The following is a 144179-nucleotide window of genomic DNA, read 5'->3' as shown; positions in this document are numbered from 1 at the left end:
GCCGCCCGAGTGCCTTGTGCCGTGGGCCCGGGGCCGGCGCTGCCCCCCGAGCCATGCGCCTGGGGCCGGCACTGGCACCGCTCGAGCACTGCGCGCCCAAGCGCTGCGCACCCACCGTCGGTGCGTGTCGCACACCTGGGGCCGGCGCCTCCCGTGCGCCGGGGGCGGGGCCGGCCCAGGTTGTCGGTGGGCGCACACAAATTCCCCGGCGGGCGCCATGGAGCCCGCGGGCAACGCATTGGAGACCACTGATTTACACATTGGAATCCTGGTAAGTGATCAGTGACAATTGTATATTTAAATTTTGCAGATAATACCTTGGCTCATTTGGTGGCACATCTTAATGCCTTTGCATCACATGTATCTTTCAAAATAGGGTGATTGGATGAAATCTCTGAGGAAAAAAAAATCTTAAAGCACGTCTTTTGCTGAAGATCTTCTGAGGCAACAGTAGCCAATTGAATTCTTCTTCCAAAGGGGCAAAAACTCTTCTTCCAAACGAGGAAAAAAAAGGAGCAGTAATTTCATCATTTCATCATTTCATAAATTCTCATAATTTCAGCTAACAAGAAGAATTTTGGATGATTCTGTAACTTCCAATAGTCCCCTTGCTCCAATGGATGGATTGTCACTACCATTCACATGTTGACAAAATACTTGGTATCTCTTCCAAATTTTTGAGGAGTAGTTTGTAGGTTTTCAGGTGACCAGTCAGTCCATCTTGTTTTGATGAGGTTTTGAAAACCACGGCCTTTGTACAGCACTTTCACATCGTGCCCAATGAAAAATCTCTACAGAGACTCTCATCTGGTGATTGTATGTGTGTGATAAGAAGTCATGTATGGGCAGGTACCAGTGGCTATGCCATACTGGTCCACTTTCAACCCTGGGGCGATTTGAAAAAATGTGTTCTCACTTGCAAGCAAGTACAATCAGAGCAGTTCACAACTGTGGAGGAGTGCAAAAGGTTCTGGCCCACCGTGCTTTGCTTTCCAACCATATCAAATGGTCAGCAATATGCAGAGTCATGCTCTGGGTCACTTTGACAAATAGTCGAAGTTTGATGTGGGTTCCTGCAGTACTAAGCTCCATTTCCAAAAGTACATAGGGAACCTAATTCCCATGGGAACATCACTTGGGCCAATGGGTGTTAGGTGCCTGGCAAATCTCACAATCAGGACCTTAGGCATGCTAGCAAATCTCACCCTTGAGGACTATGCGAACAGTGAAAGGAGCAGGAGTGCTCATTTTCCTCTACCCACCAACTGCAGCTATTAAAATCTATACAGGAGACAATAGATAATTAATTAATTGATTGATTAATTAATCCTATTGTTCCTTTTATATAGAAACATTGAACTTGGCTCAGTGACAGTGTGATCTTTAGCTTACAATAGAACAGAACTGAAAAAAATTAAAGTTTATAGGACTAATTCTTCAAATTATAATTGTCTTTTCATCCCAGAGATGTGTTGTTTTTGATAGTGTGACGCTATCAAATATTGCACAGCAGACCTTTATATAAAAGCAATTTTTTTAAACACAATTTAAAAACACAGCCACTTAATTTGTTGGCATCAGTCCTAGAAGGTTTGCTGGTTGGCACAATTGCTACTTATTCCTGGGAGAAAGAATGGAATCACTTTAATGAAATATGAAGTTTGGGGTTTTTTTCAATATCATATAAAGGTAAAACAAATCAGATTTGAAATCTAGAGTATTTTTTATAATAGAATGGTAGGTTTTCAATTTAAATAATCGGTGGAACAGAGAGAGTGTGAGACAGATTGCATAGCCAACTACAGAGGTTTTCAGACTTTAGGTCGTGGCTTGTAAGGGTAAGCTGCTGGCTGGCTAGGAGATGCTTTGTTTACCTGAGTGTGCACAGCTATGGCCACTGGCAATGTAGCCTGGGAAGGAGCTATGGTGGAGTTTAGGTGGCTAAGGCTCACCAATCTGATTTGAGAGTCTAAGTTTGTCCTTTCTGTCCCAGGTTAAAAGTGAGTAGAACCATAAGATTCTCCATCATGAAGGTCTGCAGACGATCAAAAGCAGTTGCACTTTAAATCAGGAAATGCAATGAAAATCAATTTTATTGCCACGGGAATAATGATTACAAATCCCACAAAAATATGCCAGCAAGAATACAGATTAACTGGAATTCTTCCCAGATGGCATTAACAAAATAAACTAAAACTTACCTAAGTATACAGACACTATTTATCTAACAGAATTTCATACCCACAGATTCTTTTTTTCCCCAAGGCTGGGCATAGAGGGACCAGCTTCTCTTTGCCTGAGAGGTCTTGGAGCAGGTATAGTACGAAACACTAAGGGTATGTCTACACTACCACCCTAGTTCGAAGTAGGGTGGTTAATGTAGACAACCGAAGTTGTAAATGAAGCCCGGGATTTGAATTTCCCGTGCTTCATTTGCATCTTGCCGGGCGCCGCTATTTTTAAATCCCCGCTAGTTCGGACTCCGTGCCCGCGGCTACATGCGGCACGGAGTAGGTAGTTCAGATTAGGCTTTCTTTTCCGAACTACCATTACTCCTCGTGGAACGAGGTGTACTGGTAGTTCGGAATAGGAAGCCTAATCCGAACTACTTAGTCCGTGCCGCGTGTAGCTGCGGGCACGGAGTCCGAACTAGCGGGGATTTAAAAATGGCGGCGCCTAGCAAGATGCAAATGAAGCCCGGGAAATTCAAATCCCGGGCTTCATTTGCAACTTCGGTTGCCTACATTAACCACCCTAGTTCAAACTAGGGTGGTAGTGTAGACATACCCTAAGATACTTAAAAGCAAGACTTAAAACACAAGAAACAAGATAGACATATAAAGTTAGAATAGAGATAAGTATTTGTTTTCTGACCTTAAAAGAAAACAAGTGATACTCCAGAGTGGGCTTTGTCAGCGACGGCTGCAGTAGCCTCAATTTCCCCAATTCCTGGGCCTATATTGCCCTTTTGGTGCCAAAGCATCTCAGATGTTCAACCTTTTGCCCAAAGTTGGACTTGGTACCCTAAGATTTCTGTGGATGACTATACCTGATTGGAAGAAATATGGGGGTAGCCCATAAATATGTATGAGAAATGAGTGACATTTTTTGGGGCCAAATCCCGGAACAGCCAGAAAGAGCGGGAACCTGCAGTTAGGTCCAGGAAATCTGGCACGTTAACTTTTGTAGAAGTAAGAAAAATCAGTTTGTGGAGGTTGGCAGCTTTTGCTTACTGGTTCTGATCAAAATTAAGTAATGGCCTTCCAAATCCTGTCAAGCTAACCGCAAAAGCTCTTACCTAATACATAGCTTTAAAAAAATAACAAGAAATAAATCTTAACTTCTTATCAAACTATCATATTCTTGCTAAAGCTGTCAGACAGAAAATTTAACTCTGTAGGCCCCTTGCATTATTAGCATGCTATCGAAATATATCAAGCAAAAACGGGATAGGATCGGACAAATAGTGCTTGGCAGGATACTGTACCTCCCAGTGGCTGTGGTCCACCATTCCTGGTCAATGGGAGCTGGAGGAAGTTGTATCCCAGCCTGCACCGTTTTCCGCAGCTCCTATTGGCTGGGAACTGTGTATACCCAGCCATTAGGAGCTGTGAGCAGCCATGACTGCAGACACTCAGATAAAAAAGCTGCAACCCATTGTTTGAAAATCCCTGGCCTAGTGGGAAGGGAAGCTACCAAGAAGGCGGGAGCCCGATCTTCCAATTACCCGTTTCTGTGAATATTTAATATATACGAAGTGAAACAGCTTTGGCAGTAGAACTTGCCCCAGAATATCCCAGAGCCCAGTCTTTCGGGCACTCTCTTGGAAGATGCAAATTCAGATCCCAGCTACCCATCAGGCACCAGGTGTTTATGAACTTGCTTCTCCCACAGCTCGGGAGAGATGTCCAGCTGTGGCCTACAGGTTATCCGGAGTGAGGGCAGCTTTCCCTCAGGTTTTTTTTCAACCAGAAATCTGCCATAGATGCCTAATTTGAGGCCACACTTCACACCTGTGAATTTCCAAGTGGAGGGAGACACCTTCCTCCAACCCAGAGTGAAGCGATGCACTTCCAAGGCACCTGTCTCACCCTGCTCCTGATCATTTCTGATTGGCTGTTTAAGGAAGCTCCCAATCCTGTTCTGATGTGCCTACATCTCTTCCTCAGCCTCCATTGTTTCAGGAGCCCTGGTGCCTGAATGTCAGGTTGACGAGTCTACGTGGGAGCAGAGTTCTACTTGGCAGCATATGCAATGCTGATCCTTGTAAAGCTCACGCTCGTATTCTCAGGGGGTTTCCAAAGCAAACATTTGGTTGCAGCCATCTTCCTTGACCCCTGTGCATCTTCTTCTTATCCCTTCAAACACAGCCCCAATCCTGAGCTCCTTTACTGTGCTAACACCCATTGTCCAAGGAAATGGTGGCCCCCCAGGTAGCTTTAAAAGGACTCTACAATCCCTCCTGGCAACAGTTCATCCATTGCATGACGAGCAGAACTCTTCAGCCATGTGAAGATTTGAGGCTTGATTCTGATCTTATATACACAGATACAAAGTCAGAAAAAAAGTTGAGGGAGATGTCTGTTAAACTAACTCATTTACTAAGAGTGAAAATTCTAGTTTTGTGTCTTAGTAGCATTTCATAATGTGGGGGAACAAAGGCTCCGTGTCAAATTATTGGGCCTAACCAAGTGAGTTATAAGATCAAGAATACATATTCCTGCGCCTCCAGAAATATAATTTATGCTATCATGTGCCGAAAGTGTCCATCTGCTATGTACATTGGACAAACATCTCAGACACTTCGCCAAAGAATCAATGCCCATTACAAAGATAGTTCCCCAATTATCACCTCTAATACTATTAACTCACAGACATTTCCCCTTCCCCACCTCTAATATCATTAACTCACTGGCATTCACCTTCCTTCCCCCCCCCCCCCCCACATCCCCCTTCTGTTCTGTAATGTGATTTGTCCTTTTCATGTGTGTTCATTTTTTTTAAATTGTATCCTTTGGTATATATGGTTGTGACTATTTTCTTCCATTATTTGATCTGAGGAAGTGGGTCTGGCCCACGAAAGCTCATCATCTAATAAACCATCTTGTTAGTCTTTAAAGTGCTACATAGTCCTGTATTTTGTTTCAGCTACACCAGACTAACACGGCTACGTTTCTAAAACTTTTGGAAGGAGATTTCGGGGGATTTTGCTGCACTGGTGAATTTCACTACCATCAATACAGGAGACCCCTGCAATTTGCAGAATTGCTATTTGCATTTTTGCATATTTAGGGGTCTCTCCTGTCACCCCCATTCTCTGATATAGGGGCCTGTAGACTAGAGGGGCCTGTTTCCAGATGGAAGGAGCAGTCATGCCCCCCCACACTCAGCACAGTGGCTGGGAGGTGCGGGGAGGTCACTATTGAAGGCAGGAACCAAAGGCAACTCACCAAAGCTGCCAGGAGCTGCAGGCGACTCATTGTGGCTGCCAGGAGCCACACAGAGCTCACCACGGTGATGGGAGGTGCAAGGAGCCCACCATGGCTCCCAGCCCCCACAGTGAGTTCCCCGTGGCTCCCAGCATCCGCAGTGAGTTCGGGAGCTGTGAGGAGCTCACTGCAGAGGTGTAATGAGGGTGTTATGCACCCGGCAGCAAAGGCAAAATTTGTGTGCACACCCCCACCTCTGCTGCCACTGTGCGGTGGGGCCCTGAACCTGGCACACAGCTGATCCCAACTCTGGAGGAGGGGGGGAACTTGTACCACATGTTCCCCTGCCCCTTGCAGTTTGGGGCTGGCCCCCTGCATGCACTAACCCACTGGCCGAGATGGAGGAGGGTCAGGCTGGGGTCGGAAAGGCGGGAAGGAGGCTCAAGCTGGCGGCGGCGGGCAGAGGCAGACGAGATGAGACAAGGGATGACAGAGGGAGCAAAGAAGGACTAAATTGGCACCCCCCTAGCGTGGCGCTGGGGGGGCAACTGCCCCCCCCTGCTATGCCACTGGCTCACTGCAGAGGCTGTGAGTTGCGGGAAGATCACAGTGGTGGCCAGGACCTGTCTCCTTCATTCTTCCTGAACTTTGCCATTCACAGTGGTGCCAGGAACACATCCACCATGAACGGTGAGGGTTTACCAAATACATCTGGTCGGGAAATTTATAACCAAAGTCTTTTACTGGAAAAATGTAGGATTGATTGATCCTTTTACAGGAATGTGTAGCAAAGTGCTTAGGGCATATGGCATGGTGAAGACATAGATTGCAGTCCCTGCTCTGCATGATCCAAAAGATCGTGGTTTCAGCACAACGTGGAGTGTGAAAAAAAAATTGAGGTCTCAGAAATGGGGCAGGAAAACAGCTTCCCATTCAGCTCTATTCTCAAACCCTTCCCAGGAGCAGTGCGAGGCTGGCTGCAGCAGCTGGCGCCCCAGGCGTAAGGCGCGATTGGTGCCCCCACCTGCACAGCCATCAATGGCCATGACATAATCATTGGGCGCTTGGGCACCCCGTGATGTCATCATCGGGTGCCCCAGCTGGTGGCGCCCTAGGCAGCTGCCGAGTCTGCCTATGCTCATGAGCCGCCCTGAGTCCCTTCCAAATCATTATTTTGTAGTGAGAACATTTTTCCCCACATTTCTTGTAAAGATCAGTCATTGCAACAACAAAACAAACTGGGACAACAATTCGATTCATCCTTTTGTTCAGAGAGATCACATCTAACCCCAGCAAACTGATGTAATAATAACTGAGGCAGGCCTGAACCATGGAGTTCAGAAGTGTTCCAGGACTTATATGTTTGTATAGTGCCCAGCACAGCAAGTGGTGCTGTAATAGAGAAATCAGAAAGCCCGTGGTTGGTGCTGCTTATGAATACTGTGTATTTTGTGTTCACGAGATTGCTTTTCCCTTCCATTTTCTTTTCATTCCAATGCCTTGTTTTGCACTGAATATAAGGTAGCCCATAAATATTCACAAGCTGTAATGATTGTGTATGGGTTACGAATTAGTATAATTATCTATACGTTATTGGAATCTGGCATGATTATGGTCTTCATTTGCATTGTCAGCTGCATTCAGCATTATTTTTCTTGTTGATTTAAATAAATCCAGTACCTCCTGTGCTAGATATGTCTTCTAAGAGCTGTAAAATAAGTTGGCCAAAATTTCCTCAGACTTTTCTTGATAGGGAGGTTGTGAATTTTGTTTATATGATAGAATTGCTATAGTTCGCATTCTCCCTGATTCATTTAATGACCCTCTTGTGACTTAGTGCACTGTGAAAATCAAACAATATAAAATGGCAAGCTGAAAGCTCCATGGAATAAGAGGGATGACTAAAATCATCCTGTGCTAAATTCATTTCCATGATCAAAGCTTTCAGTCTTGTAGGGTCTTTTATGGCTCCCAGTAAACCTGTTGTTGTCTTTGATGCACAGACTCAAAAAGGCAAGTCTGTTAGGAAAGGAATATGGAAGTGAAATCTAAAACAAAAGGGGGCTGTTACTAAACCAAGAAAGTGATGTTTTTATGAAGTTTGGAGAATCCAAACCTAGTTCAAGCAGAGTTACCTGAATAGCTGTATATGTTGTTCAAGTACAGGTCTGAAAAGGTGGGAGAAAAAAAAGATTTTGAAATTTTCAACAAACGCAAATGTCACAAAGTTTGGTTGTGTGTGGAATGAAATGTTATACTCAGAAAGATATTTGGTTTTCAAGTGAGGATTATAAAACATTTTAAAATCTTTTTTTAAAATAAAATTTAGGGAAATTTTTCTCAATTTTTTTTTCTGAAATGAAAAGTCAAAACACTTCGTTTTGGAAATGCCAAAATGAACTATTCTGACATTTCTACCCATTTCTTCCTTTTTTACCATAACAACTTGCTAAAACTGGCCTATATCTGCAGGCTTTTTAGTTGTCCTGAATCTGCAGTTTTTTAGGAAAAAAGTAGAGATTCCATGGGAAAAAAACGGTTTCACTCTAATTTCAAGTGCTGAAATTGCAGCTGACGGCATAGGTAGTGGAGAGAAGCATGACATTGCCAAGTAAGTATAATGGAGTGATCAGAAAGGGTACATTTGATTCAAGATTTGGGCAAAGCTTTGTGTCAATTCATATTTAATTCATATCTGTCCATTGAAAATGATTATGACGGGTCTAGAGTTATCACACACCACACTCAGCATATTAACGTTAGGCACTATGATGGACTGGACCCTATGAGATGCCAAAAGAGATGCTGAAAATACCACTGAAACCACCATTTTCTGCCAACCTGGATCCCCTTTCTCTGTTCTTGCTGAGCTAGGCACTAAAGCCTCCTTCAGCAGAGCAATAGGCAAGGCCACACCTAGATATGGAATAAGAACATAAAGAACATAAAAACAACCATACTGGGTCAAAGCAAATGTCCAGCTAGCCCAGTATCCTGTCTACTGACAGTGGCCAATGCCAGCTGCCCCAGAGGTAGGGATCACAACAGGTAATCCTCAGGTGATCCCTCTCTTGTCACCCACCTCCAGAGAAACAGAGGCTAGGGTCACCATTCCTACCCAACCTGGCTAATAGCCATTGATGGACCTAACCTCCATGAATCTACCTAGCTCTTTTTTGAACCCTGTTAAAGTTTGAACCATCACTGCATCCTCTGGCGAGGAGTTCCACAGGTTGACTGTGCACTGAGTGAAGAAAAACTTCCTTTTGTTTGTTTTAAACCTGCTGTGTATTAATTCCATTTGGTGATCCCTAGTTCTTATATTGTAGGAATAAGTAAATAACTTTTCCTTATTCATTTTTTTCCACACCAGTCATGATTTTAGAGACTTCTATCATATCCTACCCCCACCTTCCGTTAGTCTTCTCTTTTCTAAGCTGAAAAGTCCACGTCTGTTAATCTTCTTCATATGGGACCCATTCCAAACCCCTAATAATCTGTGTTGACCTTTTCTGAATCCACCATCCCTGTCCTTTGTCAGGAGTTTAATATTGTTTTGACCCTCTGTGATAGGGTGGGTTGCCAATTCCCTTGAGACTGTCATTTGATGGGCTGATCATACCCTGAGCCTGCCTACCTGCCAGGTGGGGTACCCCATTATCCTGACCTGATAAGCCAGAACCTCTGGTCTCCCCTAGCAAAGGCACAAAGTTAGGGTCACAACCTATAGCAGAGCAACACAGACACTGAGATCAGCTCATCTCCAGGAAAGCTCAGTCCCAAGGACTTGACACAGCACCTAGGTGCATAGCCTTAATAGGACTAGAGCCACAGATAAATTCATCTTACTCTGCAGAAAAGTTTTACTCAGAGCAATCTTATAATTTGTTCATTGCCTTTATCAATGAAAGAGAGAGATTCACAGCTGCTGCATCTCCTCAGGTAACAATCATTTACACTGGGGTTAATAATAAACAAAACTGATTTTATTAAATAAAAAGTCAGATTTAAATGGCTGGAAGTAGTCACAGACAGATAAAAGTAAAGTTACTAATGTAAATAAAGCAAAACACACCAGCTAAACTCAATACTTTAAGAGTTTTGTTACATATAATTTCTTACTCTAGCAGTTTTTCAATCATTTTTTCTCATAAGTTAGGCAGTTTGGGCACAATTCTTCCCCCTGTTAAGTTTTAGGTGTTTCTAGAAGTCATCTCGGTCATAAGCAGGTAGTGTCTTCAAATCTTGCAACTGCCAACTACCTTGATTGTTTGGTTCCTTGTCTATAAATAGAGTTGCCTAAGGCAGTAATCTTATGTTCAGTTTCAACTCTTTCCCCTCCCAGGGAAAAGTACCACTTGCAAAATGGTGACCTGGCCACATGTCTTGGCAGGATCAACCATAGTCCAGGCTTACAAAAAAAAAGGAAGAAGAAGAAGAAGAAAAAGCAAGATTATTCACAGATCATTGTCTTGAGTACCAGGCCATTAAGTTCCATGCGTACTGATAATGGCTTTCACTAGGACATCAAGATATGTTTATACCTCATATTTCTAGGTTCAGATATAGGAATGATACATGCACACCAATAGAATATATATACAGGGATTACAAGCTCTCTAGTGATAGGTTAACTGCCACATTTTGCATAAAGCATATTCAAGTTGAATAGGAATATATGTAAAAATATTTTTCCATTAAAAATATGGGGGCACAATGTCACATCCTCAACATGCCATGCCTGTCATTTATAGGTTTAAATAAGACCCCTGAAGAAATTCTTATGTGTGAAGTGCCAGAGAAAAGCATTAGAACAAAGCAATGTAATTCCCCACACTTCTTTTCTGATCAGCGCTGATCAGCCATCGTCCTTCATTATATAAAAGATGAAGCAATTATTGTGTGATCTTGACAGCTCCCGACAGCTCCCCGTGGATTTGAAAGGTTGAGATGAACATTGCATGACATAAGTATTGTATATGGCACTGAAAGAGCTGTGACTTGGCAGAATATAAAGGGGAAGTGATGGAACCTATTTAGAGCTGCAGTAACGAGCTAGACTTTAGAACATAGTACAGATTGGACCTCCCTGATCCGGCTCCCTTGGGACCTGACCAGTTTTCTGGACCAGGGAAGGTCGGGGCTGGAGGCAACCTATCCTCTGGGCTCCTTTCCCTAGCTACCTGCCATTGCTGCCCCAGCGCCCTGCCTGCAGCAGCCCTGATTGGCTCCACGGCCCCACAAGCTCCAGTGGCTCTGGTAGCCCTGTAGGACCCTGGAGCTCCAGTGGTAGCCTTGCGGGTGCTCGCAGCCCTGCCAGCTGTGAGCTCTGCAGCCCCCTCCCCTTCTTGGCCCTGCCAGCTGTGGCCTCTGGCAACCCTGCCAGCTTCCTGGCCCTGCTGGCTGTGGGCTCTCATGCCCAATAGCCCTGACGGCCAGCTCTGCTCCCAGCCACTGGCAACCTCTGTGCTCTCACTCTCTAGTCCTTCCAGACCATGGTTGTTGCTGGACCAGAGAGTCCCAGATCACAGAGTTTCAGCCTGTACTAAGGTTTGAAATAACATGCAGGTGCTCTACAAAAAGCCTCTGAGCTCCATGCGATACAGCAGTGCCCCAGCTATGCGATTTTTATGTCCGTTCCTCAATTGTTTGCTGAAAGTAGAACCTCAGAATTAGGAACCCCAGAGTTACAAACTGACCGGTCAACTGCACGCTTCATTTGGAAGACCACAATCAGGCAGCAAGCCAAAAAAAAAAAAAAAAAAAAAAGTGGGGGGTAACTGTATGTCAAATGTAACCTACTAAAAACAGAGGGAGCATTAAAAAAAGACCAAGGTAAGGAAACTCTTTCTGTGCTTGTTTTATTTAAATTAAGGTGGTTAAAAAGCAGCATTTTTCTTCTGCACCATAAAGTTTCAAAGGTGGATGCAGTTAAAGTTCAGGTGTAAATTTTCAAAAGAATCATAGAATGATAGAATCCTAGGGCTGGAAAAGACCTCAGGAACTATCGAGTCCAGCCTCCTGCCCAAAGCAGGACCAATCCCAACTAAATCATCCCAGCCAGGGCTTTGTCAAACCGGAACTTTAAAACCTCTAGGGATGGAGATTCCACCACCTCCCTAGGTAACCCATTCCAGTGCTTCACCACCCTCCTAGGGAAATAATTTTCCCTAATATCCAACCTAGATCTCCCCCACTGCAACTTGAGACCATTGATCCTTGTTCTGGCATTTGTTGCTACTGAACCACCATAACATTTTATTTCCTAAAGAGGTGCCACAGGATTCCTCAATGTTTTTGCAGACATAGACTAACCCCTTACATTTTGTTTACAGTTATAAACATTTCAGAATTACAAACAGCATCTATACCTGAGGTGTTCATATCACTGAGCTTCTACTGTATTTTGATTCCCATTTAGGCCCTCGACACAAGGAATCATATATCCACAATTTAATCTTAGAGTGCAAAAATAAATCCATAGGCCACGTAGCGTTTAAGGGTGGGTGTAAATCGAACAAAACATTTCTGCTGCCCATCCGCATGGGGTGAATTTTACCCAACAGATCTGAAGAATGACAGGATTCTGCTCTTAATACCAACTATTATTAGGATTTATGGGTAAACCTGATACTTCATGTTAGTGCACAATTGACATTTTTGTTCTTGATTGTGCTGCTAGAGGGTGGGTTAGTGTCATCCCCACTTACCAGTACTCGATAAACTTTTTCACATTACTGACGTGAACCTTTGGCAGCTATTTGGTTAGAATATACAGTATTGATTCCTTCATATTATGAATGCTGCACAGGTTGTAAGGTCCTTGCTATGGTGACACAGCATTGTATAAAGCAGAAGAGATTATTTTATTTACTTAGTGGCTGAATAGCAATATTGAGGGTGTTGCATGTGTGGAATGATCCCATTAATTGAACTATTCTGATAATACAGTGTTAATCTTTTGGTAAAGAGTTTAGTTAAGTAAATGGCTTGTTCTCTATTACCACAAGGCCAGCAGCTGCATAATATTTTTATAGCAGCTCATGATTTACTATGGATCATTTACACATAAGGGAGGGTATGTAGGGGGCATTCTAGATAAATATAAAAACGGAGTGTTACATGGTGGTTTTCTGTAAGAGAGAAATGCATCTGCTCTTATCAATAGGAGGATGTGTTTCCAGCTCCTTTTGTATTCATCTAACTTTAATGAGTAGTAGCAACATCACTTTTGCATCCAGTCTCGTATAATGGTATGATCAAAGGGTTGGGACAACTAACTTCTAATCCCAGTCTTTCATTTCTTGTTACTTATTTCTATTACAGCAGTGACCACAGTACCGGGCATCATACACACACATTGCAATAGACTGTCACTGCTTAAAAGGCCTTACAAACTAAATAGAGAAAACAAAGTGTGGGAGTATCCCCCTTTTACAGATGGGGCAGTGATGCAAAGATATATGAAATGACTTGCTGAAGACCACTCAGAATGCCAGGTGCAAAGCCAGTACAGGCAGTCCCCGGGTTACATGGATCCGACTTACATCGGATCGCTACTTACAAACGGGGTCAGGCAACCCCACACTAGCTGCTTCCCCCCAGCAGACCAGGGAGACGCGAAGCTAGCGCACCCTCCAGCAGACCAGGCAGACGCGGAGCGGCTTTTCTCAGCAGACACCTCAGCTTGAGAATAAAGGACTGAAGGAAGTAAGGTGTGGGAGAATAAAACTGAGCTCTGGAGAAATGTTTGGCTAGAGTTTCCCCTACAATATGTACCAGTTCCGACTTACATACAAATTCAACTTAAGAACAAACCTACAGTCCCTATCCTGTACGTAACCCGGGGACTGCCTGTATCTGATTTCCTGGACTCCATCTCAGCACTTTAACCACCAGACCACTCCTCCTCACCTGGAGTTGCTGGCCAGCCTGTTTCTCTTTTATATGGAATGCTCTTCCCAAACTCATCCATAAGGACCCTGCCTCTCTCTGCGTTGAAATCCCACCTGCTGCCTCATTTCTGCTGACCTCTCCATGGAGAACTCTTCTGCTGTAGACTGGTGACTCCCCCTTCAACTGTGTGTAATCTGCATTTGCAGTAATTGTCTGCAATTTGCAGTTGCACAGGGAGGAGGAGTTTTTAATTTTCTGGATTCCATGTCAGCACCTTGGCACAACTGTTGCGACCAGTTCTAAATCCGGCCAGATCTTTGGGGATCGCTGCATAGCATCATAGAAATGTAGGGCAGGAAGGAGTCTACTCCAATCTCCTGTACTGAATCCGGGCCAAGTAAACTTAGACTGTCCCTGATAGGCAGCAGGAGTTGTTATTTTACCTTCCCATACCTGTGAAAAGTTACCCAACCTGTGAGAAGGATTAACATAACTACGTTGCCATCATATAGGGTGTGTCTAGACTACATGCCTCCGTTGACGGAGGCATGTAGATTAGACAGATCGGCAGAGGGAAATGAAGCCGCGATTAAAATAATCGCGGCTTCATTTAAATTTAAATGGCTGCCCCACTCTGCCGATCAGCTGTTTGTCGGCAGATTGGGGCAGTCTGGATGCGCCGCGTCGACAAAGAAGTCTTTCTTGATCGGCACAGGTATGCCTTGTGAAACCAGGTTTACCTGTGCCGATCAAGAAAGGCTTCTTTGTCGACGCGGCGTGTCCAGACTGCCCCGATCTGCCGACAAACAGCTGATCTGCAGAGCGGGGCAGCCATTTAAATTTAAATGAAGCCGCGATTATTTTAATCGCGGCTTCATTTCCCTCTGCCAATCTGTCTAATCTACATGCCTCCGTCGACGGAGGCATGTAGTTTAGACGTACCCATATTGAATAAGCTTTGTCATCTAGTTTGCTAGCTTGTTTCTCTATGATGTTGTGGGTAATGCCGTCAGTTCAACGTGTGGCGCCTTATGCATGGAACACCCCGCCCGAACCGATCAGCAAAGCCATCACCTCCCCCCTCCAGACCCACTGCATCTGTGGCAGCTTTCAGAAACGATCCAGTCAGCCTTGGCTACTTGGCAGGGCAGCGGATGGGGCTAACTGCCACTTTCCTTTCTTTTGAAATGCAAGTGTGTATACTTGTTCACAACTCGCCCGCTGCACGTTAATGATGTGCAGCACTCCCTCCCCCCCACCCCGCCATCTACACATCCACTTCCAAAGTGCTTCACGTGGGCACAGCTGTCTGCTGATATGGAACATTTTGCCCATATGTTTGTGGCAAAGCTCTGGTCGTGTCCCATGGATCCTGTGCTTCTAGGTGGATATTGTATGCCTCAAAGTCTCACTGTGACCCCCCATACAGCCCCTTGCCCTTTACTGGAGGCAAGGGTCACAGTCTAGTGAGCCATTCTCATCATAGGCAAGTCCATTGGGATAAAGCTCTCCTGCTCCTGCACAGTGTACTGCCCCCCTTGCAGACTTCAGCACGCGGTGAGCATACCTCTTACTCTCAGCCCTTGGCTTTTCTCCTCTCCCCTGCCTTTCCTGAGGGGAGGCCTTTTAAACTAGCCTCAGCAGGCCTTAATGTGCTGCAGGTGCCCTGATTAGCTAGCTGCTTCAGGCAAGCTCTTAATTGGCCCCAGGTGCCTGCCTGCCTTGATTACACGGCCAGTTCACTCTGGGAACAGAAAACTATTTTCTCAGTTCCCTGTATATTTGCCCTCTACCGAACTCTTGTGCCTCCGGGTTTCCTGGCTCAGATCCAGCAGCCAATGCTGAGGTTCTTCTGGCCAGGACTGTATTGGGTTTCTGAAGGGGTTCTCCATCTCTTCCTGGAGGAGGGAGGGCAGGGCTTGACGGGTTTGACCACGTGAGTTCATGTCTTCCACCTCCAAGCCCTGCAGAGACTCCTATTTGATGAGGTAGTCCAGTGTGGAGCACGCTTGCCCATGTTTTCCTTCGCCGCTTCCACGGGCTCCGATATGACTGGCAGATCCTTTATTTGAGAGGTCTTCCATGTGACTTCTCCAGGCTGCCAACTTTCTACCAGGATCTCCTCCAGAACTGGAAGCTGCTTGTGGTGACCAGGTACTTGGGAGCCACCATGAGGGCAGACCTCCTCACAGAGCCCCTGCTACACAATCCCCATGTACGTGTGCAGGTGGCGGAGTCCCCCTTGGTGCACCAGAGGTCGGTGCTGGCAGAAGTCACCAGAATTGGAGACCTCCTGGACTATGACCGGAGAGACTGGGTGGATCCTCTGGCATTTGCTCAGCGCATAGGGCTCTCCACCCTATATACTCTCCAGCACATACTTCAGGAGGTGAACGACAATTTGCCGCCTACTGCTCAGCTGTACCTAAACAGGGTCCTGCGAGAGGGTGCACCCTGCGCACCAGTCACCCCCGGCCCCCCTGATCTCTTCATCAGCCCCCGGACCCACGTACCTTCCTGACCGCCTCCCCCTCGTCACCCGAGCCAGCTGCAAGTATTGCAGCTGGTTCCCTTTCAAACTGCGCCAAAGAGTCACCTATACATGCTCGTGCTTCACATGCTGCACTTCCCCACCATCGTGTCCCACCTAGACACCAAGTGGCAGGACCTCTTACCACCAATAGAGGGTGGGGAGCCCCGGTGGACCAGCCTCTATTCGACCTTGGTTCCATGGCCCACAGGGGACATCAGCTGGAGGATCCTGCATAGTGCTATGAGCACGGGTGTTTACTTGGTGCGGTTCACCCCCATTCCCGACACTTGCCCCTTCGGTGGCATGAGGGAGACCATGGCACATGTCTATCTTGAGTGCGCCAGGCTACAACCTCTCTTTCGGCTCCTCCAGAACCTCTTGTTGAGGTTCTGGCTGCACTTCTCCCCTCACCTACTAATATACGCACACCCCATCTGTGGACTCACAAAGTCGTGGGACTTCCTGGTCAACCTCCCCAGGGCAATGGCCAAACTGGCATTTTATAAAACTAGGGAGCAGAGGTTGACTGAGGGAGGGGCCTGCGACTTGGGGGCCTATTTCCGTTCCTGCATTTGCTCACGTATCCGGGCAGAGTTCCACTAGGCGGTGTCCGCTGGCTTCCTCAAGACCTTCGAGGAGCAGTGGGTGCAGTCCGGGGTTCTCTGCTTGGTGTCCCCATCCAGTTCCCTCATTTTAGCCCTTTGACCCTGACACCCGTCACTGTTTTCTCATTATTTGTCCCATGTAATCAGTTGGTTATCTGGGCTCTGTGGACCCTTCCTGTAGGCTGGGGGGATGTCCTTTAGAGGTGGGCAGGCTGGTGCCTGCCCACCTCCCAGACACCAAATAGGAACGAACTATTGTAGACAGCTGCCTTGGGTCTGTCACATATTGTAAACTGATGTCTCCCAATACATAAGACCCCAATCATGGTTGTGTGGTTCACTGTCCCATGTACTTGCACTAGGACCCCTTACCACGAGAGATAAGAACAAGGGAGCTCTGCAGCCTAAGCTGAGCAGTAGCTGATTTTATAGCTCAAGTGGTAGAGGCTTCAACTAAGCTCCAGATGTCCCAGGTTCAAATTTGCCTGGTGGCAGTTACAAGTGTGCCACATGAGTACTACTACAACAAAATTAATTTGTAATAATGAATTATTATTTTAATGTCAGTGTCCATTCTTCCAGTCTTCCTAAAATTTTCCCTTTCAACTTCCTACATGTAGTCTTTAATATAGCTGTAAATAAAGAGTACTACTGAAAGGCATTTATCGGTCAAAGTGGACCACAAGTTAAACATGAGTCAACAGTGAACATATTTAAACTACATCCCACTTGTGAAAGAGGGATGTAAATTAGGCACATCAAAATTGCAAATGAAGCCGGCATTTGAATTTCCCGTGCTTCATTTGCATAATGGAGGCTGCGTGTTCTTTCAAAAAAAGGGTATTTTGAAAGTGAAACCTCTGTCTAGATGAGGTTCTTTCCCCCCAAAAATCCCCTTTTTTGAAAGATCCTGTACACCTCATTTTTTTCAAAAGGTTTTTTTTTGCCAAAAGAACCGTGACTAGACAGCAGTTGCACTTACGCCATTATGCAAATGAAGAGTGGGAAATTCAAATCCCGGCTTCATTTGCAATTTCCATCTGCCTAATTTACATCCCTCTGTTGAAAGAGGGATGTCGTTTAGACATAGCCAGTGTGACAGTGTTGCAAAAAAAGCAAACATGATTCTGGGGAGCACTAAGAGGAGTGTTGTGAGCAAGACATGGGAAATCATTCTTCCACTCTACTCTGCACTGATTAGGCCTCAATAGGAGTATTGTGTCCAGTTCTGGGCACCACATTTCAAGAAAGATATGGAGAAATTGGAGAAGGTCTAGTGAAGAGCAACAAAAATGATTAAAGGTCTAGAAAAAGTGACCTATTTAGGAAGATTGAAATAATTGGGCTTGTTTAGTTTAGAAAAGAGAAGACTGAAAGGGGACATGATAGCGGTTTTCAAGTATCTAATAGAGTGTTATAAGGAATAGGGAGAAAAATTGTTCTCCTTGGCCTCTGATGATAAGATAAGAAGCAATGGGCTTAAATTACAGCAAGGAAGTTTTAGGTTGGATATTAGGAAAAAACTTCCTAACTGTCAGGGTTGTTAAACACTGGAGCAAATTGTCTAGGGAGGTTGTGTAATCTATATCACTGGAGATATTTAAGAGCATGTTGGATAGACATCTATCAGGAATGATCTAGACAGTGCTTGGTCCTGCCGTGACAGTTGATAAATAGTTTGGGGGCAGATTTTTGTTGTTGTTGTTTGTATAGTGCTTAGCATTATACAAACAGAACAAAATTTTCTCAACCTTTATTGTGAAGCCAAGGCATTGTGGTCATACAAATAATATTTTTTTTATGTGAGATATAATGTAATCTTCCTATGCAGTTTCCTATTATAGTTTTCTATTATAACTGGCAAACAATCAAGAATGGAAATTACTTCCCCTCACTTCCTGAGGCTCAACGGTGACAGTAACTATTTTATGAGCAACTCACCTTTACTTTTGATGCATTAAATCCAAGATATTTTACATGTGCTGTGCTCTGCTGGTGTGTCCTTACTCACCAGCTGCATGCCATTAGCTCTGCTTTCACAATGTGATGTGACAAACCAGAAAAAAACATCACGAGTTCTCTGATGGAAACAATGCAATTTTCCATTCACGCAATGACTTTTCAAACTAAAATAACATGATAAACTGATGTTATAGTGAAAAAACCTATGTTGGCCACATTTGGCAGGACAGCTGTGACACCCTTTACAGTTTAAGTTTTCAGCACAGCCAAGCAAAGCATATCTACACAACAAAAGGCCAAGATGCTAATAAGATGGTAGGATTACATAATCAGCTGATGACTAGAACTACAATAGACTTCCGATAATACGAAACCTATGGAACCTAGGTGGTGCCGGATTATCAAATATGCCAGACTACCAGGAGGTACTATAAACTGGTTATATATATACTGTATACATTATATACTGTATATAAAGTGCTCTTAACCCTTTTTATTGTACATACTGTATACAGTATACTGTAATGTTTTAGGGTTTTTTAGGCCTTTTTTACCCTTTTTGCTTAGTTCAGCTGCTGCCACTGTTACCTTGTGACTCATTTTTTGCCGAAGCTCACTCACTAGGCTCTTGCCATTTTGATGCCGGACTATCAGGAGTGCCGGACTATTGGATGCCGGACTATTGGAGTTTTACTGTAATAAGTTTGTATATTGTTGTATATAGCTAGATGAAATATATGGGCTCACCAATTCACTGTTCAGTATTAAACAGAGCTAAATACAGTTCAAGGCTTGGAGTACAGAGACCGCAGCCTGATTAATACCATGGCAAACACACCATAAAAATCCTTTGAACCTTTTATTAAAGACATAGAAAGGAAGAAAAAAAAGCATTTAATAAGGCTTTCATGTTAAAAACATCCCTGCTCACTTTATCTTTAGTTGGAGAGAGTTAGAGAAGGGGGAAACCCCTTTTTTGACAGTCTCCTAGAACAGTGGTCACCATCCAGTAAATTGGGATCTACTAGTAGATGTTGGAGCCTCTGATAGGTGATCGTGACTGGTTTGGCCAAGAAGCTATCAAGGGCTGGCACTTCAGTTGCCCCTCCCCACATTGCTGTGCTTCTCCTGCCCTTTGCCTTGAAGCCGTCCCTTCAGGAGCCTCCTGTTTTTTCGGCAGCATAGGGGAAGGACAGAGGTGCTCATGTCAAGGTGCTGCCCTCCGACTCTGTATCCTATCTCCACAGACCAGAGTGGGGCCTCAGAGAAGGGGTACAAAGGATGCCCAGCAAGGGTATTCAGGTATATCTTGGATTACACGTCAATTCAAAGAGTGATCTCATACTTAAAAAGGTTGGAGACCCCTGTATTAGAAGACATTAAAGATGGTGATAACTGTCCTTTTGAGGAAAAATGAGGCGTTAGTTGAGATGAGATGGAGCTATGGTGACTGCTCTTGTTAAAGTCCAATTCTGTTTCATCAAAAGTAGTGCTGGGTTCCATCTGGAGCTGGTACTGTTGGCACCTGGATCCCCTTTTCTGGCCTGGTCAGTCAGGACGTCTCTCAGTACTTGGATGAAGAACATATGAGGTCTAAGGAGATGGTGAGGGTGGCAGCTGTGATAGTGAAGCTTGCTCCTGTAGCCTTTGTTCTGCTTTAATTTCACCCCAACTTGTCTTTCTTTAAGGACCCACCAAGGAAGCAGTGGGTGGTTTAGCCCAGCCCCGTGTTATTGTGTCCACCAATTAGGTCTCAGATCCGATACTATCAATTTTGATTAATTAGCTTTCAACTCCTCAACGTCTGTCTTTAACAACCATAATTTCAAAGTCCTGGACCTTTTTTGAATTAGACTAATCTGGTTTCTCCATCTGGTTCTCTTGCACCTGTTTACAAAACCCTTTATTGAAAACACTTTGACCGATGGTCCAAATTTGTAAGCAGACAAAATCAATACACCAATTGTCACACTGATATCAAGCTACCCTGTCAATTGAAGTGTACAGTCAGGAGATTAGAATGCTCAACCCCACTCCAAATCCGTCTGTCCAGGGCTCAGCAATTTCTTAGAAAATTGTGGTAATGGAGGTGAAGAGAAACCTCCTGGCTATCACAGCCAGTTCCTTAAGTGCTGCATGATGAACTGGGTAACCATCTAAGGAGGGCATTCTATCAAAGCCCTTCAGCAGCTACATTAGCACTCCCCGGATCTATCTAAGGGTATGTCTACACCACAAAGTTAATTCGAACTAACATCCGTTAGTTCGAATTAACTTTGATAGGCGCTACAGTAGCGCTCCGCTAGTTCGAACTTAATTCGAACTAGCGGAGCGCTTAGTTCAAACTAGGTAAACCTCATTCTATGAGGACTAAGCCTAGTTCGAACTTACTAGTTCAAATTAAGGGGTGTGTAGCCCCTTAATTCGAACTAGTGGGAGGCTAGCCCTCCCCAGCTTTCCCTGGTGGCCACTCTGGCCAACACCAGGGAAACTCTATTGCCCCCCTTGCAGCCCCGGCCCCCTTAAAGGGGCACGGGCCGCCTACGGTGCCCGTGCCAGGGGCAAGCCTGCCAGCACCCAGCTAGCAGACCCTGCACCTGGCACAGCTCGAGTCAGCCACCCGATGCCCCCCAGCCCTCCGCTTCTTCCTGAGACCAGGCTGGCGGCTCCCAGGAGCTTGCCCGGGACCGCAAGAGGCGGGCACCCGCCTGGTCTAGTGCGGACATCGTGGACCTCATCCACGACCTCCGCACTAGGCACAGGAAAGTGGCTGTCTAGGGCAGGAGAGCTGCCAGCCTGGCCATGCAGGAGCAGGTGTGCATGAAAATCAAGGGGGTCCACTGAGACCCCCAAGCCTGAGCCCTGAGCTTACAATGGCCATCCTGGGTCAGACCAAAGGTCCATCTAGCCCAGTAGCCTGTCTGCCGACAGCGGGACCCTGGAAGGGATGGACCGAAGACAGTGACCAAGCCATTTGTCTCGTGCCATCCCTCTCCAGCCTTCCACAAAGTTCGGGCAGGGACACCATTCCTACCCAATGGCTAATACCACTCCATGGACCCAACCTCCATCACTTTATCTCACTTCTCTTTAAACTCTGTTCTAGTTCTAGCCTTCACAGCCTCCTGCAGCAAGGAGTTCCACAGGTTGACTCTTTGCTTTGTGAAGAACAACTTTCTGTTACTAGTTTGAAGCCTGCTACCCATTCCTTTCCTTTGGTGTCCTCTAGTCCTTCTATTATGGGAACTAATGAAGAACTTTTCTTGATGCACCCTCTCCACCCCACTCATGCTTTTATAGACCTCTATCCTATCCCCCCTCAGTCTCCTCTTTTCTAAACTGAAAAGTCCCAGTCTCTTTAGCCTTTCTTCATATGGGACCTCTTCCAAACCTCTGATCATTGTAGTTGCCCTCCCCTCTCCCACCCTCTCTCTTCCCCTCTCCCACCTCCTTTTCCCAGTCTCCCCCAGTTTTGTTCAATAAAGAGAGATTCTATTTTTGACCACACGTTTTCTTTATTTTGTACATCAGGAAGGGGGGCTAGGGAGGGGTAAGTGGAAGGAGGTGAGGGAGGAATGGGGTATGAGCCCCCGATGGGGAGGACTGGGCTGGCTCTGCGGGCTTCTGGGGGTGGAAGCTCTCCTGCAGCCCCCCAATTGCCCCCTCTCCCCAGATGGCAGCCTGCGGCAAGTGCAGCCAGTCTGATGGCCGAGTGCTGTGATGTGCCTAGTGTGGGCACTCAGGGTACTCCAAGCCAGGACTGCTTTGCAAGCGGGACACCCCTGAGAACTGTCTGTCCGGGGTGGGGGTCGGGTCCCTTTAAGCACAGCCCTCGGCTAGCCTGAGGCAGCAGCTCCACACTCTAAGTCCTCATCTGATGCCCTGCCAGCACTGCTTCCGGCCATCCTTAACCCAGGTTCAGGGTCCACTTAATGTGGACATGCTAGTTCGAATTAGCAAAACGCTAATTCGAACTAGTTTTTTAGTCTGGATCCGTTAGTTGGAATTAGCTTAGTTAGAATTAACTAATTCGAACTAAGTTAGTTCGAATTAGCGCTGCAGTGTAGACATACCCTAAGGGTATGTCTACACTACCCTCCTAGTTCGAACTAGGAGGGTAATGTAGGCATACCGCACTTGCAAATGAAGCCCGGGATTTGAATTTCCCGGGCTTCATTTGCATAAGCCGGGTGCCACCATTTTTAAATCCCAGCTGCTTTGAACCCCGTGCTGTGCAGCTTCATGCGGCACGAACTAGGTAGTTCGAACTAGGCTTCCTAGTTCGAAGTACCGTTACTCCTCATTCCACGATAGCTTCCCCAATTATCACCTCTAATACCATTAACTCACAGACCTCCCACTCTCCCTACCTCTAATATCATCAATTCACAGACACTTACCTTCCTTCCTTCCCCCCGCCCCTGCATCCCCCTCCTGTTCTGAAATGTGATTTGTCCTTTTCATATGTGTTCATTTTTTTAAATTGTATCCTTTGGTATATATGGTTGTGACTATTTTCTTCCACTATTTGATCTGAGGAAGTGGGTCTGGCCCACGAAAGCTCATCATCTAATAAACCATCTTGTTAGTCTTTAAAGTGCTACATTGTCCTGCATTTTGCTTCAGCTACTCCAGACTAACACGGCTACATTTCTATCATTGAGATATAGGTGAGAGGATTATTCTAGGAGGGGGTGGGTGAGATTCTGTGGCCTGCATTGTGCAGGGACTCAGACTAGATGATCAGAATGGTCCCTTCTGACCTTAAAGTCTATGAGTTTAGCAGAGTAAATGGCCAGAAAGGTGTGGGGTGTGGATGGAAACCATTGTTCCACTCCAAAACCCTTTGAAAATTGAGCCGCAAAGAAAACTGGCTGGATGCTCAGGGGAATTTTGTTCAATCCTTTCAGGACGTAGCAGGTCCCATTCCACCAGCAATAACTAGTGTCTCTGTAGCGCGGAAGGTGATTGAGATCTCAGGAATCAAGAGAAAGAAAGAGGTGTAATTAAAAATTTGAAATATAACATCTTCGTTTGATAGTTAGATTAAAACAATTTATTTGGTCACTTTTTCTCTGGTATATTTAACAACTGATCCCTTAAAAGCTCTTAAATTATTGCTCTGGTAAGATTTTTGGTATCTAATCCTAGGATATTGCTGAAGTGAGTTAGTTAAACATTCTGTGGTCTTGATTTATTCTCTGATGCAGCAATTAAGGATTGGGGTAGTCTCTTGGTATTATCTTTTTTTTGATGAGAGAGGTAATGGACTTGATTGCATATGATGGATGGCTTTGTTGTGGAATTAACCAGTAAAAGCACTTCTGGGAATTCAATTAATGATTTTCCTTTTTTCTTTTTGAAAGAATTATCAAAAAGGAATAAAATAATAAAATGTGGTTTAAATTGCTGTCTCAAAAGAGGGGAAAAAGAATAGTTGGACAAACATTTGAAAAGAAAGTCTGACCTTGCCAGAATTTATACTTTTGGGTTGCCAGGCTTAATTAGGAACATTCTGGATTTACCAGCTTAGATATTCACATTAATGCATCATTTTGAAATCAAGAATACAATTAGACCTACAACTGGATTTTGTGCTCACCTCATGCATCTTAAAGGCTGCCCAGAACTCCACAATCCATGTAGAATTCAGCACTATTGTGAAATATCCTGAGACTTTACTGCAAGATGCCACAGTAAATATGTTTCTCTGGCAAATATTATTAGCTGCTGCATGTAGCCTAATAGTGGACCCTGCCTTGGACTACATTCAATTCTTCTCTGTAGTGAGGACATGGAACTTTGTAAAATCGGATGCCCAGAAGTCAAATTTAGTAAATTCAAAATAATCTCCTTGGCTGTGTCTACACTGGGCCACTTATTCCGGAAAAGCAGCCGCTTTTCTGGAATAACTTGAAAGCTGTCTACACTGTCCGCTTGCTTTTCCGGAAAAGCAATGACGATCTACTGTAAAATTGTCAGTGCTTTGCCGGAAAAACTATGCTGCTCCCGTTCGGGCAAAAGTCCTTTTCCGGAAAAATTGTTCCGGAAAAGGGTCAGTGTAGACAGAACAGTAGTCTTTTCCAGAAAAAAGCCCCGATCGTGAAAATGACGATCGGGGCTTTTTTCTGGAAAAGCGCGTCTACATTGGCCACAGACGCTTTTCCGGAAAAAGTGCTTTTCCGGAAAAGCATCCTGCCAATGTAGACGCGCTTTTTCCGGAAATACTTACAATGGAAAACTGTCCGTTTTAAGCATTTTGTTTAGCAGACTGAAAAGTAACCATCGTCACCAATAAGAGTAAAAAATGTTTCATTTGACCCAAAATAAAACACTTGTTTCATTTTCAATTTTGTTACCCTTTTCAAAAAAAAAAAAATGAAGCAAACTTCAAAAGACTTTGGTTTCAAACAAAAACTAAAAAATGGTTTTTTGAAAATGTCAGAACAATTTTTTTTTTGGAGGGAGGGTTAATCTGAAACAATTTGCTATGAAATTGCAAATGTTTCACTTAACCTGTGTTTATTTTTGTTTTGATAGGAAAAATAAATTCCTGTCCAAAAGAATTCATCAAGCTCTGAACGAAATCCCTTTACTTACAAGAGCAGTTCCATTAAAATATCTCAAGAGTAAGTAACATTGAATCATATTGGCAAATGTGGCAAAATCTGCCTTTTTTTATCTTGGGTCATTACTGTGGCTACTTGTATTGTTTGCAAGTGATTACTTTATTTTCCAAATAAATTACATATAGATGCCTTTTCCTCTTTAACACAAGAAAGAAAACAATCAATATTGTACAATTTGTCACAAGAATGAATGTGTTGGGTTTTTTTCAGTAGTAATAATGGGAATAGGCAGAAATATCGTTTATATAGGTCATTGCATGCAAGATCTAAATGTCATTCTTAACACATTAGAAGTAGAACAGAAACTTTTATTGATTGAAGGAATGTTTATTAAAGTGATGTTCAGTCTTTTTTTAGATTTTTTACTTATGTTGTACGTTACATCTTACAGTTTTTTTTTGTCTGATTATTGTTGTGACTGGATGATCGAGGCCCTGAGACTCTCCCCTCCCCCGGGTGGAGGGTCTTCCAAGATGCCTAGAATGTGGACACCGCCAGTAAGAAAGTGGGCTGCAGGGGAACAGCCAATTAGAAGCCAGCAGACTAATGTTAAAATGGCTGGTTGATCGACCTTCAGGATCTAGGACAAAGTAGTCTCTACCTAGAGCTACAGGTGTGAAAATGGTTCTCTGTCCTGGTTGGCTGATAGGACTCAGCCTGCACAAGGCCGAGGTAAGGTGAAGAATGTGCTGCAGCCATGAGGAAGTTGCCCAGAGAGTCAGCAGCAATGCAGTTTAAAGAGATGTGGTGGATGGGTCTGAGTCCCTCCCTATTAGACACTGGGGAAGTTGCTTGAACTTTACTGCAGTCCAAATGCATCACTGAACAGCAGCAGTCCAAGAGCATCTGTACCAGGGGCTGCCGCAGACCTTGGAGCAGTGGTCCCAAGGGGGCCTCAGAGCAGTGTGTGGCTGGGGGGCAGTCAGTCCCCAGAGGAGGGCCCCCAGAGAAGCAATGTCTTGGGGCTACCCAGAGCAGCTAAGATTTAGTCATGGGTATTTTTAGTAAAAGTCATGGATAAGTCATAGGCCATACATAACAGTTCACAGCTGGTGACCTATCTATGACTTTTAATAACTAAAAATACCCTGTGATGGTCCCCCCCCCCCCCCAATGCTTTATGAAAAGTGGCTTGTGAATATAAATATTCCTTACTTGAAAATACTTGAAACAAAGTACTTCATGTAACCTATTGATTTTAATGTTACCATCTGCTGAGTCTATATAGCCTACTCTGGATGGCTGTGTCTAGACTGGCAAGTTTTTCCAGAAAATCAGCAAATTTTCCGGAAAAACTTGCCAGCTGTGTACACTGGCCGCTTGAATTTCTGGAAAAGCACTGACGATCTCATGTAAAATCATCAGTGCTTTTCCGGAAATACTATGCTGCTCCCATTCGGGCAAAAGTCTTTTTCTGAAAGACTTTTGCACAAAAGGGCCAGTGTAGACAGCACAGTACTGTTTTCCGCAAAAAAGCCCTGATCACGAAAATGGCGATTGGGGCTTTTTTGCGGAAAAGCGCGTCTAGATTGGCCACGGACGCTTTTCCGCAAAAAGTGCTTTTGCGGAAAAGCATCCTGCCAATCTAGACGCGCTTTTCCGAAAATGCTTTTAACGGAAAAGTTTTCCGTTAAAAGCATTATCGGAAAATCATGCCAGTGTAGATGTAGCTGATATGTATCATTCTTGTATGTGAAGTTAGAATTCTAAAGTGTGAGTCTGTTTATAATGTTAAATGTGCTAATGAGAGCCATTACCTGGAAGCCTAATACAAAGCCAAAGGCTTGGTGGTTAACTCAACGGCTTGTAAAGAGCTTTGTTTGTCCTGCAAGTTCAGAAGGTGATTGTTCTGGAAAGACTTGTTATCATGGCGCCTGGTACTGGAATCCATCTTATACCTGATGGTTTTCTGTGAGAAGAAGGGATGCCAAACAATAGATTCCCACTCTGGGAAAGATCTGTTTAAGGAATGGGAAGCTATCAACTCTTTGTATTCGGCTGGCCTTTAAAACTGCCTGACACACTTGAAGAGGTTAATTAGAATCATTCTTGGAGTATTCTGAAAAGCTGGAGACCCAAGTCAGAGTAAAAGAATTTGTCTCTGATTTGAAGCTTGCACCATAAAAGTAACTGTTTATGGTAAGAGTTTGCATGTAACAAATTTCTTAGTGGATTAGAACCAGCTATGTGTTTTCTATTCATTTTAATTAGTAACTTTCTTTGATCTGTGTTTTCACTTGCATCCACTTAAATAATGCTTTTTGTACTTAATAAAAACACTTTTGTTTACTATCATGCCCAGTGTAAATAATCATTACCTGGGAGAGCAGCCACTGTGCATATCTCTCTTTCTTTGATAAAGGGAGTTAAGCTATGAGTTTCCCCTGTGTAAAACTTTTTTACAATGAATTTATTTGGGGGGGAGGTTGGGCCCTTTTAGGTTTCTTGGGTTCTGAGCCCTAGAACTGTGTTCTCTCAGAGCTGAAATGGTTCAGTTTCTGCATCAGTTTGCAGTGGGGGTGGTAATCCCAACTTTGTGCCTTGTCTGGGGGAGACTAGAGGATCTGGCCCAGGAGGACAGGCTATTGGGGAGCCCCACAGAGCAAAAATGCAGATGTCAGTGATATGATCAGCACACTGGGGAACAATCCAAAGGGGATCTCTGTGACTAAACCCTATCATACACCCATCACTAAATCTTAGTTTTTGACATAACTGCAATATTCCATTTCTAATTGAATTAGATCAGTAAATTGGGCAAAGAATTGTAATGCAGTATGCGTCTTTGGGCTCCATATCCAGATGCATCCTTTAAGCTGTTGAACTTTTTCCAAGGTATATTGTGCCTCATCTCCCATTGAAATGGATGGGAGCTGCAGATATTCTGCACTTCTGAAAATTGCTCTATTTATTTCAATGCCTTAATATGGATTTAGGTGTTTAGCTTTAGGCACTCATATTTGAAAATTTTGGTCATAATCCATACCAATGTATATTTTCCAAGAGGATGAAACCTGGTCCCAGTGAGATCAATGGGAGCTTTGCAACAGATATAAGGGAGAGGAGAAGAGACTCAATTTTGGAAATGAGAAAATATTAATGGTGAAAGTTGAATGTGCAATATCCTTTGTTTGATCCTGACAGATACTGAGTGCATTCAACTGGGCCATATAGATGCTCAGTTTGACATAGCACATAAGATGACTGCTGATCATAAACTACGTAGGGCTGGCCAAAGATCTCACATGAAATACTTTTTAAATAAAAAAAAGCTATTTTTGAACAAAATAAGTTTCATTTAGTTCAACTTTTTGAGGCAAAAAAAAATTGAAAGGGAACATTTTTCTTTCATTTTTCTTTCAGAGAGGAAAATGGGAGATGTATAGAGGAAAGAAAATTTAAAACTTGCAAAATGAAAAATGGAAAACTTTTTTTCAGTTTTCAAGAAACAAAATGAAATGAAAATGTTAGTTCTTTAATTTCAAACTGAAATTTTTCATTTAATATACTTTTGAAACTTTCCACAGAATTTTTGTTGATTTGAATATTTTTATTGAATTTAAGTTATATATTTTTTGACCAGAACCAATGTACATTGGATTTATTTTATGTTATATATTGCTGAATTGTTGAGATACTATCATGAAAGGCACAAAATGAGATTCCTATCATGCCTGGGAATTGCACTGAATTAGCCAGGGGTTACTTTGATTTGAGTTTATTTAGTGATAATTCTACAAAAGTAAGATGCAAGCAGTGGCCTATACACTGGCTGAAATATTATTAATTGATAGACTGAAGAAATCTTCTGCCAACAAATCAAAATTGCCAGTTGAAACTGCAAGAAGTATTATGCCCATTTTACAGCTGGGAATACTGAGAAACAGAGATTAAGAGGTTACACAGATTAAGGTGACATAGGGTATGTCTACACTACCCCACTAGTTCGAACTAGCGGGGTAATGTATGCATACCGAACTTGCTAATGAAGCACGGGATTTGAATTTCCCGGGCTTCATTAGCATAAAGCCGGCGCCGCCATTTTTAAAAGCCGGCTAGTGCGAACCCCGTGCCGTGCGGCTACACGCGGCACGGGCTAGATAGTTCGAACTACGTAGCCATTCCGAACTATCTGTACTCTTCGTTCCAAATCCCGGGCTTCATTAGCAAGTTCGGTATGCATACATTAGCAAGTTCGGTATGCATACATTACCCCACTAGTTCGAACTAACGGGGTAGTGTAGACATACCCATAGAGAGTAGAGAACAGAAATTGCAATTGCATACAGATGTCCTGTTCTAAATAGACCCCTCTATCTCTAATTCATTAATTGTTGGAAGGGACTCCCAGAAATTTACATCACAGGAGGATTACACCCTGGGTAAAAAGGAAATCTTCTCTCCAGGGGAAGAATGCTGTGAAAACCTGGATCTAAAGACCCTACAAGGAAACCAGCCCCAATGGACAATATAATCATCAGAGGTGGCAAAACATCATAGTGCTTTTTGAAAGCTAAGATAAGGGTAATCAAATTTCATGCTTCCTGGCATAAGCTGATCACTGAAAGCAGTAGAAGGGAGATTTGTTTTACTCCAGTGTATAGCATTACACAAATGGCTAGCTATATTATAGAGGTTTTCAATTTATTTTTTTTATCTGGTTCCTGCCAGTATGTATTAGACTTGATGACTCTGTGATCTAATCTGATAGGAAAAAAATCGGATGGGCCAATCTCAGTAGGGGAAAATCAGGATAGGACCATTAAATCCAATGTAGATACTCCCATTTACACCAGCTGTGGATCTGGCCCTATAGCTGTATTAGTAAGAGTTGTTGTCTTGCAGCAGCATCCCTGATTGGAGGAAAATGCTGTAAGGTTTCTTCACTGTATTTTTTCCCTGTTATATGACGGTGGGATTTGACCACCGGAACACAAATAGAGGCTTCAGACTTCTAGAAACTGTAAACCTTTGTGGGATCCACTAGATGTGTTCCGTGGCACACCAATGTGCCACGAGGCAGTCAGAGGTGTGCTACGGAGAACAACAGAATTAAAAAAGGCTGACCTTAAAGGGACAGGTGATCTTTTCTTTTTTCTTCTTCTTCTCAATAACTTCCCTCCTGACCTTTTTATTTCTCAACCAAAAATCCATAGTGTACCCCATAAAAAATTATTGTTTGGTGTTCCTCGGTCTTAAAAAGTTTAAGAAACATTGCATACGTCTTATGGTCATGCAGGCAGAGGTTGTCTGCCATGGCCGCAGAACTTGGGCCTCTTACCCCTGTGCTCTGGGCTCTTTCAACAGTCCCAGCACATAACCCCAACATCAGTCTCCTGTTGCTTTCCCTGGAAGCACATCACTGAATTAGAACATGTTAACAAGAGAGAAGGGGACCCAAGGCACACAGGTGACAACTTCCGACATTCTGGTACAGTCCCTGTGTCTGCAGGGATGGGATATTGAGGGGATTAGGAATGCATATCTGCCTCTTCCTCCCCAGCTCAACTTACCGGCCTATGCCTTTCCCAGATGTGAACAGTGGGGTGGTAGAGGACAAAAAGACAGTTCCACAGAGACACCTGACTCCCCAGTCAGTGCTCTACTCCACGGTTATCAGTTCCTCACGAGGGTCCTGAGAGAACAATCCACAATGTGAATACTAAATTTCAGAATTTGGTGATAACTTTCTCCCTCATCACTCTGATTTTGTGGCTTTTACTTTTCCTCCAATTTTGCTCCCAGTTAGGGGAATCGTTGCTGGATGAGCAGAGTCCTTTCTTGGGATCTTGTTTGTTTCAGCACTTGACCTACTTTGTGGCATATAATTAATTTGTCTGAACTTTCAGAAGGGAAGACATAAAAGAGGTGTCCTACCGTTCAGCCTCTTATGCTCCATTGGGAACAGGGAAGAAATGGCTTGTGCTAAGTAATGTGAAAAAACTTCAGAGCACACTTCAGAAGTGTTTTAGACGAACATAGAAATCAAAACATTTTTAAAAGGGAGATTAGCTAAGGAAGTGAAGCTAAAAAGGTACAAAGTCACTTCACCAAACACATGGTAGCTCCCCGTATTAAAGTCTAAATTTTCAGCCAGCCTAAATGGTATAACACCATTGAAATGCATAGAGCCAATTAACACTAGCTAATTTACACTAGCTGAGGGTCTGATTCTAAATGCTGACACTCAAATTGCCATTTCTGATTATTTTAATGTGCTTCGCGGCGTCTGTGTTTGTCTAGTCTAAAACCTGAACTCTGAGTGATACAGTCCATATGTCTTGCTTTATGCTTGGAGATGTGTTGAAAGACAGTTTTCAGCATTTCAGTTCTATGGCCAGGTTGTTCTTTGATGGGTAAAGATTTATGGTATGGTAGATTTATATGGCTACTGCAAACTGTCATAACCCAATAATCTTTAGGCTCTTCTGCACAAGGAAGTTAATAGGGATGCTAGGATGTGAATTTAAAGAGGACTGGCTACCCCTCATTAATTTCAGCATTGGACACAGTGAGAGATCCTGAGAGAATGCCTTAAAGACAGGTAGAAGTCTGAGGTGCAGAGGCCGATCAGTAGCAATCAAGGTGTCCAAAACAACATGGAAAAAGCCAAGGCAATTCTGACACAGACACCTCCTGTTCCTACTTTGGGTCTCATTTCTCCTAATTTATATCTATAAATGCAGCTGCTAACCCATGAGTATGTGAGTAACAGGGTGAGATGGTGACAGAGATGCAGCCGTGTTAGTCTGGTCTAGCCGAAATAAAAGACAGAACTATGTAGCACTTTAAAGACTAACAAGATGGTTTATTAGGTGATGAGCAGTGTGGTGTAATTTATGGCGCTGGAAACAGAACATTGTGGCAATCCTTATTTTGCCTTGTGTCTGCACTTGGGTACTTGCGTAAAACCCTATGCATTATTTAACATCTATGGATTTCTTTTTCTGTATGAAATGCATTGATGGCTCTTTATAAATGAATTTAAAGGGTTGTTAAATGATTAAACCCTTTGTTCTACAATAAATAGAAATAAACCTTTAATTGGAACAATGGGAGAACAAAAATTGAAAGTGACACATTGCAGTGGAAGGCGGAACACGAAATCAGGTGAGAGATTCTGTCATGTGGAAGGGCGTGCCTTTCTACTGCCTCTTCTTGGGCCTACCAGGGCTGGCCTTACCATGAGGCGTACTGAAGCAGCCACCTCAGGTGCCAGACTGTGGAGGACCCAGAGTGTAGAAAATTGTGTCTGCTGCTGGTGCAAATGTATTCGCTCTGCTTGAAATGCACAGAGACGGCGGAGTGCTGTGCTGGAGGAAGGAGGGCACAAGAGGCATTGAGAAAAGGAGGCATGGGGGCATCATTTGAGCTCCCCGCTTCAGGTGCCAAAATGTGGGCTGGCTCTGGGGCCTACTGTGGTTGAACAGTGTGGGTTGAGTTTCTTACGTGTGTTGAGTGGCTCTCAGGTGTAAGCTCACTACATAAGCTTGGGTCTGTGAAATGACCTCTGAGAGCAGTGCTCTGGGGTACAGTGGGGAGAAGCTGCTGGTATTTCTAGTGCCCTCTTTTATCCAGTACTGTGACCTGGTTTACGGGATTTCATTGCCTGCTGCTCTAATAGCATCATTTTTTGGCTCTGTGTGGCCCCCAGGAGTTTTCTCTGTATCTCCTTTTTCAACGTTCTTGATGCAACAGTACTGTTCCTAACCTCTCTGACACTGTCTTTGGCCATGCCAGTGATCTCTCTGGAGAGCTGCATTCCTCCTCCTTCGGTTAGATATTAGAAAAATGAGATGATTAGTTAAGCACTGGAGTAAGCATCGAAGGGCGGTTAAGGAATCCCCATCATTGAAGGTTTTAAAGAACAGATTGGACAAACACCTGATCCGGGATGGTCTTGGTTTGTTTGTTTCTGCTTCACTGCATGAGTGTCTAGATGATCTTCTGAGGTCCCTTCGCCCTAGCCTACACTAGGAAGTTATTTCAAAATAATAAGCAGAGCATTCAGACTACCAAACCTGTTATTTTGACATAAGGGGCTGGTTATTTCGAAATAATAACTCTTGCTTTCCTTGGGGAATAAGCTTATTTTGAAATAGTTTATTTCAGGAGTTATTATTTTGAAATAAGTTATTTTAAAATTATTTCCTAATGTAGACAAGCCCGTTCCAGTCCTGCATTTCTATTTCCTTTTAGCTGTGAGAGTAATAAATCCTGCAAAATAACAATTATGAATTGATGGCAAGAGTAGCAAAAGAAAAAGCTGATTAAAATATGAGTAAAATTCCAATGATACATTTTCAGTACTGAAATACAGGTAAAAAACTGGGTTCAAAAAGTCTTACTTACACAAGTAATCCTTATACACACCTTGGCTACGTCTACACTGGCCCCTTCTTCGGAATAGCCATGCTAATTTAGAACTTTGGAATAGGGAAATGCGCGGGGGATTTAAATATCCCCCGCGGGATTTAAATAAACATGGCCGCCGCTTTTTTTCCGGTTTGGGGAAAAGCCGGAAAAGAGGGTCCAGACTGGCGCGATCCTCCGGAATAAAGCCCTATTCCGGAGGATCTCTTATTCCTACTTTTCAATAGGGCTTTATTCCGGAGGATCGCGCCAGTCTGGACCTTCTTTTCCGGCTTTTCCCCAAGCCGGAAAAAAAGCGGCGGCCATGTTTATTTAAATCCCGCGGGGGATATTTAAATCCCCCGCGCATTTCCCTATTCCAAAGTTCTAAATTAGCATGGCTATTCTGAAGAAGGGGCCAGTGTAGACGTAGCCCATGGGTGCCTCTACACATTAGGGCTTAACTCAAAATAAGCCACGGACACTGAGGTATGTCAATTGCAGAGCTTATTTCAAAATTAGGAGCATCTACAGAGCACTTATCTCGAAATACAGCACTCTTCCTCTGACTTCCCTTACTCTTCGTACAATGAGGGTTACAGGAGTCAGAATAAGAAGTCCTCCTGCTTGACAGTATTCCGACATTATTTCATAATAACACTAGTTATTTTGAAATAATGTTGCTGTGTAGATGCACCCCATTAGAACATGTACAAGTTGATACACTACTTATGTGAATACCATTATTTTAGTAAAACTTTTAGAACTGGGCTTTCTATAACCATCATTTTTACTACTTTTTGCCAAGATGTGGTTATGAATTACATTCATGTTTAGTTACCATGTTTAGTTTTCCAAAGGGCTCAGCACTCAAAAATCATTTACACTTGTGCAAAAGTCAGCAGGAAGCAGGTGTACAAATGTACTATTCTGAATCTGAATTTATGTATAATATATCAAGTTTGAACAGGTGTAAATGCCTATGCATTATTATTAGGAAAAAGAAATTGGAACCCATTGATATTATGCATTTAGTAGTTTAACTTGAGGCACCTGTTATGGAAATTCATGTGCTCTCGATTTTATTACACTTTCTTCTAATGTATTAGTTGCTGCGGATCATTGATATACTTAGTTGTCACAGAATTTACTTTTGGATTATATTAATATTGAATATGTCTGCAGTGGGGGGAAAGGAGCAACTGCCCCAGACCCCGGCAATTCAAAAGCAGGACCCTGGCACTGCTGTCACAGTAGTGGCTACAACAGCCTGGCTGCATGTGATAGGCTAGCTCTGGCCCTGCCCTTCTACACCAAGCCCCACCCTTTCGGGATATGGAGCCACCCCCCGTATGTTACTCAGTGGCCCAGCAAGTCTGTCAGCTCCATAGTACATCTGAGTACCAACTTCCTGAAGAAAAGTAGCCTGGACTGACTTTCTGTACCAGGATGTATGTCAGGTTTGAAAACAGGATTTTAAACGCAGTCTAAACATCCCATGCTTAGGAATGTATTAGGTTTCCAAGAAACAAAAGCATAAGCAACCAGTGAAATCAACGGGTATAGTTTACTACAATACAATAATTTTGGAAGAAGAGAACTGCTAAGAAGAGTTATAATACACCTCAGCCTCCATAACACAGTGTTATGGGAACAGCCACGGTTTGGACCCTGGCAGAGAGAGGAGGAAAAAGCTCTGTGTGTTGCCACTTTCCTCACACTCCAGTGGGGATAACAGCACAGGATAGTTCAGTTCTGGACTGGAGACTTTTCCATCACTGCTTTTCCCCATAGAAGGAGGGGCCAGTGCCTTGGAACAGCAGGGGGAATGGAGTATTGTGCACCCCTGAAAGGGGGGAGCCAGGTAAGCAGCCCATCCCATCTCCTTCTCACACCCTTTCTCCCTCCCAGACCCATCCCTGTGCCCTGCATAGTCCAAAAATGTTCTTAATCCTTTATAAGATGTGGAGAAATTGGGGAAGGTCCAGAGAAGAGCAACATAAATTATTAAAGGTCTAGAGAACATGATCTATGAAGGAAGACTAAAAGAATTGGGCTTGTTTAGTTTGGAAAAGAGAAGACTGAGAGGAGACATGATAGTGGTTTTCAAGTATCTAAAAGGGTGTTACAAGGAGGTGAGAGAAAAATTGTTCTCCTTGGCTTCTGATGATAGGACAAGAAGCAATGGGCTTAAATTGCAGCAAGGGAGGTTTAGGTTGGACATTAGGAAAAACTTCCTAATTGTCAAAATGATTAAACACTGGGGCTACGTCTACATTGGCCCTTCTTCGGAAGAGGCATGTTAATTTCCAACTTCAGAATAGGGAAATCCGCGGGGGATTTAAATATCCCCCGCGGGATTTAAATAAACATGGCCGCCGCTTTTTTTCCGGCTTGGGGAAAAGCTGGAAAAAAGCGTCTAGACTGGCACGATCCTCCGGAATAAAGCCCTTTTCTGGAGGATCTCTTATTCCAACTTGCAAAAGGGCTTTATTCCGGAGGATCGCGCCAGTCTAGACGCTTTTTTCTGGCTTTTCCCCAAGCTGGAAAAAAAGCGGTGGCCATGTTTTATTTAAATCCCGCGGGATTTCCCTATTCTGAAGTTGGAAATTAACATGCCTCTTCCGGAGAAGGGGCCAATGTAGACGTAGCCTGGGACTATGTCTACACTGCAGGCTTCTTGCACAATAACTGTTTTGCGCACGAGTTTCTCCACAAAAATTATTGTGCAAGAGTGCATCCACACTGCCATGTGCTTTTCTGCAAGAGCGTTCATGGCAGTGTGGATGCTCTCTTGTGCAAGAAAGCTATGATGGCCATTTTAGCGACAGGGTTTTCTTGGGCAAGAAACCCCTGTTCCTTTCCACACTAGCCTTTTTGCACAAAAGTCTTCAGAAGGCAGATTCAAGAAAATGAACTTTTTTTATAGAGAATTGAAGTTAACTATTGTCCAAAACACAGCTATAAAAAAGGAAGAGTAAATTATTTAAAATATAGATAGGGATAATAAAATCTTTGCTTTTATTGCAGTAAAATCTAAGTGTCAAATTAAGATTAGAAGCCAATGTATTACGGAATTTTTAAAAAGGGAGAAGAAAAAAACCAGAGCCTTGGCAAGGACAAATACAGTGTTTTAAAGGTGAAGAACTGGAATAGTGGATGGCAGATTATATGTTTAAAAATGGAGACATAATTACAAGTCAAAATGACAAATGAGTGTCAAATAACACTGTATCTCATTTGAGCAGTAATTTTTGTGATTAAGTGCAAACAGTATATAAATCTTTAGGGTGAAAATTCCATCATTTTCCAAAATAGTCATTTGGAATTAGATACAAATTAGTAGAAGTAGAAAAGAGATTAAACAATCATTGGACTCTCTGTTTCTCCGCACCTAGTGGAGTCCAGCTGCAAAGTGGGTGTGAAGTGTTACCATTCTGATCTGGCAATGTTTTTACACCCCATTTGCACAGGTGTAAATGACTGCACAGAAGTACAGATCAGTGAAGACTCAGGACTGGTAACTTTAAAACTGAATTAGATATCATGGCCCAGAGATCCTTTCTACATGCCCTCAATGGAAACCAATGCAGGGGATCACAAATTTGAAGTTCTAGTTGCATATCTTCATCTGGATTATTTTATCCAGGGTAGATAGTTGCCTGCACTGGAGTATAAGGAGATGCTGATCCTACCACCAGCAGCATCACTGTGATGACACAGTCAATTTCTGCCTTCCTGGAACTTCTTATTCATAGGTACATAGCGTAAAGACAAGAAAGGAGAAATGTAATCATCTAGTGCAGGGGTTTTCAAATTCTGGGTTGTGGCGTGTAAGGACAAGCTGCTAGCTGGCCACAGGATGCTTTATTTACCTGAGGCTCCATAAGTACAGGTGACTGCAGCTCCTATTGGCCTTCAATCACTGTTTCAAGCCAATGGGAGCTGAGGGAAGTGATGCAAACCAGGACACTGCTTCTTACAGCTCCCATTGGCCAGGAACTGCGATCTATGGCCAACAGGAGCTGCTATCACCTGTACTGGTGGAGGCACAGGTAAACAAAGACTCTCACAGAATCTCCCCTGATCTAGTCTGACCTGTATAACACAGGCTAGAGAACTTCCCCAAAATAATTCCAAGAGCAGATCTTTTAGGGGAAAAAAATCCAAACTTGATTTAAAAATTGTCAGTGATGGAAAACCCCTCATGGCCCATCGTAATTTTTTCCACTGGCTAAATGTGCATCATATTTCCTTTCTGAATTTGTATACCTGCAACTTCTAGCCATTGGATCATGTTATAACTTGTGCTGCTAAACTGAAGAATCCATTGCTAAATATTTGTTCAGATATTTATACAACCTTCTCCTTCTCTTTGTTCAGATAGATTGCATTCCTTGAATTTATTTATCACTGTAAGGCAGGTTTTCCAATCCTTTAATCATTCTTGTGACTCTTCTCTGAGCCTTCTCCAATTTATCAATGCCTTTCTTGAATTATGTACACCAGAACTGGACGTAGTTTTCCCACAGTAGTTATACCAGTTCCAAATACAGAGAGAAAATAATTGCTCTACTCCTAGTTGCAATGTCTCTTACTTGGATAAAGTCCAGAGAAGAACATAAAAAATGATTTAAGGTCTAGAAAATGTGGCCTATGAGACAAGATTGAAAAATGGGTTTGTTTAGACTGGAAAAGAGAAGGCAGAGAGGACATGATATCCACTTTCAAACTCATAAAAGGCTGGTAACAGGAAGAGGGAGAAAAGTTGCTCTTAACATCAGAGGCTAGGACAAGCAGCAATCGATTTAAATTGTAGCAAGGGAAGTTTAGGTTGGACATTGGGAAAAACTTCTCAATTGTCCAGGTGGTTAAGCACTGGAATAAATTGTCTACGGAGGTTGTGGAATCTCCATCATTGTAGATTTTTAAGTTCAGTTTAGACACTCATCTTTTAGGAATGGTCTGGATACCATTTAGTCTTGCCATGAGTGCAGGAGACTGGACCATATGACCTCTTGAGGTCCCTTCTAATCTCATGACTCTATGACACCCCTGTTTATTCAGACGAGGGTCACATTAGCCCTTCTGACTACTGCATTATCCTGGAAACTCACGTTTAGCTGATTTTCCACCACACTCCCTAAAACTTCTTGTCAGAGTCACTGCTTTCCAGGACAGACTTCTTCCCCACCCCCTCTGTCCTGTAAATATTGCCTACATTCTTTGTGGCTATATTCATGTTCCTTGTTGGTCTGTGCCATGTTTACCAAATGATTGAGATCTTTCTGTCTTAGTGACCTGTCCTCCTCCTCATTTACCACTCCCCAAATGTTTATGTAATTGAAAATTTTATCAGTGATGATTTTATGTTTTCTTCTAGGCGATTTACAAAAATGTTAAATTGCACATGCTCAAAACCAGCTCCCTGTGGGACCCCCACCATAAAACACTTTCTCGCTAATGATTCCCTCTTTACAATTGCGAGGTGAGACCTATCACTTGGCATGCTTTTAATCAAAGTACTCTCTTATTGCAGGGTCACAGATCAAAACGATGGCTTCTAAAAGCAGCCGACAATCAGAGAACAGCACAGAATTTGAAGGAGCTGCCAAAGATCAGGGCTGCCCATGTGGTCTCTATCTCATATGTATGTATGTGTCCAGAGGTGACCGGTGAAAGGGAACAGGATGGGCCTTGTGACCCCCAGCCTGGGAAAGGGCCAGGACAACCCCCTTCTTCAGTAGGCCCTGCCCCTCTCTGCCACTGCTCCACCCTCTCATCACCTCTTCCCTGCCCTTGCTCCGCCTCCCACCCTGCCTTTTCCCCTTCCCTCGAGTGATGCAGCTCAAGGAACGACTGGGGCTGGGGGTCTGGTGCCAGCAACGATGATCCACACCCCTCTGCAGTCACCTCAGCTTGCTCTAGTCCCCGGCCTTGTCGCTTCATTTCCCGCCCATCCCCCGAGCGACACGGCCGGAGGCACGTAGCAAGCTGGGGCCAGTGCTCTGTTTGCCCCGCCACTATGGACATTAGACTCATCTGCTAGTTTCCCTGTTGGGTCCTGGCCAGACCTTTCCTCCTCTTGGTGGCATGTGCCTATGTGCTCCCTACATGTTGGCCCCCTGACCTCACATGAGCCTCATGTGTTGCCTGAGTGTGTGTCTATCTACCTCCCTCTCTGCCAGACCTCACGCAGTGTTTATAAAGTGTCTATCTTTGTACTGCCCAGGAGGCAGTCATTCCGTTTTCCATTCCAAGCTAGATATTATCTGGGGCCCTGAGTCTGGTGCTCCGTTTTGTTCTTAGGGCTTGTCTTCGCTTCACAGTGGATCGACGCTGCGGCAATTGACCCACCAGCAGTCAAATGATCCTGTCTGCTTAGATGCAATAAATCGACTTCTGAGCCCTCTCCCCTCGACTCCAGTACTCCACTAGGATGAGAGAAGTGTAGCAAGAGTCAACAGGAGAACAGCCCCTGCCATTGAAACGGATCAGCTTCAGCTACTTGCATAGCTGTAGTTGACAGAGTTAGATTGACATGGGGGTGTAGTATAGACTAGGCCTTACATAAACATAGACTGGCATGATTTTCCGCAAATGCTTTTGACGGAAAAGTTTTCCGTCAAAAGCATTTGTGGAAAAGAGTGTCTAGATTGGCACGGACACTTTTCCGCAAAAGCATTTTTTGCGGAAAAGCGTCCTTGCCAATCTAGACGCGCTTTTCCGCAAAAAAGCCCTCATCGCCATTTTCGCCATCGGGGCTTTTTTGTGCAAAACATATCTGAGCTGTCTACACTGGCCCTTTTGCGCAAAAGCTTTGCGCAAAAGGACTTTTGCCCGAATGGGAGCAGCATGGTATTTCCGCAAGAAGCACTGATTTCAGACAGCAGGAAGTCAGTGTTCTTGCAGAAATTCAAGCAGCCAGTGTAGACAGCTGGCAAGTTTTTCCGCAAAAGCATTTGCTTTTGCGGAAAAACTTGCCAGTCTAGACATAGCCAGGGGCTATAAGCTTTAGGTCTCCAGAATTTTAAATGGGGGTATTCAAAGTCTAATCTCTATTTTGTCCAAATGAATTCAATGGGGCAACTGAGGGTCAGAGTCTGCCATCTATGCTTGCGCTAGGCTAGACTATGACACTTACATCCCTTAGCTCAGCTTCACAAGGGAATAAAGGGCCCCATATGATTCTCCTTCAACTGAGACTCTGGTCACAAAGTATGGAGAAGGAGAGCAGGGCTCTTTGGTTGGTCCTCCGTAAGTAAATAGGTGGAGAAGGGGGAAGAAATGAACCTTAGCTCTTCCTCTCCTTAGTCACCATCTAAAAATGTCTGGCCAGGCTCTCAGTGGGAGAATAAAATGTTTCATAAAAAGAAGGGGTAAAATAATGGATGGCTGTGCTCTTCCCCTTCCTCACATCACAAAAGGGTGATATCTGCAATCCTCCTGGGCTTTTATTAAATATCATTATTTGTGATCTTTTATCATTCTGTGACTTTTAACTAGTTTTATATGAATTTTAGGTGCTTTTCATTTTTCCTCCTTGAATGTAAGTCCTTTGAATGTGCTAGTCAATTTACTTTGTTCTGTGACGCATATTATTGTGGGTTATTATTTATTAGTTTTTTCCCTGAGGAGAATTGCATTTTTTTTCTTAGTGTTCTCTGATCAAATGTCATCCTTCCTGTAGCAAAATTCACTCTTAATCACCACGTGTGGGAGCCATTTGATGATGTATTCTGGGCAAGGATCCAGAAAATAATAGAATATTTCAATTCGCTTTGCTAGTGCTACTTTTATGATGTAGAAGCAATGGTCAACATAGTAAAAGAAGTGTTTTATTTTGTCACGGTCTTAAAACTTTTTTGAAACCTTGGGAGAGATTTCCTTTTTATGATCCTGCTATAATTAATTCATTTATTCAGTGCATTGAATAGTTCATTATAATAGGGATAGAATAAAAACCCTTTATTTGTGACTCAGTATCAAATAGCTAACTGCAAAGAAGCCCGTGGAATCAAGTTTCTAATATGTGTCCAAAAGGGCTTGTTGGCTAATAAACTCTGCAATACAGGGTGCATTTCCAGTCTCTTGTTTTAGCAACTCCTTTCAACACTAATGAGGGGCTTATGTAAAGCAAGTCTCTGATTCACAAGGGCTGGGATATGCTTACACAAGGCAGCATTGGAGGCCCTGAGCAGCTGGAGTCTCAGGTGTACCATGGCATCTTGAGTACAAGGGTTGATTGAACCAGGGAACTCCTTGCGTTACAGCATGAACCTTTTTAGTGTAAGCTAAAAGGCTCACTGCTAAAGCTGGCTGCTGGAAAAACTGGTGTATATCTTCTGTGGATCCAGCACATTGAGAGAGCATCAGTAGCCAAATGAACAGTGGGTGACATAAACCCTTTGCCAGAGGCTGACTAGTCCATTTATATGAAGCACTGTGCAAGAACAGGTGCACTGAGTTGGGCCAATGAAGAGGGTGAGGCATCACCTACTGCTATAAAGAGTCAATCTTACACCAGAGCAAAGCAAATTGAAGTCCCCATCTTGTGTGAAGTTACTAGAGTCCTTGGTGAGGGGAGGTTGTGGGATACTGGTAGAGGAAAAGGAGTCTTCTAGGAGAAAGCCCAAAGAGATTATGTGCAGCTGAAAAAGCAAAGTAGCCTTTTACATTCATCCCTGAAGCAAGAGGGTTGAAGAGCTAAAAGGGGAAATGCCCTGGATGCTGTATTTCAGAGAGAGTTTATGCCAAAAGACTGAAGAACGCTTCCTATCATTAGAAACTAAAATTTCCCCCTGAAAGAGATCTGGGCTGTGGCATTTTCCTAGAGTCAAGCACCCCCCCTTAATGGCCCTCTGAAGGCTACCCAGAAATTGTAGTGGGGGAGGTAGACTACCAAGCTCAGCTCTGCCTTTGGGCAGGTGATGAGCCTTCCCTGGGGAAGCTATGGAATATCCAGGACTGGAGATATTTAAGAGCAGATTAAATAGACATCTATCAGGCATGATCTAAAGGGTATTTGGTCCTGCCATGAGGTCTTGATGACTTCAAGGTCCCTTCCACTTCTAGTATTCTACGATCTGTAGCTCTTAAATCTGCTCTTTGATGTGTATAAGGCCATTCTGAGCTAGAAGGATGGCCTTATGGCTGAACACGAGAGTAAGATTTGGATAATCTGGGAAATTTCTTAGATAAGTGACTAAGGGTATGTCTACACTACATGGCTCCGTCGATGGAGCCATGTAGATGAGGGTTGTAGACATAGCAAAATGAAGCGGCGATTTAAATAATTGCCTCTTCATTTACATCAAAATGGCTGCCACGCTGTGCCGATCAACTGTTTGTCAGCACAGTGCAGTAGTCTAGACGCTCGGCGGTCGACATCAAAAGCCTTTGTCGACTGCCCCATTATGCCTCGTGGGATGAGGTTTACCAGGGCAGTCGACAAAGGCTTTTGCTATGTTTACAACCCTCATCTACATGACTCCGTTGACGGAGCCTTGTAATGTAGACATACTCTAAGATCCACAAAGAGGCACAATTATATTCCCCACAACTCCGCAGATGCTTACTCACCCTTTGGCACAAATTCACTCAGCCTGGATGTTTTCAGGGTAAAAATTCACTAGTTACCATCTTAGACTGTGCGGTGCTACCTTGCTCTAGGTGTTCAGATTCCTATCTCATGCTTAAGCCACAAACCGGGGGAAGAAAGGCAGCAGAGTGTCTCTCTTTCCTACAGAGTCTGAGCTAGTAGGTGTCTTGAGTCCCATTCAAAATCTGTCTAGAGAAGGTGGTTTTATAACTTAAATTCCCGTGGTTAGAGCACTCACCTGGGGGGAGGTAGACTTAGGTTCAGTTCCTTCTCCCCACCATGGAGAAGTAACTATTTGAACAGGAGAATATTCCAAATGCTGGACCAGTCTCTCCTATGCTCTAGATTCACAATATGTACCACCAACCTACGGAACTCCTTGCCAGAGGATGTTGTGAAGGCCAAGACTATAACAGGGTTAAAAGAAAAAAACTGAGTAAAGTCACAGCGGACAGGCGCATCAAGATTATTAGCCAAGATGGAATCCCTAGGCTCTATTTGCCAGAAGCTGGGAATGGGTGATAGGGAAGAGATCACTTGATGATTACCAGTTTGGTTCAATCCTTCTGGGACACCTGGCATTGGCCACTGTCATAAGACAGGACACTGGGCTAGATGAGCCTTTGGTTTGACCCAGTCTGGCTGTTCTTATGTTCTTATTGGAGTTGTTGTGGATAGATAATCAGTCAGTTGATTGGGAGGACTGAACTCACGTTTGAGCTCTATCCCAGTATTATTAGCCATTCTGTCTCTCTCACCGACTCCCTCTTGATCCATTGTGGAACAGCTCAAACAGGGGAGGCTGAGGGAACCCCACACAAGTCTATTAGCTCAGTAGATAGCACTTGCTCCCTCTTTTCAAACCCTCCATTTTCCTTAGGCAGAGGCAGGAACTTGAACCTGATGTTCCACACCCCAGATAAGTGGTCCAATACCACCTCAGGGCATGGATATTACCTGCACCTTTGCACGAGGATGTGGTGTGAGAGAGTTGCCTAAGCCATCTGGAGCTCCCTGCCTTGTGTGATGGCTTTTATGGTTTACAGTCTAGGATGCCTAGCTCTCCTCATGCATTGTGTGGGCAGCCTAGAGGCTGTGTGGATAGCAGTTTTGTCCCTGTTATTTTCTAGGTGCCTAAATATTAATAATGGCAAGGCTGAGCTAAGTCCCCTTATGGTTCTAGGACTGATTATCTGTGTGCTTTGGTTCCCCATCTGCAAAATGACTCTAAGGGTGTTGTGAGGATACAATCAGATGTATGGGAGGTTCTGACCATATATGGCAGTATTTCTCAAAGTGGTCCATGAAACTATTCTGAGAAACCTGCTAACGGGTCACTCTAGTGTGTTTATTTACCAGCTCTGCAGCCTTGTGGTTTTGCAGACCACTTTGAGAAATACTCATCTACGGGAGTAGGGAGCATGTAAGTACCTAGAGAGAGAAAGATAATTAAGGGCTGATTCCTTAACAGCAGAGCCATTCCCATTAAAGTGGGAGTACACAAGTAAAGTAGGTGTAATTTAGTACAATAAAGAGAAAAGCAACCTCTCTGAGGAGTCACTGTAATTAAGCAGCATGTTAATCACTGCAGCACAGTTAACAACAGTGCTTAAAATGGAAGGAGGCGGCGGTTAGCTATATTCACTCCAAAGCCTTCAAATACCCCAAAAGATATAAGCATACTATTCTAGAATGGCAAAACTATTTGGAACATAACTTGGTATGTTTTAAAGCAACAGTGTGAAAAGTTATGGCTGCATTAGGAAGCCTTCAGAAATTAAGCTCCACTGCATTCAGTGTTCCACAGCCATTTCACAATGAGTCCATAAAACATGGCAGGAAGTGTATTCCAGGGTGATAATTGCAAGCCACTATATTGCGTTAATGGATTTTATAGAATGACAGAAAATTAAAATGGGAAGAGACCTCGGGAGGTCATCTAGTCCAAACGCCTGCTCAAAACAGGACAAACTTGAACTAAATTAGATCAGCCAGAGCTTTGTCAAGCATGGCTTTAAGGATGGAAATTCCACTATCTCCCTAGCCAACCCATGCCAGTTCTCCATTTCCTTCCTAGTGAAGTAGGTTTTTTCCTGGACCTCCCCCATTGCTTCTCGTTCTGTCATCGGTCACCACTCAAACAGCCTACCTCAATCTTCTTTGGAAAGCCCCTTCAGAGAGTTGAAGGCTGCTTTCAACCCCCCTAATTTTCCTCTGTAGATTAAATAAGCCTAGTTCCCTCGGCATCTCCTCATAAGTCATGTGCCCCAGACACCTAATCATTTTCATTGCCCTCTGCTGGACTCTTTCCTATTTGTCCACATCCTTTCTGTAGTGGGTGGAGGGGGGGGCTAAACTGTGCACAGTACTCCAGATGTGGCCTCACCGGTGCCAAATAAAGGGGAATAATCACTTCATTCACTCTCCTCTCACTGATCCTATTAATGCAGCACAGTATGCCATTAACCTTCTTAGCAACAAGGACACACTGTTGATTCATATCCAACTTCTCATCCACTGTAATCCCCGGGCCTTTTTCTGCAGAACTGCTATTTAGTCTGTCAGTCCCCAGACTATAACAGTGCATAGCATTCTTCCATCCCAAGTGCAGGACTCTGCATTTGTCCTTGTTGAACCTCATCAGATTTGTTCTGGCCCAATACTCCAATTTGTCTAGGTCATTCTGAACCCTACCTCTACCCTCCACCATATCTACCTCTCTTCTTATCTTAGTGTCACCTGTGAACTTCCTGAGGTGAAAACCATCCCATCATCCAGATTAATGAAGATGTTGAACAAAGCCAGACCCAGGTCCAACCATCGTGTCATTCCACTTGATATCAGCTGCCAACTAGAAACTAAGCCATTGATTACTATCTATTGAGCCCGATGGTCTAGGCAGTTTTCTATCTAACTAATTGTCCATTCAGACAAGCCATATTTCTTTAACTTGCTGGCAAGAATACTCTGGAAGACTGTGTCAAAAGCTTTGCTAAAACCAAGGTATATCACATTCACCACTTGCCCCATATCCACAGAGCCAGTTATCTCCTCACAGAAGGAAATTAGTTTGGTCAGGCATGACCTAGCCTTGATGAATCCATGTTGACTGTCCCTAATTACCTTCTTCTCTTCCAAATGTTTCAAAATGGATTCCTTGTAGACCTGATCCATGATTTTCCAGGGATTGACTGATCTCCATTTCCCCCAATTCTCTTCCTTCCTTCTTTTTTTTTGCAAACTCAGTATAATATATAACTGTTTGCAAAACCTGTTATGGCCTATTGCTTAATTTAATTATCTAATATTTGTGTCACTCAGAGTAAACACCTGCTCTTTACATGTTTACATTAAGTTTATCAGTATTAATAAATATTAGTAAATATGCTCTTTAGTCTTGCTCTTAGTCTTGCTCTTTACATGTTTAAATTAAGTTTATCAGTATTAATAAACATTAGTAAATATGATTGCAAAAGTAGGAAAAGTCAGGAAATTCAGAGTGTGTGAAGAGACCAGTACAGCATGAGAAAAATAAGTTTTGACTACTGGTGCTTTAATGTAAATCACTTACTAATTGCCTTCTCCAAAGCCCATTGATGAAAAGATTCCCATTGATGTCAGTAAACTTTGGACCAGACCCTGAATGTTCAAATTGTCTTTAGATAAGTTAAGGATATACTGAATGCTAGTTAGGAAGTGATCACCCCAAAGATGTGATCGTGCATGTTCAAAAAACAACCTATGGAGAGGAGAAGGGTCTGAAGTGGTCAGAACCCCTATTTCACCCCTGCATACAGTCCCTCCTCTTGCTGTAAGGGTTTGTCCTTCTACTGAGTTACAATGTATGACATATTTAAATAAACTTTTGAATTTCTTGTTCTTTTAATCCATTTCCATCTCATTACAATCTAGTAGATTTTCTTCATAACTCTCCCAAGCACCAAATACCTAATGATTTCCCTTAGTTAAGGTGCATTTCATCTTCAAACATTTATTAGGTGAACCTCCAAAGGTGCTCCTTTAAGACCAAAGGAGGGATTTCCATAGGCACACTTATGCATTAGAGTCCCATAACCTCCTTGGAAAGGCAATCTGTTTGTACCTTTGAAAATCTTTCTGGTGTATAACATAACATATTTCTGAACTGCAACATCTGTATCTGATTTTGAGTCTTTTCCTCTGTCTACCTAAGGACTTTCTATGACCACTGTTACCATAGTATGAACGTTGACTATCTTTTGTTAAAAACAGATTGGCACTAGCTAAGTTCCTAGTGGAGTTCATGATGTCTCTGGCTTTTCTCCCATTTGGGGTTATAGAAAACTATGTTTGGGATAAATTTAAAAATATTAAAAGGAAGGAGAGTATTTGCAGTGTTTCTTGAAAGTGACTAGAACCTGAATTAATCTGACTTCCTCTGAGATCCTCTCAATTGAGAATGTTTTGTTGATAGCTCTCACATGCTTCCTGCTAGGTTCTCCAATCTCCTCTGTCCCAGGGGAGTTTTACTGGTTTGGCAGAGCAGAGTCAGACCAATGCTCTCCAGTGCAGCTGGAACCTGATCCATGTATGGTTTTGCAGATGAGGAAGATGGCCATAACAATTAAAGCATAGTCTTTATGTGCACACAGTGACCTTCACCCTGAATCTTGGGTCAAGGTCATGATTATTCAATACTTATGTTAGGTGGTTCAATGAAGGCCAGATTTCACTTCCACTAACATCAATGCAGGGCAGGTTATGACATTCTGTGGCCCTAAGTCATGTCAAATGTAAGAGGATCCATATACAGTGCAAGCTGTGTTAACCAGCATTTTAATATCTGGAAAACTCAGTTAACTGGCATCTGCCATAGGCAGCAATACAATTCCTCCTTAAGGGTGTGTCTAGACTACCTAGTTTTGTCGACAAAAGTGGACTTTTGTCAACAAAACTATACCAGTGTCTACACTACCGCTGAGTTCTGTCAACATAACGTCGACAGAACTCAGCAGTTTTGTCGACGCTGGTATACCTCATTTTACGAGGCATAACACCTTCTGTCGACAGAACTCTGTCGACAGAAGGTGTTATTGCCTGTAACGTTGCGTCCAGACTACGGAGTTCTGTCGACAAAGCAGCTTGCTTTGTCGACAGAACTCAATGTGTCTGGACGCTCTTTGTCGACGGAAGTTTTGTCAACAGTATCTGTCGACAAAACTTCCGTCGACAAAACGTGGTAGTCTAGACGTACCCTAAGTTAACCAAAAGAATTCCCATAGCTGCTCTACATCATTTTCAACATTTTCCAGTGCTTACGGAAGTCAAGTTTGTAAACTTGTGGCAGTCAAGTTTGTTCGTAATGTGCTTCTGTGTATAATATTCTTATGAGATATGCATCTACCTCAGGGTTTCCCAAACTGTTCTCCATGCAGCCTTGGAGCTCTGTGCAATGGGCCCAGGGGTTCCACAAGAAAATTTTAACGACAGGTGTAATACCCTATTATTTTGTTACTAATTTTCTGATAGTTGTTGGGGGGGGGGGTGGAGAGGGGAGAATTTATAAGAAATACACAAGAAATACAAATTGAATTCTAAAACTTTTTCTATTTATGTACGTACTTATTGAATTACAAATCACAATATTTTAAGGGCATCATAGTGGGTTCCACTGCTAAAAAAGTTTGGGAAACCCTAGTCTATCCCATTTTGTAACTATCGTTAGGACACGGTGAAAAAATCATGAACTATTGGTGTAAAGCTCAAGTAACCGGCACATACGATTACCAGCAACCCCCATTTTTCCAGAATGCTGGATAACAAAGTGTGTACTGTAATAAACAAGTAATTTACTATTTTCAAAGATATATAAATATAAAAGCTAGAATAATCATCTTTAAATAAAACACCATTGGATTAAAAAAACCTGCAAAATTGTTTCTACATTAGAGAATGCCAACTCAAGCTTTTCTTGGATGAGGACTTGTTAAAGGTCTGGTGGTTTAAATCTCTTTTATCTGTGTAATTGTGTGGGGGTTGTATTTTTCCACTACATTAATTGTTTTTATAGAAGGTTATGCTGAATTACCAAATATAGGTTCTAAAATTAGTAGCAGAAAGTTTTCTATTGAAATCAGCAAAGCAATATTATATGACAAACATATATGCCAAAAAAACTATTTTATTTTACTAGGATATTTCAGTGACAGTTAGTACTATTTTGACTCTGTTCTGACAAGAAAACAAAATATAGGAAAATTATATCATCTTCATATGAATACATGAAAAAAGTTGTTTAATGTTGCTCAGGAAACACAAAGTTTACCCAAACTATATATAATAAATATATTTACAAATGTTCATTCCATTTTAATTTTCACTTCAAAACAATGAATTGCTGGGATTTTTCTTTTGCTATACGGTGAAGGTTTCTTCTGAAAGATGGAGGAAAGCCAATAGAAATTTGTCCTCCTCAAGATACAGAATTTTACGTATGCACAGATCAAAAGAAGAAAGAGCACACTACCACTTAAGTAAAACAGGCACTGTACAACAGAGTATATTGGACCATAAAAAAATGATAGTGACCTTCCAGCTATTACCAGCCAAGGCAGACACTATACATGACATCATTTCTAGGATGCATCCTATATAAATATGAGCTTGGCAGGATTTCTGATGACACTCCCATCCAACCTCATATTTGTTCCCAATTTTATTAGCAGTAAACTTATTTATTTAAGTTGTGAAGGCACAATCAGAGGTTTACCCACTGGCCAACATAACACTGCTTTAGGAGACTGATAGCAGACTTACTCATAGCAAATAGTAATTTTGCAAGTTCAATTATCATTTTTTCTTCTCAGCCCTAGGCTTCCACCTGCCAATAATGAAAAATGAGTGAAGGGAAAGAGTATTTGTATAGCCCAATGTGTGTATTTTTGTCATATTTGAATAAAATATCTATATTTAGATATAATCTTATTTTTCCCATATATCCTTTATTTATCAACTGGTTTTGATAAAAATTTGAACTGGAATCAGCTGTTTTTTCAAGCAATCCCTCCTACTAGAAGGCTTTAAGGTATAGCTTGGTTAGCTTATGCCTTCATCCAACACTGCCTCAATGCCGAGACTCCCATTAACTTCAGACCTTCCATACTTTAATGAGTAATATTAATACTCCTTAAAGGGAATAAATAGGAAATATAAAAAAAAAACCTTCTGTATGGTTACAACTCCTTGTGTCAGTTAAGAAGTTGATTTCAGACTGAATGTGGCAGGCTTTTCTATACTGTAATTAAAAGCCAGATTGCTTACAGCACTGTATTTAAAATAACTCACAAACTTAGCTGTAATGTCATTAATTCAAAATGAAACGTAAGCAAAGCAATATGTTGATATCCTATTAACCTATCCAAATTCTAGTAGCATTCAAGCCTTTTACTGGCATTTTGGAAACCATTTGAATATCAATAAAATGCTAGCTAATCTGTGCTAATTGACATTTTATAAGTGGGTTGATCAGTAACTCGTAGTTACTTTGAAATATCTCAATTAAAGTCTAACCATCTCTTTCAAGTAGACTCTGTTTAAGATATTACAAAGAACATAATTAGAAATTAATTGCTTATGTTCTGTAATTAGAGCCAGCAGATACAGGTCTTGTAAATCTCCTTGCAATTCAATAGGTGTTCGTCTAGCAATCAGTTTATGTTAAAGCAATGTTGCAATCACTGTCTTTTCTTGTTTTGAAATTCTGTGGGTGGATTTAGTATTCTTGAAAATAAGTGAGTGCGAGCAAGATCACAGCATCTGGGGCTGTTCATACACCACAAGTCTTACTAGTAGTACCGTTGTACTCTAATCAGACCTAGGAATTAGTTTCCTGGACTAGACTTATGGCCTCCGGTCTCCAGCAACGGCTAGTGCCACATACTTAAGAGGATGGCACAGGATGAAACTCTCCAGCCCAGTCCCCTTGGGACCTGACCAGTGCCAAACCAGAGAACTTGCCAAACCATAGGAGGTCAATATTATCTAGCAGCATTACCATCACTTCCACTGCTGACGGGACACTTAGAAGACAGTCGCGGTAAATTAGAGCTAAATAAGTGCACAGAACACTGAGAGCCAGGACTGGTGGCTGTAAAACTTTATGGGACCACGGGGAAACTTACCTACACCCATGATAAGTGGATATCCAGCTAACTACAATCATGCCAGACAATGGATGTTGCCGGACCAGAGAGTGCCAGACTAGGGAGGTTCAATGTGTACAGGTTACACCTCCCAAAACCAGCGCACTCTGGTCTGGCAACATCTGTGGTCCAGGAGGACCATGGGTGTTCCTCAACTAGAGAGCCTGGGGAGAGTAGTGGCAGCAGGGCCAGTACTTTGGGGCTGGAGCCTCTGGCAGCCTGGGGCATGGCAGGGCTGAAGCTGGAGCCCCCAGAAGCCCAGAGCCATGTGGGGTTGAGGCCCTGAGCAGCCTGGGGCAGCGGCCAGACCAGAGCCAGGAGCTGACAGCAACATAGCAGCAGCCCAACCAGGGCTGGCGTTAGGAGGGGCCGGAGCAATGTGAGGCTAGCAAGGGTTGTAGTGTAGCTGGTAGTACAAAGGGACAGTATCTGGGAACCGGTGACAGGAGACCTACCTAGTCTGGCAAGTTCCCTCATTCTGGCCCAAAGATGCCAGACCAAGGAGGTCCTAACTGTACAAGATGTGAGGTATTCTGTCCCCTTGCCCCTAGGTCTAATCATAATCCCTAGACATTGGTTTAAACTCTGATGCCTGCATTTTTTCGCCCTTCTAAAAGTGTGATAGCGGACACTGTTATAAATTTGAATACCCTTGCTCTCCATATAAACACCGGATCCTTCTGTGAATGTTACTGATCCCAGTCATTTCATGATTGGAGATTGCTACTTGTAGCAAATTGTGCTGTGAAGAGCTTGGTGGTGAACAAGGGTTTACAAAGTATCAGAAGAAAATAATCTTTGAAAACACAAAATTAGGGTTTTATTGTGGCTTTGCCATGAGCCCTGATGTATGTGAGGTCAGAGGAGCGCACTGTGACTTATTTCCCTTGCTGGGCCAGGGAAGGAACATGTTGTTTTCGTGCTATATCCAATTGAACATACACTCCCCAAGCAGGAGGAAGAGTTAGTTTTCTGGGTACATGTGGGGGAGGGAGAGCAGAGGGAAGGCTCTCCCTGTTCCTCACTTACTTCCTGTGCCCTTTTTAGTCACCATCCCCAGGCACAGATGCAGTGGCTTTATGAGTCTGTAATGTATGCAGCTGGCACCGTGGCATAAGCAAATATGTAATCTAACGTACAGGAGGCAAGGTGAACAAAATGTTGCCTCTTACATATTGTGTTCCCAGGCCTGTGGCTTGAAAACTCCATTCCTATCCCCTCACAGTGCAAATCCCAGCTCTGTTACCCTTTATTTGTTATCCACTAATTCTTCTACTCCCTTGCTTTTCACTAGCTACAATATTCTGAATTAGATTCTCTTTGCTGCCAGAGCTTGTGTGGAGAGGACCACCAGTGTGACTCTTCTAGCTCCCTGATCTTCTAGGAATCTCTAGCCTCAATTCCCTTTATAGCACGGCTGTGTCTAGACTGGCCAGTTTTTCCGGAAAATCAGCCGCTTTTCCGGAAAAACTTGCCAGCTGTCTACACTAGCCGCTTGAATTTCCGCAAAAGCACTGACTTCCTATTGTAAGAAATCAGTGCTGTTTGCGGAAATACTATGCTGCTCCCGTTCGGGCAAAAGTCCCTTTTGTGCAAAACTTTTGCGCAAAAGGGCAAGTGTAGACAGCTCAGATTTGTTTTCTGCAAAAAAGCCCCGATCGTGAAAATGGTGATTGGGGCTTTTTTGCACAAAAGTGCGTCTAGATTGGCCACGGACGCTTTTCCGCAAAAAGTGCTTTTGTGGAAAAGCGTCCGTGCCAATCTAGACGTGCTTTTCCGAAAATGCTTTTAACGGAAATCTTTTCCATTAAAAGCATTTCCGGAAAATCATGCCAATCTAGACTCAGCCCACTGGTTCTAAGTGTAGCACACCCCTCCTGTAGGAGCATCAGGGCTGTTCCCCACTCTGGCATTTTGAGGGTGTGTCTACACAGCAAAGGAATTGTGAAATAACTATGTGAGCATCTACACAGTAATTCCGTTATTTCAAAATCACTTTAAAATAATGGATGGCTTATTCTGACTTCTGTAAACCTCATTCTATGAAGAATAATGCCAATTCTGAAATACAGGCAGTCCCCGGGTTACGTACAAGATAGGGATTGTAGGTTTGTTCTTAAGTTGAATCTGTATGTAAGTCGGAACTGGCGTCCAGATTCAGCCGCTGGTGAAACTGACCGCCAGTTCTGACTTACATACAGATTCAACTTAAGAACCCCAAGCTTCCCCAAGTCAGCTGCTGCTGAAACTGATCAGCGGCTGATTCCAGGAAGCCTGGGGCAGAGCAACTCTGCCTCGGGCTTCCTGTAGTCAGCGCTGGTCAGTTTCAGCAGCGGCTGACTTGGGGACGCCTGGGGCAGAGCAGCTGGGGTGCTGCTGGGTTGCTCCAGTAGCACCGCTCCTTGGCGCTACTGGACCAACCCAGCAGCACCCCAGCTGCTCTGCCCCAGGCGTCCTGATTCAGCCACTGCTGAAACTGACCAGCAGCGGCTGAATCAGGACCTGGGGCAGAGCAGCTGGGGTGCTGCCGGGTTGGTCCAGTAGTGCCCAGAGCGGCGCTGCAGGACCAATTAGCAGCGCCCCAGCTGCTCTGCCCCAGGGTCCAAAACAAAAGCCTGGTCTGCTGGGGGGGGGGGGGGCACACTAGCTGCGCCCCTCCCCCAGCAGACCAGGAACACAGGGAGCAGAGCCGCAGTGGACCACAGGCACCGGAACTGAAGCCGCAGCGGCGGCGGGGTCCCGCGCCTCTGAAGCTTTGCTCTGGCAAAGCCTCAGAAGCGCGGGAACCCACCCGGTGCCCCTGGTCTGCTGGAGACGGTCTCCAGCAGACCAGGGGCACCGGAGCAGCTTACGAACGGGGCTTTCTCGTCCTGGAGCTCGCAGGTAGCAATCCGCCACCTCGACCTCCGGGGTGAGAAAGCCCCGTTCGTAAGTGCAGATCCGACGTAAGTTGGATCCGCGTAAGTCGGGGACTGCCTGTAGCTATTTCAAATAAGGTGTGTGTAGACACTCCACTACTACTATTTTGAAATAGTCCCTCACCAGGGCCATTCTAAGTTATTCCTCCTGGGGTTCCAAATCGAGATAGCACATCTACATTAGGGAAGCCTGCCTTGGAAAAATTTTGAGGCTTCCTTGCAGTATAGACGTGCTATTTTGAAATAAGTTATTTTGGAATAACTATTCCGGAATAACTTATTCCGAAATAACTGTACAGTGTTGGGCTCTGTCTAGACTACAAGCCTCTTTCTAAAGAGGCTTTTTCGAAAGAATCTTTCTAAAAAGCCTTTTTTGAAAGAGAGCATCTAGACTACAAGCAGATTTTTCAAAAAAGTGAGCCACTTTTTCGAAAGAGAATCTAGATGCTCTCTTTTGAAAAAGCACAGTTTGCATTACATAGCGCCTTTTTTTGAAAGAGTACTTTTGAAAAAAGCATTATTCCTTGGAAAATGAGGTTTATCGTAATTGAAAAAACTGCCACGTTCTTTCGATTTACTTTCAAAAGAACGCAGTTGCAGTCTAGACGCAGGGGAAGTTTTTTTAAAAAAAGGCCACTTAAAAAACAAAACAAAACTGTAGTCTAGACATACCCTTGATGTACCCTGAGTACAGAAGCTGAGGGCCTGGAAGAGAGCTTAAAAACCTTGCCTCTACAGGTGTTGGTTACAAAAAACCTCTCACTAGAATCACAATAAACAGATTTTTGGGGTTGTCTGCCACCCTCAAGTGATTTTTATTTCTAAAAACCAGGGGTAAACTCTTGAAACCACCCCGAGGGTTACCTCAAGCTCTTTTGCCACAAAATAACTTGAAAAAAGAAAAGAGATAAACAAGCTGCAGACTCTAGTAGCTGATCCCTCAGTCTGAGGTATGCAGATACACAGACTGACAGACCTTCCAGGACACAAGAATCAAATCATCACCTTAAAAAAGTGATTTTCATTACAAAACAAAAGATAAACTTGAGAAAGCATACTTGGCTGCAAGATGTTACAGAGCAACTAAGGAAAACTAATTCTAACGCAGAGAAAAGTTTCTGGGCACAATGCTAGATGGTAATTGGGGAGGAGAAGCATAGAATCACACAGAGAAGTTCAAACTTAGTTGATTTAGTTGGAATTGGTCCTGCCTAGAGCAGGGGGCTGGACTTGATGACCTTATCATAGAATCATAGGACTGGAAGGGACCTCGAGAGGTCATCGAGTCCAGCCCCCCGCCCTCAAGGCAGGATCAAGCTCCGTCCACACCATCCCTGACAGATGTCTATCTAACCTGTTCTTAAATATCTCCAGAGAGGGAGATTCCACCACCTCCCTTGGCAATTTATTCCAATATTTGACCACCCTGACAGTTAGGAATTTTTTCCTAATGTCCAATCTAAACCTCCCCTGCTGCACTTTAAGCCCATTACTCCTTGTCCTGTCCTCAGAAACCAAGAGGAACAAATTTTCGCCTTCCTCCTTGTGACACCCTTTTAGATATTTGAAAACCGCTATCATGTCCCCCCTTAATCTTCTTTTTTCCAAACTAAACAAGCCCAGTTCATGAAGCCTGGCTTCATAGGTCATGTTCTCTAGACCTTTAATCATTCTTGTCGCTCTTCTCTGTACCCTTTCCAATTTCTCCACATCTTTCTTGAAATGTGGCGCCCAGAACTGGACACAGTACTCCAGCTGAGGCCTAACTAGTGCAGAGTAGAGCGGCAGAATGACTTCACGAGTTTTGCTTACAACACACCTGTTGATACAACCTAGAGGTCTCTAGGTTGATACAACCTTCTGAGGTCTCTTCCAGTTCTATGATTTCTATGATTCTAAACCAAACCACAAAATAAAGAAAAATTACTCTGAACGCAACTAGATTCATTTTCCTTTTACTTATTTCCAATTTTCTCTTTCTTCAGTCCACTCACATGTCCCAAATACCAAATGCTCCATCATTGGTCCCTAAGAACTCTTTGACATGGAAGAATTGAGGGACAGATGCTTTTTCCTATTACACCTCCACCCTGAGAAACTCCCCACATCAGAAGAGGAAGCTGAGCACAAGCACAGAGCTGTGTCACAAGGGACCAGATAAGCTAATGGACTGTGAATAAACTGTTACTGTAATGTGGATTATGGAAGGGAGGCAATAGAAGAGAGTCTATTTTTCATGCTACTGGGCTGGGAACATAACATACAAGGTGCACCTTTTTGTTCAGCATAACACCCAGGGGAATAGCCTAATAGCCTAGTCTCATGTGGCCAAAATGTTCACACCTGGTGCCTAAGTTTAGGCACTTAAATATATATTCAGGCACTTATTTTTTTCAAAGGTGCTGAGCACCCACAACCGTTGTTTGAAGTCAGTAGGACTGGTGGCTAGCCAACTGCTCTCAATTCAATTAAGTTCCATTAAGGTGTCTAAAATGGCCTAAATTATGATCTTGACAGTCAGTCCAGAGAATAAGATGGAGTAAGAACCCACACACACCACGGTATTTTGAAAAAGGTGTCATCAAAAAGGTGGCATGCATCTGATGAAGCGGGTCTTTGCCCACAAAAGCTTATGCTCCAATACATCTGTTAGTTTATAAAGTGCCGCAGGACTCCTTGTCGCTTTTGCAGATCCAGACTAACACGGCTACCCCTCTGATACTTGACACGGTATTTTGTGAGTTTCACCCATCATGTCTATTGGTTTAACTACCAAGCAGGACAGATGAACAAACCCATTAGAGAGAGTTCCAATTGCGTACGTTTGGGACACTAGGAATCAAAGACAGTTCTTCATCCATTTGGTTAGTGTAGTAAGCAAGGGTTGTTTTCTGTTCCAAAACAAGGCAAACTGGGAGACACTTTAAGGATCCAGCTTGCCCGTGAAAGCATATAGTTGTGGCAAGGAAGAATATTATAAAAGAGACTGTATCACACAGTAATTCATGGCTCTCCCTCACTTAATGTTGCCATGAATCTACTGACTGTACACAAAGCAGCACACAATTCAGTTTTACATATGTAAATTAAACATATAAAACTGTACACTTATCCTTTTTAGGTTGTGAAATGTTATGACTCAACTGTGACAAATAAGTTATTCAGAAGTAATGGCGGCCATCCATTTTACCCACATCCCAGAAGTCCATAAATACCTTTATTTATCCTTATATATTTCATGACTCTGCTGTGGATGCAAATAAGGAGATTTTAAAATATTTTAAAATCTTTGTCAGTAAGATGGCTGTGGAGGCCGGTTGTGCTTCATTAGAGACTAGAGTCAATGACAAAACTCACAGGAAGGAATGTGACCGGGTAGACTGCCCATAAGGGCAGCACTGTCTAATGGTCAGTTCTCCCCAATATATTGTATAGGCTCTTGAAGAGCTGAAAAATCCAATGGTGGGTATTTGGTGTGAGGAAGTAGTCTTGGGAATAAGATTTGTTCACGAAGTTATTTCATTTCCATTTCTTTCAGGGCTGTGGACAGGACCTTACACATAGGGCAGAACAAGCTCTCCTCTCCTGTAGCCAACTAGGGATGAGCTGGGAGAGGGGACCATCATAAATATTGCTACTCCCACAGAGCAGGGAAAACCTGAGAAAGCTGCCAGACCCTCTAAGCCTGCATACAAAATGGGGACAGCAGAGGGACAGCTGGCTAAGATCCAGAAGAGTGAGCTTAATTTCAAACCAGCTCCTACGGGGTGGGACAGCTGGCTAAGATCCAGAAGAGTGAGCTTAATTTCAAACCAGCTCCTACGGGCCAAGCTAGGGACTCCTGATAAAGAGATGGATGATAATTACTTGAGTTACCCAGCTCCAGGAAACTGGCACTCCTGCCATAAGGAAAAACATAAATGTCGACCAGATAAACCCTGAGGGACTGGGAACAGAGGAACTCGGAGATCCAGAAACACCTTTTTTTTATCCGGGACTTTTTGTTATGGACCCTTTGGTATGAGGCTTTGTGTCTCAATGAATTAGGTGTTGAGAGGGTCTGAAATGGAGTTATTAGTTTCCTGAGGAGGGAAACTGAGGTAAAGAGTACCTGCAGTCCCACAGCGGGAGGTATTAGAGTTTATTACACTTTATTACAAAGAATAACTTGGGCTGCTGGATTGTTTTTTTTCAGGGGAAATTTAATTTTGGGCAGACCCATCTACTGCTGTAGCGAATTACAAAAATAACAGGCTGACTGCAATGTTGATGGAATGTGGTCATCTGAGCGGGCAATCACTTCTGGTGGGATCCACAATCCGCCTCCCTTCACTGACTCAGAACTGAGTTCATTCATTCCGAACAAACATGGCCAAGTGGTTAGAGTGCAAGCCTGGGATTTGGGAGACCTGCTTCCAATGTCCTGCTCTGCCACAGACTTCCTGCATGTCCTTCAGAAGGTTACTTAGGGCTTGTCTACATGACCAGGAAGCTCATGGCGAGCTGGGCTAGAAATCCACCATATGCTAGTCTGTTGCTTGCTCACAGTTCCATAGAGTGTTCTGCTTTATCCTAAGGCAGGATAGATTGCCATCCCAGCTTGCTATGCGCTCATTGTTCATGTAGACAAGCCCTTAGGTGCCTCACTTTTAGGATCTGTACAATGGAAAGAACACCTCACTGGGGTGTTGTGAGGACAAAGACATTAACGATTGTGAGGTGCGAGGGAATTATGTTCATGGGGCCAGATAAAGGTCTTGGATAGAAATGATCCACGGTTTTCCATTTTAATATTGGGACAGATAGTGCCAGGCGAATGCAGAGCTGCAAAAGATGGAGAAAGGGTGCAAAGACCTTTATCTCTGTAGCTAGTAAAGTGACTGTCCACATCAGGAAGCCTCCCCTTGGTGCAAGGATATCTTCTGGCTTGTGGATTCATCGTGGGTGGAGAGACAATGGGGGGAGGGAGGAAATCATGGGTGTGTCCCCGCCTTATGCAAAATACAGCAGAGCTGGGTAACCAGAGACAGAAGCACAAATAGCCTCCCTCCCCTGAAGAGTTACAGGAGTGAGCCAGGTACATGTGTGTGAGATCTGTATCTCCCTACCTCTAGAGCTGCTCAGCAAGCAGAACTTTCATTCCCTGTGAAATTCTCACATTAAAAGATAATTTTCAATACTTATTAGCCAGGAAGGGTAGGAATGGTGTCCCTAGCCTCTGTTTGCCAGGGGCTGGAAATGGATGACAGAAGAGGGATCACTTGATGATTCCCTGTTCTGTTCACTCCCTCTTGGGCATCTGGCATTGGCCACTTCGGCAGACAGAATACTGGGCTAGATGGAACTTTGGTCTGACCCAGTGTGGCTGTTCTTACGTTCTTAGAATGAGAACCTGAAATTTCAAAATCCCCCACAAAACGAAAATTCCAAAAGAAATCAATTTTGAATCATCAGAATGAGGGGTCACCAAATGAAATTAATAGGTAGCAGGTTTAAAACAAACAAAAGGAAGTATTTCTTTATGCAGTCAACCAGTGGAACTCCTTGCCACAGGATGTTGTAAAGTCCAGGACTTTAACATGGTTCAAAAAAGAACTAGGTAAACTCATGGAGGATAGGTCAACCAATGGCTATTACAACAAGAAGTCCTGTGGCACCTTATAGACTAACAGATGTATTGGAGCATAAGCTTTCATGGGCACACTTCGTCAAATGCAAGATGAAGTGGGTGTTTGCCCACAAAAGCTTATACTCCAATACCTCTGTTAGTCTATAAGGTGCCACAGGACTTCTCGTCGTTTATGCAGATTCAGACTAACATGGCTACCCCTCTGATACTTGTCAATGAGTATTAGCCAGCATGGGTAGGAATAGTGTCTTTAGCCTCTATTTGTCAGAAGCTGGGAATGGATGATAGGGGAAGGATCACCTGATATTTGTGTGTTCTCTTCATTTCCTCTGGAGCACCTGGCATTGGTCACTGTTGGAAGACAGATACTGGACTAGACGGACATTTGACAAAGGATGACCATTCTTATGTGCAGAATATTTTGGTTCCTTTGTACCAAAACATGTTAACTTCAATAGCATCATTTCAACTCTTATGAGGGAACATGAAAGTTGAATTTGCACTGTCAAAATGTTTTGCTTTGTTATTGTTGAGATGAATGTTTTGACATTCATCAGAATAAAAATATTTTGATTTTTGATAAAAACCATTTTTTCAGCCGAAAACTGTTCAGCTGAAATAAAATTCTGGCATCTTTACTTAAAATGTCCTGAGGCAATAGAGTCCCTAAATGTCCATAATGGCACCTCAACCAGCACCCAGTTGCTATGTGGATGGCAAAAGGAGGATGCCAGACCACTGTGAGGTCTGATGTTGGCTCACCTGATTCCTCATGGTAGTGAGCAAGGCCAAGGGGTTAGGCAGCCAAGTCGGACTTTCAATTTGGGGTTAGAGGCACGTGGTCAGATTCAGATGCCTGTGTGTTTACATGGACAGGGAACTTGATAAGTGACAAAAAGGGAGGAGCAGAATTCAGATTCTATGTGAAAAAGAAGCTGATTTTGGCAGCAATCTCCTTCCATTCTGGCAGTGTGAAATAGGTAAACTTTTTGCAAGGCCTGCCTTTTTAAACAGCCAATGGTGCTCAAAAGAGTGCCTGACCTTCCTGCTCCTCGCTGCCAAATTATAGCGATGTTTCTCATTTCAGAATACTCAGTACAGTCTCATGCAAGAGTCCCCTCACAGCATTCCTGGAGGCAGTTTGCCTGCACATAGTAACACCACGTAAGTACAGATCTAGAATTTTCCACTGGTCCAATCACACGACCCTTCCCCCCAAAAAGCATTGAAATAAACGTAGTACATTACCATTACACTCAGTTTGAGGGAAAAAATTAGTGCCACAAGAGCACTGAAGAATCCAACATTTCAGGGGGAAAAGTTTGCATGAAAAAATTCATGACAAGCTTCTTACATATACATAGCAGCTTTGCATCATCTTCATGGCAGAAAAAAGAAATGGACGTGAATTGGAACAGATGGGGACTTTTAAAAGTGTAAAGTATTGGTCTAACTCTGCAACCATTGAAATACATGAGAAAATTTTGTTAATTTCAAAGGGAGAATTAGTTTGGTGAAAAATCCCGCTTAGAAAGATTATTTAAGTGATTTACTCAATAGAGGAAGTCTGAGGCGTTGCCAAAAATTGCAACCAGATCTCTTCAGATTCCTAGTCCAGTTCCTTAACAAAAGACCGTGTTTCCTCTGGAAACTTGTGGTAAGATTCCTGAGAGAGAAAGGATTTCTTTAAAACATGATGGCTATGTCTACACTGCAGGCTTTTTGCAGAAGAACGGCTGTTCTTGCGCAAAAACTTGCAGAGCGTCTCCACTGCACGCGTGTTCTTGTGCAAGTAAATTTACTGTACAGCGTCGGAAAACAAGGCTTCTTCCGGAAGAGTTATTCCTCTCCCCACAAGGAGTAAGCCCTCTTGCGCAAGAGCTCTTCCAGAAGAAGGCAGTGTAGACAGGCAACATGAATTGGGCAAGAGAGCGTCCACACTGCCATGGATGCTCTTGTGCAAAAGCACATCTCTTGCACAAAAGCACATGTCAGTGTGGACACACTCTTGTGGAAGACCTTTTGCACAAGAACTCTTCCACAAAACAGTTCTTGTGCAAGAAGCCTGCAGTGTAGATGTAGTCATTGGTAAGTATACAGGGCACCCAATGCTGGGTGTTTACCTTAGAGACATCATTGGGCCAACACAGCTTTGTGAAGTTATCCTCAATACAAACTATCTACTGTAAATATTGAAAAATATAAAAATAATTATGCCAGTATAAACTGTGTTTCTCTCATCTTCCAAGGAAGATGCAGGATTTCAAAGGTAAACATTTATCTTAAATGAAAGGGCTTCGTACACATTACGGCATATACAATATAACCTTCAAAAGAAATAAATTATTCCAAAGGTCAAATATGTCATAAAAACATCCAAAGAATGAAGAAATAGAAATGAGAGCAGCTAATGGTACAGAAAAAATAGACAGGAAGAAGAGAAATAGTTCAGAACTGAGAGATGAATGTCAATTAAATTGTTCCATCACTGACCTGAACACATACTTTATTTTAAAGAGAAAATGCATGAAGGCCTCAGTGATCAGTGTTTTTATGATTTCAGAATGGACCATTTGGGGTTTTATGTAATTCTTTTGAATATGAATATACTATAAAGCATGGATATCTTTCCCCACAAGAGAAGAAACTCATTGTTAGAGAAAGTTGAGAATTTTTCCTCAAATGAATCTTTCATGGAAAATGCAGTTTCCACAACCTAAATTTTCTACTTTTTTTTATTCACATTTTTTTCTAAATACTTTGTTTTTGGACAAGTGGACTCAAATTGAACCATTTGCTTTGTTGAACTCTCTACATTTATAATCAGTTCAATGTTGACTGGCATCTGTCTGAAATGCCACAGGGCCTCATGGGAGTTGAATTCAGGTATTCCAGGCTTCTATTATCAACTATTTACCAGGTTCCTTGGCTGCACTACATCTCCTATAATGCACCAGGATCTCTTCTCTGGCCAAGCTTCATGCTGCATCATGGGAGATGTAGTTTTGGGAAGACTGAGGGCATGAGGCAAACAAACTACACTCCTGTGAGGTACTATGGAATCTTCAGGCAGATGTGGCTTAATGTCAGAATGTTTAAAACAAACAAACAAACAAACATTTTTGACACTTACCATTTTTCCAAAATATTTTGTTCCTCAAAATGTTTATATATTTTAACTTTTCTTCCCTAGTCAAGACAAAAAAGAAGCATTGTAATTTTAGAATCCCCCGTAAAACAGGTATCCCAATTTTCACTCAGTTCTACTTACTTTAACTACATTAAAAAAATTTTTTTTTGATGCACTGAAGTCAACAGGAATGTTGTCATGGAAACTGCAGGCCGTTATATAAAATATGCTTTTATAAAATAGCTAGCAAAGAGAATTTTGAGGTTTTATCCTCCCCCCATTTATTGATTGATTTTTCTATCTTACTTTTTAAAATATGTCCAACGATTGTGTTCAGCACATGTACAGTTTAACACAGACCACATATTCGATCACTGCAGTTATTTCACATCTATATAGGTGCAACTGAGAGGAGATGAGTCCCAACAGCCCAGCCTCACATGCAGTATGTACACTGGGGATCAATAGGTTGTGAGATTCTAAAATTAGTAGAAAACACAGTTAATAATACATGAATAAAAGGAATATAGCCTGAAATGTTACTGAAATTCTGTATTTCATGGGATAAGTCATTCAGCTTCTGTGGCCATATCCTCATCTTGTATAAATGAGTAGAGACTAACTTCAATGTGTGAGTTTCAGAGACTTCAGTGGAATTAAGCCCATCAGTCTGCACCTCTATAAAAATATTGAAGATCTGCCCCTCTTTTTCTCAGCTGCATTCAATACAACATCATGGTGATTTAAAAATGCCACCACTGCGAGGAGGAAACGTAGGGTAGTGGTGGTTGGAGACTCTCTTCTGAGGGGAACGGAGGCACCCATCTGTCGCCCTGACAGCTCATCTCGAGAGGTATGCTGTCTGCCAGGGGCCCGTATCCGAGATGTTACGGAGGCATTGTCGAGGATTATCCGGCCCTCTGACTACTACCCCATGCTACTCATCCACGTGGGCACAAATGATACTGCCAGGTGTGACACTGAGCGGATCAAGTGTGACTACAGGGCTTTGGGAGTACGGGTGAAGGAGTTTGGAGCGCAGGTGGTATTCTCTTCTATCCTTCCTGTCAAAGGTAGGGGCCCGGGCAGAGAGAGGTGCATTCTGGAGGTGAATGCCTGGCTGCGACGATGGTGTCACCAGGAGGGATTCGGCTTCCTTGATCACGGGGTGCTCTTCCAGGAAGGACTGGTTGGCGGAGATGGAGTTCACCTTTCCAGGAGCGGGAAGGCCTTGTTTGGACACAGACTGGCTAACCTTGTGAGGAGGGCTTTAAACTAGGTTTGTCGGGGGCAGGTGAGCAAAGCCCACAGGTAAGTGCTGAATGTGCGGGACTGGGAGATGGATTGGAAATAGGGGGGACTACGGCCTATAATGGCAAGGAGAAAGGAGGGTCAGGGCACAACAGGGAGGCAAGATCAAATCAGTATCTTAGATGCCTATATACAAATGCGAGAAGTATGGGTAATAAGCAGGAAGAACTGGAATTGCTAACCAATAAATACAACTATGATATCATTGGTATTACAGAAACCTGGTGGGATGGGACGCATGATTGGAATGTTGGTATGGAAGGGTACGGCTTGCTCAGGAAGGACAGACAGGGAAAAAAGGGAGGAGGGGTTGCCTTGTATATTAAAAATGTACACACTTGGACTGAAGTGGAGATGAATGTAGGAGATAGCTGTGTAGAGAGTCTCTGGGTTAAGCTAAAAGGGGTAAAAAACGAGGGTGATATCATGCTAGGAGTCTACTACAGGCCACCTAGCCAGGTGGAAGAGGTGGATGAGGCCTTTTTTAAACAATTAACAAAACTATCCAAAGCCCAAGATTTGGTGGTGATGGGGGACTTCAACTATCCAGACATATGTTGGGAAACTAACACAGCGAGGCACAGGCTATCCAATAAGTTTCTGGACTGCATTGGAGACAACTTTCTGTTTCAGAAGGTTGAAAAAGCTACCAGAGGAGAAGCTGTTCTGGATTTGGTTTTAACAAATAGGGAGGAACTAGTTGAGAACTTGAAAGTGGAAGACAGTATAGGGGACAGTGATCACGAAATAATAGAGTTCATGATCTTAAGGAAAGGTAGAAGGGAGACCAGCACAATTGAGGTAATGGATTTCAGGAAGGCAGATTTTGATAAGCTCAGAGAACTTGTAGGTAAGGTCCCATGGGAAGCAAGACTGAAGGGAAAAACAACTGAGGAGAGTTGGAAGTATTTCAAAGGGACGTTGTTAAGGGCCCAAAAGCAAACAATTCCGCTGTGTAGGAAAGATAGAAAATATGGCAAAAGACCAGCTTGGCTTAACAAGGAGATCTTGCATGATCTCAAAATAAAAAAGGAGTCTCATAAAAAATGGAAATTAGGACAAATAACAAAGGATGAATATAGGCAAGCAACACGGGAATGCAGGGGCAAGATTAGAAAGGCAAAGGCACAAAATGAGATCAAACTAGCTACAGGCATAAAGGGAAACAAGAAGACCTTTTATAAATACATTAAAAGCAAGAGGAAGACCAAGGACAGGGTAGGCCCACTGCTTAGTGAGGAGGGAGAAGCAGTAACAGGAAACTTGGAAATGGCGGAGATGCTCAATGACTTCTTTGTTTCGGTCTTCACCGAGAAGTCTGGAGGTGTGCCTAACGTAGTGAATACAAGCAGAGAGAGGGTAAGTTTAGAAGATAGGATACACAAAGAACAAGTTAAAAATCACTTAGGAAAGTTAGATGTCAGCAAGTCACCAGGTCCTGATGAAATGCATCCCAGGATACTCAAGGAGCTGATAGAGGAGGTATCTGAGCCTTTAGCTATGATCTTTGAAAAATCATGGCAGACAGGGGAGATTCCAGAAGACTGGAAAAGGGCAAATATTGTGCCCATCTATAAAAAGGGGAATAAGAACAACCCAGGAAACTATAGACCGGTCAGTTTAACGTCTGTCCCAGGGAAGATAATGGAGCAGGTAATTAAGGAAATCATATGCAAACACTTGGAAGGTAATAAAGTGATAGGGAATAGCCAGCATGGGTTTGTGAAGAACAAGTCATGCCAAACTAATCTGATAGCTTTCTTTGATAAGATAACGAGCCTTGTGGATAAGGGAGAAGCGGTGGATGTCATATACCTAGACTTTAGTAAGGCATTTGATACGGTCTCGCATGATATTCTTATTGATAAACTAGGCAAATATAACTTAGATAGGGCCACGATAAGGTGGGTGCATAATTGGCTGGATAACCGTAGTCAGAGAGTGGTTGTTAACGGTTCTAAATCCTGCTGGAAAGGGATAACAAGTGGAGTTCCTCAAGGGTCTGTTTTGGGACCCATACTGTTCAATATCTTCATCAATGATGTAGATATTGGGATAGAGAGTACGCTTATTAAGTTTGCAGATGATACCAAACTGGGTGGGGTTGCGACTTCTTTGGAGGATAGGGACATAATTCAGAATGACCTTAGCAAGTTAGAGAAATGGTCGGAGGTAAACAGGATGAGGTTTAATAGAGAGAAATGCAAAGTGCTCCACTTAGGAAGGAACAATCAGTTCCATACATACAAGATGGGAAGCGACTGTCTAGGAAGGAGCATGGCAGAAAGGGATCTAGGGGTCATAGTGGACCACAAGTTGAATATGAGTCAACAGTGTGATGCTGTTGCAAAAAAAGCAAATATGATTCTAGGTTGTATTAACAGGTGTGTTGTAAGCAAAACTCGTGAAGTCATTCTGCCGCTCTACTCTGCACTAGTTAGGCCTCAGCTGGAGTACTGTGTCCAGTTCTGGGCGCCACATTTCAAGAAAGATGTGGAGAAATTGGAAAGGGTACAGAGAAGAGCGACAAGAATGATTAAAGGTTTAGAGAACATGACCTATGAAGCCAGGCTTCATGAACTGGGCTTGTTTAGTTTGGAAAAAAGAAGATTAAGGGGGGACATGATAGCGGCTTTCAAATATCTAAAAGGGTGTCACAAGGAGGAAGGAGAAAATTTATTCCTCTTGGTTTCTGAGGACAGGACAAGGAGTAATGGGCTTAAAGTGCAGCAGGGGAGGTTTAGATTGGACATTAGGAAAAAATTCCTAACTGTCAGGGTGGTCAAATATTGGAATAAATTGCCAAGGGAGGTGGTGGAATCTCCCTCTCTGGAGATATTTAAGAACAGGTTAGATAGACATCTGTCAGGGATGGTGTAGACGGAGCTTGATCCTGCCTTGAGGGCAGGGGGCTGGACTCGATGACCTCTCGAGGTCCCTTCCAGTCCTATGATTCTATGATTCTATGAAAAATGGGTTAGAATCAGATTACCCAACGTGAAATGATTATCAATGGGAGCAGGGAAACATTCAGGCTGGGTATTTAGAAATGTTGGTGGTGGCAGTGTAGGAACAATTAATTCATCAACCACAAGACAACTTAGTTAAATTCAGAGCCACACAGGATGAGCTCTTTGGTTATATAAACAATTCAGAGGATGTGTAGTTTATGAGACACTAATTAATTAAGGCCAACATATGAAATGGGAAAGGACAAAGTGATAGGGAACATGGTAATTTAAATTCAGGGTTTTTTTCATCCTTTCTGTCATAGAGGTTTGCTTTTTACTAACAAGTGTGTTGTTGTAGAAACAAGTGAAAGGAGCTGACAATAAATAAAAGGTTATAAATTGCCTTTGTGAACATACAATGGGGAAAAAAAACCACTGAGATTTACAGCTCAGAGTAGTTAAATTTACTTCTTTATTTCAGTATTTCCCATTCCAATGCTGGAGGATGTACAATACATTTACATGCTGCCATAAGGAGTATACCATGTACAGTTTGAACCTCTCTAGTCTGGCACCCTTGGGACCTGACCGAATCAGAGAATTTGCGAAACTAGGGGTGTTCAATATTGTCTGTCAACATTACAAACACTTCCTCTTCTTACTGAGCTCTTAGAAGACAGTTAGGGGTAAATTAGAGCTAAATAAAAGCACAGAACACTGAGCACCAGGACTGGTGGCTGTAAACAAATGTAATGGGACTGGAAGAAATTTGGCCACCCTCACAATAAGTGGACATTTGGCTAACTAAAATCATGCCAGACCATGGATGTTGCTGGATCAGAGAGTATTGGCCTAGAGAGGTTCAACATGTACAATACATGTCCCCTGTAGATGAGCAACTACTTGCACAAATAGTTTTAAGGAAATCATGAATGGGAAGGAGGTTCACAGTAGGGGACCCAGAGATGCGTGTGCATTACCACACTAAGGCATCCCTAGTTCAACCACTGGAATGGCATCCATACAAACTGAAATAATGTGGAGTATTTGTATTTCTGTGCTCCTGGATAGGTCACCAGGATTAGTGGCTGAACCAAGAGCGCCATTTTGGGAGGGTGTGGGGGGAGAAGCATCTGTGTGCTCTAGGATGAGGCTTGTTTTCATTCTCTTCCTCAGATGTGAAGGGAGTGAGGGGAAAGTGCTTGCATTCCGTGCATTCCTCTCACATCTGGCTAGTGAGCTCCCTTCACCAGCCGGCGTGAGAGGCATGCACAGAATGCAAGCACTTTCCCCTCACTCCCTTAGCATCTGGGGAACAGGATGAAAAGCAAGCCTCGCCCTTGGACTGAACCTTCGCCATCTAGATCTAGATGTGAAAACTTTTACTATCTGAGGTGGAAAAGACTCAGCCAGGCTTATCCACTTCTGTAGGTGGCCCAGCAAGCCTCTGGAGTGGGTCAGCGTGCTACACTGATTGTGTTACATATCCTTGCTAGCTGTTTTGTTTTGGATGTAGTCAGCTAGCCACAGATTCTAATAAGCATTGGCAGTCCTGTGCATTGCTTTAAGCAGGAGCATGATGACTGTGGAATGGTATGGAACATAATATCTATGTATATTTTGTTTCCATCTTTGGTTCCTTCCATAGCTGCTTCAAATGGTCCTGCCCTGGCACAAGAAGTAGGACGTGGTTTAGGAAGATGGACAGCCACATTCTGGATATACTGGTCTGGTTTTACTCACCAGTAAAGTGTGTTGCCTTTAGATAACCTGAATGTGATACAAGAAGACATGGTTGCCTCTGAAAGAAAAGTGTACCACATTTTAGTGAGCTGAAGTTGAAAATGTAGTTTTGGACAGTTCACGGGATTGCTATTATTTAAAATTGTAAAGCAGGCTAATCAGCTGTTTGGATGAGACTGAATGTGTACATCCATACTGTAGATTAGAAATAAAAATCGTCTAAAGGTGGAGGAAGCACTGAAAAGCAAACACTAGCCTTTTGTCAACAAAGAAAGTATGCATGTGTGTAATTTTAAACTTTAAAAGTCAAGCATATGCACAAGTACTTTGCAAGATCAGGACTCTTGAGAAGATGTTAAAAGAGTGTGGTGCATGTGGTGCTATCTTAGGCTAGCTGTTTGAAGTGCCCATGTAAGGGGTGAAGACTCTGTGCTGGAGAAATAAGTGAATTATGAGACCACGTTATCAACTTGTAACAAGAAATAGAAGATATATGAAGGCATCTCGCTGGACTTTGATCATCCTGTACATCAGCATTAATACCAGTGAGTCTTGAAGAGAATGTTTACTAAAGGTCAGTGTACCTTAGAACATCAAGGCAAAGGATAAATGTCAGTTAAAGAAATGACAAATTAAACACCAGTTATCAGGAAACACTTATTCACTCTGCGAGCAATAAATGTTTGGAACAGCCTAGTTGATGCATTGTTTTTAGACAAATACATCAGTTTAACCCATAAAATTAGAAACATATATGCTATGAAAAGGCTACATATTACCCAGGATGGCTGCTGAGCTCTGAATGGTCTTTATTCATTCTCTGATTTTATGGTTTTCTTATCTAGGTTTCTAGAGCACATTTTTAGCAATCTAAAAGCCCTCTCCATTTAGAGAGTAGGGCTCTTTGACTTTTATTTTGCAGCAGCTAGGGACTTGGCATACAAAACAAATGTCTAATCATTTAAAACGTTTTGGTGAGTCGCCTCAGCAAAAGGCATTTTGTACAAGGCAATACTGTTAAAAGATTCATTGATCTCCCTCAAAACACCCATTCACCCACTCACCTGGCTATGTTTTCAAAACTTCAAGGATGCATCCACTTGTCAAATTGGAGAAATGAAAATGCACAGTCAGAAATGTGCATGGAAGTTAACATGGCATTTATTTGTACAGGTATTGCATGACTGATATATACAATATGAAGAAAAATAAAACATAGTGTTAGGAGTTGCATCTAGTTAGATAGGCAATTGTAATTTTCAAGGCAAATTGTACGTGAAGCTTCCATTATGACCAGTCAAATTTGGATGAATGAAGCTATTAACTTTTTAACAATTGAAATGATAAACTTATGAAATCTGAGGTACACACATCTCAGTTCTCTTGGAGACAGTCTTGTGTAATCTGCTCACTATCGACTCTTGTTGGTGCCTGTAGAAGGTTGTGATATTGTGTCCATTGCTAAGGGGTGGGGAAAGGAAGTATTTCTTCACACAACATGCAGTCAAACTGTGCAACTTTGCCAGAAGGGTTGTGAAGGCCAAGGCCATAACTGGGTTCCATAACCCTCCCAAAACACCCTCGCCCCCCTGAACCCCCCCCCCCAAAAAAAAACCCCAAACCCTTGGAGAAAGATCCAACAATATCTATTAATGGCCGGGGATGCAAAACCAAGGTTGAGCTGAAATTTGAAATTAAAACAAAGATTGAACCTTTTTGTTGTGTATGGAACTGGTGCGGCACCTTCCCTGGTCAGGACCCAACTGCTCTTTGTTCTGCTGAGCAGCTCCTTATAACATTGCCACTCCAGTAAGCTGCCCTCTGGTTGGCTCCCTGCAAACCTTTACCTGATTGTTGAGGGATCTGTGCAAGCTGGCTCCAGCCTGCTTTAACACTGTCTGGTCAGAGTGGGGCACCTGCCCCATTACAATCACATTTTTGATTGAAATGAAAAGACAAAAAGGACCTGAAAAGGAGCTCAGTGCTATCTTGGAAGCTTGTTTCTCTCACCAACAGAGATGGTCTGGTAAACAAAAATTTAAGTGAACCTACCTTGACTCTAAGATGATTTTACAGGTAGATTTTACAGACTCCAAGAAGATCTCACCAAACTGAGTGATTGGGCAACAAAATGGCAAATGAAATTTAATGTGGAAAAGTGTAAAGTAATGCACATCGGGAAAAATAACCTCAACTATACATACAGTATGATGGGGGCTAATTTGGCTACAACAAATCAGGAAAGAGATCTTGGAGTTATCGTGGACAGTTCTCTGAAAACTTCCACACAGTGTGCAGCGGCGGTCAAAAAGGCAAATAGGATGCTAGGAATTATTAGGAAAGGGATAGAAAAAAAGACCCAGAACATCTTACTGCCCCTGTATAAAACTATGGTATGCCCACATCTTGAATACGGTGTACAGATGTGGTCTCCTCACCTCAAAAAAGATATTTTGGCCTTGGAAAGGGTTCAGAAAAGGGCAACTAAAATGATTAGGGGTTTGGAACGGGTCCCATATGAGGAGAAGCTAAAGAGACTGGGACTTTTCAGTTTAGAAAAGAGGAGACTGAGGGGGGATATGATAGAGGTCTATAAAATCATGAGTGGTGTGGAGAGGGCTGATAAAGAAAAGTTATTTATTAGTTCCCATAATAGAAGAACTAGAGGACACCAAATGAAATTAATGGGTAGCAGGTTTAAAACTAATAAAAGGAAGTTCTTCTTCACACAGCGTGTTGTCAACCTGTGGAACTCCTTGCCAGAGGAGGCGGTGAAGGCTAGGACTATAATAGAGTTTAAAGAGAAGCTGGATAAATTCATGGAGGTTAGGTCCATAAAAGGCTATTAGCCAGGGGATATAATGGTGTCCTTGGCCTCTGTTTGTCAGAGGCTGGAGAGGGATGGCAGGAGACAAATCGCTTGATCATTGTCTTCGGTCAACCCTCTCTGGGGTACCTGGTGCTGGCCACTGTCGGTAGACAGGATACTGGGCTAGATGGACCTTTGGTCTGACCCAGTACGGCCGTTCTTATGTTCTTATGTAAGTAAAACTTTTTTTTAATCTGTAAATTCAGCAGATTGGGGGTAAAATTTTCATATGTACTAAAATGACTTTAAAATGAGATTTAAGCTCCAAAGCATTACATGTAGTTAGGAGTTAAGTTTTTGAAAATGTTACCCTTGATTTAAGGTCACCGAAAGGGAATAAATATGGAATACCACAATGACAGCCCAGTGCAACTTGATAGTTTATCTCTTTCACCAACACAAATTGGTCACAGAAAAGATCTTATCTCACCTATCTTGTATCTACAATGACATATTGCCTCTCTAGCTTTCCAGAGCTTGACTGCATTTTAACTAAGAAGAGATGATCAATGGCTCTTTATTGAATAGCCATTTGGGGGCAGACTTGTATGAATCTGTTAATATATTTCTAGAAAAAAGGAGGAGGCCCAAAATCCCAAAGACTAGAGAAATGATAGATTTCGAAGTCGCAGTGTTCCACAATGTATGGATCCTTAGATTTTCATGCCTGGACTTCCGTAGAGTGAACCAAAACATGGAACAGGATCCTGTGATTGAATCTTTGCAGATGTATCACTTTCTCCAATGCAATTCTGCATGGATGCAGGTGTGTAACACAGGATAAGCAGCAGGAGTCTATTTCTTCCCTCTAATGCAGTGGTCCCCAACGCGGTGCCCGTGGGTGCCATGGCGCCCGCCAGGGCATTTATGTGAGCTTGCCTAGTGACCAGGGCTGACCCGAGCCATTCTTGCACCCTAGGCCCTGGGCGTGTGGCACATGAGTGGTGCCAGCCCCAGATGTGCGGCGCATGCGTGGCTCCTCCCCCGGGCGCCCAGCAGTCCCAAAAGGTCGTGGACCACTGCCTAATGTCTACTGAGTAGCTCACCATATAGCCATGAGAGTCTGCTAGTGCCTCTTAACTGCGGAGCCTGTTATTTAGATACAGATGTCTGAGGTTTATTCCTTAGAAAAACTCAACCACAGGTGTCTTTATTGAGGAGTTCACTCATGTAAATCTAATCTCAAGATCAGGGTCTTAGCGGGCAAAGAAAAAATAAACCATTAAAAAGTATCTCACATAAGAACTCTCAGGGTATGTCTACACTACCCCCCTAGTTCGAACTAGGGGGGTAATGTATGCATACCGAACTTGCTAATGAAGCCCGGGATTTGAATTTCCCAGGCTTCATTAGCATAAAGCCGGCGCCGCCATTTTTAAAAGCCGGCTAGTGCGAACCCCATGCCGCGCGGCTACACGCGGCACGGACTAGATAGTTCGGATTAGGCTTCCTAATCCGAACTATCTGTACGCCGCGTTCCACACTAGCCGGCTTTTAAAAATGGCGGCGCCGGCTTTATGCTAATGAAGCCCGGGAAATTCAAATCCCGGGCTTCATTAGCAAGTTCGGTATGCATACATTACCCCCCTAGTTCGAACTAGGGGGGTAGTGTAGACATACCCTTAGTGTCTTTGCTATATTCTAGCACATACTATTTCAATATATGATGTAATTTATAACATGATCTAACCTGCCATACTGTTGATGTTGTTTTTATTCTCATAAAATATTGTATCAAGGACTCCTAACTGAATTAAATTAAATGCTGCCTTCCACTTGGAAGAAAAAAAAGATATGGTTTAAGTAGGGTGAATGATAAGAGTTTGTATGTAAACAGTACATGCCAGGGTTCACAAAATATTCACATTATTTCTCAGTCTCCAGACCATCTTTAATTCATAACACAAAGCCACAATTTCTGTGCTTTTAAAGGAAATGTCATCATTTTTATCATTGGTCTATCAACTCTTAAAGTAATCATTACCTCCCTCCCAAAAATATCCTCCCACCAGAGCTTTCCACTGATCAGCTCCAACCAGTTATTAATTGCATTAGTAGAGATAGTGTTTGTGTGCAGAAACTTAGAATGTCATTATAGCAAGCCGCTAGAACGTTTACACTTGAAAGTGAGTTATCTATTATAGCAAAAGCAGCATAAATTGGAATTGATTTCATTAGAGAAATTTAACACCAACAAATAATTATGCAATTTTTTCTTGCTGTAGGGACATTATTGCATTACAATGTTGCTTCAGTAAATTAAAAATGTCATCATGGTGGCAGTAAATTCTGGACTGTGGAAACCATAAAGGCAATTTAGAAGCCAAGAACTCATATATATCCACAGAAATATATTAGACAGAAAGTGTAAAAATCTGTTTTCATTCCAGAAAAACTTTGAGCGCAAATCATCTTTTTTCCCCATGTTTTAAAAGTTCTGCATGTAGCTTTTTCTGATCCAGCAGAATGCTGCATTAGTATTTAGATTTTACTATTCCCGGAGCTGTCCACTGATTGGAATATCAAGAAGCTCAAGAGTGTTCAGGGATTGAACGACACACATTCAGAATTCTTCCACATAAGATGTGTTTCATATGGATGTTCGGAACCTTTTTCTCCTCCCATAACAGGCAACTCCCCATGGATGGCAAGGACTTAGTCAAATCATACTAGACTGGTCATATATGTGGGAGGAAACTATTCATGGGTGAAATTTAGCCATTGGAAAGAAAAAAATCCAGTAAAGGCATGACTCAGATATTATACTTATATTAAATAGTACCAGTGCCCATTGATCACTCTGTGGTGAATGCATCTCTGCATGTGACACAGGGACTTCCACAAACAGACAGACAGATGGCCATGTACTAGCATGCTGACAAAGCACCACTCCCGTCACCTCTATCCCCATTCTGTGAGAGGACAGCAAAGAGGGTTACTGCCCCATGCCCAACGATTCAAAAGGTGCCTCCAACCAGTCCAGTCATCTGAAGAAGTGGGTTGTGCCCACAAAAGCCTGTGATACCATCAACATGTTTTGTTAGTCTATAAAGTGCTACCAGACTATTTGTTGTTTTTTAAGTTTATCATCAGCCGAATGTAGATTTTTGTGCTGACTAGTAACTAACTAGGGAAGAAACTCTGGAATTATAAACATTTCCCCCAACTTCTATGCATATGCAGCAAGTTTTATGGCTTTAGAGAAGTCAAACAGGTACAATGAGGAGAACGGTTATTAGAAATGCTGACTAATGATGATGCCGAGCTTATAGCTAAAAGGATGAGAACAGATATGAATAGCTGTGGAGGATTGTTACCACTGTCTGTTAAGAAACCACAATTTCTCTGAACTTAGCAGCAGGATATCACCCTGAAAGTATGTAGGGAAACCAAAATAGCACATTTATAATGCCTTAGTCTTAAAAATACAGTGGTTTCCCACTGAGCATTGAAGGTCTGAAGATCATTATAAATTGGCGCTTCTCAACATCATGTCAGCATTCCTTCTCCTAAGCTATGGAAATTTAGCCCACAATGATGATAAGGAAAACTACATTTTGAGGGTGTGCTTTAATCATTTGACTAAGACTACCGAATGTATATTATAACATGAAAAAACTGTACCTTAAGGTTGAAAAGGCAAACATGAGGAAGTTAGGATATGTCAAACTTAAGCTGGCACTGGCAACTTTAATTTCGATACTTTGTGCGCCAGCATTAACAAAGTTTTTAATTATGGTAGCACATACTATTTTTTTCCTGGGAATGCTACTCACCTTTAAGGTGGCCTGATTCTTGCTTTCGGTTATCTATAACTTTGCTGTATTAATGTTAATAGACCCGCTCATGGGGACACAATGGAGGCAGTTGCTCCGGGGCCTGGTAATTCAAAGGGGCCCACGGCTCCTGTAACAGTGGTGGCAGCTGGACCCTGAGCCCTTCAAATCACTGCTGATGTGCTACACCATGTGCTTCATAGAATTCATGCAGCTCTGGGGAGGGCCCTGTGTTCCAGGTGGCACAGAAGTCTGGCTGCCCCTGCCCTGTTCCTTCTGCTCAAGGCTCCGCCCCTTCTGAGAGCAGGCAGATGCTCCCCCATCTTGCTCCAGGGGCCCGTGTAGTCCATCAGCTCCCCTGGGTTTTAAACTACAGAACATGGTGGGTGACATAATGTTTTTGAATTAGATCAACTTCTCTTGGTTAAAGAGACCTTTAGAGGCACAAGAAGTTCTTCCCCACATCTGGGAAAGATACTCTGAGCATCACAGCAAAATGAAATTTTGGAATTTAATGTAAGTAGTTGGGACGCACTGAACAGAACCATTTAGAACCATTAAAACTTCTGCAGGACAAAGGCGGTGTGTGGAGCGGGAGGGGTAATAGAGTGCATATTGTCTGTTGTAATAAACATAATTACAAAATATGATCGTAGGAGTTTCAATTCATAACTCTGCAAAACTCTAAAAAGACAGCACTGAACAGAGACACTAGACGTAAGGTTTATTACAGCCATCATAGGTGCTGATTTGCTTTCTACCCAGAGGGTATTTGACAGCCCTCCACCCCAAGCCTTTCTCCACTCCACCCCTTCCTCCAAGCCCCCAGCCTTCCCCACCTCTTCCCATCCTGTTCCACTCTTTCACCTGAGTGTGCTCTTCCCACTCCATCCCTACATCTCCTCCGGCAATGCCACAGAACAGAGAGGGGGAGGATTTGATGAGTGGAGCTAGGAGCAAGCAAGAGGCCTGGGAGGAGCGGGAGAGCTTTTCTGCAATGGGTGTTGAGCACCCACATTTTTTTTCCCATGGGTGTTCCAGGCACTGGGTGGGTGCCTGTGACACCCACTAACCCCACCCTCTGTTTTATCTTGTGACTGCTGAAGTGTTAACAGGCCACTTTACCTTGAGTGGGTATTACAATATGCACTAGCTTTTTATGCTAAACAATGTGCACATCTTACCTTTAGCTGTGATGTTCACTGTATCTTTCCCAGACCTGAAGAAGCACCTTGAGAGCTTGAAAGCTTCAGTCTGTCACCACCAGAAGTTGATTCAACTTCACCCATGTTGTGTCCCTAGTATCCTAGGACTAATATAGCCACAGCAACGCTGAATTTGCCACACGATCATTGTCGGGGCGGACATTTTCTATGCTGACCATTTGCCTCAGGCTCAGAATGAATTAAAGGGAAAATGCACTGTTTTGCCAATGTTAAAAATATTATTACAGCTGCTTGTAAGCAGGAGCTGAACTGCTGCTTGCTATCAGCCTGCTAAAAGGAGGGGTGGGTGTGCCCACTACAATTGTTTAGCTCTGCAAGCAACTGTTAACTGTTGATATGTAAATACAGCTCAGGAGAGAATCCGAGGTGTGGCTATGTAAATCCCATTCAGCCAGGGCTGATGGAGGGTCAGTGTTGGAATAGAATGTGAAGAATTGTATATAATTTGGGACTGTTGTGGGGGTCACTAATCATGCTACCCCTAAATGTGGGAACTGTAACACATGCCACCGGTGCTTGCAGGAGAGAAACCACCATCATGATAAGAGGTCTCGGAGGAACAAGCCTCCCCCCTTCCAGAGTTGAGTGAACAGAGCTGGGGGGAAGGGTTAAAAGGCTTGTGTCAGCCTGCTTCACACCTGCCAGGTGTGAGCTATAAGACTGGCCCAGCATGCACTTTTCCCCCTTTGTTTTAAGGACAGACCTAAAGCAGACTCCCTGAGGAGTCTTTTCTTTTGCTAGTCCAGTGAAAGCTGGATTCATTTGCCAGTCCAGCTGGTGGCTAAAGAATTGAAATCACTGAGAGCCAGACCTATTGCAGCCAGTGAAGTGGTGGCGACCAGCGGCATGGTGTGGAGCAGCGATCAGCAGTGTGGTGTGGCGTGGTGGCAGCAGCAGACGAGGAGTGGCAGCAGGCGCCAAGCGGAATGTCCAGTGGCGTGGGACGAAACAGCTGGTGGAGCATGGCAGAGTTTTGTATAAGGTGCCCCTTATCTATCCCCCCACCCCCATTTCTACCCAGGTTAGGAGGTGAAACCCTGCGGGTGAACTTTGGGACTTTGGGTGGCATGGACCAGGGACAGAGACTTTTGGGGTGTCGGACTCTTTGGACTTTACATGATTCTTGGCTGGGGGGGAGGGGCTTGGCTCATGTTTGGGTTGTGAACTGTTTGTGGTGTTTTCCCAAAGTTAATGCCGTATGACTTCTCTCTCTGTTTCATTAAATGTTTCTTTCCTACTCCCAGATTACTGGGTGGGGGCTCGAGCCGGTTCTATGTGAGATAGACTCCAAGATATTGAACCCAGCCTGGTTACTGCCAGGCCTACCCAGCAGAAGGGTAACACGCTTCATTGAGAAAATCTACAAAACCTCTTTCTTTAGAGCAGAGACGTGTCGCTTGGTAAGTGAGTTGCTTCCGTGTCAGGTATGTGCCTTTGGCCACTTCCATGAACATTTGCCCAAATTTGAACAAATTATGAATTTTCAGAAATCTCATGTGCCCATGCTCACTGAAGCTTGTTAGAACTTGGCTGCTAAATCTGCTGCAGCCTCATCTTCAATGAGCAGGCTCCAGCCCCTATATACAGCCAGACTGCACATGCATAAACCCCACAGAGGAAGTGAGCATGCTCCATGAGGCATGGAGAGGGCCTTTCTCTGCAGTTGATCCTCTCCTCTGTTTGTGGATGCTCTGGTGCACCCCCCCCCCCCCCCCAAAGCCAAGGGGTTTCACTTGCCTGTACTTTCAATAAGTTCCCTTCTTGTGCCCAAGCATCATGGATCAGGAAGCTACCTGACTTGAATGCATAGGGCTAAGGAAAGTGTAAAGGGGAGAAGAGGAAGAAGTGAGGAAAGAAGGGCAGCAGGAGTTAGACAGTGAGGAAAGCAGAGCAGGAAAGAGCTATGGGGATGCATGGAAAGAGAAGAGGGAGGCAGGACCTGGGGGAAGGGACGGGTGGAGTTCTGTGGAGAAAAAAAAGGATGTGAGCATGTAACTAAAGACATAGGCATATGACCCAAGAAACCCAATTAAGGACACACTGGCAACCTTAATTCTAGCATTTTCTATCATTTGAGCACTTGACTTTGCAACCTTAACCCTTTAACGTGTTTTCTGTGTGCGTGATACATAGCGATACGACCTTCCTATGAGTGGAAGAAAAAGCTGAGTTCAGCGATTACCCATAGGAGTAAGACTCCACCGTTGGAAAGGATTGTAGAATCCCAACAAAACATTTGACAAGAGCGAAAGACCCAATACTGCATGTGCGGGTGCGTTCAAAGCAGTGATCATCTGCTTGACTTTAAGCATATAGAGTAGCCCCCTGGAGTCATTAATTTGACTGGCTGGGAGGAGTCACTTTACAGGACTGCACCCCAAATGAATGCATGTATTGTGGGAGAAGGGTGCTGAAAGCTGGTGTCACTCTCACTGGTTGGGGGAGGGGAACAAAATAAAGCCCTAAACTATCATTCAGTACAAGTCTCTTTTCTTAGGGCAGGCTTGATTGGCACAAAGAAGATTCAAGAACAAAAGCATAGCAACTCAGAGCACCTGATAACCACCAATGGGAGAGGAGAAAGGAGTCAACAGGTAGTCATTACAGCAGCCCCTTTGTTTCGATTGTCTTCTCCCAGGTCATCTTACATGATGGGCTTCCAGGAGCAACTTTGTGACCTGTCACAGGTACTATTTTGGAGCCTTCTTCTGGATCCCTGAACTAAACATGGACTTGCTGTAGTCAGTGACAGAGCTGAATAAACACTAGGCTTTTTCTCATTAATATATGTTCAAATGTTTTGTATTTAAAAAGAAACGGGTTAGCGTAAAGAGCAGCTGCAATAACCATTTATTTCAAGAGAACAAGATAAATAAAATAATGAAAGAGTAGAACTGGGATTTTAATCACAAAGGTATAGGATTTATATTCAAGGGCCTACAGGAAGCACTCAGAAACTATGAAGCTGCTGCTGATTTATGTGGTACCATTCTCTAACCACTACAAATGCAATTTGTATAGACGCGTTAGAATTATAGCACATAACCGTGGCTTTAATTGGCTATGTGCTAAATGCATTACTTTAATGAACAATCAGTAGAAGACAGAAAAGTGGAGTGGAAAGATGCTAAATATATAAAGAGAAAGGAAGGAAGAAAAGCTTCATACTTCCATGGATCTGTGATTGGAAAGATTAGTGGAAAATAAGAATTAAAGGGCCATTTCCTTACCTCACTTATTCCAGATTTATGTGTCACTCAGTTGATTAAAATGGAGTCAATTCAGATTCACATCAGTTTAACTGAGATTAGGATTGAATCCAAAGTGATTCTTTAAAGCCTTGTCTACACTGATTGATAAGCTTGTATTTATTAAAGTCGATTTTTAGCACCCGATTTTTTAAAGCAGAAGGTGCATTGTGCACAAGAGTTCAACATGATCTGTCCCAGTGGGGTGGCTATTGTCCACTTTGACAGTGATGCACTGTGGGTAGTTATCCCACAGTTCCTGTCGCTGCTTTGCACTCTGGGCTATGTTCCCAGTGCCCGTTGGGACCAAAACAGTGCAGCAGATGGTTTGGGGTACATGTCATCAGCATCCTATAATGCACTCATTTCCTCCCTCCTCCCTTTGCTTGAAAGCAATGGCAAGGAATTTTTTCTACACTTTTTTCCTTGGTTATCTGTTCAGATGCCATAGCAAGGTAGGTATGGAACCTAGCACAGAATCCATTTAGCAGCAAAGTACTACTGCAATCATAGCAACCATGCTATGTCCAGGCTTCATTGAGCCTCATCTTGTAATTGGGGGGGAGGACCCTAAACCTGCCTGTATTGGCATACAGTGTTGATGAAATAACTGATGTATTGAAGCCATCTCATTTTTTCCTCTCAGTTATCCATATGTTTTTGCCTAAGGCACCTGATTGTCCCATCAGGTATGAATCATGATATATGTTATAGATGGTGAAAGGAGCTCTTGGTTTTTTGGTGGGAGCCTCCATTAAAGCTGCCACCCGGACATCTCAGAGACTGCGTTGTAAGTTTTACACTCCAGGAATGCAAATTAATTTTGGTTTTAGGCATAGCACATTTGAAATTTCAAATGTCCTGTATTAGAATAAAGCAGTGCTTGAGTGTGTTAGGAATTTGAGAACTGTAGACAACGGTTTTCTTCTCAGTTTAATAATACAGGTTGACATTCTCTAGTCTGCTACAATCTGTTCTGGACACATCCATGGTCTGGTAAGATTTTAGTTAACCGGATGTCCACTTATCATGGGTGAGGCCAAGTTTCCCATGGTCCCATAAAGTTTGTTTACAGCCACCAGTCCTGGCTCTGTTTTCTATGTTGTTGTTTAGCTCTAATTTACCCTCAAATGTCTTCTAGGAGCCCAGTAAGCCATGGAAATGTTAGTAATGTTGCTAGACAATATTGACTTCCCATGGTTCGGCAAATTCTCTGGTTCACCGGTCAGGTCGCAAAGGTACTGAACTAGAGAGTTTCAACCTATAAATGCAAATTAGAAAGAGCTGTGACAGACAGAATGGTTTTCAGATCTAGGGTTGCCAGATAGTTTCACAAGAAATACCGAACATGGTGGGAAAAAAATTGGTTGACCAAAAAAAAAAAAACCGAACAAAAACAAAGAGTCACGGCATCTTTAAATCCCCATGCTCCCCCCACCTCCACCAGACACGGCAGGGGAAAAATGTCCCAAGCATCCTTCTATCCGAGAAACAGAAAATACCAGAAATTTTACATGTCTGGTATTTTCTGGGGTTTTTTACTGGACAGACGCCACAAATACCGGACTATCCGAGTCAATACCAGAAACCTGGCAACCCTATTCAGATCCTTATTCTCCACTCTCCTCCACATCCCCATCATGTTGCTTGGTAAAGAAAACACTATAAACAGACTTCCACCTTCTTTTCAACCTCAGTCTTTCAGAACTTTTCCTCTGATATATATCCTGCAGCACCTAACGTAATATCCAATCCATCCAAACGCTCTTGACAAGGTGATAAAACATCTTCTATTGACCTGACACATAACAGGTACTGGAACCCTGCATGGAAGAATTGATTCCTGCTGACTCAATGAAGGAAGGGCAGCTCTCTAACTCTGCCCTGCATACAAAGGAGGAGGGTGTTAACAGGGGTGAATGTGGATACTAACTCAGTGTGTGTATGTGTGGGTGGATGGGTGTTCTGTGTGTGGGTGTGTGTTCTATACTCAGCACATTCACTAGCCAGCGTTCCATTTACTTCATTACATTTCCTTCCAGCATCAGATCTGAAAAGAATGCAGCAAAACAGCCTTATCAACCGAGAAAGAAATAACCGTGCTAGAAAATCCAATTTCACCTTTCAGAAATGACAGGCAACTGGTGATGAGGAGGATTTAATTGGAAATAGCCATTCCTTAGATAAAAGAGTTCTGTCCTTTAACTGAAGGATCAAAGAAGCCATGGCTTACTCAGACCTCTCTAATCCTGCCATTAGAGAGAGCCACACAGCTATGATGTTCATCTGTTGATCAAAACAAGGTACTTCTGTGAACACAACGGAACAATGAGTAAGAGTAGCTATTACATAGATAAGTTTATAGTTTCCTGTTGTAAGTTTGATTTTCAACAAGTTGCCCCCCTCCCCAAGAAATCAATCCCTGTCTAAATTAAACATGCCACATTTGATCCTAGAGTAATAGCTATCCAGAAAACATCAGAAATTAAGGCTTACATGTATGTGGTCAGAACTTGGGATATGGTGAAGCCTCTTGGGAATTTTCCACAGAAAGCAGATGTTTGCATGAAAAAAAGTCAAAAACTCATATTTTCATTAAAAAAATTAACCAGCCTCAAGTCTATGATAAGTTGCCCTTAGTGACATCCTACAAATGATTGCATGTTCTAATATTAATGAAGGTAATAAATGATGCTTTCAGTCAAATAGTAAGAACAAAGGTATTTGAATTAGAGTTTTCTGAGTTAAGTCTCTGTGGAGGATCTGAATTAAGTCTCTGCTCCGTGAGTGACCTGATTGTCCAGACATAATGATGGCCATAGATACAGTATACTTGATTACACACAGAGATGTACAGTAACTACTAACCACATCTATGGGGAACTGAAATCATATCTATAGGGAATCTGCCACCACCCTCCCTCTGTAAGGGAGGGTGATGGCAGATTCCTTGGAGTATAATTGATCTAATCAAAATAAATTTTTGTCTATTTAATTCTAGGGGCATTGTCCTGTGAGTATTTATTGGCTTGTGTTCTTTTGTGATACATTGTTTTCCTTTGAAATAATATGGTTCATTTTAATTTTGTTAAAAATTACAACCCTTCAGGGGGATTTGTTAGGAGTGTTATGTCACAAACCTATAGAGAATTGGAGAGAACATCAGCCAGTGGATTAATCACACACAGCTCTCCAATAGTTTTTTTTTCTGTTGCCAACATTTCATGCACATACGTAACCCTTCTGAGACAGACAGAAATCTGCCCATTGATTTCAATGGCTGTTTGAATAGGTCCTTATGCTTGATGGTGCTTATGACTTCTGAGACCATCACAACAATTTACTTATCCACATAACCACTCGTTTCAATTTTATCCTTGTCCCCCTCCATCCAAAAATGTCTGTTTATTCACCTCATTCTCTAAATCCTAGACTGAGAGCTCTCTGGGGCAGCAATTTTGTGTTGTGTGTATACAACCTTACAGCAAACGAATAATACTAACTACAATTACTGTGTGTCTCAGTGTTACTTACGTGTACAATGGGTATATTATAATTGCAGCTGATACAGGAATAGAGTCTGGCTTAATTAGCTATTTCATATGAATCGTGTGCTCTAAAGTCCCCTTGATCCAAATGGTTATATCAGCCACTGATATTTTGCTTTCGACTTAAACTTGGCATATGCTGCTTCATCCAGGAGCTAATTTCTTTTGGTAATTTGTCCTTTCATATTCAAACAAAGCTTCCTTTTCAAACACAATTCCACATTCCCCCTCCTGCCTTTCTCCCTTGTTAAAAACCCATTTATTTTTTGAAGGGGGGAAAACAGCTTTAAAATGTATTTTGTACATTGTCTAAATTAAAGAGAGGGCTCCATTTCACTCCTGATTAATGTATGTTTAAGAGGAAACGGCTCTCTTTGTCTTTATCACACTTAATCCCCTTTGATATTGTTTCTTTCCATCTCTGATTGAAATACAAGGAGGGAATGAAACAGAATTTAAATAGCGTGTATAAATGTTTTAATCCCTCTGTGTATTTCAATATAAATAAGAAAATTCAATATGTTAACCTCTCATGAAAAAGATAAAATGCACATGCCACTGCAAGACTGAGCAGACTATTATGGGTGGTGGTGGTGGTGGTGGTAGTAGTAGATGGAGAAGGAGACAATAATAATAATAAATAAATTGGTCTTATACAACACTTTTCCTCAGCAGATCTCAAAGCACTTTACAAAGCAGGTAAGCATTATTATTCACACAGAGCAGTGAAGGGAGTTGCTTAGGGTCACCAACAAGTCAGTGACAAATTGTGAATAACAACCAGATCTCCTGGAACCTAGTCCAGTATCCTACATATTAGGACACACTACAGAGGAAGCACATGGCACAAGAAGAAGTTTCCTAGTTGTGTAACAAATGTAGACATGTCAAAATCACAGTTCTGCACAAGATGGCCAGATGGAACACACCAGTTCTTCTTCTCCAGAGAGGTTCTGCCATTTGAGCTACAGGAGAATCTCCTCATTTCACACCGACTTTCACTTCATGAAACTGCATTGAGAGCTGCAAAGGTAATAGAGCTTTAAATTAACACGGATGGGAGGATAATCTGGATTTGAGTTTTCTAGTGGAAAAACCTAGGAACCTGAGTTTTATGCATAAAATGTAGTGTAGAGTGTGTATTTAGGAGTATTGCCTACCCTGACACATACCCTGTCATTTCTGAACCCTTCCTTAGCAGCTTCATTTTATCTTCCCCCTAGTTTTCCTTTTCAATTGCCTTAACCCGCTTCCATTTATCTTTTTGCTCATGCCACTTTTTTTCCTGGTTGTAAACACCTCTGCCTTTGTGTCCTATAAGTTATTTTCATATACTAATTCAGATCTCTGGTTCTCACAGTCTTGTCCCTGACTGACTGATGATCAGTTAAATGCTTCCATTTTGTCCTTGGTGCTTCGTCCATTGCAGGGGTGACAGCTCTGTCAGTCTGCACAGTTAATCATCCTGATACTATGATTCATTATGTGTAATACAGTTGGGCTTGTTTCATATGACATCATGGCTCCATCGCACTACGCACTGTTCAGATACATGATCTGAGACAGTCAATACCCCAAAAAACATACCAGGGAAAGAGAAAAGACAGAGAAAAGCAAGAGAGAAAAATACAATTATCCCTATGGCCTGATGGAGAACAGAGAGATTAACTGACTGGCTCAAAGCCACACAGTAAGGGTATGTCTACACTACAGCGCTAATTCGAACTAACTTAGTTCGAATTAGTTAATTTGAACTAAGCTAATTCGAACTAACGCATCTAGAACTAAAAACTAGTTCGAATTAGGGTTTTGCTAATTCGAACTAGCGCATCCACATTAAGTGGACCCTGAAGCGGGGTTAAGGATGGCCGGAAGCAGTGCCGGCAGGGCATCAGAGGAGGACTTAGAGCGTGGAGATGCTGTCTCAGGCTAGCCTAGGGCTGTGCTTAAAGGGTCCCGACCCCCACCCTGGACAAACAGTTCTCAGGGTTCCCCGCTTGCAAAGCAGTCCTGGCTTGGAGTGCCCTGAGTGCCCACACTGGGCACATCACAGCACTCGGCCATCAGCCCAGCTGCACTTGCCGCAGGCTGCCATCTGGGGAGAGGGGGCAATTGGGGGGCTGCAGAAGAGCTTCCACTCCCAGAAGCCCGCAGAGCCAGCCCAGTCCTCCCCATTGGGGGCTCGTGCCCCATTCATCCCTCACCTCCTTCCACTTATCATTCCCTAGCCCTTCTTCTTGATGTACAAAATAAAGATAATGTGTCTTCCAAAATGGAATCTGTCTTTATTGAACAAAACTGGGGGAGACTGGAAAAAGGAGGAGGGGGAGGGGAAGAGAGAGGCTGGGAGAGGGGAGGGCAACTAAAATGATCAGGGGTTGGGAACAGGTCCCATATGAAGAGAGGCTAAAGAGACTGGGACTTTTCAGCTTAGAAAAGAGGAGACGGAGGGGGGACAGGAGAGAGGTTTCTAAAAGCAGGAGTTGGGTGGAGAGGGTGCATACAGAAAAGTTCTTCATTAGTTCCCATAAAGAAGGACTAGAGGACACCAAAGGAAAGGAATGAGTAGCAGGCTTCAAACTAGTAAGAGAAAGTTGTTCTTCACAAAGCAAAGAGTCAACCTGTGGAACTCCTTGCTGCAGGAGGCTGTGAAGCCTAGAACTGGAACAGAGTTTAAAGGGGAGTGAGATCAAGTCATGGAGGTTGGGTCCATGGAGTGGTATTAGCCAGGGGGTAGGAGTGGTGTCCCTGCCCAAGGTTTGTGGAAGGCTGGAGAGGGATGGCACGAGACAAATGGCTTGGTCACTGTCTTCGGTCCATCCCCTCCAGGGTCCCTAGGGTTGGCCGCTGTCAGCAGACAGGCTGCTGAGCTAGATGGACCTTTGGTCTGACCCAGGATGGCCATTGTATGCTCAGGGCTCAGGGTCGGGGGTCTCAGTGGACCCCCTTGATTCTCTTGCACACCTGCTCCTGCGTGGCCAGGCTGGCAGCTCTCCTGCCCTAGACGGCCACTTTCCTGTGCCTAGTGCGGACATCGTGGACAAGGTCCACGATGTCCGTACTAGCCCAGGCGGGTGCCCGCCTCTTGCGGTCCCGGGCAAGCTCCTGGGAGCCGCCAGCCTGGTCCCGGGAAGAGGGGGTGGGCTGGGGGGCATCAGGTGGGTGGCTCGATCCGTGCCAGGTGCAGGGTCTGCTGGCTGGGTGCTGGCAGGCTTGCACCTGGCACGGGCACCGTAGCCAGCCCATGCCCCTTTAAGGGGTCTGGGGCCGGGAGGGGGGCAGTAGAGTTTCCCTGGTGTTGGCCAGAGTGGCCACCAGGGAAAGCCGGGGAGGGCTAGCCTCCCACTAGTTCAAATTAAGGGGCTACACACCCCTTAATTCGAACTAGCTAGTTCGAACTAGGCTTAATCCTCGTGGAATGAGGATTACCTAGTTCGAACTAAGCGCTCCGTTAGTTCGAATTAAATTCGAACTAACGGAGCACTAGTGTAGCACCTATGAAAGTTAGTTCGAACTAATGTTCGTTAGTTCGAACTAACTTTGTAGTGTAGACATACCCTAAATGGGTAGCAGGGTTGGGAATGGAACACCGATTTCATGACATGCATTCTAATGCCTTGACCTTTGGGAGGAATGACGGTTTTGTAGTTCTTTTTACTTCTTGGTGTATCCAAGTCAAAGGTTCTGGCAGCAATTTTAGCAATGTTTGGGTTTGGAAGGGGGAATTGGTCTACAAAGTATTTGTTTTCCAGATGTTACATTTCAGTGAATTTAGAGCACTGGTTTTCAAACTGTGGGTCGTGACCCAGGACTGGGTCGTGGAATGTCAGGCACTGGGTGAATCTCGTGGCCTCAGGGGAATCAGGTGACCAGTGGGAGGGGCTAAGGCAGCCTCCTGCCTGTCGTGGCAACGCAGACTGTGCTGTGCCCCAGAAGTGGCCAGCAACAGGCCCGGATTCTAGGAGTTGGTGATGGAGAGAGCACAGGTAGCATGGGGAAACTTCCACTGCATTTGCCCACACTGTATTTAGGAGGCACCGCTCGACACCCATGTTGCATTCCCAGTCAGTACCTGGTCCATTTCAGGGAACCTAATGATCCAACCAGTGGACTCAATTCAGTGATGAATCCTGGTCACGTGTCGTCTGAGGCGTATTGTGCACAAAGATCCCGTCATTTCTGTGGGGCACATTGGGAGCTCTTTGCAGCTGTGGAAAGACACTGTATTCCGGGAAGGGTACCTTTGGCTTTAGTGGCACTGCTTGAAAAGTAAGCTGCTGTTCAGCATCAGTAACAGTGCCAAAATCTGGCCCTGTAGCTAGAGACCTTCAGTCCTTTCCATAAATATTAAGCGGACTTGAAAACAGTAAGATTGGAGGTGGGGAAGGGAAATGGGTTCAGATTCTCTAGTCTGATCCAGCCTATTTGCACCATTCAAGGTGCACCCGAAGATCCAAATTCCATCCATAACTAACTGGCTGAGACTATCTATGTGACTGACCTGCTTGGGGACCACTTCTGGCTGATGTGAAGCATCTGGGGCAGCCTCTTCCCAGCAGAGTGGACAGTCCATGAGCAGAGAGGGGAATGCTGGGGACATGCTATAGTAATAATTCTCAGCAGACCTACTGTCCCTCAGAAATCATACACTAATAGGAAACTTAAAGTATCTTCTCAGAGTCATGCCAGGGTTGGCCTGGACCCTCCCACAAAATCAGGAAGCTGTAATTACAGGTGACTGGGGACTTTTTGACAACACATTTTCACATCAGAAAATAACAGGTGCCAAATGTTGGCAGAACAGTATTAGCTTAGGCATATCTCCTACTTGACATTTGTTTTTTTCAAGTGTTGAATTGTTTTGATTCAACATTTTCTGCGACTTATGCTAAATAATCTGTCCCCCTCACATTTAACTGTGACACTCAGAGCCCATTCTCAGACCAGAGGAAGAGCTCTGTATAAGCTTGAAAGCTTGTCACTTTCAAGACGCTGGTCCACTAAAAGATATTATCTCCCCACACCTTGTCATGCCTGTAATCTATGAATCAATCATATATTGAAAAAAAAACCTAGATAAAATAAATGAGGATTAAAAATTTGGAAAGGCATCTTGAAACATTGGCAAGATCTAAATCTTCATGGTATTCAGCTCAGCCACCATATTATACGTTCAGACATTGTGACTTTAAAGTAATCAAATAAATCTGTCTGAATTCAGCATTAAGGAATTATACTTGCTGTAAATAAATGTCACAAATGTCTAAAAGCTTGTGCGGTCTAATCATGTAGAAAATTAATGCAATGTAACTCTGACTATTGGCTTAAGGGTTTTTTTCATAAGTATAAAATAAAACCAAGGATTTTTCTTACTCGGTAGTCATTATACAGGGCTTAGTGGGTTAAAATCATAGAAACATATTGCTGGAATGGACCTCCAGAGGTAATCTAATCCAGCCCCCTGTGATGAGGATGGACTAAGTATATCTACTTCAGAGGGGGATCCAAGTTAGTCTGTAACAGGAAAATCTTAAAAAAACAATAAATAGTCTAGCAGCACCTTAAAGACTAACAAAACATGTAGATGATATCATGCACTTTCGTCGGCACAACCCACAAGCCATTCATCTGAGGAAGTAGGTTATGCCCACGAAAGCTCATGATACCATCTACATGTTTTGTTAGTCTTTAAGGTGCTACTAGACTGTTGTTTTTTTAAGTATATCTAGACCCGTGTTTATTAAACTTTTTAAGACTAAGGAACACCAAACATTTTTTTTATGCGAAACACCAAGGTCGGGGGAAAGTTATTGAGCGCAAAAAAAAAAAAAGGTTGCCACAATTTAAGAAACACTGATCCCTGATAATGTATATGTCTACCCAATTCTTAAAAAGATCCAAGGATGAGTATCCATAGCCTTTCTGGGAAGTCTATTCTAGAGCTTCATTTCCCTTATATTTTAAAATATTTTCCTAAATATTTTCCTAATATTTTCCTAATATTTAATCCAGTGGGTCTCAAATGTATTTGATCAAGTTATCCCCCCCCCCCCCCCGACACCCATCCATGTCTTCCAGGCAAACAGTTAAGGGGCAGAGGGAAAAGAGAGCCCAAGTCTGGGTGGTAGAGGTCCAGCTGTCCCCTGTTTCACCACCTCTCAAGTGTGCAAAGCCCTTCTGCATGAGTCCCAGTCACTCGGGGATGACACCCTTTGTAAGGCAGCAAACAGCTCATTTCTCCCTTGCCACATTATGGGAAGTGCCCCAAAGTCTGAGAACCACCGACTTAATCTAAACCCCTTTGGCTGTAAAAGTAAGGTCGTTACTTCTTATCCTACTGCAACTCTTTTCTGCTGGACTTTCCCCCACTGGTCAAAATCTTTCCGAAGGAGTGGCCCCAAAACTACACACCATTCTCCATCACCAAGTCTAGTGGGAAAAGTACGTCTCCTGTCTTACAATACATCACACCTGCTAATCTCATCACAGAGTTCTCCCTGCTTTTTTGTAACTGCAGCCCATTGTGGACTCAGATTCAATTTTGGATACACTATAACACCCAGCTCCTTTACAGCCACACTGCTGCCTAGCCAATTATTCTCCATTTTGCACTGGAGCGTTGAGGTTTTTTTCATTCTTAAGCACAGTTCTGTGCATTTGCTGTCGTTGAATTTCACTTGGGTGACTTTAAACTGGTTCTGTAATTTATCAAAGAGGTTTTTTTAATTCTCAGCCTGCCTTCCACAGTGCTAGCAACCCTTACCAGCCTGGAGTCATCCACAATGTTGGGAAGCATACTGTCCATGTTGCAATAGGACAACATATTATGCTTCCGCCTTTTTCCTCACCTGTTACTCGGGAGCAGGCAACTCTCAGCTATTGCCTCAGTGCCTTATGTCATCAAGTTCTGTGGAGCTCCTGGGAGCCCGGCGAGGTGGGGAAGTAATTAAGCTGTCTCTACTGTCTCTCTTTGCAGGTACCCTCTTCCTTGTATGCATATTTATAGCTACTGGTGCCTCCATCTGGACAGGCATTGGATGTACCTGTGGGTGTATTTCAGTGGCCTCTAGAGATCAAAATATAAATCCTGGATCTTATACATGCACTAAACACCCCACATAGCAACAACATGATTGTACTTACATTTTCCTAGCAATATGCAATAGAGAATGCAATAGATTAATAGGTTAAGCTGATACACCAGATCAATAGGTGGCCCTGGAATAGTTCAGCTAATGACAGGAGCTTTCAACAGCAACATTAACCTAACAAACACTCTTAGCATTAGCAAGATTCACCCCATCCCTGAGCACATATTCTCCTTGAAGTTCATAGCCTGGAACCCTCCCTTGCATTGGTGTGCTGGGCGAGCAGGGAGATAGGTCAGCACCAAAAGCCTGGCAAAAGCAGGCCAATGGAACAGAAAAGGGGTGAGACAATTTTGTATTCTGGCCAGTTGTGATATCAGAGACCAAAAGGGCATCTCTTGGTGACAGCCTGACACCCCACTATTTGCCATTGTCATTTAATGAGAATCACCCCCTTTTTTTTACTAAGTACAACTTATGAGGTATCATTCTAAATGTCTTAATCTGCTAAACATGAATATTGTGTTAGATTATGTGTGTTGTTATCTCTGTATGGGACGTTATGAAGCTTGGCTATGTATGTGTTCCTGAAACATTCTGTGAGGCTCAAAACATCCACAAGCAGCCTTTCAGGTACGACAGTTGAAACCCCAATGTGAATGGCTTATTGAAGAAATGTACACAAGCATCAGGAGTACCCCCAGAACTGTGTGCAATAGAAAGCTCTCTTAAAAACATGTCTACACTTGCACCCTCTTTCGAGAATCAGCCTTTCTCTCGAAATAACCCTTATTCCTCATACAATGAGGTTTACCAGTTCTTTTGTGAGAAGGGTTTTCTCTTGAAATAACTGTGTCTTAACAGTGTCTGTTATTTTGAAATAGCGCTATTTTGAAATAGTGTCATAACGTGAATATACAAATGAAGGATATTTAAGTCCTGGCTTCATTTGCAATTTCAAATGTCTTAAAAGAGGGTGCAAGTGTAGACATACCCAGAGATAGCTGGGTATTAGCTAAGGCTGTAGAGCAGACTCATTATTCTCTATGGAAGGGGTCTTGGTCCCACGAAGTGGGACTCCAGAAGGTGTGTGTTCCAGTAGCCCGCTCCCTTCTCAATTGACTGTGAATCAAATTCTAATCTGCTGTCCAACCAACAGTTTCCAATGCCTAGAAGGAGAAGGAAGATGTGAGGTAAAGCTCGGCACTGATGCCATTTACAGTATAGTCTTAATTCTGGTCTCATAAAGTAAGCTATGGACTCTGTCACAGCTTTTCCTTGTCCACCTCTCCCTCCTCCAAAAAAAGGAGCAGCTGGTCTGAGGTCTACCTCCCAGTAAAACTGTAGCCCACCACCTTCCCCTGCAGCCACCTTTCACCCTGGAAGTGCATTGTACTTCCAAGGGGTTCCCATAAGAACATAAGAACGGCTGTACTGGGTCAGACCAAAGGTCTATCTAGCCCAGTAGCCGGTCTGCCGACAGTGGCCAGCGCCAGGTGCCCCAGAGAGGGTGGACCAAAGACAATGATCAAGCGATTTGTTTCCTGCCATCCCTCTCCAGCCTCTGACAAACAGAGGCCAAGGACACCATTTTATCCCCTGGCTAATAGCCTTTTATGGACCTAACCTCCATGAAATTATCTAGCTTCTCTTTAAACTCTATTATAGTCCTAGTCTTCACAGCCTCCTCTGGCAAGGAGTTCCACAGGTTGACTACACGCTGTGTGAAGAAGAACTTTCTTTTATTAGTTTTAAACCTAATGCATTATGGGACTTGTAGTCTATTCAAGCAAGCAGAGAGTATATTGAGCACTTGCGTAATCAGAATATTTCTGATAGGGTCAGAGGCTCCTCTGGTAAGTGCCTTGGGGAATGACAGTGTGTGCTTGATGGCACTAATGAACCTCTGCATCCAATTTATGCAAGGCCAAAAAATGAGCTTTTGGGGAACCATCCTAGCAAAAAAAGCTCTCATCTGCTTTCTATAGCCACAGAGACCATTTACTTAAACACAAACATGCTGCTCACTATCAATAGATTAATGCCAATGCCAAAGGATCTGCCACTGAGAAATTAACTCTCCACAGTCATATTGATTTCAATGTATGTAAATAAAATCCTAATCTAGCTATGTGGTGATAAGGAAAAAAGAACGCTAATAAATATTGTTCCTATGAGTACTGTGTGCAGTGTGCATTTGGCTGCTAGGTGATACTGCATTATACAGCACATTTCTAGCCTATGTCCAATACATAATAGAGATATTGCTAGCGCTAGAGTTATTTAGGTACCTGAGGATGCAAGTAGATTACTAGGGCTAGCTGCATGTAGATACTTAGGTGCCGCAAAGCTGAGAGTTTAAATATTAAACATTTAATTAAATATTCAGTAGCTCAGACAGCAAGAGGTTGATTCTCTTACACAGTGTTTAGGGTACTCAGCTCAGATGCAGTGGACTCAGCTTCAAGTCCCTGCTCCAGTAAATATTTTAGTATTTATACAACATCACAGCTGAGTGCCCTAACCCTTGGACTATTGGGTATCCTGGACACAGTGTCCCTCCATCTCCCACCATTTTGTGTGCAGGGCCTGAGGCTGCTGGCCTGCTCTGAAGAAGCCTTTGGGATGGGCCTGAGAGGGGTGAGAGAGGTGGGGGACTGCGTAGTTTGAGAATCATGCTTCAGGGATGCAAGGACTCCGTGCACTAGGGCTTTGAGCCATTCATTAGCAGTGAAGTTCCTTCAAGCCTTGACATTGACTGGCAGCAATATAGACATCAGCAGAGTGAGGGGCCCCTCAGAGCCCTGGGTGAAGCTAAATGTTGGGCTTTAAATTCAAAGTTAGGCACTTACATGTCCCTGTAAATCTGGCCCCACTGTAATTTTCAAAAGCACCTAGATGCCTAAGTCCCATTGAAATTAAAAGTGATCTGGGCATTTTTTTAAAAATTGCATTAGGTATCTATCTGGAAAGAATGGTGAAGGGATACTGAAAAGAAAAGAATGAGGCAAACAGGACAGAAGAGAAAAGGGCAGTGGCAGGTGAAAATGAGTTGATGAGGAAGGCAGAGTTAGAGCAGAGTCAGCCAGCATAGGGAAAAGAAGGTCCAATTGCTGTGGGCAGTTCTTTGAATGTCAAAATGTCTCAGCTTTGGCTGTTTCTATAGCGGTACCTACTGGCTCCAATATATTTCTGCTTTCCCTCATCTCCGTATGTCAGCTGGACACAAGTCTTAGAATAGAATTGCTGAGCTAAAATGATTTTAATACCCAGGTGGCAAGCACGATAATCGCTGGTCATTGTTAGATCAGCAAATGACTCATGAGCTCTTCATTTCTTGGTTTGCAGGTAAAATTTCCAGCAGTGTCACAATGACTTGGAAGCTTGATTTCCATTTTCAAAATGACTCAGGCACTTAGAGCCAGATTTTTAAAGGGACTACAAATAAAATGTATATTCAGCTCAATGCCTCAAATTCTGCTCTTCACCTTGACGTCCGTAAGTTTGCACTGGAAGCAAACGTAGCAATTGTTCTATTGGTACTACCTGCCCTATAATTTCATTTGATTGCCATGCGTTAATGATTTCAGTAAAGAAATGGTTCCCTTTTTTCCTTCTTTAATTTAAATCAGCGGTGCTATCTATTAGAAAATTTGTACCATACCTTAGACATAGTATTCAAACACCTTAAAAATTCTACAATTCATGAGTACAAACTTGCTTCCCTTAATCTACTATTCCCTCCCCAGTGAACTCTTAAGAAGACTTTACGTCTACGTCTACACTGGCACCCTTTTCCGGAAATGCTTAAAACGGAACAGTTTTCTGTTATAAGTATTTCCAGAAAAAGCATGTTTACTTTGGCAGGATGCTTTTCCGGAAAAGCACTTTTTCCGGAAAAGCGTCCGTGGCCAATGTAGACGCACTTTTCCGGAAAAAAGCCCCGATCGTCATTTTCGCAATCAGGACTTTTTTGCGGAAAATACTACTGTGCTGTCTACACTGGCCCTTTTCCAGAACAGTTTTTCCGGAAAAGGACTTTTGCCCAAACGGGAGCAGCATAGTTTTTCCGGAAAAATACTGACAATTTTACAGTAGATCGTCATTGCTTTTCCGGAAAAGCAAGCGGCCAGTGTAGACAGCTGGCAAGTTATTCCGGAAAAACGGCTGCTTTTCCGGAATAAGTGGCCCAGTGTAGACACAGCCCATATGTGTGTGAAGTAGCAGTAACAGTAAGCATAGGTCGAAGAAGTAACATTTCCCATTAATTCTGTCCTTTTGCTACAATAGAAAAATGCCCAGTCCCAGTGCCCTGCCTCCCTCATAAGTGATTGTAAACAGCGATTTAATATCCTCTTAACTGCCTTTTCACTAAGCTAAACATGTTTAGTCTTTGAATCCTTTCCTTTCACTGGAAAGGGGGACATCATTTAGATAAGCAGCCAAATGACTTCAATGTTGTCTCAGCAAACTAGCTGTTAGTCCTTGGAAAGTTGCCAAATCCCAATTTAAATTGTAGGGATATCATCCTGAACTGGGAAAGGAAAGAAGTGAAAAAAGGACAGACCTAGCAACCGCTCTAAATGTAGATTTCCATATCTGGGTTTTAGTCTCGCGGAAATACACACATATACTCTTCTTAAATGGACACAAGAGGCATATCCTGGCATGACAGGCTAATTATCATTCTTGCTAGGCACTGTGGAGCACGTATTGAATAGGAAATACAGCATCTACTGCCTCTCTCTTCCATGTGATATCACTACAGTCAAATCCAGTTGGATTATGTAGTCATTTTTACTTCCAACGTGTTCTCTTTCAGCTCTCATGCCCTCGCTCTTATTTTGGATTCCAGGAATGATGGTGCAATTAATTCTTTGGCAAACTGAAACAGTTTGCTCCTTTTTATGTGATGTTTTGAGTTTGGCTGTTATACCATGAATGTTACAAAATATTTCCTCATGCTCGTCCTGATTCTACGGCTGCCCTATTTAAATATGCCGGGCATCAAATGTTGGCTTCAGACTAGTTCAGGAAGGATTAAAGGCACAAGCTATAAAGAACTATAACCACTATGGTTTCTAAGACCATAGATCTCAGCTAACCTTGGTCATTGCATATTGCCTGTTCTATCAGATGACTAGCTCTCTACCTTTCTATTCTTCCTGGAAATATTATAGCTTTTTTCTTTACGCTGACAGTGCAGCCCTGTCAGTTCCTTGATTAATCATGGTTCTTACCACCTACTCTAGCTCTCCGTTTCCCTAAAGTATACTCCTGAGCAGTGTAGAACAATTGCAAGTCAGATCAAAATCGGCAGGCCTCATGCTGCTCTCATAGAAGTCAGTGGGAATCAGGCAGTTGATTCCTATCACATCACATGTTTCAGGCTATGTCTATACTAGAAAGAAAAGTCAGAAAAAGATACGCAAACCACAATTTGCATGTCTTTTTCTGCTTTTCTTTTGAAAGAGGCTTTTCTGAAATTTGGCGCATCAACATGGCACCAAATTTCAGAAAAATCTCCTCTTTCAAGCCATCCATTCTTCCCTGTAAAATGAGGTTTACAGGGATGGCGAAAGAATGTGTCCTCTTTTCCAAAAATTTTTTGGAAAATCGGATGTGTTCCTTGGACACAGCATAACTTTTCCGGGATACCTCCGGTATCCCAGAAAAGCACTACAGTCTAGATGTAGCCTCAGGGTTTTGTGTGCAATCTGGTATGGTTTTCTTCTACCACCTTAGATACCCCAGGCATTAATTCTCGGTTTCTCTCCTGTGTTTCAAAAAAGGACTAATTTATTATTTCAACAATTTAGAGCAGGAATGTTGGCAATCCTATTGGGTCTGATTTCACTTCTAATCTCTGTGGAACAGCCTGATTGAAGCTCTGGAGAAGAGGAGCTGAGCTCTGGTGTGAGGGAAAGGATTTAGGAAGAAACCTCCAATAAACCTAGGATGAGAGGGGTTCTATCCTGCCAGCAGTCTCACAGGTATCACACTGATGGTAGGAAGTGGTTCAGGGATGCAGCAGAGAACCTAGAGCAACAGGTCTTAGCTGTTAAATACAGCTCCAGGAGAGGGATGATCTGGGTTTCCTCACCAACTCTTCCTGCAAGGGGAGTAGAAAATCCCTGACAGAAAAGGAGATAAGGATAGTTGAACCCAGCATGGGACTGGAGGCCCTGAAGTCATTAGACTTCTGTTTTATTGGGCTCCTTAGAAGAAGGGGGACTCTGAGCAACCTAATTGGAAAGCCAAGACATGAAAAAGGGGCAAAGCAGCAAAGGCTTGGCTTGGTGACCATTGAGAGGGCACCAGAGATGAAGAGGTTGCCACACCTCAATGCTAACCATGCTCAGTACATACTCAGTCATGAACACTCGTAAGTGAATCGCCCCTCTACACACATTTTTAAAGGAGATTTTCCCTACTAAGTTCTATGTTTTATGTAGGTTCTTCTGTGCAAAAAATGGTTTACTTTAGCTACTCTTTGCTTGTCTGGTGAAGCTGGTGTTATTCACATGCTATTGTTTCATCTCCTTGACTGGATGACTAAAACTTTTTAAGCAGGTGACTAGGCCTCAGTTCATCAGAGTAATTAAGTCTATGTGTAACTTTACAAAAATGAGTAGTCCCATTCGCTTTAATGGGTCTATGCATCATCATGCATGTACCATTAAGCTTAAGTATATTGATGGATAAGACTATAATGAACAGTAGAGAGAAAAAATGAATAAACAGTCTGAAACAAAATTAGTAAATAATATTCATTGCTGCTAACATGTGTAAAGCATCTAGGACTCTAGGGGTTTTTGTTTGGTTGTTTTTTTGGGGGAGGGGTTGTGTGAATACTTATTAATGAAACTGGTACTAGCTAATTAACTAACATTCATTGTGATACTTTTTCAACCAAAAATGCCTTTTCAGTTAAATAAAAATTGTCTTAATAAACCTTATCTTTCCTTGGAAATCAGGGATAGGAACAGGCCTCTCAAAAAAACCCAAAACCCAGATGTTGTAGTTTTCAAAAACTGGGGAGAAAAATCAGTGTATATTTGAGTGGAGGCATTGTGGGTGAACGGTTTCACAAAAATGTTAACAGAAACAAAATATTTTCATTGATACTTTTACCTCGAAACGTACTAACTTCCGTAAGCATCTCTTCTTAGGAATATCTAAATGTGGATAACTAGAAGCTAGTCAAACTGCTATGCTGGGTCCTGCCATGAGGGCAGGGGCCTGGACTCGATGACCTCTCGAGGTCCCTTCCAGTCCGAGTATTCTATGATTCTATACTCCTTACAGACACTCAACCAGGACTAATTTTTCATCCCCTTCATGAAGGAGACAATTGCAGTTCCATAACCTTCAAAATGGCCCTTTTGGTGGTCTTTCTTCAATGTTCATAACCCCAAATATCCCTTAACAAACTAGCTGAATTATTTTTCAATTCTTGGAACTAAATTCCTAGGGAGTAGATTATTTGAATGTCTGACCAAAGTTAGCAGTAGCATATTGCATCCCACGATCAAACCAGGGGACTAGTTATGTCAGTCACATGTCTTCCTCTTCTCCCACTTTGCTCTGTGGGGTGAGTAAATTATTTTGCCACTTTCCTTGGAGTATCCTATTCCTTCCCCCATGCATCCCACCAGCTGTTCTGGCCAGAGTGAAGGGCTCCTCCCACTACCTGCCCCTCTCCACCCATTTGTCGGACCAAATAGCATGCTGAGTAACAGCTAAACTGGGAAATGAAGTGGTCTGGGGTAGGATTATGATCCTGTACAGAACATTAGAGTGGTGACAGTCCAGTCCTATACCAGAACTAAGACAAGAGGATGGTAGCACAACATGATTCTACGCTGGTTCAACCCCATCCAGTATTAAGAGATGATGTATAGAGCTATATAAAGGGAAATTATCTGCAGTTCACAAACTTTTTTAGTCCTGTAAAACCCAGATGACATGCTACCATGTTTGTGGGCCTTATTTGGCCCTCTCCTTAATGAATAATTATTTTCTATATACCTAGAGGGAGCAGTTTTGGAACACATAGTGTATCCCAATGAACAAAACTGAATTTTAAGTATTTATGAAATGAGTGTATCACAGGATATTTCTTCCCAACTCGACTGATTGGTTGGTTTTGAGTTTCCTTTGGTTCCACAGAGTCAAAATTAAACACATTGTTTCTTAAGAACGTAAGAATGGACAAACTGGCTCTCACCAATGGTTTCTTTAGCCCAGTATCATGTCTCTGACAGTAACCGGTCTCTGAGGTTCAGTGGGATTCTACAGAACAGAGTAGTTGGAGTGATCCACCTTTTTTCCTCTTTCAGCTTCTGTCAGTCACAGGTTCAGGATCACCCCAAGCATGAGGTTAAATCACTGACCATCTTTGCGAATAGCCATGAATGGACCTTTACTCCATGAATTAATCTAGTTTTTAAAATTTGAACCCTGCCATACTTTCGGTCATCACAAGATCCCACAATAGTGCGTTCAACAAGTTAATTATGTATTGTATAAAAATACTCCCTCTTGTTTGTATTAAACATGCTGCCTATTCATTTCAGCAGGTGTCCCCTTTCTACTGTGGGAAAGGGCAAATAACACTTCTCTGTTCACTTTTTCTAAACCCTTCTTGATTGTACAGACTTTTCTCATATTCCCCCTTTATCATCTCTAAGATAAACAGCTGTAATCTTTTCAGTCTCTCCTAATATGGAAGGTATTTCATAACTTTGAACCTATTTGTTTCCCAACTATGAAGCTTTTCCAGTTCCTAAATCGGACAGCGTATTCAAGGTACGAAAGTATCATGGATTTATATAGTGGGATTATGAAATTTTCTGTCTTATTTTCTATCCCTGTCCTAATAGTTCCTAACATTGTGTTAGTCCTTTTGGCCACTATTAAATATTGAGCTAAAGTTTCCAGAGCACTATCCATGATGACTCCAAGATCTCTTTCTTAAGTGAGAACAGCTAATTTAGACCCTATCATTTTATATGTGAATTTAAGATTATTTTCTTCCTATGTAAATTACTTTGCCCTAATGAACGTTACATTTCAGTCTGCCGTTATGTTGCCCGGTTACCCAGTTGTGAGCTCCCCCTGTAACTTTTCAGGGTCAGCTTTGGACTTAATAATTTTGTATCATCTGAAAAATGTAACAACTTCACCATTTAATTCCTTTTCCAGATCATTAATGTCATGAAAAACAGGTTTTTATAGCTGATTTACTTCTAGCTTCAGCAGAAACAAGGGAATTAAACTTTTATCTGTCTAAAGAGATATTTGTTCTCTTTTTGTTCAGTTCTGATTTCATTTATTAAAAGACAAAATGTGGAGGAAAAAAACCAAAGTAACCAGTGTGCCTTTAGGCTTGTTGCCATTGCCTTCAGGATGGAGTATTTGGAAGCATGCTACAATTACACTACCTCTCTTGCTAAATGCTTCTATTTTCAGTCCCACCAATGTCAGTATCCAAAGAATTTCAACAGAGCAATTAGCTACAGAATGAATGCATCCATTTATAAATGCCAGTCTTGAAACAGCTGTGACTAAACCAGAAAAAATGCACAGATATGTTAATGGTCTTTCTGCAATCCACCATCCAATAGCTATTTATATTGACCAATGTCAGTAGTGCACGCAATGACTAAATGGCATGACATATTAGTAAAAATAGATGGGAGGCTGTTTACAGCTCTGATCCAGTGAAGTTATGTCTACAAAGGCCGTGTCGATGCTTGAGCTGGTTCAAAGGTTTGGCTAAAACTTTTTGCACCGAGGCATATACATTTGGGTCAACTGAAACATTTTGTGAAATCATGTTGCATTGACTAAATGTCTTTGTCAATCCACCTATACAATACCCTCTTTCCTCCTAAAAGAAATCTGAAAAAAAATAAAACATTGATTTTGAAATTTAAATGATACATTTTTATTTTTTCAATGTAAAACCAGCTTTTGTTTTCATATTTACTTAATTTTATGTCCAAGATAGAAAATCATTTTTAAAGAACTCAAGCATTAAAAAAAGCACTTTGTTCTGGAAAAAAACAAAATGTTTATACACACACACACACACACACACACACACACACACACACACACACAGACTTATGAATTCACTAAAACTTTTTTTTTTGGTCAACACAAAATTAATTTTTGGTTTACAATATTTGGACTTTGCAGTGAACTGACAAATCATTCATAGTTACAGCTCTTGCTGATAGTCAAATTTTTCAAGTTAAGTCAGTTACTCTCACGGGGCACGTCTACACAGCAGGGCAAAAGTCAAATCAAGCTATGCAACTTGAGCTACGTCAATTGCGTAGCTGAAGTCGAAATAGCTTAATTTGGCTTTTGGCTCTATCTACACAGCAGGAAGTCAACGGAAGAACACTCTTCCTTCAACTTCCCTTACTCCTTGTCAAATGAGGGTTACAGGAGTCAGAGTAAGAAGTCCTCCAGCTCACCATTATTTCAAAATAATGGCTTGCTGTGTAGACATGCTTTTTGTTATTTTGGAATAATGTCAGTTATTTCAAAATAATGCTCCTGAGTAGACAGAGCCAGGATTTATGAATTATGGAGCAAAGCCTTAATCACAAAATAATCCTTCCTCTCCCCAGTACTGTACGGTAATTTGAAGTTCTTCATCAATTCCAAGGTTAGAAGGCACTGCTGCTACAGTAGCTATATTCTCTTGGAAAAACCGAAAGTGTCAGCCTAAGGAATGAAACATTTGATGAGCACATGAGACAGAGTTTCTTTCTCCAGCCTTGTACTGTAGACAAAGGATGGCTCACTGCTTCATGCCCTCACCTAGGGTACGTCTAGACTACAGGGTTTTGTCAACAGAAGTTTTGTCGACAGATACTGTCGACAAAACTTCTGTCGACATAGAGCGTCTAGACATATTCAGTTCTGTCGACAAAGCAAGCTGCTTTGTCGACAAAACCCTGTAGTCTAGACGCAACCCTACAGGCAATAACACCTTCTGTCGACAGAACTCTGTTGACAGAAGGTGTTATGCCTCGTAAAATGAGGTTTACCAGCGTCGACAAAACTGCTGAGTTCTGTCGCCGTTATGTCGACAGAACTCAGCGGTAGTGTAGACGCAGGTATAGTTTTGTCGACAAAAGTCCACTTTTGTCGACAAAACTCAGTAGTCTAGACACACCCCTAGACTCTGAAACCCCTTTGTTCAATTAATTGATTTGGTTTCTGACTGACTTCTAGAATAAATAAAAGTGACTTGATTTCAAGGTGTGTTGGACGCCTAATACTTCATTTCCCCATCTACAAAACTGGGTATCTGTACTTGCCAACTTTACAGCTGTGTTATGAGGATGACTGTGTGCAAGATGCTGAACTATTCAGCTAGTAGGATAATGGGAGCTGTAAAACTACCTTAGATTCTTAGATTTTCCTTGGGGAATTTCTCCTACAGACCTGAATTGCTGAATATGCCTATTCAGAGGATAAACACACTTTTCTATCAACTTTCTACATATGTTCTTTACAAAGAGTATCTTTGTTGACTCCATTTCTGGAACAAAGTGCAGAGTTTTCACTTTTGTCCAAGCTATGTGTTCTCTTTTGTATCCTGTCAGTACACAAGGACCCTCTTTAGATTGCATGGTGGTTGGTTGCATGAACAAAAGACCTGAGGTGGTTTTTGCAGCTTCTTGGGACTCCACGGTCCACCTTCTGTAATTGTTTTCCAAAAGCCAGTTCACTCACTGAAATCACATTCCTCCACTTCCCATTTTGAGCCCCCCTTTGCTTGTTCCCAGACTGGCACCACCTCAGCAATCGCTGACTCTGGGAATGAAAAGTGTGCCACAATCCCTTCCTCTCCCAGTGAGATAAATTAATAATAATGGGTATCTCTAGACTACATGGCTCCGTCGATGGAGCTATGTAGTTGTGTTTACTAGACATAGCAAAATGAAGCGGCAATTTAAATAAGCATTTCACGAGGCATACCAGAGCTGTAGACAAAGGCTTCCCTTGTCGACCATGGCACATCCAGACTGCCCCGCTGTGCCGCCAAACAGCTGATTGGCACAGTGCAGTGGCCATTTTGATGTAAATGAAGCGGCAATTATTTAAATCGCTGCTTCATTTTCCTGTATCTAGTAACTCATCTACATGGCTCCATCAACGGAGCCATGTAGTCTAGACATATCCAATGAGCTCATTAGGTGTAGTGGAGATGGCTCTCACTGCAGGCACATATGCTGCTAAGCGACAGGAGCAGGCATTGATGGTGGATTCCCTGAGGAATAAAATATGGCTAAAAGTTAGTGGGAGGAAGATGAAGTGCAAATTCTGCCACAGCTGCCCCTCTCTTCATTCCTTCCAATAAAGGCTTTGACTTTTCCTTATCTGTCCCTGCCATTTCTCTCTCTCTCTCTCTCTCTCTCTCTTTAAAGAAAATAATAAATTGAACACATCATGCCCATCCAAAGTAATTTGCATTTGTAATTAGGCTCCTTTTAATGACCTATGAAGTATCTCTGCTTTTGCCATTCTCACCTGCCTCCCTTTACTTTCCTTATTTAACCAGTTCCTGTCTTTACTTTTCTCATTTTCCATCAATTGTCTCCAAAGCCCATTGGAATTAATGGAAGACTTTCCAATCAAGGCAAAGGATCAATCGTTTAGAATTGGCCTTCTCCTGGCCCATTTATAGGCTCATCCAGTGCTGGAGAGTTTTCCTTCCTTCAAGTGGTTCATGCGGACAAATCCTTGAGTCTGTTTAGAACTCTACCAACTGGACTTTGTTCAGCAAAGTTTGGAATATTTTCTTCCTCCACCTTATTGTTCCTCACTTTTTGGGCACCTTTGCATTTTAAGACCTTGTCAAGGACCAGAAGAAAAGATACTAAACCACCATTCAAGGAATTTCTTTAATGTCATTTCCTGCCCAAATAGAAATAAGACACCCTAGAAAGTGAATCAGAAATAATAGTGAAATAGTAGATTCAAAAGAGGTTGCTTGGGGAGATCATGAGGTTTGAAATAGAAATCTTCAGCACTAGAAGACAAATCCTCTACTGCAGCGGTGGGCAAGATATGGCCCACAGGTCACATCTGGCTCACCAAGCCATTTGATCTAGGCTGTGGCCCAACCTGCTCCCAGGCCAATACTGGTGTTGGGGTGGGAGAACATGCAAAGTCTCCTTCTCCCCCCCGCCAGGGGTACATGGCACTTAGAGGGAATGGCCAGCTGTTCAAAACAGCTGGTGGTTCCCTCTAGGTGCTGTGTGCCCCTGGCAGGGTGAGGTAGGGGGCAAGAGACTTTGTGTGCTCCTCCGCCCCCAGACTGGTGTCCCCTACCCCCAGGCCTCCCTCTGCCAGGGGCATGCGGCAGCAGAGGGAAATGCCACCTGATCAAAATGGCTGACAGATTCCTCTTGGTGCTACATGCACCTTCCAGAGCAGGGCAGAGTAGGGGGAGACTTAGCGTGCTCCCCTACCCTCAAGCCAATCAGGTCATGGGCACAGTGTGCATAAAATCTCCTCCCCTCCAATAGGGGTGCGCAGCATTAGAGGCAACTGCCAGCTGTTCAAAATGGCTGGTCGTTTCCTCTGGGTGCTGCATATCCCTGGCACAGTGGGTGCAGGGCCAAGAGATTTTGTGTGATTCCCCACCCTGTGTTATGCCCATACAAAGCACACAAGATCTTTTATAGGAGAAAAGGCAGTATGCTGCATTTATTGAGAATACAACAGTTAGCATATGCTTTCCAGTCACCCCACCACCACATACACACACACTATGCGCACAGTCCTGCCAGTTGATGTTATAGTTACCAGTCCAGAGTCTGGATCAATCTAGTGGCCAGCCAGATTGATTGCAGAGGGGAGCCGAGTTCCGTTGGTTGCAATCTGATGCTCCTGGAGTCGGTGGCAAGATGAACCCAAAGTGCCATGGCAAAGCACACTGATCTTATAATCCTCTTTTCTCTGTTGAAGTCTATGGATTTTGCTGTGTCAGATTGTGACTGGTTACTCTTTAATTGGTGTTATCTTTTGATGTTATCATTCCAAAACACCTCCAAGAGGGTCATCCTGTCCTGGATTGAGTTAATCAATTGTCTTTAGGGGTGCCAGCTCCACCTTAGAATTGTCGAACTACCTCTTAGAATCATGGATGTGCACACTGATGGTTCTATGGCATCGGTAAGTCTCGTTCTTCACCCCTCCTCTCTTGACCATCTGGTAGTTAACAACAGCCTTCACATCTTATCTTTTCCTGATGCATACATTCCTCATCCACACAAACAGATTTTTTACAGAGATCTTCAAAGGTATACAAACAACAGTGTTTTATATTGAGCAATAAAAAGCATTGTAAATTAAACCTTACTAAATCTTGTAATCAAAACAGTTCACATTGTGGCCCAGGCCTTCAACATTCCTCTAATCTTATTAACATAGACACAATATAAGATCCTGTCTCTCAGGCTGTGTCCAGACTCAGGGTTTTTTTCGAAAAAAGTAGCCTTTTTTCGAAAAAACTTCACCTGCGTCTAGACTGCAGCCGCGTTCTTTCGAAATTAAATCGAAATAACACGGCTTTTCTTTCGACGGCGGTAAACCTCATTGCATGAGGAAGAACGCCTTCTTTCGAAAGTTCCTCTTTCGAAAGAAGGCGTTCTTGAATGTAAATAGGGCTTCTTCGAAAGAGAGCATCCAGACTCACTGGGTGCTTTCTTCCAAAAAAGCAAGCCGCTTTTTCGAAAGTTCCGCGTGCAGTCTAGACGCTCTCTTTCGAAAGAGCCTCTTTCGAAAGAGGCTTGCAGTCTAGACATAGCCTCACTTACTAATCCTTAAAACAAAGAAATGTCTATTTAACTAAAGGGTCTAACAGTCTGTCCCTGTCTTTCACATCGGGACAGACACTGGCAGTCTGTCAGATGCGTTTCTACCAAAGCCCCAGAGGATCATAAAGAGGGTGGCTGGCAGGATGAAATTAAGTCATACATTACTACATTATTAAACCTGAAATATAAATATAAAATCCTACTCCTGCACCCGCAGGGGAGTGCGTAAAGACTCCTCCCGTACTCTGAGGCATGCGATGCCTAGAGAGAACTACCCCTTCTGCCCTAGGCTCCACCTCCTCCATCTGAGGCTATGGCTACACTTTGGGGGTTTTCCGGGATACAGCGGTGTCCCGGAAAACCCCCGCCATGCCCAGGGAACGCATCTACTCTTCTGCTTTTTTTTGTGGAAGAGCAAATGTGCTCCTTTGGAAGCCCAGTCTTCTTCCTCCTATGAGGAACAAGGGCTTTTCCAAAAGTGGAGGCATTTCCAAAATTTGGCCCAGTGTAGACGGGCCAATTTGCGTTTCTTTTTCCGATAGATCATTGTAGTATAGACATAGCCTGAGGCTCTGCTCTGTTACCACTAGCAAAGCTGGTAAAGCGGCCCCCTTACAAACATTATTGCTCACCCCGTTCTGCTGCTTGAGCTAAAAGAGTCTTTGCTTGAAAGCATTAGCAATCTCTTATCTTCTTATGTGGAACACACACAAGAGACAAACTACACCAACAATATTCATGAGTCTCAAGATCTTCTAGATTCCCTATAGATTATATAAATTCAAGTACATTCTATGAAGAGAGCTTTGAACTTTTTTGAAATATACAATCAGTACTTTTATTACTGTATTATTTTGCTATGACAGCATCTGTTATCTGGTTTTAACTATTGGACTTTGAGTTATTAGAACAGCATGGGGCAGATTCTAATACAATTATTTATGCTGAATAGCACTTTATGAATAATGGATTTTTCAGCTCATTGACTATTAAAAAAACTGAAATAAAAAGGCATTTGGGGTTGATTTTTTTCTTTCAAACTTTTTAATGCATTTTTATTCATGTTAAATAAAATTAATGGAAAATTAATCTAAAAGTTATTTTAAATAAAAAATAAGCATGTAATATTTAAAATATGTGTCTATTTTGACCATGGAAAACTTAGGCTTTTAATTGAAAATAACAAAAATAGGGAAATTGAAAATGTAATCATGGTAATGCTGAAGTATCACCTCACAGAAATAGCAGGTTGGATATCTCATGCTCCATCTTTTTTAGGTTCCAAACTCCAATGATACACCACAGACTTCCTTCTTGCTGAGCAGTTCTGGTGTTTCATGGGAGTTTTAGTCCAGTGTAAGGGTATTCTGGCATAGTGTAGAACTAGATTAAGATTGCTGACCAGACTTAGTTTTGATTCATCGTACAACATTTGTGCTTAACTTTTGAGCTTTTATTGCTGTAGGTAATTTTCTCATACTGCTTCGGCTTATTTGAAAAAAAAAGTCTCATTAGCTGAATTTTCAGCATTTCTCTCTCTGAAACATAAATAACCTTCAGAATGTCTTGTCTCATCAAGCAAGCTGGTACAGAACTAATGAGTTGCCAAAAATAATACCATTTATTTTATTTTATTCTTACAAATATTTCATAAATGGAAAGAAAGTATAGGTGAAAGGACAAGACACAGTATGAAATACTTCTGAAAGAACTGAACTCCCTTGTAATGAGTTGTGGAAGATAACTGACAAGTTTTGAAAAATAGCTCTGAAGATTTGAAAGCTGCTTTACAATAATTAATCTATATTATAGCCTGTGTCTTTATCTAAAAAGGGCCTTTTTAAAAACTAATGAGATGGAGCAATTTGAACATCAATTTTCATGAGTTTTATAACTAAATCAATTTAGGGATATTGAAATGTCCATAATTTGCCTTCTTTGAACAAAACACAGGTCTGTTCAGCTTATTATCTGGCTTCCAGTAGTGATCAATATTTGTTACTTAAGAATAGAGGCATCTGTAAGGATGGGTGAATGCTGGTTTAATTTAATTCAATTTCAAAACTCTTGCTGAATTTTGTAGAGCCAGAATTTCACCCACAGCACCCAGCCAATTGTACATTGCTCTAAAATACACAGGGAAATCCTTACACTTGTCATCCTGTTGTGTAACCAATTTTATTGGGCCAGTTACTCAACACTTGTTATTAAACTATTGTAGGTCCATCAGCTAAGTTGTATCCCAATGTTCTTAGTTGACTTGATCATGCTATCTTGTTATTAAAGACAATATGTTAAGCATAATTAATTATAGGCAGTCCCCGGGTTACATACAAGATAGGGACTATAGGTTTGTTCTTAAGTTGAATTTGTATGTAAGTTGGAACTGGCTCCAGATTCAGCCGCTGCTGCTGAAACTGACCAGGGGCTGACTACAGGAAGCTTCCTGGAATCAGCCACTGATCAGTTTCAACTGCGGCTGAATCTCGAGCCTGGGACAGAACAGCTGGGCTGCCAGGTAGGTCCTTGCAGGACCAACCTGGCAGCACCCCAGCTGCTCTACCCCAGGGTCCACAACAAAAGCCTGGTCTGCTGGGGGGGGGGGGCGCACTAGCTGCGCCCCCCCTCCCCCAGCAGACCAGGGACACGGGGAGCAAAGCCACAGCGGCGGCGGGGTGCCGCACCTCTGAGGCTTTGCCAGAGCAAAGCCTCAGAGGCACGGGACCCCTCCACCTCCCTGGCTTTGCTCCAGGTGTCCCTGGTCTGCTGGAGACGGTCCCTAGCAGACCACGGGCACCAGGAGCAAAGCGGCAGCGGTGGCGGGGTGCCGCACCTCTGAGGCTTTGCTCTGGCAAAGTCTCAGAGGCGCGGGACCCCGCTGCCGCTGCCGCTTTGCACCCGGTGTCCCTGGTCTGCTGGAGACGGTCCCCAGCAGACCAGGGGCACCCGGAGCAGCTTTTCTCGCCCCGGAGGTCAAGGTGGTGGGACTGCTGCGCTCTGTGCGGTCCCGCTGCCTGCGAACTCCGGGGCGAGAGAGCCCCGTTCGTAAGTGCGGATCTGACATAAGTCGGATCTGCATAAGTCTGGGACTGCCTGTATTGCAAAGCAATGAGCCAGTGGTATAAATGTACATTGCACTTTGTAAACATATATAAAATATGTACATGAAAGCAATGTTCCCTCTAATTTTTTCCAGTTGCATGTGTAATAAAGTTTGTTATGTTCACAAGTAATGTACAGATGTGCACCACCAATAGAAACATGCTGCTGTCTGTGGGTGGTCTTGGTGCTTTCTAATCAGGTGGGCAGTATTTGGATCTCTCCTGGGGGATCCTCAGCTTAAGGGGAACACTGCATTTTTAAAATGCTGATTCATTGAAAATTAAGCTATACATTGAAAAGGCCTAGTTCGACAAATTTCCCATTGTGAAAAATGTCTGAACAAACTTTTAAAGTTGTCAAAACATCCTATTTTGACATTTTCATAATGAAAAAGTTCTATTTTTCAGGTCAAAATGATTTTGCTTTGAAATGTAAATTAAATTCCAGTACAGTTTACAAAGATATTAAAAGGTCAAAATAAAAATTTAATGTTTTGAAATTATCTAAACAAAATGTTTCCTGTCAATCATGAAAAATTTTGAGATTTTGACTTTTTGATCCAAAACTCAGGACATGAAAACATTTCAAAATCTCCAGAATTCTTGTAGGATGGGAAAACTATTCCCCACCTGGCACAGATGTATACTATCCTGAAGAGGTTAAAGCTAAGACAATTGAAGTACATTTAACAATATTATTATGCAAGCTGGTAAAATGCACTTGTCTTCTGAAATGTGACTACATAACTGCCGTGAGGGTCTATATATACTGTTTCTTTTAGCATTAGTAACATACATAAACTTTCCAAAACTTATTCACATAAACTGTATTTGCCACCTTTAAAGGGCACATTTTTATTTGCTCACCCTGTCTTATTATCTGCTTTCTTGTTATCTGTTTCTTTATGTTTGCTCAAAATCATATCCAGACACTATAAAAACTATTTTGTCTGAGGCTGTCTGACATTTTTTTCCATTGAAAAATTTCTTATACTTTCTATCCTCATGCTTTTAATGATGGTGGATCTGTCCTTTTCCCAAAATATGTTATCATATATCCAACTGTTGACAGTAATTGTGTTATGAAAGGGGCCTCTCCCAAATCAATATTCTCCTTTGGACCGATACCTTTAGGTAATGTTTACTGACTTGTCATGATGTCTCCATGAGTAAGATAAAGGAAAATAGGCAAAATGTGTAACGAAAGCTTGCTTTCTAAGCAATAATTAGCTCAAAGCTGTCCTGCAGTGGGTTTCTTCTGAGGCCCAGCACCTCAAGCTCTAATGCTAAGGCCAGTTTTCAAGGTACTGAGTTTCAATATTGAGGGGACTGTAGCAGCAAAACAAGATGTCCTCCTCCATCTAGCTATAAACCTTGAATAATACATTATTTTAATTGTCTTGAAAATTCTATTTATTTTCCTCCAAAATACTATTAAATCTGGACTTTTTTGACAAATATGCAAAAAGTTCCCTATTTTCCTACTTTAATTGTAGTGAGGTATTAATAATAAACTGCACTTCAAGCTAGGTTTTCTTTCTTTCTTTCTTTCTTTCTTTCTTTCTTTCTTTCTTTCTTTCTTTCTTTCTTTCTTTCTTTCTTTCTTTCTTTCTTTCTTTCTTTCTTTCTTTCTTTCTTTCTTTCTTTCTTTCTTTCTTTCTTTCTTTCTTGCTATACTGGTTCTAAACTGTACTCTCAGTTGCATTCATCTGTACTGAGGTTTCATAAGTCTAGCTGACCAGCTCATTCACTGGAATCTCTTTTCAGCTCTGTAATCTCTCAATACCGCACTGGAGATATCCCCTTTGGAGGAGAAAGAGAAGTTCAGTTTCCATGACTATTCCATCCTTGGCATCCCTGCTGGTTCTATCAAGAAGATGTCAAATTGTTGTGGTGTGATTTTATTATGTAGCCTCCTGTCCAGTAACTGCTAGACTGAGACCATTTAGGCTACCAACAGGTACTGGGTGTGACTCTTGGTCACTAAAGGTGTGTCTAGACTACATGCCTCCATTGATGGAGGCATGTAGATTAGACAGATAGGCAAAGGGAAATGAAGCCACGATTTAAATAATCGTGGCTTCATTTAAATTTACATGGCTGCAGCGCTGAGTCGACAAACAGCTGATCAGCTGTTTGTTGGCTCAGCGCACTAGTCTGGACGCTCCGCGCCAACCTGAAAGCCTTTTATCGACATCCCCCTTATGCCTCATAGGATGAGGTTTACAGGGGATGTCGATAAAAGGCTTTCATGTCGGCAGGGGAACGTCCAGACTAGCGCGCTGAGCCGACAAACAGCTGATCAGCTGTTTGTCGGCACAGCGCGGCAGCCATGTAAATTTAAATGAAGTCGCGATTATTTAAATCACGGCTTCATTTCCTTTTGCCAAAAAAACAAATCTACATGGCTTCGTCGACGGAGCCATGTAGTTTAGACATACCCTTAGGGTACATCTACACCGTGGAGCTATTTTGGGATTCTGAAAGTATCCTGAAATAGCTATTCCATGTCTATTGAAGCTGCTCATTAGTTCAAAATAAATTTTGAAATAACGTGCGGCTTATTCCGACGTCCCAATAACCCTCATTCCACAAGAGTTAAGGAGCATTTCGTAATAACGAGTTATTTCAAAATTTGTCACTGTGTAGACAGCACCAAACTGTGAAATAAGCTATTTGAAATACACATGAAATAAACTACATAAATTGCGTAGTTTATTTTGAGCTAAGGGTGCTGTGTAGACACACCCTAATGGTCTGGGTTGGTTTTGTGCCAGCAACAAACTATATACTAGAGGTTCCATAGCCTACTATCTATTTCCTTTACAATAATCAGCAAGCAGAGCTGCAAATTTATACCCTATGTGTTTTGTTGCTATTTCCAGTGGATCACATTAAATATAAATATTACCGTATTACATTTTAATGCACTGTTTTTTACTATAGCTATGTGGGATTTTTTTAAAAGATGTTTTCCTGTAACACAGAGAGAGAATTCAAAGCTATAAATATGCCTCATTTAGGAATATTTCTAGGCAGTAATATGGAAATTAATATAACCAGTTACTTCAGAATTAATTGTATGGTGTTAACAGAATAATGGGAGCAATAGCTGTCGTAGCCAACTGTTCAAATGAATTTGTTCTCAATGAACTTCTTGGCTGCATAATTTTAAAGATTTTGCACCATATGGTTTCCTTCTTTAAAAATTGATGGTATGTAGTTGATCAGCTTCTGATTAGGTCAACCGAGAAAAGACACAGCGGTTGCTTTGGTTATGGCATCTCGCTGTGTAGAGTATAAAGTAATCTGAGTACAGTAAACCTCTTCTATCCAGCTGTTCCTTTCTGGAATATTTGTCTGCAATTTAATTGACAGACCGGTGCAAATAACTTTACAGAAAACAGGAACTCCAATGGCCTAACTTGCACTTGTAGAATCATAGAACACTAGAACTGGAAGGTACCTTGAGAGGTCATTGAGTCCAGTCCCCTGCCCTCACAGCAGGACCAAGCACTATCTAGATAATCCCTGACAGGTGTCTGTCTAACCTGCTCTTAAATATCTCCAAAAATGGAGATTCCACAACCTCGCTAGGTAATTTATTCCAGTGTTTAACCACCCTGACAAGCAGAAAGTTTTTCCTGGTGTCCAACCTAAACCTCCCTTGCTGCAATTTAAGCCCATTGCTTCTTGACCTATCCTCAGAGGGCAAGGAGAACAGTTATTGTCTCTCCTCCTTGTGACACCCTTTTTGATACTTGAAAACCGCCATCATGTCCCTTCTCATTCTTCTCTTTTCCAAAGTAAATAAGCCCAGTTCTTTCAGTCTTCCTTCATAGATGTTTTCTAGATCTTTAATCAGTCTTGTTGCTCTTCTCTGGACCTTCTCCAATTTCTCCTCATCTTTCTTTAATTGTGGTGCCCAGAACTGGACACAATACTCCAGTTGAGGCCTAATCAGCACAGAGTAGAGCAGAAGAATGACTTTTTGTGTCTTGCTCACAATACTCCTATTAATGCGTCTCAGAATCATGTTTGCTTTTTTTGCAACAGCGTCACACTATTGACTCATGTTTAACTTGTCGTCCACTGTGACCCCTAGATCCCTTTCAGCAATACTCCTTCCTAGACAGTCACTTCCCATTCTGTAGGAACTTCCCAAACTGTGAAACTGATCATTGCTTCCTAAATGGAGGAATTTAGGAACTGCACTTCAGTTAATCAAGTTAGGACTTAATTGAGGAATGATTGCATTATTTCCTTAAGCCCCATGCTTAGTGGGTTCCACTCTCGCAATCTCAGAGAAAATTATTATGAGCAGAATATTACAGCCACCTATTCTGAAATGAAAAAAGAAAAGAATAAGGACATTATCCTTCTGGTTTTAAACAATTTCCACTAACTGTACGTCTGCCTGCTTTTGAGGGAGATGAGGCCAACAGCAGACAGGCAGCAGGAGGATGTGTGATCACTAGAACACAGTGAGTCCACACTAAAACTGAACTGAGTCTGAAAAGCGAAGCTGACTTTTATTCATAGACATATGTTCTCATCAAAGTGAAAACCTGGCTGACAATGACTACAAGGGGAAGCTAGCTTCCTAGTCGTTTTTGCATTGGCATCCTCCTGTGCAATAAGCTTTCAGCAGGAGATGCTAAGTGTGAGCCGGTGAGCCTTCTTCATCAGGGGCCAGTATTTTTGTAATTAGAAATCGTGGGACAGGGAAGCTGATGTCAGATTGTGAGTGTCTTTTATTAGTAATGTGCCTATTAGCTGTCAGAACAGGGTGGGGTGTCTCCCTGTGGAAGACATGACTAGCGGCTCCTTTATCTTTTTGTCCCTATCATGGAGTTCGCTCACTACTAGAGTACCTCCTCCTGGCTGGTATAGGTATTAGCTCCTTCTAGTTCTAACAGCCTCCTTGTGCCTGCATTCACATATCCAGCCTCTTTGTGACTCAGGGGGGATCTCATTCTTCATGGCTTGGCTCTCCAGCTAGCTCACTATACCTCTCCCCTTCTGGGGAATCTAAGCCCTATCAGATGACTGTCATAGGCAGTCTTCTCCACTGCCCAGCCTGTGACACTTATCCTATGGTTGCTGGAGGAAGCTTGGCCTGCCCTCTACTCTTAGTTCCAATCCAGGGACCCTATATCTAGCAACTGCAGGCTACCTGTTTTCTGACCCACTTGCTCTTCCCCTGGACTCCTGCCTACACCTTCTGGCTCCCTCCCCCCTCCTTATGGGCTCACCAATCTGAACGCCCCCTCCTGGGAAGTAATTGCTGACTGCTTAACTCCATAGCCCCAAATACACCTTCCTTTGCATAGGGTTTGTCTGCAGATTACTGCCCCTGGAGCCCCTTTCTACTGCCAGCTTCCTGGCTTTATACCAGCCCCAAATGATCCCCTTTCTGATGGGATCCATCATTAACCTTTTAATCCCTGACTCTTCCCCAAGTGCAGCCAGTCCAGTTAATTTAACCTCTTGGCCCTGTTTGGTGTCAACACCCCATCACAACCCCCTATTTGGACTGTATGGTCAGTATATAGAACTGCACAATTGCACACTCAGGACGTCTTCACTGCACTGTGAATCTGAACCTTTCTATGAATTTTAGCCTGACTCCCACCCCTATCCACCAAGAAAATCCTCTGACCTGGCTTTGAAGGTACTTAGTCACTATGTGTTGCCACAACTTTGGGGCAGGATAAAGTCCTGGTTCTGGTTTAAATTGAGCCAGAACCTGCCGACTTAACAGTGAGGATACAGGCCGAATCACTTGAGTACAAACGGACCTCTAATACCCTTCCCACAATTCCCCCTGCAGGATGGCCAAGTTCTCCTACAAGGAAAGAATTCTAGTGCATCTCAGCAGGAAGAAACATGAGAAACACCCTGACACACACATGGGCGAGTGCAGAAACACGGAGGACACTGTAATATAAGTAAAGCTTTGATGCATGAGGTCACTCACCTCCAAGCCAAACTAAGCAGGGTGCCCAGGCTCAGGTGCCAGGTGCCCTGGGTAATATTGTGCATTGCAGATATACCCTCTCTGACACTACCTCAGTCTTCCTTACACCAAACTCCTCTGCTTGCTCTCCTAGAGTATGTCTACACTACCCTCCTATTTCGAAGTAGGAGGGTAATGTAGGCATACCGCAATTGCAAATGAAGCCCGGGATTTGAATTTCCCGGGCTTTATTTGCATAAGCCGGGCGCCGCCAATTTTAAATCCCGGCTGGTTCGAACCCCGTGCTGCGCGGCTACACGCGGCACGAACTAGGTAGTTCGAACTAGGCTTCCTAGTTCGAACTACCATTACTCCTCATTCCACAAGGAGTAACGGTAGTTTGAACTAGGAAGCCTAGTTCAAACTACCTAGTTCGTGCCGCGCGGCTACACGCCGGGTTCGAACCAGCCGGGATTTAAAAATGGCGGCGCCCAGCTTATGCAAATGAAGCCTGGGAAATTCAAATCCCGGGCTTCATTTGCAAGTGCGGTATGCCTACATTACCCTCCTTCTTCGAAATAGGAGGGTAGTGTAGACATACCCCTAGTGTGTGCTGCTGAGGAACACATAGCATATGAAGAGTCCCTCAGCACAGCCTGTTTCTCCAGCACTATGGCGTTTGCTGCACTTTGTACGTGCCTGTACAGGGCAGAAAGCTGGATTAAGGAAAGTCCCCTGGAAGTTTTGTCAGCGACTTGGAACAAGTTTGTTAGTATTTATATTACAGCAGAGAATCATGTGATAAAGTCTACTGAGGAATCTCATTAGGAAAGCATTTGATATTATGTCATTGGAGGCTCCCTCAACCACATTCAAATACATTAGTATTATCACTTAAATACGCACAATAGTTGGGCACCCGACTCCCAATCAGAGGAAATCAATCGGAGTTAGGTGTCTAGATACTTTTGAGGCTCTTGGCCTTTACTGACAAATTCTTTTCCAAGTGGACATGTAGAAATAGAATAATGATATTACCCGCCCATAGGAATTAAATCATGCGTGAGACAGAAGGCAGCGATTTCCCAATGCACAAAACCATACCACATAACAGTATAGGGTGTAGAATGAAAAAGAGTCCAAAATAAAACTGCAGGGCTATGTCTACACTGGCACCCTTTTCCGGAAATGCTTAAAACGGAACAGTTTTCCGTTATAAGTATTTCCGGAAAAAGCGCGTCTACATTGGCAGGATGCTTTTCCGGAAAAGTACTTTTTCCGGAAAAGTGTCTGTGGCCAATGTAGACGCACTTTTCCGGAAAAAAGTCCCGATCATCATTTTCGCGATCAGGACTTTTTTGCGGAAAACACTACTGTGCTGTCTTTTCCGCAAAAAAGTAGTCTTTTCCGCGAAAATGACGATTGGGGCTTTTTTCCGGAAAAGCGCGTCTACATTGGCCACGGACGCTTTTCCGGAAAAAAGCCCCAATCCTCATTTTCGTGATCGGGGCTTTTTTGCAGAAAAGACTACTGTGCTGTCTACACTGGCCCTTTTCTGGAACAGTTTTTCTGGAAAAGGACTTTTGCCCGAACGGGAGCAGCATAGTTTTTCCGGAAAAACACTGACAATTTTACAGTAGATTGTCATTGCTTTTCCGGAAAAGCAAGCGGCCAGTGTAGACAGCTGGCAAGTTATTCCACAAAAGTGGCTGCTTTTCCAGAATAAGTGGCCCAGTGTAGACACAGCCCAGGAGTATCTAGGCAGGCAAAGTGTAACTATACCAGAAGAAATTTGACTAAGACTTTAGTAGAAGTAGTAGCGGTAGTATTTAGTTAAGAATATATACTACATCAAAATATTAAACTGTTTCCTAACTAGATTCCTTAGTAGAATTCATCACCTGGTTCGTCAAGTCCCAAATGAGAAGGCAAGCCAATAACTTCTCATACAATTGAAAACAGCTAACCGTAACAACCACTTTAATTAAACTGATTTTAAGAGTGAGAGGCACACTGGTAATTGGATCAACCGGCAAAGTAGCTTGGGTTGTAGATTCAGAGCACTCCAGGGATACACACAGCGGCAGTGTTTGGGCTAATGTTTGATGACAGTGGAGATGGACAGACAAATGATCATTTTGACCATCATCCCATTTTCTCCATTAAGTTTCTAAAATTTCGTTACAGTTTATGTGTTGCATGTCTTTTTCTCACCTATCCATATTTAATGTGGTACTGGTTGCTAAAGGAGTGCTGAAGTTACTGGAGTAACTAGTCCACTAGGATTTAGGGCAGAGGTGGGGAACCTCAGGCCTGGGGGCTGGATGTGCCCCCCCCCCCACCCTGCTTGCCTGGATCTGGCCCCCAAGGCTCAGGGTCCCCCACAGAGCTAGAACACACAAAATCTACTAGGCTGCCCTCCCCTGCCAGGTTCTGGAGTCTTTATCCTTCTTAGTTAGGGCCAATGATGGCGGTTGTTTTTTCTTCTCACTTGTATGCAACCCCTGATTGATTTTTCTGGGTGTCCGTAGTCCTCAATCCAAAAAAGGTCCCCCACCCCTGCTTTAGGGAGTATTGCATAAAGGAAAGATGGCAGCCCTGTGGCTAATTGATTGACCAGGGAATCTGAAAGATTAGGTTCTGTTACTGGTTTGCAGAATGAATCATATTGACTCTCTATGCCTCAGTTTTTCCCTATCTGTAAAATGGGCATAATGATACTGCTCTTCTTTGTAATACAATTTAAGATCTACTGAGGAAAATTGCCATCTAAGAGCTTGGTACAGTACTAAGATTACTACATAAAGTATATTCTCTGGTGTGGCCCTGAACTAAATGTCATTCTGAATCAGATTGTTAAAGTCATACATACCATCCTGAAAGCCGCACATTGATGTGTTTATTAAGGGCTAGATTGTGGCATTCAGCTCTTCACAGGAGAGGGAATCAGGCCTTGTGTATACTACCATGAGCCATTGACTTAAGTTATGCAACTTCAACTACAATGTAAGTCTGTTTACTGCAGTATCTTCACAGCAGTAAATTGACAGATGACACTCTCCCATTGACTCCTATTCTTCTCACCTTGGTGGAGTACTGGAGTCAACAGGAGAGAGCTTGGTGGTCAGTTTACAGTATCTATACTAGACACAATAAACTGACTCCTGCTGCATCGATTGCTGTCCATCGATCCAGCTAGTAGTGAAGACGTAACTTCAGTGAGAGCTTGTCATTCAGAGAGACACAATCTCACTTTATAATCTCTGTGTGCCTTTAGGACAAGGGCCACATGTCCATAGAAAACTTAAGGTACGTCTACAGTGCAACACTATTTTGAAATAACTAGTGCTATTCTGAAATAATTTAGTCTGCATCTACACAGCAGGCAGTCATTTCAAAATACTGTCAAGCTGAAGGACTTCTTACTCCAACTCCTGTAACCCGCATTGTACGAGGAATAAGAGAAGTCGGAGGAAGAGTGCTCTATTTCAAAATAAGTACTATGTATACTCCCTATTTTGAAATATGTTATTTAGAAATAAGCTACGCAATTGATGCATCTCAGTGTGTATAGATTATTTTTAGTTAACTCTTGCAGTGTAGACACTTCCCTAGTCTACTCTGGGTAGTAAGCCCCAAATTCAGAAGCCTATCTCTATTCAGCAAAACACTTGAGGACATGTTGAACTTTAGACAAATGCTGAAGTTCCACTGGAATTTAAGCAGCTTACGGTGGTTTGCGTCTTTGGGGCCTCCATATGGAGGACAGTAAGGTCATGGATCTTAACATAACATGATTGAAACAACAACGATAATCACTATCATTCTTCTGAATGAATAATCAGATTTTTTTCTTAAGGGTAATACACGTTGCTTACCAGTAGTCTATGCCCTGGACTTCCAATTTTCAAGGCATCTGATCCAGAAAAAGCAAAAAGAGATTTTAAATGAGATTTGGTACAGTAGCTGTGTCCTGAGATCATGTGTGAGGGACTAGAGACCTTCAAACATGTATAGAAGGTAGATATCTACTTTGCTAAATTCTGTTTGTTAAATCTTTTTTCAAGGATGTGTCTCACAGTGAGAGGGACATGTTAAGGGCATTTGTTTAGTTAGTGCTGCCCTGGCAAAACTGTTAAAGCTTTGGGGAGAAAAATATGCTGTTTGTATCAGTTGTTTGGCTGGACTGATTCCTACCCATTATAGATATCCCCCATCCCTGAAAGCACCTGCCCATGTTGCAAAACATGCCCCAGTTTCTTTCTTTCTTTCTTTCTTTCTTTCTTTCTTTCTTTCTTTCTTTCTTTCTTTCTTTCTTTCTTTCTTTCTTTCTTTCTTTCTTTCTTTCTTTCTTTCTTTCTTTCTTTCTATATGGGTGTGTCTAGACTACAGGGTTTTGTCGACAAAGCAAGCTGCTTTGTCGACAGAACTGAATGTAGTCTAGACGCTCTTTGTCAACAGAAGCTTTGTCAACAGTATCTGTCGACAAAACTTCTGTCGACAAAACCCTGTAGTCTAGACGTACCCAAAGTGTGTGTGTATATATATATAAATGTATGCAATATCAGCTGGAGCCAGCATTACCGTAAACTTATAAAAGACCATTTTTGAAGGAAACAGCTGAAAACCATCACACAGACACATGACTAATAGATAATACATTGCCTGGGGAGGTTGTGCAATCTCCATTGTTGGAGATTTTTAACTGCAGGTTAGAGTAACATCTGCCAGATGTGGTTTGGATAATACGTAGTCCTGCTATGAGTCTGGGGGACTAGACTAGATGACCTCTTAGCATCTCATTCTGTCCCACAAGTCTATGAATATATGAAAAAAACCGTAAGTGACCTGCATCGTTTGTAGAATTTAAAGATGACATCTCAACCTTATTAGCTGTGAAGCTGAACCTAAAATCCTTAAGTTAAATCAGGCCATCAGGAATGAAGGGTATCATTAGCTGCTAGTAATATTGATCCTGGTGGCAGTACTGTCACTGGATGTATATTGTGGCATGACCATTGAGGAGGGAACAGACTCGGATGGGTATCCGTGCAATTAATGGTAGTCATGAGACGCAGCAGGATGTATGGTGAATGAGGCGACTGCAGAGAACTTACTATAGTTGCTCCTGAATCCTTCCCATGAGGTGGCAGGCAAACTTCTTCAGAGAGTCCTACCAATGATGATGGCAGTGTACAGACAGGGAAAAACAGGCTGGCTGCTTCCCTAAAGATGATTTGTTTGGCTTGAGAGATGGGTGAGCATACTGATCTTATGCTCATGCAACACAGGAGAGAGAAAAGGAGGATCAGCAGGCTACCATTGAAAGAGATCAGGAGGCAGAGGAGGCTTCAGGCCACTTCTATAATATCTCTTCCCTGCCTCCCAGCAGAAGACATAAATCAAGTGAAACTCAGAATGTTCAGGAACCAGGTGGATGATTCTTGGGCACGGACTAGGAGGAAGGGCAGTGCTGGCTCTTGGATGGAAATCAGGTGAACATGATAGGGCTGATCTAAAATGTCTGGGATTATGAGAGTTTGGTGTGATGCCTGGATCCTTTCCACTGCAAAACTCAAAGGAAGTAAATTCTGAACTCAGTTATGCTGGCGTAACCCTGGAGTGACGCCAATGAAAGGTGTGAATGCCAGTGGCTTTGGGCCCCAGAGAGAGCCAAACCAGACACTCCAGAGATGAACAATGTTGTCAAACCCTGTGAAACTACCACATTGGGCGCAGATATCCATAGTAGGCTATGTCTACACTCGCAGCAGCATGTAGAATGCATACTCTACATGCCTCCTTAGCATGGGTTTAAATGGCACTGTGGAAGGTAAAGACACATCAGCACCTCAGGGTACATACTCTGTATGGGTCTGTATGCATCTAAGCATCTGTAATATCCTGCCACCTCCGCGCTGACTGAGACGTTTTCTGCCACAGGGAAAAGCTCCCGCATTGGGGAAAGGGAGGCAGTGGGAAAAAACTACCAGTTCTCTGTGGCATAGAAAGAAACCAGCAGTGGGGAACTAGTGGAGGCTTTCTCTGCTCCCTCCCTCTGCCAGAACATTTCACTGCTGCACGCAGCTATGCTTTTCACCACTGTGAATCCTTTTTGACACACACCTCACACATGGGCACCATTGTAGACAAAGCCTAAGTTTAAGGCCCCTATCCTTCACACACACATCTAACAATTAAGGTGAAAGGGCATAACAAGTGGGGTTTGACAGAGATCAGTTATAGGCCTGGTTTTGTTCAATAACTTCATCATTGATTCAGATAATGGCATAGAGAGGACACACAAAGGTTACTTGAAAGGAAGGAATAAGAGATCCTCCGGAAAAGGGCTTTATTCCGGAGGATCGCGCCAGTCTAGACGCTTTTTTTCCGGCTTTTCCCCAAGCCGGAAAAAAAGCAGCGGACATGTTTATTTAAATCCACGGGGGATATTTAAATCCCCCACGGATTTCCCTATGCTGACTTACCTGATTTGCATCCCTTTTCCGGAATTTGTGGCCAGTCTAGACGTAGCCAAAAGGTTTGCGGAGGTATTGCAAATGCTTTGGGGGATAGGGTTATAATTCAAAATTACCTGGACACACTGGAGAAATGGACAGAGGTAAATAGGATGAAATTCAACAAGAACAAATGCAAAGTGCTCCACTTAGGAAGGAACAATCAGTTTTATACATACAGAATGGGAAGTGACTGTCTAGGAAGGAGCACTACAAAAAGGGATTTAGGGGTTATAGTGAACCACAAGCTAAATATGAGTCAACAGTGCGATGCTGTTTCAAAAAAGGCAAATATCATTCTGGGATGCATTAACAGGAATGCTGTGAGCAAGACATGATAAGTAATTCCTCTGATCTACTCTGCGCTGATTAGGCCTCAACTGGAGTACTGTGTCCAGTTCTGGCATCACATTTCAGGAAAGATATGGAAAAATTGGAGGTCCAGAAGAGAACAAAAATAATGATTAAAGCTGTAGAAAACGTACCCTGTGATAGAAGAATTGGGTTTGTATAGTCTAGAAAAGAGAAGACTAAGAGGGTACATGATAACAAATTTCAAATACTAAAAAGGTTGTTACAAGGAGGAGGGAGATAAATTGTTCTCCTTTGCCTATGAGGACAGGACAAGAATCAATGGACTTAAATTGCAGCAAAGGAAGGTTAGGTTGGACATTATGAAAAACTTCCTGTCAGGACTGTTAAACACTAGAATAAGTTGCCTAGGTAGATTATGGAATCTCCACCATTGGAGATTTTAAAGAGTAGATTGAATAGACATCTACCAGGGATGGTCTAGATGGTGCTTGGTCCTGCCATGAGGGCAGGGGACTGGACTCAAAGACCTCTCAAGTTTCCTCCAGATCTAGTATTCTATGATTCTGTGATTCCACCTTTACGCGTATGAACAAACCCACTGAAATAATAATGCTACTGACACGTGCATAGGGAAACATGTATGTTCATGTTTGCGGGAGCATGGACTAAGTTAGTGGAGGTCTGTGAGAACTTTAAGATTCACCTTAAACTATTCATATAGCTTATCCAATTCTGAAAACATTCAGAGATATTAACAAAATGTTACAGAACGCCAATTATTTATACTAGCTGTGACTTTTCCAGAGAGTACAGTTTGAAGTCCCCCAGGGCCCAAAAACCTCCCATCGCATATTGCTTTTCAATAGCAAATATCAGAAGCAAACTTTGATAGAGAACTTATATTTCCTTTCACAATATGATTAAACATAACATCTATACTGGAATGGAGAAGCACAAAAAACTAGTTTTACTTAAAGCTTTCAGTCTATTTTCCTTTTCAAACCATTCAAGTGAGGATGGCATTAAAATATAGTTCCTATCTTCTGTATATCCAGTTTTTGAAAACCCCAAGTAAAATACCTGCTAAGATCTACAATACACATTTGAACTCTGATAACATTGAATGTGCAGCGCAGGGAAGTATTCTTGTAATTCTGAGGATGTATAATTTGGCCATCCATTTTCAGATGAAGGGCACTGCAGCTTTTAAGTGTCAGAGCAAGTTGGGTTTTTTTCCTCTGCTATCACAAAAATCTGATTTTTTATTACATTTTTAACTCTGGCTTGTTATCCTAAGTGTGCAGTTATCTGTGTGTTTCTGAATCTAAATATATTTCCCCTCTCTGTTGTCACATTTTACACTAATCTTATTCAATTACTTTTCTTGCTTTAAACTAAATTCTCTTTCTCCCTTGTACTTTTTAACCACGTAATGAATAGTTCTTGGTGTCTATAGCTATTCTCTTGTCTGGTATAACAACATAGCTCCACTGAAATCAATGGAACTCTATGGATTCACACAAGCTGAGAATCCAACATCTTAATTTTAAAATCTTTGAAACAGACTGAATTAAATAGCTCCAGCATTATATATAGATACCAGATCGGGGGGATGGGAGGCACAATCCTGCCTTGAAAGAGAGAAGAATGATACATTTCCTCCCACATCCATCTCAAATAGAGTTTGACATTTCAGTATAATTAAGAGGTACTAATACTTCACACCATAAAGCACGATTATCTGCTGAATTCACTAGCTCCAGGATTCATCTTTAACTACAAAAGGAAATAACATGCTTTACAAAGCTAGAATTTGCAAATACTTTTGAATCATGTAGTCTTCAAACGAGAAAACTCAGTAGTGCTTTAGACATTATTGCTCACCCCAATCATGTGATTAATTAAGACTGTTCCTTCTAGGAAAACAGAGAAGCTTTTTGAAGTGAACATAAGAATGGCCATACTGGATCAGACCAAAGGTTCATCCAGCCCAGTAGCCTGTCTGCCCACAGAGGCAAATGCCAGGTGCCCCAGAGGGAGTGAAGCAAACAGGTAATGATCAAGTGATCTCTCTCCTGCCACCCATCTCCACCCTCTGACAAACAGAGGCTAGGGACACCATTCCTTACCCATCCTGGCTAATAGCCATTAATGGACTTAACCTCCATGAATTTATCTAGTTCTCTTTTAAATCCTGTTATAGTTCTAGCCTTCACAACCTCCTCAGGCAAGGAGTTCCATAAGTTGACTGTGCACTGTGTGAAGAACTTCCTTTTATTTAAGTGGTATTGGGGATATAATGTTTATATAACACAATTCTCTATATCAATATTTGAGCAATCATCCAGCACTGGATGAAATGCAATATTGACAAATTATGGTAACTTAAAGATTTCTTAGCCTTTATTTTTATTCCATTGCCCTCTGTAAATTACAATTGGAGTCATTAGGCCTTGAGCACCTCTCAACAATGGGCTTTGAAATAGGTCATTCATTCTGCCTATCTAAAATTCCTTGTGTAACTTTAACTGCAATGGATAATGTATTTTCACTCATTATTCTAAACTATTTAAAATCATGCTTATAAGTAACAATATATTGGCTTTTTCTGAAGACATCAAAGAACTTGGCCATACTAATCATTAAGTCTTACAATTCCTTTCTTGGTTAAACAAGAGATACACAAGGACTGTTGCATTCGCCAATGTAATGAAGCCACCTCTGGAACACACCTTAGGATGTTCTGGTATTTTCACATTTGTTTGTATCCAAATTGGGCTAAAAGGGCAAAATACTAAAACTTCTCTAAATGAAAAACTTTCCAAAATGTTTTTGATTCAGAAATGTTGAAATGCAGTAGGCCCCAAAACATGAGCCTGCAAGCCACTGGCAGCCAGCCATCCACTGCTCCCCAGGAGCAGCCTGCCAGCTCCCAACTTCCATGATCTCAGCCCTAGATGGAGGAAAACAGTGGTCTATGGTAGGATAGCTGCCAGCCTGGCCACCAAAGGCCACATGGAAACCCAGGAGCAGGTTTGCATGAAAGTCAGGTTGGTCCGGTGAGACCCCCAACCCTGAGCTTCCCCTCCCCCTTCTTCCCCTTGCTTCCCTCTTGCAGCTTCCTCCTCCCAGGTTTCACCCTCCCTTCTCCCACCCTCTCTCTTCCCCTCTCCCACCTCCTTTTCCTAGTCTCCCCAGAGGTCCATCCCCCACCCCCAGTTTTGTTCATTAAATCCAGTTTCTATTTTTGAACATACGTGTCTTTTATTTGACATCAGGAAGGGGGACTAGGGACAGGTAAGTGGAAGGACACGAGGGAGGAATGGGGCACGAGCCCCCCAGGGGGAGGACGGGGAGACTCTGAGGGCTCCTCGGTGTGGACGCTCTCCCTCAGGGCCTCCTGGATCCTGAGAGCCCCTCCGATGGACCTCCAGATGGCAGACTGGAGCAAGTGCAGCCGGTCTGATGGCAACGACCCCATGAGACGCACCAGCATGCCCAGGGGCAGCTCTGGCTCCATGTGGCCGAGTGCTGTGTGTCCCAAGTGTGGGCACTCAAGGCACTCCAAGACAGGACTGCTTTGCTGTCCCTCATCGAGGTAGACAAGCAAGCGGGGATCCCTGAGAACTGTGTCCGGGGTGAGGATAGGGTCCCGTTAAGCACGGAGCTCAGTTAGCCTTAGGCAGCAGCCCCACACTCTAAGTACCAACCTGATGCCCTGCTGGCACTGGTTCTGGCCAGCTTTAACGTTGGTTCAGAGTCCACTCACTGTGGACATGCTATTTCGAAATAGCAAAATGCTATTTCAAAATAGTTTTCGTGTATAGATGTGTTATTTTGAATTAGCTTAATTCGAATTAACTATTTCGAAATAAGTTAATTTGAAATAGCACTGTAGTGTAGACATACCCTAAGAGAGTGGCAGACAGCATGAAGGGAATCTTCTCTAGACATGGAATTCCAGATGAAGTATTTAGTAATAATGAACCACAATTTTCCAGTGCCGATATTAGGCAATTTGCCATAGATTAGGATTTTCATCGCAAAGCACCAGGAGCAAATGACCCCCAATCAAATGGATTTTGGAAAGGGCTACACAGACAGTAAAGGACATTATGAAAAAGTCATTTTTTCAGTGGGGGCAGATTGTAAAAGTTGTATTTGTTTACCAAAGTACAGTTTGAGAGAATGGCTTTTTCTCCAGCTCATCTGTTATTAGGAAGAAGAATCAGATCTAATTTACCAATTACACATAACCTGCTGAAATTTCATAAGAATGAAACTATGTACAAGAGGAAAGAAAATTAGAAGCAGAAAGAAGAAAAGCTCCTTGATCTCCCATATCGTATCTCAGGTGGTAGAATGAACATGAAGAATCATATCTCTAATACGATATGATAGGATATGGCCAAAGGGATTCCATTAAAGAACAGCTGCATTCAAGGTCTTATGTAGTCCAGACAGACCACAGGAACACATATAGATGTAATTGAAGGGATTTACAAGTAATCCTAGAAAGTTCCAACACTTTGGGTATGTCTACACTTGCAGCCTATTTTGGAATAGGGCTGCAAATGTAGGCATTCAGAATTGCAAATCAAGCCCAGGATTTAAATATTTCATGCTTGATTTGCATCTTCCCGGCCAGGAGCCATTTTTGAAATTTACAAGCCCAGAATAACTGCCTGTGTCTACACGCGGCAGTGAAATGGGCGTTCAAAATAAAGCCCTATTTCAAACTACCTGTTAAACTTCATTGCAGGAGGTCTAAGTTTGACATAATTCATCATCATAAAAAGCCCAAAGTTTCTTCCAGAACAAGAGCAACTTCAATAACCTTAGGAAAGAGCCTTCAGGGCCTCATCTCATAAATCTTACACATCACAATATACATTGCTGTGTATGTAGGATGTTCACACATGTTGAACCTCTCTAAGTCTGGCACTCTCAGATCCGGCAATATCCATGGTCCAGCATGATTTTAATTAGCTATATGTCCACTTATCATGGTAGTGGCCAGGTTTCCTGCAGTCCCATAAAGTTTGTTTACAGCCACCAGTTCTGTGGTGGTGTTCTCTGGTTTGGCACCGGTCAGGTCCGGAGGGTGCCAGACTTGGGAGGTTCAACCCGTGGAAGGTAATTTGTTATGTTATATTTTCAGGCCACCCCCTCTTTATTTAAAAACAATATTTTGAGTATGTATGATTCAGAGGCCTTTTTCTTTGTCACCTCCCTCCCCCATTGTTATTTTTCAGTTAATTCTGCATTGATCCAACAATTGCATGGTATACCATAAACTGATTCCGATATTTTAAGCTAAACCATAAGGAATTTGGGGCAGGACATTTTTATCTATTACAGACATGTCCTATGAGTCCCATAGATAATTACAGTGCTATACACAAAACAAAAAGTATTGTGTGTATTTTTCTCAATTGGTGTCAATTAACGTCATTACACTGAAGTCGGCAAAGTAACACAGATTTCCACAAGTTGAGCATCTATCTCATTTCTAGTGAAATGCTTTGTTATAAGAGATGCTAGGCCAAAATAAACTCATTCGTTCTGGTTTGTGGATTTGATTGTTGAACTCCTTGACATTTGATTCTCACTCACAAAAAGGCCTACTTATGCCATTCCAGCACTGTCAAGAGCTTAATATAATGGAATAGTAATTTACACTCTTTAACACTACCAAGGGGATATCACTGGGCTACAGTGTAATGGAGAATCAGCTCCTTTTATCTTATTTAGGATGAAAAAATATTAAACCATTTGATCCTTTTTCCATCGTACTCAGAAATACCCATTCTGCTTAGTTAATCTGTCTCATCACTGCTTTAAATTGAGAAGAGAGTAACTGAAGATGAGACCCCAAATCCAATAGGCAGTGGATGGAAAGAGCCCTAGATTTATTATGATTTATTATTTGATTTGCAGTAGGGTCCAGAAGCCAAAGAGGTGGGCTAGTATCCCACTGTGATAAGTACTGGACAGTGACCTTCTAGAGGTGGTCGACACTGAAGCACAGAGAGGAAGAGGATAGGTGATCTTTCATTGCAGCTGCATGTTTCCAAGGATAAACACCAGACTTTGTTTTCCAGAGGTGTCAATCTGGCACTTGCTGAAAGCGCTACATTTACTTGGAAATAGAGGAAGAAGAAAAGGGAAGAAATATTACAAGTCTGCTCAGGAAGCTATTTTCATTCATATCCAGATATTTCTTTTATCTGTGCATGGTTTTTCAGGGAAGTTTCTTTGGATATTTTACTTCAAGCGACACTTATTCCAGCTACTTACACATGAAAGAAGTAACACTCACTGTAATGCTCCCAGTCTGCACTGTTGTAACCTCCCTCTTATTTTAAATCCCCACAGTAGGCTTTTATTTTTTTAAACATGCCACCATAGCTGTTACGCTTATGAGTGGCTTTTACAAACAATTTGAGACCAAGAGTTCAGCAGGTTAGAAAACAACATTTTGGCTGAATGGGTGACTCTTCCCTTTCAACACTGACTGTTAAGACAGACATTCTTTGGGGATGTATCTTTGAAAGAATTATGGATGTTATATACATGGATACACAAGTTACTTGGAAGTCGCAAAGGTGTGTTCAGTTCGGTGCAGGTGGTCTAATCAAAACCAGCATTTTTTGCACAAGACAAAAAAGTACTAAGGAAGGGTATGTCTACACTAGCCCCCTAGTTCAATCTAGGGAGGCTAATGAGGGTGACCGAAATTGCAAATGAAGCACGGAATTTAAATATCCCATGCTTCATTAGCATGTTCCTGTCCGGTCGCCATTTTAGAAATTGACTAGCCCGAAGTAACTGCCCACGTCTACACGTGGCAGTGAAACAGGATTCCGAATTAAAGCCCTAAATCGAATGAGCTGGTAAACCTCATTCCAGGTTTTAACTAGACCTGCTAAATCAAATGCCAGAAAATCGATCTCTGGCTCAGCAAGTGAAGATGTGGCTTGAGTGAACCAGGGTTTACAGGGTACGAATCAGGATTGACTTGACTCCAATTTTTAACTTCATCTCTAATTATTAATCCAAATTTTCCTGCATAACAGGATGGTGCAATAGATCTTTCCATAATGGAAGCAAGGCTCAGTGTTGCTGTAGAAAATTATATCCCTCCAATGGTAATAAAATAGGGATCTATGGGAACTGCATGCTAGGTTTTCCTTTGGCAATGACTTCCATGCTGTCTTTCCATGAACATCTTTCTCAATACAGGTAGTTGCAACATATCATATTGTGCTTCATGGCCTGTAGCTCACTTGTTCTGCTGGCACTTCTGATTTCATCCCCTTTCTATTCTTCTTAGAGTGAACGCAGCTGTACTACAAGACTCACATACAAATAATTTGCATTTCCTGGTAATTTGAATCACCCTGTGGCTCTCCCATCTTTGATACTGCATTAATCTAGCATCTTGTACAAATCTTCTGACATAAAAGTAATTACTTGTACAAAAATTATCTGTGCATGGTGTTGTTGCAGTGGCTTTCCATTTGTGATAATAATGTCATGATCTGAGTGGTTTAAATTGTTTCAGACTGGAAAATGGGAAATTATCTGCAAATCTGAACCCTCAGTAAACCATTTAGCAATGCTCCCTTGTAGAGAATAGTATCCTTCTAAAGTGGAAAACCATATTGGATGCTCTGGATGGAAATAACATAATATCATATGCCACATATAATATATTATTCATGAGATCCTGTTACTATTGAATGGAACAAAGATTAATAAGACATGAAATGTCAATAGCAAAATTAAAGAGGAATATTTTCATTATCAGTTATCTTGTAGAAGAAAGAAAGAAAGAAAGAAAGAAAGAAAGAAAGAAAGAAAGAAAGAAAGAAAGAAAGAAAGAAAGAAAGAAAGAAAGAAAGAAAGAAACAGAGGGAGGGAGGGAGGAAGGAAGGACCTGGTGTAAGGCCTGAGGTCTGAACCAAAGTCAGCAAAAGTTATACTATGAGATATAAGGTACAAAAAGGTGGCAATTTGCTTTTGAAGATTCTGAGCATTATACTACTCTGTCTTTCCACCCTGAAAAACAGGAGTAACAAGACTCAAAATAGTGGGATCACCCTATTGTGGGATTCCAATAAAGCCTAATTATACTTTTGTAAAAAGAGATGGTGTTTGGTCCCTCTCTCTATATAAGCAATCTTTACTTCAAATGAATCACAGTGAGATAAGCAAATTAGCCTGCCCCACCTGACAATAAGAGCAAGGCTGTGTCTACACTGCACCCATAGCTTGAAATAAGCTACGCAATTTGATCTATGCAAATTTCATAGCTTATTTTGAGTATGTTTCGAAGTTTGGTGCTGTCTACAAAGTGCCAAATTTAGAAATAAAGCGCTATTCCAAAACGTCCCTTAATCCTTTTGGAACAAGGTTTACAGGGACGTTGGAATAGAGAGCCCACTATTTCAAAAGCTATTTTGAAATAACAGGCTTGTTTAAAAGGCTATAGCTATTTCTGGATACCGGAAGAATCCCGAAATAGCGCTACTGTCTAGATGTACCCCAAAAGAGTAAAATAATACAAACAGGACACGATAAACCACAAGTGACTGAATATAATAACCATACATATAAATATTTCTAGATGATTAAACAGCGGCAGCAGTTCCAAAGCAGGAAGACAGGCATGTGTCTAAAAGCTGGGTTTATGGCCTCGTGGCAGTCAGAGATCATCCAAACATTGTGATTTAGCATATGAAGGAAATACTTAATATTTGCCTACAGGCTGGAAAACAAAAATTGGCTTTGCAAATGACAGTGTTACTCTACAAATAAATAAAAGCCATTGTCTTCTGCGCTCACCGATCCATCAGGAGATAAAGCCTGTTTTTGGAGCTGTTGCTCACTCTGACGTTTTGCAATAATAAAAAGGTATATGCCCTGATTACCACACACAACAATCAAGAGCCTGCATTATGTTGCAGTGACCCAGTATGACTTGAAAGATAAATGCCAAGATGCCTTCAGTAAATAAGGTAAAGGTGGCATATTCTTTACTCAGAGATTAGCATTCACTTTGCAGATTGCGTTCTAAATAGAAAGTGATGTGTCATTTAAGATTAAGCACCTGTTCTGGCATCATAACAGATGTTTTGAAAAACCTATTAAAAAGAATCATTGTGCTGTTTTTGTCTAATAGCAAAAGAATTCAGTCACCTTATCACAGCAAATTAACAAATCAGCTGCCAAAAAGTTTGGCTAAAGTGCCTTAATCAGCCTTTGTACTCTTCCTCCTCAAACTATGCAACTTTTTAAAAGTTTTCAAGTCCAGCTCCCACTTCCTACCCATATATCTTTTGATACGCTCCGTACTGGAAATGGATGACAAGAGAGGTGTCACGTGATGATTACTTATTGTGTTCCCTCCCTCTGGGGCATCTGGTATTGGCCACTATCAGCAAACAAGATACTGGGCCATATGGACCTTTGGACTGACTTTGGATGTTCTTATGTTCTTATGATTACTAATGTTACCAGTGTTATGCATCTTTGCTGACCTTATACAATTAAGAGTACTCGACACATAGGACCTAACCCTGATGCCAAGGAAAACAACAGCAAAATTTCCACTCTTTTTTTTTCATCCCAGCTGTCTTTACAACACTCTGACTAAGAATAACAATATTTATCTTTGTATACATATGGGCTGTGTCTTCATTGGTAAGATTTTGCGCAAAAGCGGCTGCTTTTGTGCAAAATCTTGCCACCTGTCTACACTACCCGTGAGTACTTGCGCAAGAACACTGACGTTCTAATGTATAAAATCAGTGCTTCTTGAGCATATACTCTGACACTCCCACTCAGGGATAAGCCCTCTTGCACAGCAGTTCTTGTGCAAGAGGCCAGTGTAGACAGGCAACGTTAATTTCTTGCGCAAGAAAGCCTGATGGCTAAAATGGCCATCGGAGCTTTCTTGCGCAAGAGAGCATCTATACTGGCACGGATGCTTTTGCGCAAAAGCACATCTCTTGCACAAAGGCACATGCCAGTGTAGACACTCTCTTGCGCAAATACTTTAACGCAAAAACTCTTGCGTTAAAAGTATTTGTGCAAAATCTTGCCAATGTAGACGTAGCCATGGAAACAATGAAGCAGAAAGAGTTAAGACTGATACATTCAGAGACAAGGGCCCATTTTTAGCCACTTAAATAATTTTTCTTCTGTAACAAAGACTTCATTCTCAGCTCCCAGTCAGATCTTCCTTTGATTATACGGTTACTTATGTTGGTTTCTAACTGTGGATTTAAGTGCCTGACTCTTGGGGTATGTCTACACTACCCCCCTAGTTTGAACTGGGGGGGGGTAATGTAGTCATACGGAGTTGCAAATGAAGCCCGGGATTTGAATTTCCCGGGCTTCATTTGCATAAAGCCGGCCGGCGCCATTTTTAAAGGCTGGCTCGGTCGGACCCCGTGCCGCGCGGCTACATGCGGCACGGACTAGCTAGTTCGGATTAGGTTTCCTAATCTGAACTAGCTAGTCCGTGTCGTGTGTAGCCGCGCAGCACGGGGTCTGACCTAGCCGGCATTTAAAAATGGCGCCGGCCGGCTTTATGCAAATGAAGCCCAGGAAATTCAAATCCCGGGCTTCATTTGCAACTCCATATGACTACATTACCCCCCCTAGTTCGAACTAGGGGGGGTAGTGTAGACATACCCTTGGTTACGCAACTCTGAAAATGTGAGTCCAACAGATGATACCAAGATTACAGAGGAAGCCTGTGGCTGAGTGGAAAACAGAGATCAGAGATTAGATGGGACATCTAACCAACTTCAGTGGTTAACTGATTGTTCCCTTTTAACAGAGATTTGTCTCAAAATTTAAGGAGCTTTTGTAGACTGTGAAGCTAAGATTTTATGATAGCTCTTTAAACTTTGAGATGTTGACAACTCCAAGGGCATGGCTATAACAATTGGACAAACTGGACGGTCTCTGTGCAAAAGAATAAGTGGACGCAAATCAGACATCAGGAACTGTAACATACCTAAAGTAATAGGAGAATATTTAAACCTGTCTGGACACACAATTACATACTTGAAAGTTGCCATACTTGAGCAAAAAACAAAACAAAACAAAACAAAAACACCTCAAAAGCAGACAGCTTGGTAAGAAACTGCTGAGCTGGAATTCATATGAAAACTTGACACTATCAGAATGGGTCTGAATAGGGACTGAGATTGGCTAACTCATTACAAAAAAATTGTCACTTTCTTAACAATTCTCAGAGGGGTAGCCTTGTTAGTCTGTAAGGGTATGTCTACACTAGCTTGTTAGTTCGAGGTAGGTAAGCAAATGAGGGCAACCAGAGTTGCAAATGAAGCCCGGGATTTAAATATCCCGGGCTTCATTTGCATGTTCCCGGGTGCCGCCATTTTTAAATCCCCCTTAGTCCAAACTCCGTGCCCACGGCTACACGCGGCACAGAGTAGGTAGTTCGAATTAGGATCTCTATTTAAATCCCGGGCTTCATTTGCAACTCTGGTTGCCCTCATTTGCTTACCTACCTCGAACTAACAAGCTAGTGTAGACATACCCTTACAGACTAACAAGGCTACCCGTCTGAGAATTGTTAAGAAAGTGACAATTTTTTTGAGCTAGTGTAGACATACCCTAACTTTAAAACTGAGTAGTCTTGTGGTACCTTAAGGAATGTCAATTCTACGTCTACATCTACACTGCTATGCTATTTTGGGGTACCAGAGTCTCCTGAAATAGCTATCCTGTGTCTTAACAGCAATCCCATTATTTCGGGCTCTCTACTCTGATGCCCCTGTAAACCTCATTCCACGAGGAGTAAGTGACATTTCAGAACAGTGGGTTAATTTGAAATTTGGCACTGTGTAGAAACAATTCTTTTTTCATATCAAATCTAGACCTCCCCCACTGCACTTAACCCCTTATCACCCTCAATGAAGGGAGGGAAATCCCTCCAAGTTTCTTCCCCTCTTCCACTGTCATAGAATATGCTTTGAGAAGGAGCAATCTGGTTCAATGGCAGTTCATTGCCAGATGTTCTGTTAAGTGACCCACAGTACTAATGCTGTGGGTATGGTGGGGATTATTGACTGCCATGTAAATATTCCAGCCCCAGCTTTACAAGGGTTTGTGTGCTTATACTTTGTAAAGGCTCCTATCAAAGCACAGTATTCTCCTATAGACCATGCAAATGAATCTTCTACTGTTTGCCTTTTTATCTATCTATCTATCTATCTATCTATCTATCTATCTATCTATCTATCTATCTATCTATCTATCTATCTATCTATCTATCTATCTATCTATCTGATTCATTTTCAAAAGAAACATCAAACTTTGAAACACCCATCACAAATTGTCAGATTAATTCTAAATCTGCTTAGGTTAAATATGCAAATCTCAAGGAACACCAAAGGATATTGTCACCTTTTCATGGTGTTGCTTAAGGATTAAGGGAATAAAAATCATCAAAAGGTACATGAAGGCTGATACTCATTTGTTCAGGGGACAATACGATACCCTGACATGGCATTGCTCCAATATCTGGGATGAATATGTAGCAGGGAAATATTAGCAAGATGGAGAACAAACATTATTTTTACTGTCAGATTGATCTTTCCAATAACTATAATTAATCACAGTTACTAACTGCTATAAAGTCATTGAGAGCTCTCTCTTAAGGAGTTTATGTGGCAGTGAAACAAAGTTATTTTTCCTCATGTTCCTGTCATAAATCATCAGCAAATATACATATATATGAGCTGTCTATGAGCTGTGCCTTTCACGAATTAATAAGCCATTTAAAATGTATAATATCAGGCAAGTAAAAACATAAATGACTTTTGAACTCAACAAGGACATTTTCAGATTGGATAATCCAGTCCAAATTTTAGAAGAATGGTCCTGAGAATTTGGGATAAAAAAATTAACTCCTCATGGATGGGTGCCAGGGTCAAAAACTGCCATAGATCAAAAATGAATTATATTGGTCCACAACAAACAAGGTTACAAATAAAATGTAGAGGGACTGGATGGTTGAAGAAATTAGCAGTGGCTCTTATAGCCCATTGATCACTTCTACAAATACAGAAGACCTATGGGCTACATCTAGACTGGCATGATTTTCCTCAAATGCTTTTAACGGAAAAGTTTTTCAGTTAAAAGCATTTGCGGAAAAGAGCGTCTAGATTGGCATGGACACTTTTCCACAAAAGCACTTTTTGCGGAAAAGTGTCCGTGCCAATCTAGATGTGGTTTTGCACAAAAAAGCTCAGATCGCCATTTTCGCCGTTGGTGCTTTTTTGCGCAAAACAGTTTTTAGATGTCTACACTGGCCCTCTTGCACAAAAACATTTCTGGAAAAGGGCTTTTGCCTGAACTGGAATGTCAAAGCATTTGCGCAAGAAGCACTGATTTCAGACAGTAGAATGTCAGTGCTTTTGCGCAAAATCAAGCGGCCAGTGTAGACAGCTGACAAGTTTTTGCGCAAAAGCAAGCGCTTTTGCGGACAAACTTGCCAGTCTAGACACAGCCATGCAGTGATGGGAAACATTTATGATCCAAAAGTTGTTCAGTGGCCCATGTGCAATTATTTGGTTGGCTCACTACAGTTTCTAGTGTCTCACGGCGTTCACGTCATAAGCCAGCATCACACTGGAACTTGCATTGGCAGTCCCAGAAGAGGTGAAGAATCCCATCTTTCCTTCAGCAGGGGGCATTTCCATCTCTGGGATAAGGCAGTATTAGGGGAATTTGAACTGTTGCTCCTGCACTATACTGACACCAGAAATAAACAGACGACTTCAAGTTCTGTCTACACAGCAGCATTATTTCAGAGTAACAGACGTTATTCCAAAATAACATATTGCATGTCTACACTACAGGCCTTTATTTCAAAATAATGTTAAACTGGAGGACTTCTTACTCCAACTCATGGTAACCCTCATTTCATGAAGAGTAAGGGAAGTCGAAGGAAGAGTGTTCTTCTGTCAACTTCCTGCAGTGTAGACAGCACTTAAACCTGAATTAAGCTACTTTGACTTTAGCAATGCAACGGATGTAGCTGAAGTTGTGTAGCTTAATTCAACTTTAAGTCCTGCTGTGAAGATGTACCCTCAGTCTTAAGAGCTGCCATTCTATCTTTTCTTGTGAGTGCTAAATATGCTGGATGGAAGAATTTGGTATGACTGGTGGTTCATGTTCTGAAAAGGGCTAGTCACTGCCAAAGCAAGACATGGCCAGTTAGGACAGTGGTATTCTAAGGGGAAGCCTGCATTATCCGTACGTCTAAGAGTGGAGATCAAACACACTGGAGCAGAAATCTCAGTATTTGACAATTTGGCTGCCAGATGGTGGAGGAAGATATCTTTATAGTGGCTCTTTTTTGCTATAAAAAATTGCAAATTTCCATGAAGTGTGGACGTTGTGTACAGATTACATGGCCAATAGGTCTTTTACATATCTAATTTCTGTGACTGAAAGCCAGCAGATATGATGCTGTAGTAGATGATCACCAGAGTCATAGACTATGACCCTTCTACGTTACTCCGCAAGAACAATAGGATAAAATCTAGCAATGCTATTAAACTGGTTAAAAAAGATTAGACTAAGGAATACATTTTTCTGCCAGATAGTAGATACAGAATTGGCATTACTCTTTCAGAAAACATACCTTTATTCTTATTAATTTATTGCTCAATTTAAAAAGAAATTGAAACTTGGGGATTTGCAAGTTCTTGGAGTTCTGTCTTGAGGGGGGGGGGGGGGTTTCTGAAGAAAAAAAATTCAGGTCGGCAACTGCTCAAAGTGCAGTATTGGTTTTTTTTGCTCTAAAAGTCAGAAGGTCAGTACAGAATTTTTGGTACATTCAGGCAGAATCTTTATGCTGCATTCAATTTTCAAAGTCCCTGCTGACAAAGGGAACACACAGAGTCCTTTGTATATGCGTGTGTGTCTCCTGAAAACTAATATATACATACACACGCTTGCTGTGAACATGGACAGGAGATAGAACCACTGTGATTTCCCACTGCTACACTCAGCAGGCAACACCCCCAAAAATGGAGAATTTAAAAAATCTGTAAGGATGGAGTGTTTGGAAATACCTTTTAAAATTCTGCATCTTGGTTAGTTTATTATTATATTTTTTTAAAGTCCAGAAGGGCCAGGATTTCACAGATTTTCATGAGGGCTATATTCAGATTTATGTAAAAATAGACCTAAGGGTTGGATGGGTTTTGCATTAAGAGTCTGACAGGAACTCTGAAATTGCATTAAAAAGTTCTGTGGACAGAGCACAAAGTGAACTGGCATCAAGAGGATAAAATTATCAAAGAGTGGGCTGGGAATCTGAGAAAGACTAAAAAAACCATAGGATAGTCTGAGATTTTTCCCCATCACTTAAGGGTATGTCTATCTTGCATTCCTCCTTCAAAAGAAGAATACAAATGCAGACAAACAAAATTGCAAATGACGCTTGGATCTGAATTTCCCGTGCTTCATTTGCATAACTGCGGCTGGCCGTTTTTCGAAATAGCGTATTTTGAGAAAAAATTGTGTTATTTAAAAAAAAAACCTTCTTTTTAAATAACCCTTACTTTTGAGGAGTAATGGTTATTTCAAAGGAAGGGATTCTTTTTGAAATAAGCCCGTTTTTTTCTCAAAATACGCTATTTCAGAAAAGTGGCTGGCTGCGATTATGCAAATAAAGTGCGAGAAATTTAAATCCACACTTCATTTGCAATTTTGTTTGTCTGAATTTGCATTCCTCTCTCTAAGGAGGAATGCAATGTAGACATATTAGAAAATTGATGGTTCTGATTGGCCCGGTATTGCTGTATTGCAACTTGAGTGTACACGAGATGGTTGAAGAAAGGTAAGTTCTATTTGGCACAAGACAGGGATTGTCATGATTTCTGCTATTGCACATACATTCTCCCACTCTGAGAATTCAGTTGCTCCAGATGAGGAGGGAAAGAGCTGAGACATGGCCCCAGCTGCTTTCATACCATAACCCAGAGTTGGTCAGGCAAGCTGGGGAGAGAAGGATGCACTACTCTGACAGGGGAAAGTTCTTTTATCCTACATCACTCTTACTCATAGCTATGGCTGGCACAAGAAGAGCCAAATTCTAGCTTCTACTATGGGGAGATGGAGAATTCAGGAAGAAGGTGAACTTTATTCAGAGGAAGCCAGATGAGTGGAGCTACTTAAAGCTGAGTTGGGAGCAGACAGCGCAGTGATGGAAGGAAGATAGAGGGACATCTTGAGGGATAGGAAGGTGGAAAGGGGAAACTAAGCACTACATAAACCAGAAGAGAGGAAGGAAGCTCTGGGATTAGGCATGAGATAGGTGTGTACCTTTGGTGAGGCTACTTTTCTTGTCCAAACTGAATAACAAGCCAAAGAGAATAGCAGCATAAGTATTTGAGTAACAGAGGGATGAGTGGCCTTGGAGAGATGAGGTGACACACCAACCTGGATCCTCATGGTTTTATTGAAGTCCTTTCTATCGTGATCACCTTTTGCTTTGGGGGATTTTACTTTATAGATCTTTGGAAAGATGGATCAGAACAAACAAGATGCGAGGAGAGTTCTTCCTGTTCTGATTGGCAATGAATTACTGGAAGATTATTCAAAGATGCCACCAAGAAACCTCCAAAGTGATATTATATTTTTAGTCCCAAATCTGGTGATGTGCGAGAGGAGACTGCACAAATAAATAGATTGGTGGGAGTATTGTATTCTCCCATGTAAATTGGAAGATTAATTGGACTCTCTGTAGTCACAACCATACTAGAGGAAAGAGTAAATTTGCAGATTATATCCTTTGCACTCATTTGGCTAGAAGTTAAGATGCACCATGGTCCTATAATTAATAAACATGGAAGCAATAACTGATGCTGAAGGAAACTAGCGGATAGTTGGATACTTTGGAAGGGCTTTAAATATTATAGTGGTGGTTACAGTTCTAATTGTGTGCTTCAACGAGAACATATCTTTGCTGGCAAAATTAGAAGCATTTGAGAATAAAACTAGACCTTGAAATCTATGACACTTGAGCAAACGGTATTAAAGACTTGACACCAAGGGTACGTCTAAACTACATGGCTCCATCAACGGAGCTATATAGATTTGTTTGTTTGGCAAAGGGAAATGAAGCTGCGATTTAAATAATGGCAGCTTCATTTAAATTTAAATGGCTGCCGCGCTGAGCCGACAAACAGCTGATCAGCTGTTTGTCGGCTCAGTGTGCTAGTCTGGACGCTCCCCTGCTGACATGAAAGCCCTTTATCGACCTCCCCGGTAAAACTCATCCTACGAGGCATAACGGGGAGGTCGATAAAGGGCTTTCAGGTCGGCGCAGGAGCGTCCAGACTAGCGCACTGAGCTGACAAACAACTGATCAGCTGTTTGTCGGCTCAGTGTGACAGCCATTTAAATTAAATGAAGCCGCGATTATTTAAATCGTGGCTTCATTTTCCTTTGCCAATCAGCCTAATCTACATGGCTTCATCAAGTTTCATGATCTTTAGCACATTTCTCAAGGTCATAATGCTTAAGAGTCCTATGCTTAAGAGTCCTGTAATTATAAGAACTGTAAGTTTCTAGGCCTCATAGTTGTGTGGAGGAAATATTGAAAAGGTAGATTCCCAAGGGCAAAACCAACCACAACAAAAATCCTGATAGTTAATTTAAAAAAAAACCACACTCAATTGGCTTTACAATTAGCTAACTCTTCACATTATTTGTGGTTTGGAAGGAAATTTCTCCTAGGTAAGATTGACAGAGACCTTAGGGATTTTGCCTTCTACTGTAGCATGGGACACAGATCACTTGCTGGTGAGAATTAGACTAACTACTGGATTCACTGGACCCCTTAAACTCCATTAATCTGAAGTGGGTTGTGCCCATGGAAGCTCATGATACCATCCACATTTTTGGTTAGTTTCTAAGGCTATGTCTAGACTATACCCCTCTGCCGACAGAGGGATGCAAATCAAGCACTTCGGAAGCGCAAATGAGCCCGGGATTTAAATATCCCGGGCTTCATTTGCATTCTCCTGTTCCGACGTTGTGCCGGTCAGGCTCAGTGTTGAAAGTGAAAGTAAAGTGTAGCTGAGGCTCTGCCAACAGCAGGGAGCTTTTTCGTACTCCTCAAAAATTTAAATCCCGGGCTCATTTGCACTTCCAAAGTGCTTGATTTGCATCCCTCTGTTGGCAGAGGGATGCAGTCTAGACATAGCCTAAGGTGCTGCAGGACTATTTGTTGTTTTTAAAGTTTTGCTGGATTCTTTGTACCTTGAAACCTTTAAACCATGATTTGAGAACCTCAAGAACACATATTCCTGCGCATCCAGAAATATAATCTATGCTATCATGTGCCGAAAGTGTCCATCTGCTATGTACATTGGACAAACATCTCAGACACTTCGCCAAAGGATTAATGCCCACAAAACAGATATCAGACAAGATCACAAAGAAAAAACAGTTTCTTGCCATTTTAACCAGAAAGGACACTCTCTCAATGACTTAACCACCTGCATTCTGCTACAAAGACCTTTTACATCTGCACTTGAAAGGGAATCCTCTGAACTGTCATTCATGTTAAAATTCGACACCCTCCAAAAAGGAATGAACACACACTCAAACTATCTTACCCATTACCAAGATAGCTTCCCCAATTATCACCTCTAATACCATTAACTCACAAACATCCCACTCTCCCCACCTCTAACATCATCAATTCACAGACACTTACCTTCCTTCCTCCCCCCCCCCTGCATCCCGCTCCTGTTCTGCAATGTGATTTGTCCTTTTCATATGTGTTCATTTTTTTAAATTGTATCCTTTGGTATATATGGTGGTGAGTATTTTCTTCCACTATTTGATCTGAGGAAGTGGGTCTGGCCCACGAAAGCTCATCATCTAATAAACCATCTTGTTAGTCTTTAAAGTGCTACATTGTCCTGCATTTTGCTTCAGAAAATCAGACAGAAGTTATGGGTCTATTACAGAAGTGAGGGAAGACATTCTGTGGCCTGAGATGCAAAGTTCAGTCTAGATGACCATGATGGTCCTTTCTGACCTTAAAATGTATAAGTCTATGATATTAGAGACTAAAGGGATAAGAAAATACAAAGCAGTGACTTTAGCATGGGAAAACATCTGAGTCCTGGACATAATAGAAGAGAAAGAAAATAAATTTTAGTATTTGTGACAATATTTGAAAAGGATGAAGCATGTATTTATTATTATATTTTAATAATATATTTCCTGAGAATGTCTCTTCAATTGTTTCAGAACAAAGGATTTTTTTAAATACTAATAAGAAATTCTTAAATTTCATTTTTTTTTAAAATTTAGAACAAAAAGAAAAGTTGAAATTCCCAAAGAAATAGAAATTCTAAGTTTCTACCAGCTCTAGTTATAGGAGGACACCTTCAAAAGTAGGAAATCTAACTAGGGATCATCATCTTTTTCCTACGGTAAACCAAACCAGATGTTTATAATACTGAGGAATAAAATAAAAGACATCGTTTCAACCTTTCCAGATATTAATACAAACACAAAAAGCACAACTAGAACACTCCATACACCATTTCCAAAATTCCCACTGCCATCCTCCCCTATTTTTGAGCTCTGTTTGCTGGTTCCTGTGCCACTGTGCTTGGCTGCTTTAAGGCTTGTGAAGTAAGGTAACTGGAAACCTCACCCCCAATCAAGGCTCAGCTGTGATCAAAGGCTTTGCTTTTCTCAGAACACATTGCCCCATACCTATTGCCAGACTCTTCAAACTGAAGCAAAGAGAAAACAAACCAGCCAGCAAATAAACAAACATTCTCAAGACTGTCCTACTGCCGGTAAGGAACAGGAGTTTGCCCTCCTCGTTCAGCAGGTCTCCACTGAAACACCCCCTCTTTTCAGCTGTTTACTGGCTCCTGTGCCTCTTGCTTCAATCATCTAGCTTCTGTGGCACTTTATTATTTCCTTGCCTGTTCTATTCCTTTGCAATTGGGCTATTTTTAAATGGATTTAATAACGTCACGTCTGAACACCAAACAACACATCTAATATCATAATGAGGCTGAATAAATTACTATTGTGCACTGAACATCTAAACACTTTCCCTGACGGGAGCATATACAGTTGGTTGCACTGGATTTATGGTGAACCTGATGAGCAAGGGAAGGCGAAGAGCAGAGTGTATATAAATCAAGTAAACCAGCCACTAACTTGCAATTAATATAAACACTATAGTTTTATAATACATTGAACATGGAGAATGCACATGAATAAGTGTAGCAATTATTGTTAAATCATTTGGGCAGGGACCAGTATTTCAGATAAAATGTAAACTCCAGTATCAATGAGAAACACAGAAGTGCCACCAGCTAACTACAATTCCTGTTCATGGTTGATTGGCTTCAGATATATATGATATGACAGAAAGTCACTGCCTCTTGGGTTAACTAGCAGAATAATGAATTAAACGTCACCTTATTTTTTCAGAGGGCAAAGGCATCTTTATCTTAAACACGGAGAGAAATTTCCAATCTGCAGTAAAAACAAGAAGCTACTTTATAAAAAATTTAAAAGTATATGATAGGGTGTGACAAACAACATTCTATATTGCAATTTGTTGAGACCTCTGGTGCCACCTATAGGTAGAATGGCACTGGATTTAGGAAAAAATAATAAGTCCTGTGGCACATTAGAGACTAACAGATTCATTATGACATAAGCGTCTGTAGGTAAACCCCACTTCATGAAATGAATTGGAGTAGAAATGAGAGGTGTGTGTGTATGTATGAGAGGTGTGTGTGTGTGTCACTACACATGTCTGCCCGACATGTGGCAGAACATTTCGTGCCCGCATTGGCCTTATCAGCCATCTGCGGACACACCGTGGACAGCCCACAACTCGTTAGATGTCAAGGTCCTCTTCGAACATGATGGACGAACATCATATATATATATATATATATGGGTATGTCCACACTACCCCGCTAGTTCGAACTAGCGGGGTAATGTAGGCATACCGCACTTGCAAATGAAGCCCGGGATTTAAATTTCCCAGGCTTTATTTGCATTAGCGGGGAGCCGCCATTTTTAAAACCCCGCTGGTTCGAACCCCGTGCAGCGCGGCTACACGGGGCACGAACTAGGTAGTTCGAACTAGGCTTCCTAGTTCGAACTACCGTTACTCCTTGTGAAATGAGCATCTGCACTGCTGCGTGGCCTTGTGGTAGGCCTGCTGCAGCTCTTTAATCTTCATCTGGCACTAGTCCAGGGTGTGATCTTTGTCGGCCAGGCTGATGGCAATCCAGCTGTAGATATCCACATTCCTTTCCCTGGTGTGGAGATCCTGGAGCTTGGTCTCCTCCTCCCCAGGCCTCATAGAATCATAGAATCAGAGGACTGGAAGGGATCTCGAGAGGTCATCGAGTCCAGCCCCCCACCCTCAAGGCAGGATCAAGCTCCGTCTACACCATCCCTGACAGATGTCTATCTAACCTGTTCTTAAATATCTCCAGAGAGGGAGATTCCACCACCTCCCTTGGCAATTTATTCCAATATTTGACCACCCTGACAGTTAGGAATTTTTTCCTAATGTCCAATATAAACCTCCCCTGCTGCACTTTAAGCCCATTACTCCTTGTCCTGTCCTCAGAAACCAAGAGGAACAAATTTTCGCCTTCCTCCTTGTGACACCCTTTTAGATATTTGAAAACCGCTATCATGTCCCCCTTAATCTTCTTTTTTCCAAACTAAACAAGCCCAGTTCACGAAGCCTGGCTTCATAGGTCATGTTCTCTAAACCTTTCATCATTCTTGTCGCTCTTCTCTGTACCCTTTCCAATTTCTCCACATCTTTCTTGAAATGTGGCGCCCAGAACTGGACACAGTACTCCAGCTGAGGCCTAACTAGTGCAGAGTAGAGCGGCAGAATGACTTCACGAGTTTTGCTTACAACACACCTGTTGATACAACCTAGAATCATATTTGCTTTTTTTGCAACAGCATCACACTGTTGACTCATATTCAACTTGTGGTCCACTATGACCCCTAGATCCCTTTCCGCCATGCTCCTTCCTAGACAGTCGCTTCCCATCTTGTATGTATGGAACTGATTGTTTCTTCCTAAGTGGAGCACTTTGCATTTCTCTTTATTAAACCTCATCCTGTTTACCTCTGACCATTTCTCTAACTTGCTAAGGTCATTTTGAATTATGTCCCTATTCTCCAAAGAAGTTGCAACCCCCTCAATGAGGTTCAGTATCTCTACACCAGTGCAGGCTGGAGCTCTCCTGCATCTCTGGGCAATAGCAGTTGTTGGAGCCACAGGAGTGTTAGCAACTGTGGGAGAGTCCAAGTGAGCATCGGGATTGGTTCTGCCTGCCTCAGATGGTGGTGTCTCACACAGGACTTTCAAAGCTGGCTACGTGCGAGAAGCCCATCTCCTGCTCCCGATATTTTATGCTCTGCAGGAGGAGGGGAGTAGTGGAGATGTCAGATGGAGATGGCCAGAGTGGTCAGAGCTGCAATTCTGAGAGACCTCAGGATGCTAATTGTTCTGAAATAGCATCAGTTTGTCCACTCTTCCACTATTTTGAAATAACTACAGGCAGTCCCCGGGTTATGTACAAGATAGGGACTGCAGGTTTGTTCTTAAGTTGAATCTGTATGTAAGTCAGAACTGGCATCCAGATTCAGCCGCTGCTGAAACTGATCAGTTTCAACAGCGGCTGAATCTGGACACCAGTTCTGACTTACATACAGATTC

The 144179-nt window shown here is 42.5% G+C and overlaps 1 protein-coding gene across 1 annotated transcript; it reads left to right on the top strand.

Annotated features, from left to right (window-relative positions):
- Positions 1 to 63622: 63622 nt before the first annotated feature.
- Positions 63623 to 130619, top strand: LOC149524483 (uncharacterized). The gene is made up of 4 exons (XM_089777658.1): positions 63623 to 63836; positions 63938 to 66686; positions 128449 to 128520; positions 130557 to 130619. Exons 2-4 carry the CDS (start codon positions 64323 to 64325, stop codon positions 130617 to 130619), a joined length of 2499 nt encoding a protein of 832 aa, XP_089633784.1. The 5' UTR covers positions 63623 to 63836; positions 63938 to 64322.
- The last annotated feature ends 13560 nt before the right edge of the window (positions 130620 to 144179 follow it).

This window comes from Pelodiscus sinensis, chromosome 4 (genome assembly GCF_052426305.1).
Source record: "Pelodiscus sinensis isolate ZL-2025 chromosome 4, ASM5242630v1, whole genome shotgun sequence".
Taxonomy (NCBI): domain Eukaryota; kingdom Metazoa; phylum Chordata; order Testudines; family Trionychidae; genus Pelodiscus; species Pelodiscus sinensis.
The sequence above is the reverse complement of the archived record's forward strand: the minus strand, read 5'-3'. Positions and strand labels throughout refer to the sequence as shown.

What these genes read in the sequence shown, in the direction of transcription:
- LOC149524483 (XM_089777658.1), top strand. Translation starts at nt 64,323, where the DNA reads ATGGGTAATAAGCAGGAAGAACTGGAATTGCTAACCAATAAATACAAC. An exon ending in ATGTGGAGAAATTGGAAAGG is followed by an intron (nt 66,687 to 128,448) that starts GTACAGAGAAGA and finishes CCTGCATAACAG; the next exon opens with GATGGTGCAATAGATCTTTC. An exon ending in AAAATTATATCCCTCCAATG is followed by an intron (nt 128,521 to 130,556) that starts GTAATAAAATAG and finishes TTTGTCTAATAG; the next exon opens with CAAAAGAATTCAGTCACCTT.